The following is a 125989-nucleotide window of genomic DNA, read 5'->3' as shown; positions in this document are numbered from 1 at the left end:
TCCTGCTTTTTCTTACCACATCCCTGCAATGTGGAAGGTGAGAGAATCCCACAGCCCTTCATCCCTCTGCTTCCCACGGTCCTGTTGCCTTCTGCTGCTCCCTCACTGGTCGCTGGGCCATCCATAATGGAATGGGTCTGGTTGGAAAAGGCCCTGCAGACCATCCAGTCCAGCCCCTCACCAGCTGCTGCCTGTTCTCTCCCTGGCCAGGTTCCCTAGGGTCAGGTTCCATCGCAGCTGTGGATTTGACCATGGATTTACCTTTCCCTGCAGAACTGGGCAGAGGTTCCTGGCTCAGCTGCCCTTTCCCAGAGGAAGCACAGTCAGTGTCTGCCCTGCAGCCCCGAGGGGGCCTTGGTGGCAAAGGTCTGTGTGGGGACAGGCTGCTGCCACCCCCTCCTGTCCCATGGCACTGACAGAATGTTTGGGATCCAGGGATTCCAGGGCTGCCTGACCTGTTCAGGGCAGTAGTTACTCCTGCTGTGCTGCAGGAGAGATGTAGGGAGCTGCTTCTGCATGAAACAGTGATTGCTCCTTCTATCTGGTTACACGGTGGGAAATCCTTGGAGTTCAGCACAAGCATCTGCTGGGATTTCAGGGATTTGTAACCATTTCAACAATAAAGCCACACAAAGCTTTCCTGAAGGCAGGACACGCCTGAATGGACTCCAGCTAGGCTGGGCTTCAGAAATGGGGGGAACTTCTCTTTGTGATCCAGCATGCTGACGTGTCCCAGCTGTGCCAACAGCAGCACATCCTGTCCCCACGTTCAGTGCCAAAGTGGTATGAGAAAAAGAAGAGGGAGGGGGAGAAAATCCCCTTTTTCTGTACATTACTGCACATCTGCAGAACTCCCCATTTTAGCCTGCGTGTGGAAAATTACTTTCTTCAGTTACTCGCCTTCAATGAAATTTTACTTGCATTTCAAAAGCCTTTCTGCCCTCCCTGCTCACCTGGAGTTCAGCTGGAGAGGGGATGTGTGTCCTCAAGCAGCACCTCCAAGACATGCTTTTGTAAAGTGTAATTAGGTGTGGGAGGAAATGTGGGACACTGCTGTGTCCACTGCTCAGGTGTTCAGCAGAAAGTGAGGGGAACTGGCTACCTGATGTTTGCAGGAGAAACTGAAAACTTGGTACTATTTCCACAATAAATAACCAATTATTTCATGCTGGTACTCTGGGAACCAGATGGAAAAAGGTCTGTTTCCAAGTGTGAGACTCCAGCAAAGAAGAAAAACCCTAAGCCCTCCTGTGTGTTTGCTGTAAGGGATGTACAGAAGATACTGGATGTGAAGATGGGTCTGGGTTTGGATGCCCTGCAGGTTCTGTCAGTGGATCAGTGTGCTGGTGGGAAAGCCATTCCATGGTGGAGGCTGTCACTGCTGAGCTCCTGGGAAGGGATCAGCAGCAGCCACTGCTTTTCCTTTTCCCTACTAAATTTTGCCACAGGCCAGAGACAGCTGTTTGATGGATCAGTTTTCTTTTGAATGACATGTCCCAGAGGAAGCTGCTGCTGAACTAGGGGTGAAAATCCATGTGCAGGAGGGAGGGCTCTGCCTGTGCTGCAGAATTCCTGGAGCCTGTTGGGTGCTTAAAGCCCATGGACCATGAGCAAAGCCTCCTGCAAATCCAGCAGGCTCTGGGAGGGTCATTCCTGCTCAAATTACACCAGCTCTGTTCCAATTTCAATGTAAGTGTATCCTTCAAAACACCATAAGAAAGACCCAAAATACCCTGGGAAAAGGAAGGGGCTCTTCTGGGGGAGGGAAATGGCAATGGCTCAATTTATTTCTCTAGAAATTTAATCCCAAGAGGGTTATCTTATTCCATATCCTGATCCAACACAAAAATGCTCCAAGCTGTGCTTTCAGAGCCTCAACCCATTTCAGATAACCTTTGTTTTAAATAAACAGCTTCTGGATTCTAAAAAGATAAGTGAGATGTGGAGGCTGAGGCACAGGTGCCTGTTTGCTGTTCTGCACCTCCCTGTGCTGCTCTGTAGCCCCCAGGCCTCATGCTGCTGAGAACGTGGGGCCAGAGATGGCTCTGTTACCTTAAACTGCCATTGGGGCACTTCAGAGTGTCATTTGTCCTGCAGCAGCGCTGGCTCCAGCTGCCTCGGGCAGCCCTGAAGCTGCAGCCTGTCCCCAGGCCCCTCCAGCAGAGCCTCGCTGCTTCCAGAGGGATGGGTTTGGTTTCCTAGAGTTCTGCAGGAAAGTGGGAGTCAGCCGGTGTGTCAGTGGCAATTGCTGACTCCTGCCCGGGCACAGAACCTGGCAGAGCTGGTCAGCTGCTTTTTAAAAAGCTTTATTTTGTAGGGGGACAAAACTCCTGCCTGGAGGGGTCACCTGAAGTGGTTTTTGAAGGAGTTTGTTGGACCTAGCGACTCAGATAAAGGGGAAGGGAAGGTCTGCAGCTTGTTGGGCTGCTTGGCAGGTGCTGCTGTGTTTCACCTCACTGAAAGGGCCCGGAGGCAGGCTCCTTGTCGCCGGTCCTCGCTTGCTCTCATCAAGGAATAAAACCGTCCCTTCCTATTCCTATGTTGCATCTAGGATCAGGAGCAGCTGCAGAGGGCACCAGCAGGTCACGGAGCATCCCTGCCCGCTCCCGGCCGCAGACCTGCCCTCCCGGGGGTGGGAGCAGGCCGGGCGGTTGCTGGAGAAGGTGCTTCCAACCCCAGATCCCCGGGCTGGCAGCCCTTGCAAGCGGGGTGTCAGCCCCGGGGTAACGGGGCCCCGGCATCCTCCTCCCCGCCGCCCCCCGGGGGTCCCTGCCCACGCCCGGGGCGCCGTGAAAGGGTCGCGGGGCTCGTTTGCAAACGCTGCGGCCTCTGCAGAGGGCGGCAGAGCTGCCGCATACAGGGACGGGGCTGTGTTGAGCATAGAGATCGTTCTCGATAGTTACAGCCCGTCGTGCTGAGCTTCCCGCGAAGGCCGAGGGCAGGGGGGGCAGCGGCTGCTTGCTGTGCCTGGCGCTGGGCGGCTCCTCCCTCCAGGCACACACCTGGAGCCGCTTTGCTGCATTTCTTAGCAGAAAATGGTCGCCCCGAGCGAGCAGAGCGCTCGGGCACCAGCTCCGCCGCTCAGCCTGCTCTCTGTCCCTTGCTCTCCTTCTCCTGCTTTCTGCTGCTGTGCTTCCCGCTGGGAATGTGGCTTCTGTCTGTCCCCTTGCTTGCTTTCTCCTGCGCTTCCCACTGGGAATGTCGCTCTGCCCGCCCGCTGCCTGCAATGGGCAGCCCCGGGATGGCCGGGACCTGCTGGGGCACTTTCTGGGGTTCAGCACCCCAACGTGGTGGGACGTGGCTGTTCCCCTGCCCGAGCAGCCGGCACCCACCGGCTGCCAGGGAAACCCCCCCCGAAAAGGAGAGAACAGCTACATTCATAGAATCATATCAAGGTTTAGGATGGAAGGGACCTTAAAGACCAATTCCCTGCCACGAGCAGGGACACTTCCCACTAACCAGGTTGCTCCATCCAGTTCTTCACACCCCTTTTCTTGCTGTCCTGCCTTTGCTTTTCTGACCCTCTAGGCTGTTCTCATGCAACCTTTCCCTGTAGCAGAAGGACTAGAGGTTTTAGGAACCAGAGAAAATAAAACCATCTCTTATTCTTTGCTAGAAAATGGTTGTTGTGAGCAATTCCTGGTTTGTCTGGATTTTGCTGCCTCCTTAGTCACACCCCTCACCAGCTGCTGGAGCTGATGAAGGACTTGGTGACCCCTCTGGCTTTCTGGGGATTAAAATGCTCCAGCTGAGATCTTCTGGTCCAGACAGAATCACTTGGGAAGGATTGAGAGCTGCAAAACACAGGTGCTCTGACAGGGTGAGCTGGCTGCTGCTGGAGCTGCAGAAGCTTTTTAAGTGTTATTTTTAATGAGAGACACAAACAACCTCCTCCATCAAATGCCTGCTGCTTCTCCATGAAAGGGATCCCAGTTCCTTCCTGTCTCCAGCTCTGGAAATTTCTGGAGGTGGCCAGGGGAAGTACAAGGTCTCATTTCTAATTTGAAGCCAAAAACCTCTGACTCTTCTTGGAGAGGCTTTCAGGGCATCCCCGTGGATAAATAGAAGCAATTGAAAAAACAGAAGCACCTGTGCTGGCAGACAAGACCTCGAGCTCAGCTTCTTTCAGAAGACCTCGTTAGTTTAGTTCTGTCTGATAGTTCCTTACCTCTCCAAATCTCTCCTGTCCCACCATCACCACACAGAGACAAGCCTTGCCCAAACAGCCCAAAACACAGGGGCAAGTTAATGATGCCAACCTTACAGCTGCAGGGGAGGGGGTCAGGTCTAAGCACCCCCCTTTGTCTTCCCCTGCCTTAACACCACTGGCCACAGTCTCCTTTTCTAGTCACAAGCCTTCTTCACAAATGGTCCACTGGATCATCGCCCAGTTCTTCCCCACATTCTTCATTGCCCACCAAACAGGAGCTCTTACATTTTGCAAAAACTTTCCTTAAATCACACCTGCAGCCTCTCTCCAGAAACTGGGCTGGATCCAGCTGCCCCCACAGACACGGTGTGGACACAGCTGATTTAATGCTCCCTCTGATAACTGGGGGGAAGGGGCTGTTAAAAAGCCACTGAAGAGAGGTGGGAGAAGAGGTGGGGGACCCTTGGCACAGCCAGCCTTGGTGGCATTGGTTTGCATGGCTGACTTGCAGCAAAATCAGATGTTTATACCTGAAAGCCTAGAGAGAAACAGAAAATATTTTAGGGAGGTATTATATTTACAGTTGGACCTGGTGGATGGTTTGAGCAGGAGTTGCAGCTGCAAGGCTGGAAACCAGCAAAGTTTGGGAGGAAAGGTCTGACATGGAAGTCAGTGTTTCTGTAATGAGAATTGTCAACTGTCCAGGTTTAAACATCACTCTGAGGGAGCAAGTGGCCTGGCTAAGGGGGTTACTTCACCCTTTATTTCACTACAATTCAGTTGCCTTCTGGTTTGGTCTGAGCTTCCCCTGGGCACCTCGAGCTGCTCAAACAGCCTCCAGCTACCAGACCACATCTGAGCAGAGCATTTGAAACCTGCACTTCAGGGTTGATTTGCTCCAGAATCCAATTATTTTTTTAAATTAACTTCATCAACAGCTTCCTGAGCACGAAGCCTGCACAACATGAGGGTTTTCCCTTGCTCCAAATCCACCTTCTGTAGCTGGATCATCTGTTAGTCTGAAGCACAGCAAGGGAACCCTCTGGGCAATTCTTTCCCGGTTCTGTAATTACCAGATGGAGATTACAACAGCTTTCAGGAAACTTAGCTGAAATATTCTTTTAGAAACATATTGGGTGTGCTGTTTCCTTTGTGGGAAATATAGGAAAAAACTACTCAGGAGTGTCTGTTGAGCTCAATGCTGGGTGTCTGGGGGGGTGGGAGGTCAGCCCGACTGCCAGGGCAGCCTGGGCACTGCAGAGCTCTGGGAACAGGGTGGGTGAACACACCTGAAACCTGGAAGCTGGGTGCAGCCTGTTAGGAAACTCTGGAAAGGCAGTTTCCAGTCATGGTGAACCTTTTATTATTATTATTTTTAATCTTTCTGTATCAGGGTGTGTTAGGGTTTATCTTTTTAGACTTCTTCCAGCACTCTGAATTTCTTTGTCTTCCCCTTCCCCATAGCTCTTCTCTCCTTCATGAGCTGCTGAAACCTTTGGCTTTTGGTTTTTAGAGCTGCAGACTCACCTTGTGAAGCATCACACGTGCTTTCCCAATTCTCTGTCCTAGCAGTGGTGACAGCGGGGAGGGTCTTGCTGAAGATGCACCTACAGATGTACCTGTGTATGTGCAGAGATGGGGCCAGCAGGTCTCTGTCAGCCTGAGCTGAGGAAGGCAGAGTATACACCACGCAGCCAAAAAGAGGAAGTTTTCAAAGGCACAGCATTTGAAGAGCAAAGATTTGAAAGAGGAGCCATAGCTCCGGTTTGGGTTGCTGTTGCAATGGATCTTGCCTGGATGTGTTTAAATGTACATTCCTGCCTTAAAACCCAGCCCTCACCTCCAGTTAAACCAGTGCAGACATCCAGCTGGTGCTGGAGGCAACCAGGCTGCAAGAACAAAATTCCCTGTAGCCTCTGGCAGCTTAGCAGAGAAACCAAATGTTTTTCCACGGGGTCAAGTAAAAGCGAGCGGCCAAAGGTTGCAGAGACTCAGGCCCCCCAGTGCTGGGCTCACAATGAGTGGGAATCCCCTCCTTTACTCTGTGCCCAATGAGGCATGGAGGGCTGCAGTGCTGGCCCTCAATGGGGCTTTCTGAAGTAATGAACCAAAAGTACCTTAGAATGACAAAGGGAATGCATCCTGCTCCCTGCGCATCCTGGCGCATCCCGGATCTCTGATGAAAAGCACCATTTAGGGCTTTTCTTCTGTCAAAACTGGTCACAGCCCTTCTGGGAGGCTTGGAGGGGCAGGCTTGGACAGGGTCTCCAGTCTGCTGGTGTGTCCTCAGTATGGCCAGTGCACCCCAGGCAGGGAAGTGATGGGTTCCTGGTGCTCTGCAGGGGCCTGGCTGAGGGACACTAGGCATGGAGCTTGGGGACATCTGCAGTAGGCTGGCTGCCACAGGCCTGCTTTTCTCTTTCATACTCAGCTCTGATTAACCCAGAGAAAAGGATAAACTTGCTTTCCTAGCAATCTGGCCTCAGATACCCAAGGGAAAAGCATCTATTTCAAACATCTTTGGATTCATAATTACTTCCCTTCTTTCCTTTGCATGCTCCTGCAGCAGTAACTCTGAGTAATATCCTTGTATCGACACATTGATGAAAACATCTTTAAAAGAGGAAAAAAAGGCATTTCTAGTTAGTTCCTTGGTGACAAGGAGCAAGTGAAAACACAGATGATAACAAAGCGGAGCAAGAAAATATCCAGATCTGCTCCTGGGAAGGGTCTGGCTTTGCTGTGAGAGGAAGCCAGGGCCTCTGCACGCCCGGGCTCTGGCATCCCCGTGGCTTGAAGCTGATCCTGCCCTCAGGTCAGAGCTGGTGAAGGCAGGGATGGGGAGTCAGAACCCCCTTGATGCCTCAAAGTTCTTAATTTGCTGTTTGAGCCCATTTCCAAGCTGTGAGCGTCTCATTGAAAGAAGATATTGCAGTTACTTAAGCAAGATGTGTGGGATTACTCCTTAGAATGCAGTCTGTGTGCTTGCAGGAGGCCTGGCTTATTATGTGGCTAAAAGTTAAATGAAATGTCCTTCTAGTAATGCTTCCCACACTGTGGTGCAAGCTTCTCCAGCCAGGAATCTCTGCAGTTTGGGAGCAGTTGGGTGTGGGGGCTGGCCATGCTTTTGGTTTACATTAATCCCTGCTGCTCCCAGCCTGGGTGCTTGGGAACTGGCTCAGCTCAGCCCTTCCCAGGAGGACAACCCGGCCCTGCTGCCGTGTTGTGACAGCTGGAAGCCGTGGTGGAGCCGGGGCAGACCCCGAGGGTTGGCCCTTCGTGCATCAGAAAGGTTTTCCCTGGCTGCCGTGGGTCCCTGTGCCAGGAACGCCGAGCTGGGCGGGTCGGGACAGGCAGGTGCTGCTGGGCGCCCTGCTCCGGCCGGGGGTGCTCGGGGCCGGGTACCCGGGCAGGCTCCCCCAAACCTGCGTTCTGTGGGGCTCCCGCAGCAGCTCAGTGCCTTTGATTTAGGGCTTGTTCCACCAGCCTGTCCCCAAAGGCTCGTGTTTGGGCAGGCTGAGGCAGCCCTGCAACAGCAGCTGCCCTTACGGGCTTCCCCCGCTGCCCGGACGGTGCATCGGGCTTGGCTGGGGCTCCTCCCGCGGGAGGGACCATCCCGTGCCCCCTTCCCGGCCGCTGATGTGACCCTGAGCACGGACAGGTACCGCGGGAGGCTCGTAGGGACAGGTTAGTGCTGAAATGAACTGATCTGTACAACCGGAGCAGGCACCAACACCAGGCAGGGGCTGAAGCCCTTCGATGCGTGAGTCCCCATCGACCCGGCTCCCCTTTTAATCACACAAATCCCAGCTGCAAACGGCAGCTTAAATGATTCTCAAACACAAACTGACTGTCCCTGCCTGCTGCAGCTAAGGGAGCAATCACACCCCTGCTGTTCCCAAGTAGCTAAACTGTCTCCACTTCACTGCATTTTCAGTGAAAAATCTCTCAAAATTCCCCGAGGGGAAGAGAAAATATGAAACCCTTCCACTTCCTCCAGTAACTGTTTAATTTGACACACTCCTGAGCTGTTAAACCCCAGCCCATTTAGCTGCTATCCCTCTGCAAGACCTGGGAGCCTGACGGAAGCAGGGGATGGATGGTGCTGGTGAGAAGGAAAACAAGACTGCACACAGGCTTTGAAACATAAAAATTTACACCACGTTGGAAAAGTATAAAACACAAATGGTGAAATCATGGCTTGTGTTTTACATACAAATCACACCCAGGAATCTCCTGTTGTGGGACCCAACGTTGCTCCCGACAGCTCAGGTGAAGGAGAAACGCGCCCTGAGCGACCGCGGCTGGTCCTGGCTCTGCTCAGTGCAGCCAGGATGGGCTTCACGATCTCCCAAGGTTTTTTGGTATCCTCCACAGCCTGAAGAATCATACAGAAAGGAATTCCTACCAAAATGCTCCTGACCCTCCTGTGGGGACCAGCCTAACAGCAAATCCCCCCTAAGACAGGGAGGGATTAACACAGGACGCCCCCAGAGCGGGCGGAAAGGGCTGTGCCAGCTGAGTGCTGCTCCTCGTACAATACTGCATATTCTAGTTTAAAAAATCAGCTAACCTTAACTGAGGTGAATCTATATAAGCAGGGAAAAAAAAAAAAAGGGGGGGGGGGGGTTTAGTTTGTAAGAACACAGAATAAACACCTTAACCAACCACTAAACTGCTACGCCCTAACCGCACACAGAAACGCAGGGCTGTGAGCTCTGGGGTGCCGAGGGGAAGGTGCAGCGAAGGGGACACAGCTCCGTGTGGGGCTGGAGCAGCCACCCTCCCTTTCACACACACACACCAGGGAATGTGCGGGTGGACCCCAAAACCAACCAAGTGTCATTTCACTCATGCCTTGGTGTCCCTGAGCATCCCCTTTGCCCCCGAGTGACACGGGCAATGGCTTTGGCAGCGGGAAGAAGGAGGTACGGAGCCTGCACACACACCATGAGCCCTGCACTCCTGGGGTAACTGAAGCCCCCCCTTCACTCCTCTGCCCTGTCTCCACTTCTTCAGTTACAGCTGTTCAGCTTCAGTGCGTAAACATTGTAATGCAAATGACAGAAATGGGTTGCCAGCTTCAAGTCCCTAGTAGAAAATAAACCCAACACACCCAGCCCAAGCGGGTCAGCGGTGCCGGGGAATGCTGGATGCTCACTTCCTAGGTATAAAAATAATAATAGAAGTCAAAGAGTTTTGTGCTGGCCTGCCAACACCATCAAGAGGCTGAAGATATCAAATAATAGCACCATAAGCATTTCTGAGAGGTCCTCCCCCTGAATTATCACCCCTTTCAGCTTCCCTTCCCCAAAATGTTTCCCCAGCGGCAACGAGACCCCGGGAGAGGGCCCGGGACCCCCGCGGGGCCAGCCCACCCAGCCCACCCCAGACCTTATTTCCAGAGGGGATGGTTTGAGCACCGTTAGAGTGTAGCACAGACAAGAGGGGACGGAGCCTTCCCCGGGCTCGGGGCGCGGCTCCTGGGCGGCACCATCGGCACAAAACTGAGCAGCAAGTCCTGGTCTGCCCCGCGGGCTCCCGGCGCTTCTGCCCCTGGGGGACGGTGCTGTCACCTCCTGGAGGCCCGCTCGTCCCCGCGGTCCCGGCCGGCTGGCAGGAGGTGTCCGTGCTGGCGGCAGCTTCGGCAGCACTGCAGATGGACGGTGGGGAGGTGGCACCTCCCCAGGACACGCAGGGTCTGGCAGAAGCCGAACGTCAAGCGGTCGCGCTCGCAGACGAAGCCTGGAGGGAGGCGAGAGGGCGCGGGCGGCGTCACTGCCGGTGTCACCGGGGCGGCGACCGGGTGTTTGGGGAGAAAACCGGCACGTGGTTGGCAGAGGACAGGAGAGACCCACCGAACACTGAGCCCACCCTCACCCGGGTCCCGGGCATCCTCGGTATGTCTAATTACCCAGAGAAATAACAGCTCTGCTGCTGCCAGCAGTTCTGCAGCATCCTCCCAGGGTTGAAAAACCCGATGGGGGAGTGGGGCTGAGGCTGGGCTGGAAGGTCCATGCTGGAAGCCTGGGAGAGGTGACAAGCCTCCCTGTGATGACATCTCCTCCCAGTCCCCAGATGTCCCCGCCGCGCCAGCAGAAGGCGGCAGAAAGGTGATCAGCTGTTCTCTTTGCTTTGTGTTTAGATGATTTCAAGAACCCACATCATCTGCTTCACTTCCTGCAGGTGTCTCACAAACCTCAAAACAAAACAACATCGGTGTCGCTTCAAGGATGGACTTTTGTTTTGGGAACCACTGCTCTGGTGCCAGCCCCGGGGCCAGCGGGGGGGGCAGCCCCCAGGCCAGCTGCAGTGGCCGTGGTGGCTGTGGTGGCCGTGGGCCACAGCCTGGCTGCCCTGTCTGAGTCACTCCTGGCTGAGCAAACTGTTTGCAGAAATGGTTTCCTCTCTGCAAACAGTCTGGGAACCACAAATCCCTCTCTGGGGCCGGAAGTGCCACGTCGGGGTGGGGGCTACGGCAGAGTTGAGACCTTTCCCCCCCTTTGGGATTTCAGTCACAGCCCTCACACCCCCAGCCCCACCAGTAAGGAGGTCATTATACTGGTCTGATATTCTTTGCTCCTGTGATGCTCCACGGGGGTCCCAGGAATGGTATCTCCTGGGAGCACCCCTGCAGCTCAGCACAGCACTCCCTGAACCCCCAGAGCCCTTGAGCATCCAGGCATTTGAGCAAACAAGTACGTGTATTCCCATTGGCACATGCTGCAGGACAGGATGTCTCAAGGAGGGATCCCAAAACACCTCTGGGGTATCTGATGAGAGAGAAGAAATGAAGTGTGGCATTTCAGCCTGGAGAAGCCCCTGCCTGCTCCTGGAGATACTGGGGAGCACCAACCTCCAACTCCAGCCCAGCACATAGATCACAGCCACCCCTCTCCTTGGGAAGATTCAATAATCATTTACTCTTCACCAGGGTATGACCACTGGGTCCTGCCTGGCCTGTGCTTCCCTCCAGATTTACACACTGGTGGTGTTTCCAGTTGCTGGTTTGGGAGGCGACACTGACCAGGAGAGCTGGAGGACACGGCGCCGGCTCCGGCATCGCACGCAGGAAGAGCCACCACAGTAAAAACTCCACAGCCTTTTGAAGAACTCCATGAAAAATCCTGCATGGATGCATGGGAATGGCACTGGAGCCCCACAGGGTTGGTGCTTGGGGGATGCTGTGCAGGGCAGGCCCTGCTAAGCCCCTTGGTATTTTTAGCCTGCTCAGCTCGTCCCGAGCCCTCTGCTTATCGCAGCCGTCTCCCTCGAAAGCTATTTATGGATCCCAACCAAGTTGCCTCCTGCCTTCCCTTGAAAGAGCTGTAAAGGCTCCAGAGCCTCCCGCTGGAATGTCGCTTTCCAGGACCAGGGGTGATGGTTTTGCTCTTTTCTGATCCTTTTCCAACAGCTCAACACTCTGGGTGCTGGTATGGAAATGCCCATACCTGCAGTACCCAGGGCTGTCCACAGGCACAAACAAGCCCACGTGTCTCCTGCTGGGAGGGATTTCTCTTTCTACACCACGTTGTGTGCAAAGGCACAAGCCCACTGGAGAATGACCCCTGGGATGGGCTTGGAGAGGGTGGAGAGGAGCCACCACCCTAAGCTGGAGCATCCCTGGGATTGTCCTTCTGTGAGAGCCTGGCAGGACTCAGCCTTCCAAAGCATTTTAAGGAGGTGAAGTCGATGGGAGTTGCTGAGCACTCCTCAGTTCTCCAGCCCGGGTTGTTTCCCAGGCTGATGCAGTGTCCCAGCGTGGATTTGTGTGGGGTCAAGCTCAGGTCTGAAAACCTTGGCTGAGCTCATGATTCCTCCCCGGAATTTGGGCATGGGAAGCTGTAATAAGCACTTAATTTGTCAGCTCTTCAGAGAGGGTCCCTACAGAATTGACCCAATTTTCATTTAATCCTTTTACTGTTATTTTTTTCCATTAACAATTATTTTTTATATAATCCCAACACTTCATTTGAACATACGCTCCAGCGTTCAAGTCTAAGCCAAATTTTAGCCTAAAGAAAGAGCTGGAAGCAGGGCTTTTAAACTCCAGGCTAGGTCAGCACATTAGAAACTGAAAACTCCCACTTTCTTTTGGTTGTTTTTTCTTAAGTTGGCTGTGGAAGTGGCTTTACGTTTCATTTAAGCTCCCGCCACACAGACCTACGCATTTACTTTTATGCTCGGGAAAAATAAACTTCCTGGAAAAGGTTTTGTAAAAACAAGGGAAGGTTGAGCTTAGAGCTGAGCTAGCAAAAGCAGAGAATTAAGCTGCTGACCCCGGGGCCTTTGGGATGCTCTTGGAGCCTGTGCTGAATTTAACAAGTATTATCCCAGGCTCCTGCTCCCGGGCGGGCGATGCGCTCCCCTGGGAATGGGCACCAGCAAGGGTGGCTTGTGTCACTGCTGGTGGCTCTGGAGCTACGGGGCCCTGTCCCCCCTGCCGTGGATGCTGGGCTGCCAGGTGTGCTTGCCTGGGCAGGCACTGCCATGGCCACAGCTTGGAAAACTGGGAGAAAAGCACAAAACCGCCTGGTTTTCAGGTGTCAGCCCTTGCTGCTCCCGGCACGTCTCGCTCAGCCCCAGCACGGGGCTCCCATCAACACCCCCTGAGCACCCAGCCTGGGGACTACAGACCAGGGGGAGAAATGTCCTGGTGCTCTCCAAGAGGTTCAGAGGGATTATCCATTTTTTGGAGTCTCTGGAGCCCATACAGAGAAATTCTCATTTCCAAAGAGCGGCAGCAGAGCCAGGATTGTGCTTCGCCTTGTCTTGGACTTCCTTCTGAGCACAGGGAGGGGGAGAAGAAGCCTCTGCTGAAATGAGTTGCTGGACATGACCCCTGGCTTCCTCTCCAAAATCCAAAAACTGCTTCAAACACACCATGTCCAGGGCTTCCCACAGCCAATCCCAGGAGGAGCAGCCAGGCTCCAGCAGACAGCCCTGTCACATCTACCAAGTCTTTGCTCCTTCTGCCTGTTTTACTGTGAGGACAGGGCTGGGCAGCAGCTTTGGGTCCTCCTCTGCTCCAAGACTAAGGGGAACCAAGTCCCAGCAGGACCTGCAGAGGGCTGGCAGGGTGGTTCCTCCAACCACAGGTAAAGCACCATGTCTTCCTTGTTGTCCTTGCTTTCCCCAGTTTTAGCACTCCAAGGCCAATATCCTCTCTGCTGAAGGTCTTTCTTCTGCACAGAAAACCATGCCTTTGATGTATTCTGGAGTGTCTTCCAAAACATCAAGGAAGGGTTAGTCTTTTGTTGTTGGGATTAGGCTTTCCCTGTCCCTGCCAGGCTGTTACTGGAGCCTTGGCTGGAGGCTCTGGGCAGAGGAGCCCAGGCTGCAGCCCCGGGTGCCTTGGGTGCCTGCCCAGGGTGCCCTGTGCCTGCACACCCATACCCAAGGCTGATGAGAAGCAGATTCATGGACCCTCCTAATTGCTCACATTGGCCACTGGGGTCCATTGCAATTTATGCTTTCCAAAAAAAGTCTACTCAGTCAATGTCAAGAAGGAGGAGGGAGAAGCATCTCCCACTGCTGGAAAAGAGGCATCTCTGTAAGGCTAAAATGTGTAACATTCACTTCTCCTACACTTAAAAAAATGGGGAATCCTTTTCCAAGCACCCATTCTTCATTGACTGATGTTAATTAGCAGTAAATAACGGGCACTTAATGACTCGCTCAGCAGCACCTCCCTGTCTTGCCACTTGGATGCAGACTGACATGCTCAAATGACAGAGAAAATTGGAATTTGCTGCAATTATTTCTAGTATGTTTCCCTTGCGGACAAATTCAGCTACATGCAGCAGCATGAATAATTTCATTTCCCTACTCAAAGCAAGAGGGAAGATAAAATTTAATTGCCAATTAATCTTGAGGCAACTAGAAATACAAGCAGAGCCTGGCTAATGAGCCCGGGGCACTGCACACAGCAGGGATTGGTGTGAATTTGGGGAACCTGCAAACTATCAGATCCAGAGAAATGGGCAGGAGGAAAAATATGAATGTGGTGACATTTACCACGATGAGCACCCCAGGGGCTGCTCTGTTTGGGCCTGGCTGGGCTGTTCCACCCCTTGCTGACGGGGTCTGGCCAAAAGCACAGCCCGGGGGTGGCTGTGGCTCAGTTCTCCTGCTCACATCCTTGTCCAATCTGAAGCCAAAGCTGCTTCTGGGTTTTAGCATCTTTGAGCTGCTCTGAGCTCTCAGACAGGACCTGTTGCTCAGCTCCTTCTCAAGGTGGACATAAATTGAAGTGAAATACTTGAACACAGAAATAAACATGCTGTAAGGGTTGTTTTTTTCCAGCTGTCTAAGGTACAAGAAGTGATGGGGTAGCAGGAGTGGCTGGTGTGGGGGTGAGAGCTCTGCTGGGGCTTGGAGCTGGGCATGGGTGGCAAGCAGGCAGCAGCAGGCAGCAGCCAGCTTTCCCGAGCCACGGGATGCTCTTGTCTGGCAGCCCTGCCCCAGGGCCAGCAAGTCTGTCTCTGCTGTCACCCAGACTGTGTGGTCAGGGGGACAGCGATGTCCTCCTGGCCCTCCCAGACACCAGCAAGGAGCTGCAGGGCATTCCTGGCCTCGGCTGGCATGGGTGAGGGCCATGTCTGGCAGCCCCTGTGCTGGAGCCCTGTTTGTTTGAGTTCCTTGTCCCAACATGGAGCAAGACAAACATCCCCAGCCTGGCTGGGACATTGCACAGAGACGTCGGGGTGCCCGACGGGCTCCGCTGCTCCCCGGGAGCCATCCAAGGACACAGCCAACCTTATCATCTCTGCTCACAGCTGTCTGCAGCTGTAAAACGACAGGCACATGTAAAAATAACTTGTGCAATCTTCAATTAATTTATAACCTGGCAACAGAATGGGATTCTGGTTCTAATTAATTCCGACCTCCTGTAAATTGGAGAGAGCCAATTGACGGTGCGACGTTTGTTTACACACTTAATCCTTTCTTTCTCTGTTAAAAATTCATCTGATGATGGCCTGAACATTTAAACTCTGCTGCGTTATCTGCATTTTTGTGTCCAGTGAGCACAAGGCTGCTGGCAAAGACAAAGATCTGGTTCTGCTGGTACCGGTGCACTTCACGTTACAGGAGGTGGAGGCTCCTTGTGCCCCTCACATCAGCACATGTTCCCTCAGCCTGCATTAACCTGGTGCCGTGCAGATCCCCCAGAGCACAGGAGCAGGGCTGGAGCTCACGTCCATGTGTTTTTGGGGAGCCTCTGCCTGTGCATTTACACATCTGTGATTTCCTGCCATGCGCAAGTTTTGTTCCTTTACATGGTTTGGCAGGAAATGTTTGTATTTCCAAGAGGCGCTTCCTGCCCTGGGCTACAGTCAGAGCATTTATGTCATTTTCAAGCCAGGACCTCAACATTTCTTTGTTGTTTCTACACATCTCAGTGGCTATTCTTATGCAGCCCTGGCTGCACCAGGCAGCTCCTCCGCTCTCATCACCAAGCCCAGCCCGGGAATTTTCCCGTGACAAAAATAGCAGGAACCACACATCACTTCTTGAGCCAGCCTGACTAATTATTTCCTAACTGCTGAGCTGCTCAGCAGCCTTGCAATGCCGAGGGTCACACAGCCACCCAAAAGGAGAGGCCTGATGGTGAGAGCATCCCAGCAGCCAGCCCCACAGCCTCCCAGTCCCAGCTGATCAGAGCTGATGCTTCTGCCATCTCCAGAACAGGTTTTAGGAGGAACTGGGCAGGAGACAGGACAAATACAAAGGGCTGGAAGGATGCAAAGGGGTGGCCCAGGCTGCAGAGGGGATCTCTGCAGAGCTGCCCATGGGCTGGCTCCTGCACCCTGGCTATGGGCTGCCTGCTCCCCTCCTGCCCAGCTCCAGCCCTCAGCCCTCTCTTTGTTCAAGAAACCTCCTGAGGGTCTAATGTTTCTTTCTGGGCAGACAAAAAGCTTTTTTTAATGCCCAGACACATTAAAAAGATAAGGAGAATTAATGATTAACATGCTAATATCAATGACATCTAATCCCCTCTTCCTTTCACGGGCTGTTAACCCTTGCAGCCTGCACAGTTCTGGTTACCAGGGAATGCCTGGTGCTGTGGGGCAGGTCTCTCCAAGTGAAGGTGAGAGGAGCAGCCAAGCGAGTGCTTGTGGCTGCAGCTGGAGCAGGTAAAGGAAGCTGATGGACATGGCCCATGGTCAAATAGGACCAACGTGCTGGAGCATCTGCCCAGACATTCCCAAAGATGCTGGATGGAGAACTGGTCTTTGCTCTGACTTGCTCTTGGTGAGAGGTGGGAGAAGAAAAATAAAGAATGAGTCTAAACTTGCCTCAGCCCTCACTGCTGCTGTGCCAGGGAGGAAGGTCTCTCTCCCAGCAGAGGATGGTGGTGGAGGACGATGCATCACTCCTCTGTAAAGCTGCTGATGGAGGAGCCACCCGCTCTGCAGGTCATACCCCTTAACCAAGAGCCTGGTGCCTTTCACACCAATCTCCAAGACCAGCACCATGTCCTCGAAAACGCAGCATCTACCCCAACCAGCACACACAACCAGAGCACAACCAGACCAGAGACGAAGCACCCAGCCTGCAGGAGGGCAGAAGAGCACGGGAAGAAGCGCTTACCTGACTCGGAGCTCTGGCAGTCCTGGGGGTTGCACTTCTGGGTGCTCTCGGGCCGGGGCTCGTGGTCACAGAGGCTGCTGTCCTCCTCTGCCAGCCCCGTCCTGGTGTTGATGCACTTCACCTGGCGCCGCTGGACGCCCGCGCCGCAGGGAGCCGAGCACTGCGGGAGGGAACAGCCCTGTCAGCCTGGGGGGAACCACCCCCAACAGGGTGCTGTGCCAGCAGCACCAGAACCCTGGGGGGCAGAACCCCAGACTGCTTTGGGTGGGAAAGGATCTTAAAGATCATCTAGTTCCAAACCCCCCTGCATGGGCAGGGACACCTCGCAGCAGCCCAGGCTGCTCCAAGCCCCATCCAACCTGCCCTTCAACACTGCCAGGGATGGGGCAGCCACAGCTTCCCTGGGCAACCTGGGCCAGGGTCTCCCCACCCTCACAGTGAAGAACTTCTTCCTCAGATCTCATTTCAATCTCCCCTCTTTCAGCTTTAAATTGTTCCCCCTTGTTCCATCCCTCCCTGCCCCTTGTCCCAAGCCCCTCCCCAGCTTTCCTGGAGCCCCTTCAGGCACTGGAAGGTGCTCTAAGGTCTCCCTGGAGCCTTCTCTTCTCCAGGCTGAACACCCCAGCTCTCCCAGCCTCTCTAGAGCAGAGCTGCTCCAGCCCTGGGATCATCTTCATGGCCAACTCTGGACTCACTCCAATATCTCCATGTCCTTCTTATGATGGGGACTCCAGCAAACCTCCTCCCCTGTTCCTTGCATTTCTTTCAGAGGCCCCTGGCGAGGAGCAACGTGCTCCTGCTCGTGCCTGCTCACCTCTCCCCAGGAGCCCACCACCCAGGTGGTGCAGGGGTGGGTGTTGCAGGGTCGGGTGGTGTTGGGCCGTAGTGTCTCCTCACAACGTCCCAGCTCCGGGCACGTCACCAGCCGCTCCTGCTCCCCGCCACCGCAGGACTCCGAGCACTGCCAGGACATGGGACATGGGAAGAGGAAGCCAGCAGGGCCAGCGAAAGGCAGACCCAGCCCAGGAGTTGGTGTCTTAGGTTGGTACACTGCAAAACCCCCCTGCAGACACACAAACTCACCCCCAGGTGGACTCCCCCCTGCAGCTACCCCTGCTGTCAGTGCCTGCTTTCCTTCCTGGGACTCCAAACTGGCTGGGAGGCTCCCAAAGGCAGGAGGATCTGCCCCAGGTATCTGCCTGGGTTTGGCAGGTGTGGGAAGAGGCAGGCAGAGCCTGATGCCCGCCCCCCCGGTTATCAGGTGGCTCCAGTAAAGCACATCACTGCAGGCAGCTCAGCCCCCCCCAGCTCCAATCACTGAACATTTGCTCCAGGTGAGCAAACACCAAATGGGCTCCCAGGGAGAGGAGAAACAACTGAGGGTGGGAAACAGGCACGTGCCCAACTGGGGATAAAGCCCCACTGCAATGCTCGGGGGTCAAGTGCTGTCCCCCCTCCCCAGCAACCCCTACCTCCCTCCAGGAGGACGTGTACCAGTCCAGGCACGGTGTACCCTGGCAGGGCAGCTGTGCTGGAGGTTTGTAGAGGACAGCCTGGCAGTGGAAGGGTCGCAGGAGCCTCTGGTCTCTGGCGTCGACGCAGTGCACGTCCCGAACCTTCATCCCAGCGCCGCAGCTCCGGGAGCACTGGGAAACAACATGAGCATCAAACCGGAAAAGGGCGGCAGCGGCTGGTGAACCAGGAATCTCTTTGGCAGCAGGTGAGTCCAGAGACACATTCTGCCTGGGGCTGGATTGAGTTGGTACCCCACCTCTTTACTCCTCCTCTAACCCATGGCTAGAGCCACAAGGCCAGAGCACAGCCCAGAAACGCTCCGGCCACAGGGCAGGCACTGGTTTTTGGTGGATTTTTGGGACCCCCCAGGCTGCACCCCCACTTACCTTGCTCCAGTTCCCCACACGCCAGGTGGAACAGGGTCTCAGGGAACACCTCCGGGCAGGGACGGGCTTGTTGGCGGCGGCGCAGCCGTCGTCGCTGCCGCTGCTGCAGCGCACGGGCCTCCAGACTGCGCCCACGCCGCAGGTGGCCGAGCACTGCAACACAGGGGCAGACACCTGCTCCTCTCCTCTCCTGCCAGCAGGGCGGGGCTGGACCATGATGGTCCTGATGCCCCATGGCTGGCTCTGGCCAAGGATGGAGCCCAGTGGCCCAGGAGAAAGGTCCCTGGGGACTCAGCTCATCGCTTCCCCCGTGATGGGGGGGACATGTGTGAGCCATGCAAGATTTCTGCATGCCAGGGGCAATGCCCCAGAGACCACCAGCAGAGGGACCGGTCCCACCCTCCATACTGGCCACCTCATGCTTTAATGGGACACACATACCTCGCTCCAGTTCCCAACCTCCCAGCTGGGTGTCACAGTGGCTGCCATGGTGGTTGATGGTAGAAGCAAAGTCTCCTCGTCCTCCTTCTCCCTCTCCTCCTTCTCCCAGCGTGGCAGGGGGGCAGGAGTGGGCTGGGGAAACTCGTGCTCCCCATCACTGAAATCAGATGTCCCTGGGGTTGTTCCCAGCGAGCGCTGCCCTGGCACGGTGCTGTGGAGCAGGGTCTGCTGGGCACGGGGTGATGCTGGCTCCAGGTGCTGGGACATCCCCATGCTCCACCACGCTGGGGGGGACCTGGAGGGAGATGCTCTGCCCAGGTATGCAGGAGGGCTGTGAGCTGGAGACGTGGGCATGGCCAGTGACAGGGCATCTTGCTGGGTGAGGCCACTGGAGGTGAGCTGGGTAGCTGGCCTGGGGAAGCCAGAGGACAAGGACACTGCTGGTGGAAAGGCTGGAGTAGCCACCAAGGGGGCCAAGGTCAGGGATGTGGGAGTGTGGAGCCCTGCCAGCCTCATAGGGCCCCCATCAGCAACTGTGGGATGGGGACTGGCAGAGCTCCTTCCCATCTCCCACCCCAGTCCCTGTGGGGTGGGGAAGAACAGATCTGCCCATTGCTTGCCCTGTGGCCCTGCATGAGTGCCTGCAGTCCCCTCTGGCATTTGTGCCCACTCGTCCTGCCCCTCGGTCCAGGGCACAGCACCATCGGTATCCCCAGTGATGACAAGACTCATTTCCCTTGGATCTTCATGGCCTGTTCCTGCAGAACCAGCCACCTCCTGCTCCTCACTGCTGGTGGTCCCCAGCCCCTCCATGCTCGCCCGTCCCTCGCCGCTGCTCCCCAGCTCTCCCAGACCTCTAGACGTGTCTGTGCCAGTGCTGCCCCCCCAGGCAGGCAGCAGGGAGGGGGTACCAGCCTGGGAAGGAGCCCAGGGAGCAAGGCCATGGGCTGGAGCATCCTGCCCAGGACTGCTCCCCATTGGCATGGCTCCCAAGGACTCACCCAGGGGTGGGTGGTCATGGCTGTTTGCAGAATCATGGCTTATGGTGCTCTGGGTGGGCGGGTGGTCCTCAGAATGGGGCACAAGCATTGCATCCTCCTCCTCACCCATGAAGCCAGGGATGGTGTATTTGGGAGTGGCTGTCCCTGCATCCTTGGGGACGATGCTCAGGAGGTCGTTCATGGCTAAATCCCCAGGCTCCATCTCTCCTCCACCATGCACAGCGACAGAAGCATTTGCTTTGCTGGTTACCAGAGAGTCCTCTCGTGCTTCTCCTCCAGGCTTGATGGTGTGCAGTTCACCAGCAGGCATCTCATGGGGTCCCTCCACGTCGTTGGTGCTCAGCCCTGGCTTAGGCTCCTCGCCTCTGGTCTCCTTCTCCATGAAGGGATAGTAAGACAGATCCTCGTGGAAGTTGATAAAATTATAATCATAGTAAAAATCATCAACAAAGACATTTCCCTTTCTGTCTGAGAAGTCCTCCTCAGTGATGACATTGACATCATTGGACTGGGGAATACTTGGAATTAAGGGGTTAAATTTAGCAATGTGGTTGCTGGGGATGTAATGGATTTCATTGAATATCTCTCTGCTGGAGGACCCACTGCCAGACCAGTCGCTGCTGGCGTCCAGCTTCTTCTGGCACCGTGGCAAGGAGCAGACATTTTCCGAGCTGGGTCGTTCTGCAGGGTCACAGGCAGCCCCGGTGCTGTTGCTGCAATAAACTGGGCGCCTCTGGGTCCCGTTTCCACAGGTCACAGAGCACTGGGAAAGGAAGAGACACAAACAGCAGGGACGGGTGATGCGGGGGCAGCAGGAGGAGTGGGGAGGGTGCTGCAGAGGTGCCCATATCTCTCACGGCTCCTCCCCAACCAGATTAGGTTACTGGTTGGTCTCAATGATCTTAAAGGCCTTTTCCAACCAGAATGATTTGATGATTTTGTGATAACAAAGCATGTGCTCCACTGTCCACCATGATGCTTTGGGTACAGGGTGAAGGGGCTCCATGTCACTTTCCCACCACCCACCCCAAGATGTCTCCTGTGGCTCCGTGCTGGGGCATGGGCTCCCCTGGGCCAGGAACAGGGAGCAAGGGGCACCACTCACACTGGTGAGCAGTGTTATCACCAGCCAAAGCCACCTCTGGGGCTGTCTCCCTGTGCAGGGCTGGGATCCCAGGGCACTTTGCTCAGCGTGATCCTTGACCTTCACTCCAGCCAGAAATAATTTTCCCGGGAGATGGACATTGTGAAGGGCATTGAGCAAGATGATCTAATAGCTCTTTTCTGTGACCTATCACCATGAATTGCATCTCTTCTTCTAGAAGAGAATCTTTTGAAGCAGGGGATAATGACATGTTGTTGTCCTTGTAGGGAAAAAGCAAAGGTCAATTAGCAGTTTTGTTGAGGACACCCCCTCCTCCACCATAATGGTCTCTTTGAGGTTGCTCAGAATAAAAGAAACCCACAAGCTGGCAAGAAGGATAGCAACATTTTCTGCTGGATAAGCAGATTGTAGAGCTACTCCCATCAGATGTGGGCTGCACATGCCTCTGGCTGCTGCAGCTGGCGGTGACAGACACACAGAGTGCTCCTCATGGCCATCAGAGAGCCTTGCAGACCCCAGCCAAGGAGAACCAACAGTCAAGGATGCAAGCCCAGCAGAGGGGATTTCTGCTGAAATCCCTGCTATTTGGGCAAAAAGGGATGGGCTGGGTGAGGGTTTGATGCACAGCCACCATAAACCATTACTGCACATTAACATCTGCAGGAGGGGTGCAAGCAAACTGCTTCTCCCTGCTGGGGTGGCCAAATCAGGGAAAGCAGAGATCAACACCCACAGTGTGCACCTTCAGCTAAAATTTCTCAGCAAATGCCTCCAGCTGCATCCAGGAGATAAAGTCCAGGTATTTCAGCTCTTGCAGGGGGAAGGAGGAGGTTTATTTGCCAAGGCTCGGTTATCAGGGAAGCCTCTGGGACACAGATAAGAAACTGTGGCTGTTGGGAGCCTTGTGGAAGAACACCCAGAGCTCGCAGGAGGCCTCCGCATCAAGCACACAGCTGCTGGAGGCATCACAGCAGGCTGCAGGGTGGGACGTGCTCTGACCAAGAGACTGTGCATTAACGGACAACAAATAACACTTCTGACTACACCAGCTTCCTTGGAAACTCCATAAAGCCGGACATATGTTGCTCCAAGGTCCTTCTGCAGGCAGTAAGTCACAGTGCTGAAGCACTTTGTTGGGCTGCCCAAACTGCAAAGAGCCCCTGGGGCTGCGCAGGCTGCCCGGGCGCTGCTGGTGCCACGGGGCTGGCAAGTACAAAAAAAGGCAACAAGCCCCTATAATTTTTCTGGCCAGAAGGGCCACATTCCTGGGAAGCTCCCAAGCCCTTCAAATTTCTCTGCTTACTGGTGGTGGGGGAAATGGAGAAGAGGGAGAGCTCCTTGTTTAAATTAAAGAAGGACAGAAAAATTACAGACATCTCAAAATCCTGAGCGTGTTTCTCCTGGGCTCACAGATCCGTCCGTGTCAACACCACAGACACGGTGGTGACTGGGCTGGCTCCAGGCACAGCACACACCCGTGGGCAATTCAGGATTTCCCCTTTAATTTCTTGGAGCCGTCTCTCTCAGCCCTGCAATTGTGGCTTTTGTGGGGCCCTAGAAAAAATATTTCTAAATAGCTCTCATTTAGCCTTCAAATTTTCTGTTCGCATTTTTATTCCGTTTGTTTCTTAGCAACAAGCTCGGTTCCCAGGCTCTCTCATTTCTCTCCCACCACTTGTCTTCACACCAAACACTTTTTGAAACCACAGCTTAAATTAGGAGTTATAACTTCCTGGTTAAAACCCTCAACCTGCGGTAAAGCTGATTGACAGACCTACAAAAATGAACAAATCAGCTACACGGGGTGTCTGCAGACTGTGGCATTTTATACAGGGGTTGATTTTTTTCTCTCTCCTTCTCTTTTTAAATGAAGTATTGAAAAACTTGTGATGGCTCCTCCATACCCTAGGATCATCTCTGTCTCTGCCCACCCCCTGCACAGAGATGGGGCAGCTTTGAAGGGGAAGGCTTGTGGTGCTGGAAAACACATCAAAGGGTTGGAAACCTCTTGTTTCTGCCCCCCTGGCATCCAGCACAGAGCGTGGCCATCACCCTGACGGAGGATGCTGCAGCGTTCAGAGATGGGGCAGAGTCAAACAGTCCTCTGTGCTCCTTCCTCACTCTGAGACCTCACCGTGCCATGAAATTCCCATCCACGCGAGCTGGTGTTTCATGAGCCCACAGAGACATGTTTTTTCCCCAGAAGCAGGAGCATGCTCACCTCTCTCAGGCAGGCTGTGGACTTTCTGGGAGCACTTTTTCCCCAGCTCCTACCAGCTTTGCAAAACACTGGGACCTCCCCGACACTCCTTCTCACCTCTGACCAGTTCCCTACGGCCCACTGGGAGGGACAGGGGACCTCCTGGTGACAGGGCGCAGTGGCAGCAGGCTTGGAGAGGTGCTGGCAGTCTGCTTGCTGCAAGGCCCTCTGCTCATCCAACCCCACGCTCTGGATGCAGAGCACCGTCCTCTTCATCAGCCCCGACTGGCCGCACGTGGCCGAGCACGTCTGCCACTCGCCGACCCACCACCTGGGGACACGTGGAAGAGGAGATGCCTCAGCTACCAGCCAGGCTCTGTGCTGTGCCCCACACCACCAACCAAGAGGAGTTTGTGGCCAGGAGATGTTCAGAAGATGCTCATGGGCTACAGCAGCCTGTAATAGTCAGCGGGGATTTGGGGTCATGGGAAATGAGGGTCCCAACCGTGGTTCTGTTTCAGCCCCAGGTCAGGGTGCTGGGCAGGGGGTCAGGGCTGCGCTGGTTCCCATGGTGTGCCAGGGATGGGAGCAGGGGTGAGGGGACAGCCCACAGACCTGGCCGGGCAGGGCTCCTCGCTGCAGGTCCTCTGCTGGTCGTCGGGGCGGGTGAGGGCATCGCAGAACCGCTCCTCCACGATGCCAGCCAGCTTCTCCACGCAGTGCACCACCTGCCGCTGCACCCCTGCAGACACAGCAGGGCTGGGTCCCAGGCAGGGACCCAAGCACCCAGCACCCTGCACCCACAAGTGACAGGAGGCCCCACGGTGAGCCTGAGCCACCCAAACCAGGGGAAGGGAAAGGAAACCACCGGTGAAACTGGAAGTGGAGAGCGCACTTCTGCTGAGGGACCCATGGCCTCACAGAGCCCAATGGCACCAGTACTCCCAGTGCACCCAGGTGGGAAAAGCAGAGGAGGACACCTGGCCTTGATCTGACACTTGTGTGATGAGACCTACAGAGCTCAAGTGGGCTGGAGAATGACCGGAATGGATGGAGCAATGTTGCCCTTTTTTGGCAACTTCCTGCTACAGCTCATGGACAAACCACCCGCCTCCTGCTCTGCTGAACTCACAGGGTGACACTCTGCAGGGTGACCTCACTCTGGACACTAGCCTCACTGCCTGCCTTTGTCCTCCTTTGTGCAACACATACTTGACCCACGACTTGGGAGAGCTGTAAATATCAACTGCTACCATCAGCTGGGGTTGAGATGGCCCAGCTGAACTGCTGAGTTCTGCTCTGGCCAGCGAGGGGCTCAGCCCTCCTCCTGCCACCCGTCTGCACCCAGACGGGGTGAGCATCCTCACCCCGCTCTCTCCTGGATTCCCCTTCTGCCCTGGAAGCTGAACAACCAAACCTTGTGCAGACAAGCCCATGCCCTCAGCCCCCGTCCTCCTCCTCTCCCCACACTGCAGCGTTACAGGTGCCCGTGCAAAACCACCGCAAAGAGCTCTTGGTGCAAATGTGTTTAAAAGGCCCCGCCAGCTCCTGCCACATCCCAGCCCTCCTGCTCGGAGCAGGATCCACACCCACCTCCCAGGAACAAGCAGGAAACACCTCCTGGCACCCTGTGCTGCCCCAGAAGGGATGAGTGTCCTTGAATTCCCTTTTTTTTAGCAGCAGATCCTCTCGAGGAAGCGCTCGCTGGTCACAGCCTCCCCCCTTGCAGCATGCCCAGACCATCCCCCTCCAGTCCTATGATGTGGGGGGAGAAGAAGGGCTGTTCTTCACAATCAGCCACCCCAAAAGCTGCCCTGGGGGCTCCTGGACACCTGGCCAGCAGCGCAGTGAGACAGGAGGGGGAAAGCAAGTGTCCACAGGGCAGTGCAGGACCCTGGAGCTCTGCCCACGCTGGGAGCCCTCCAATGGGCTCTCCAAAAAACCCTGGAACCCACCCCCCCCGGAGAAGCCAAGCCAGGCTCTTCCAAACTCCCTAGATTTCTCTAAAGCTCTTTTGTCTCCATCACCCTGATGCTGAGAACACCTGGTGCAGGAACAGGCCCCCAAGCGAGGAGCAAAGCGCTGATAAAGCCGGGGGGTCCGGCGGGTGAGGGCGAGGGGGGCTCTGGAGGCCTCAGCTGAGGTCGCGCTTTTTTTTCCCCAGCCCAAGACTTCCTGAACCCAAAGAACTCCCATGAATTTCTCTGGAATCGCCACAGGGCGGGGATGCTCCTCCGCTCCTCGCGGGGGTGCGGGCTCACCGGTGCCACAGGTGGCGGTGCAGGAGGTCCAGGAGCCGAAGCGCCAGAGGAACTCAGCCTGCTCGACCTGGTTCTCGCTGTCGGCCGGGCGCTGGATGGTGTACTGGTACCGCACGCCGGGGTTGGTCTCCTGGAACAGCAGCTGTTGGAGGGACAGCGGGCGGTCAGGGGGGGAGCAGCCCCCTGCCACCCAGGGGATGCTCAGGAGGTAACACCCAGCCTGGCGCGGCCACAAGGACGTGGTTGTGGCACGTGGACCTGGTGCTCAGGGACATGGTCTAGTGGGGAGCTTGCCCTGTTAGGTCTAGGGCTGGACTGGATGATCTTGGAGGTCTCTTCCAGCCAGGGACATGGTGTGATTCTGTGATTGTCCCCTTGCACTGCCTGTTGGCAGGGGACAGCGATGGTTCCAGCTGTTGCTGAGGTGCAGCAGGGTCCAGGATGGCCAGATGTCCCCTTCCCTGCAGTCGGAGCCAGGGCAGGAGGTTTTGCATGTGCCGTTCCTGGCTCCAGTCCACCCCAGGGTCTGCAGACATGGGGCAGGAATGTCCCTCTCCACAGGACAGACCCACTGCTTGCTCCCACTGTCTGGAAGTGTGTTGAGCCCTATCTACCTCCCTTCATCTCCCTCCCTGACCTCTCAGCAAGGGATGCTACAGCTGGAGGGAGCTCTGGTGGCTCCCAGCCTTGTCTGCTGGACTGAAGGTGGGTGGCCTGGATGGATGAACACTGAGGTGAACATCAGCCACAGTAACCTGTCCTTTGGGATGGGTCAGAAGGAAGGGAAGGGATGGCAGCACGAGTCTGGCCCTGTAGAGAAGGAATCAAAGCCCTTGGCTTTGCATGTTCAAGAGAGTTTCCTTAATTGCTCCCCCCTTGAAGGGGCTTCCAGCTGCTCTCAGCATGCACGAAGCAGCTCCTGGGGTTGACACAAGTCCTGCCCAAAGCACCTCCTGCACCAGTGCCTGGCGAAGGCCAGGAGCTGAACCTTGTTTTTCTTAGCCTAAGCGCTCCCATTATTGCCAAAGCTTTGTTGCTCTTGGAGCTCCAGCGGGAGCGAGGGCGTCTTTCCAGAACCTCTTCACAAATATCCAAACATTTCTGTCAAAAGCTTTTAATTAGGTTAGGAATCCCAGGAAATGACCGGCGGGTGCCGAGCACGCCAGCGCTCCTGTTAACAGCAGCACTTGGCGGCAGAGGAGCCCAGGGTCCTGCTCACATTTCATCCTCAGCCTCTGCTGAAAGGAAGGCAAAAGGGAAGATCTTGGCTGGGCGGCGTGGCTGGGCTCCAGGGCAAGCCTCTGCCAAGGGAGGAGTGCACTGGGCCAAGCTGGGATGGCCTGGGGACGTACCTCTGTGGTGGCCACCACCTCTGCACCACACTTGGCTCCACAAGGAATTTCAGCCAGCTGCTGGCTGTGCCATCACCCAGGGGACAATTCCCAGCTTCTCCAGGGGAAAGCTTGGCCTCCCTGGCATGAGGATGTTGGCTCCCAACAGCTCTGCATTAACAGGCAGATCCCTCACTCCTGACCATCCTGGGGAAGGAATGGCAGAGACGGGCACAGCCTTTCACTGCCCCTGCCACTGGCAGCTATGGCTCCTGCAAAGCTCACTGAAATATAAAGCCACCCTGAAACTAATCCCAGGCAACTCTTTTCCCTGGAAACAAGGTGAAAATTAATAGAGTGGGATCGGTTTGCAAATGAAGGCAATTTCCAGAGCAGTGCAAAAAAGAGTAAAACTTGACATTTCTAGTTGTTTCAGAGGATTTCAAATGTTCCCTCAGGATTTTTACCCTCTGCCTCAAGGGCTTTGGTGAGGAAGCAGAGCCTGACCTACAGCACCCTGGGCAGCATCACCTGGATTTGGACCACAGAGCAGGACCCAGGGACTGAGCCCCTCACCCCGGCACTGCTGAGGGGGACATGGCACCGGTGGGAGGGTGGCAATACCATGGGGACTGGGGGGCCCATGGCATTGCCAAGTAGGGCCACTGGGCCACCCTTTGCTGCTGTGCATGGCACCACCACAGCTCCCAGCTCCCATCGGCTGCTCCAGCCCTGCCAAAAGCCCCACAGGCTCTTCCCCTGCTCTTGGTAAGATCTGGGGAAGGCCTCAGGAAAAGGGCTCATTCTCTTCATACTCTCCCTGCTTTGTAAATATTGAGGAATGCTGCAGAGGAGACAAGGCTCAGCTGGAAGTGGTGTGGGCTGGAAGCACACTTCTTGGACCAGCAGCATGTGGTCGGCCACTCCCGATGTTGAGAAACGTGTCCCCACCCCTTGGATGGCAGTGAAGTGCTGTGATGGCCCATGGCAGTGCAGCCCCACACGGGAAGGCAGGAGAGCTGGTGGCTCTGCCCCCCATCCTCCCCACCAGCACAGCCCAGAGCCTACCTGGATCCAGACCGGCTCCACGGTGGGCCCCGGGGAGGTGAGGTTCTCCCAGTTCCCTGTCCTTTTGTAGGTGAAGGTGGTCCCTGCCACCCTGTAGTCCCCATTCCACTGAATGGTCCAGCCTCCATTCAGGAAGTACTTCTCTGGGTCCTCGCTCCTCAGCGCGAGAAAATTCCCAGCTTCTGCGACTTCTTCGATCCGGATCTCCCGGGCTCCCACGGGGATAATCCCAATATCGACGTAACCTGGGAATGGAACCAAGCATCGCTCTCAGGGGAGAGGTGGCAGAGAGGATCTGTGCCCGCGGGTGGGTGCTGGTGTTCCTTGGGTGGGTGACAGTGACCCTCGGGTGCCAGCATCATGCCAATCCTTACAGCTTTGTGTGAGGCCCCAGCAGGCACCAAACCCCACCTTGCACTGAGCCCATTGCAGAGCAAGAGCTCAGGAGCTGACAAGGTGTTTAACCACACGTTCAACATGTCCTTGTCAACCCACAAAATTCCCCGTGAACCTCTCCACACCAGCTCCAGCATGCACAGGTTTGCTTTCAGGCCTCTAGACACCAAAAGCACAAGGGGATATTTTCCCTCCTGAGGAGCAAGAAGTGGAATGGCAACACCCCATCTCCCCACGCTGCCACTCAGGTCTTGTCCCATCGAAACTGAACAAGTTGGGATTAAAAGCCACACCATGAAGGAGGAGCAGCAGCCAGCCTGGCCCAGCGCGGGACGGGCAGCTGGTGACCTGGGGACGCAGCCGAGCGCCCTTACCCAGCCCCTCGCTGTCCTCGAAGGTCTTCCTGACGGTGTGGCAGGTGGAGCCGTCCCCGTGGCAGACACCACACCGGTCCTCCACCGCGTTGGAGTCGATCTCGTAGTCGCAGCCCACGTTCTGCAAGGCAGCCCCATCAGCCCCCGCGCCCCAGCCCCGCCAACGCGGGCCCAGCCAGGGAGAGAAGGACCAGCCTTGGTCCTAAACGCTGGGAAATAAGAACCGTGGGGCAAGCTGGAGTCTTTTTGAAACTTGGGCAGCAGTATGGGTTCCTCAATCTAACATGTCCGAGTGGTCCTGTTCATAGGCAGCAAGGAGCATGACCCATGTCTCGTCTTTACCTTTTCCAACCCAAGTCCATGGGCGGCAGAGCCTGTGGGCACATGTTACCCTCTGACCTGAGCTGAGCTGGGAAAACTCCTTGGTCCCTGGCACTGCTTGTCTGTTTCATAGAATCATTGAATTGTTTTGGTTGGAAAAGACCTTTAAGATCATCAAACCCAACCGTTACCCCAGCCCTGCCAGGGCCACCACTGCCCCATGTCCCTCAGCACCACATCTACAGGGCTTGGAAACCCCTCCAGGGATGGGGACTCCCCCCCTGCCCTGGGCAGCCTGGGCCAGGGCCTGACAGCCCTTTGGGAGAAGAAATTGTTCCTGACATCCAGGAACTATTTCCTTGAAATATCCTTGTATTCTGTTTCCTTGAAATATGTCCTTACCACGTATCTCAAGGAGCTCAGGAAAGCCTTCTGAGTGCTGAACCACAAAATGAGTAAGCTCAGCCCGCTGGTGCACGCAGGAGGGGACAATGGTCACCTCCTCAGGGATCTGCTGGCATTTCCCTGGGCACAGGGGTCCTTGGGCTCCCTCCCCACGGGCCCACCTTGCAGATGCCATTGATGCACATGTCACGACTGGCGTTCATCTCGTAGCAGGGCGTCCCGTCGATGACCGCGTCCCGCAGCTTCTCCGCAAAGTACTCGCGCTCCGGCCGGCAGTGCAGCTCGCAGGGGTTAACTGGGGAACCCAACAGGCAGAAACTAAACCTGAGCAGCTGGAGGCCACGTAGCCATCTCCGAAAATATTAACTAACCCTGCAAGCCCAGTCATAATTTAAAATACGGCGATAAACACGCTGCGAGGCAAATCCCACAGAGGCGGAGAGCACAGCCAGGCCTGTGCTCGGGATCGGCACCGGGGCTGCTGGCAGAACCCGCAGCGGGCTTTGCCCTCGACTCACTGTTGTTGGGCACTGGTGTCCACCTGTAGAGCTTCCCTTTGTAGAGCATGGGGTTGAACTGGCTGCACTGGACCTGGCGGAAGGAGGGCTTGTCGGGGGGACACGGCCTGACGTTGCAAATCCGGAACCGCTTCCGCTCCCCCAGGCAGTACCTGCCGCCGTACTTGGGCCTGTCCGTGGGAGGGAAAAGGGACTGAGAATCACAGAAGGGCCTGGGTTGGAAGGGACCTTAAAAATCATGCAGTCCAGTCTCCCTGCAAGGGACACCTCCCACCAGCCCAGGCTGCTCCAAGCCCCATCCAACCTGCCCTTCAGCACTTCCAGGGATGGGGCAGCCACAGCTTCTCTGGGCAACCTGGGCCAGGGTTTCTGCACATTCATAATGAAAAAATTCTTATACCTAATCTGAATCTCTCCTCTTTCAGTTTGAAACTATCCCCTGTCCTATCAAAGACTTACTTCACACAAGAGGAAACTCCTTTTTTACTCATGGCTAATTTTGTGCCTGCTGCTAAGGTTTGATCCTGTGAGGTTGGGTCAAGGCTGAGTCTACCTGGAGTCACTGGGGAGCTCTCCCAGTTAAAACCCACACACATGGCTCTGCTGCACTGTTGTGTAAAGAAGCTGGCTATGAACCCACCATACCCCCCAGAAGGTTCCCCACTTCACAGAGCAAGCTTCTGAAATGTGTGGAAACCGTGGCCCATGTCCCTCTCCCCCAGGTTCCTCCTGGACCAGCTCCCTGCTGCCGTGGTGAAACATCTCCCTCCCCTCCCAGGTGCCGTGGCTGACAAGTGCCAGTGCTTCCACCAGCCCGACGAGCCAGGTGCTTGTTCTGTGGCTGCTCCAGAGAAGCTGCTCTCCATCCCACCTGAGATCTGCTTCCAACTGCTCCTCTACTGCCCAAATGAACGGCCAAGCTGCTGCTGGACTTTTTAAAGTAAGAAAGACTTTAAAAGCAAGAATAATTATTTCTCAGATGCCAACAAACAGGCTCTCAGAACACGGCCACCACCTCAGGATGCTTGCCTTGTCCCTTGGACATGGCACTCTCCACAGCCCACTTTTCCCCTGGATCAATTACATCTGGGCACACTTAGCTGAAGAGAATAAAGTTAATTCTTATTTTTGGGTTGTATTTACATACCCTGCCCTGAGGAAATGCCTGCGGGAGGAGGACTGCCCAGCACTCACACTTGTTCACTCCATCCAAAAGGCAAAGCTGAAGATTTACCTTTGGTGGCCAAAGCAAACAACTGCCTGGGGAAGTTCTGCTGCTTTTCCCGTGTTTGCTCTCCTGCCCGCCCGCAGCTGTGTTTAACACACTCCATAAACTACAACTGCACTTCTGCCACAGAACTCATGTCAAACACAAACCCAGCTCTTGACCTGGGACCCAGATTACACAGCTGGAGCAGCTCTGCTCTGGAGACAGGCTGGGAGAGTTGGGGTTGTTCAGCCTGGAGAAGAGAAGGCTCCAGGGAGACCTTAGAGCTCCTTCCAGTGCCTGAAGGGGCTCCAGGAAAGCTGGGGAGGGACTTGGGACAAGGGCAGGGAGGGATGGGATGAAGTGAAACAGTTTCAAGCTGGAAGAGGGGAGATTGAAATGAGATCTGAGGGAGAAATTCTGTGCTCTGAGGGTGGGGAGAGCCTGGCCCAGGTTGCCCAGGGAAGCTGTGGCTGCCCCATCCCTGGCAGTGTTGAAGGGCAGGTTGGATGGGGCTTGGAGCAGCCTGGGCTGCTGGGAGGTGTCCCTGCCCATGGTAGGGGTTCAGACTGGATGGTCATTAAGGTCTCTTCTCACCCAGACCAGTCTGGGATTCTATAAACTTGGCCCCTTCAGAGGCTCCCACTGCCCACCCAGCTGGATCCCCCCATGAAATGGATCCTGAGGGTTCCAAAGCCCATTACTGGGATGGAGAACTGCCTGACGGCCCGGTCCTGCTGCGTGGCACGGACAGGGGCAGGGCCCCACTGCCCAGGTGATGGCCCCCAGCTTTTTTGAGGCAATAAAGCCTTGGGTTCCTCTCCCCAGGGGGTCCAGGCAGGCCGTGGGGGGCAAGGACTGGCTTACGTGGGGCTGCTGCAGTGCCGCTCAGCGCTCTGCACGCCCGCCCCGCAGGTCCGCGAGCAGCCAGCCCAGGAGCTCCAGGAGGCCCAGCCGCCGTCGATGGCCTGCGGCCGGTAGCCCACGGGCACGCACTCGCCGTTGAAGCACCACTGCAGAGGGACAGGCCAGGAGGGGAGAAAACAAGGTTTCAAGATGCAGTAACTGGTGTCGAGTCAGAGCGCCCGACCGCGGGGAGCACGGAGGCACTCGCGTCGCTCCCCCTGCTCCCCGAAAATCCACGCCGTGCTGGCAGGGAGGTGCCTGGGTCTGCACCTCCAAGCGTGGGACAGGCTGAGATGGTGGGCTGCTTGAGGATTTGCAGGAGGCAACAGACCCAAACCTTCACTGGGACCCCCTCAGTAAGGGGACCCGTAGCCCAACCTCAGCCCAGGGGGAAGAGCCAGCAGGACAAAGGCACAGCAGGGGTTTTTGCAGGGAGCAGCAAAGCCCGGGGTCATCCCTGGTGCTCTGGGGCCAGGGGAGGGGACACTAAGCCTAGAGAAGGCAGACTTCTACAGACATTTGTAGAATGGTAGATTTATGCTACCCTGAGCAGGAAAACCCTGTTCTGGTACATCACCCATGCAAGGGTGACTGGGGCTGGCCCCAGAGGGCCGGTCCTTCTGCCCCACACACCCTGCGTGGTGCTCCCTGGGCCCCCCAAGCCCCCGTCCCTGCAGCCCAGGGGGGCACTGCTCCCCATCACCTTGTTCTCCCCGCACGCCGTGCCGTCCACCGCAGCGTCCAGCTTGGAGTGGCACGTGTTCCCCACCGTGCACCACAGCGTGCTGCAGACGCTCTGCGGAAAGGAGAGTTGGGGTGTTCAGCCTGGAGAAGAGAAGGCTCCCAGGAGAACTTAGAGCACCTCCCAGTACTTAAAGGGGGCCTACAGGAAAGCTGGGGAGGGGCTTTTCATCAGAGAAGATAGGGATAGAACAAGGGGTGATGGTTTTAAACTGCGAGAGGGGGGATTTAGGTTAGATATTAGGAAGAAATTCTCCACTCTAAGGGTGGTGAGGAACTGGAATGGGTTGCCCAGGGAGGTTGTTGATGCCCCATTCCTGGAGGTTTTTAAGGACAGGTTGGATGAGGTTTTGTGCAACCTGGTCTAGCAGTTCCCTGCTCATGGCAGGTGGTTGGAACTGATCTTTAAGGTCCCTTCCAACCTTAATGATTCTATGATTCTAAAACACGGTTCCACAGGGCACAGTTACTGCACCGACCAACCCATGGGCACAAGTCCAACTTGGAGGGAGAGGATCACCCCAGGCAAAGCCCCCTGACCCCTGAGAGCCCCTCGGGGCTGCATGAGCCCACATGAGGTCAGGGAGGACCCCGACTTACATCCATGTCATCGCAGAAGGTGGAGTAGGGGCCGTACTGCAGCCGACACTGGTGGCTCACGTCGTAAAGGACGCCCGGGGGCACCAAGGGATAGTCCAGCACCTCCCGGGCTGGGGGGTCATCCAGGCACAGCCCCCAGCCCCGGCTGAAAGAGAGAGGGCAGAGTGGTGTCAGCCCAGCCCGGCACAGCCACACAACCCTCCCGCAGCTGCTGGCTGAGGAACTGAACGGCTCATTAGTGTTCCACCATGATGAGGAGCAATTAGCATTTCTAGCTGGTACAGCCCTGGGTCTCCAACCAACCCTGCAGCCACTCCAGCATGTGGATGAGCATATGTGGGTACCCTGCTTTTCAGGGGGTATCTGCTACCAGAGCAATTACCCTCACAGCCCCCACCATGGCAGGTTATGGGGCAGGCCAAGGGGAAAAGGCTTCTCCATGGGGCTGCCGGGCCAGTGCCCTGCACACTCCCCCTTTCCTCCCTGAGACGTCCCTGTTCCCCTGATGGAAATCCAGAAACACCATTTTCCCTAGGAATAATGCCCAGGATTTCCATGGTGTGAGCAGGTCCTCAGCTCAGCCCTCAGCCTGGACTACAACACTTCACAAGCTCAGAAGAAATTGTCACTGGTTCAGCTTTCAGTGTTGATTTAAACAAACTCGTTCCCAGCAAGGCAAAAATCTCTGGCGGGGGTTTCTCAGCAGATTAGATTACTTCGGGTTGTTGTGATTTGGAACAGGGCTAAATTCACTTGAAACAAGATTCCTTCTTAGCCCAAAGCAGCAACATGGAAACAAGGGCCAGGAGCAGGGAACTGCTCCTGCTCTGGGGTGCTGGCAGTGCCACGGCACGATGCCCTGCAGCACCAGCACTCCTTCCTCCCTGTCCCATCCCACCCCATGGGTGGGTCTGTGCCAGACACATGCAAACAGCTCGTTGGGCTGGAGACAGCCCTTTAAAATACCTTATCTATGTATTTTTATAAGCAGTTTTCCTATTGGAAAGTCAGCAAACACGTTGCATTCCGTAACCCAGGGGCTTGAAAGTCTCTGTCCCCAAGTCCTGGGGCAGTTGGATGCAGAACCATGGCACAGCCTGTTTCAGGCACACAGAGATCACTGCACTGCACCTCCAGAGGGATTTGCTTTACCTCCTGCTGGAAAACATTTTCAAAGAGTCATTTAATTTAAAAATTTGAAAGAATTACATCTTTTCTGGTGGAATTCCAGGTTTAAGCATTGGGCTCCTGCACGAGCTACATGCACAATCCTGGTGCCCCTCTGGGATGAATTCACCAATTCAGGAACCAGCACACAGGGCTCCACATGTCACCCCAAAACTGTCCCCAGCCCCCCTTGCCCTGGGATCTGCTCAGTGCATTTTCTGTCTTGCCCCAGCTTATGGGACAGGTCTCTGTCCCACTACAGGGGATGATTGTAGGTTTGCTGTCAGCTTTCCAGGGCTATGTTCAAAATCTATTTCTTCATTAAGAATTTTACGATCATCCTACTTGTCTCTTGAATCGGTCAAAACATGTTACTGAGCCAGCAAAAATTGGCATGAGTTTCCCTCTGGCTTTGCAGGGATATGCAATAAACCACAATCTGCAGTAAAAATGCACAAGGGTCTGTGCTGCGCCTGCCTGTTTCAGGCCCTTTGCTAATGAGCTGGATGATGGAGTAGATGGTACGATGATTAAATCCCCATCTGTGAGCAGGCTGGGAGGATCTGCAGATTCACTTGAGAGCAGGATTAAAATTCCAAAAGCTCTTGGAGGACTGGAGGAAGGGTCCAAAAAGCCAGGATGGAATTCAATAAAAACAAAGGCAAGGATTGGAGCTTGGGAAGGATCAGCTGCACAAAAAGGGGCTCTGGCAGAACGGGCAGAGGAGAGATGAAGCAGGCAGGGCTGGGGGTCCCCAGGTTTTGGGAAGGTGGGATCAGCTGGAAGGAGCCCATGGAAGGAGGATGATGGAAGACCTCCAGCACTGTGCAAAGAGGCTGAAAAACTGGTGGTCTGATCTACAGAAAAGACTGAAGAGAGACAAGACAACCAGTGGAGATGGAGGGAGGCTGCTCCACACCATCACAGGCTCATGGTGCAGGCAGGGCATCCACAGGACACCAGATCCCAGTTCACAAGGACATTCTCCCAGCAGGGCTGGGAGAGAGCTCACATCACAGGGAGGGGTGGGGAGCAAAGAGCATCTTCTGACTCGTCTGAGGGACAGAGTGGAAAATCAGGGAATGCCAAAGAGGGCTGGTCCACGTTCCTCTGCCACAGGAGCATCACCACGCGCCCTGTGCTGGCCCTTCTCCTAAGCACAAATGAGGGATGCTCATTCCTTGGAGACACCACCAGCAGGGAGGGGACCTCTTCCATCACCCCTGGGTGTTCGAGCAGACCCTGACTCCCAGCCTTGCCGAGATGTTGTCCCAGGCCAGGCTGCACCCAGGACCTGACCCACAGCACTGGGCCCTGCTGCTGTCAATGACAGGAATCATTTTCAGATGCCTCAACACTGGGCAGTGTTTGCAAATTAGAAACCTTTGCAAAACAATCATCTACCTCGGTGCTTTTTTTTGTTGTTGTTGTTTTTTTTTCCCCCACCGCAAGGTCTGTTCCAGGCATATCCAGCAACCCCAGGTCAGCAGGGTCTCATTTTCTGGCTCACTCCTTCCTGTTCTCCTGCCAGCACCGTATTACAGCTCACTCATGTCTGTGCTGGCAACCGGTCTCTCCCTCGCTGGGGGGACGTCACGGCCAGGGAGGACGCCTGCTGGGCTCTGCTCTGCTCTTAAGGAAGAGCTGCCCCTTCTTGGGGGGAGCAAAGAGACCAAAACCACTCTGGAGAAGCCTCCAGCTGCTCTGTTTCTTTCCCATCACAGCTCATAGAAGCCCAAGGTCATCGCAAGCAGGAAATTCTCAATCAAAAAGCGAAGGTTAAAGCAGAGGGCCAAGAACGCTGCGCAGACCACAAAGTGCCTTTCCTCAGAAAGCAGAAATCAACACCAATTCCCCTGCACAGGGGCTGGGCCCCGTGTCCCAGGCTGGGATGCAGAGCTGGGATCCCAGCCCCAGCAGCCTCCCCACCACAGGATGGCCAGACCTGGCCCAGCTCTCCCTGTCACCCCGTCTCGCTGATGCTCTCACTGGTACCAAACCTCCCCATAGCAAGGAAGGAAAACGTTTCTCCAGCACAAGCCTCTGGCTGACAAATGTGAATCTCTGGGCCGTGTTCCTAGGAACTTAATAATAACAGGCTGGATAATGAGCCATGGGGCGCTAAAAATAAACAAACGCAGGGAAGAATTTGGCTCGGTCTCATTTCCTCACGTGATGCCTCCTGCCCACAGGCAAACATCAGCTGCCCCGAGCAGAGCAACGAAGAAAACTGCACAGAGCCTCAAAGAAAACTGCACAGAGCCTCAAGGAAAGCTACTCTGGCTTTATTTGCTGAAGCCACAAGCTCAGTGCCACCACCCAAACTCTTGTGCTGCTTTTGTGTTCAATCCCCTGATGATCTGCTCCATAACCTTCCCCAGCACCGAGGTCATGCTGGCAGGCCTGTAAGTCCCTGGATCCTTCTGGCCCTTCCTGCAGGTTGGTGTGACGTTTGCTAACCTCCAGTCAACCGAGACCTCCCCAGTTAGCCAGGACTGCTGGTAAATGATGGAAAGTGGCTTGGTGAGGACTTCCACCAGCTCCCTCAGCACCCTTGGGCGGATCCCATCCAGCCCAAATCATCTGGGTCTATTCCTTGCTGTGGACCCAAGCCCTGAGCCACCCCAGCACCCGCCAGTGAGGAAGAAGAGGAAGGAAGGACTTACTCGAGGAATCGTGTGATGTACTCCCGGCTGCAGCGGGACCAGGTGAGTGGGGACGTGTCATACAGGAGCTGTGGAGACATGATGAAAGGTCTTTTCCCAACTGGCTCACAGTCATTGCTGCTTCCATCATGCTGAATCCCAAAACTGTGTAAGAGCACAGTCCCACAAAGGAGAGGTGAGCCGCACGCCGCCACAACCGCGCAGCCGCTCTGCAGCTCAACGCCGCGCCGGGCACCACCATCCCAGCTCCACCACCATCCCAGCTTCACCATCCCAGCTCCACCATCCCAGCTCCACCACCACCATCCCGGCTCCACATGCATTCATGGGGGGGGTCTGGCCATGGGGACACTCAGTGGCATTAGGGGCACTGCCCCTAACTTTGTCCTGTGCTTTTATTTTGGGTTTCTGGCTGAAAACTCAGCCGAGAAAAACACAGTGAGAGTTCTGAACAAGATCAAGTTAATCAAACTTACTGGGTATGTGTTTTTACTGTACAAGGACACCTGCTATCAACTAGGATGCTCAAGGGATCTTGTCAAAATTTAACTGGACTTAGGGCAAGCAAAATTCTGCTGCTGATTCTATACATGGAAGTTATGTTAAAACTTCTTAACGGACAACCCTCTTCTCCAAAACCTTCAGCATCAGCAACACAGGATAACACACACACCATTTGTCCAGGTTGCCTTGGATGGGATTTCCATTAAACCTGGGGCAACCTCTGAAATAAAATTCCCAGGGTAAGTTCTCGTGGGTGCAGAGGAAGGTCTGCACCAGCGAGGAGCTGCTTGGCAATCTCCTCCCCACTCCCACCCCGTGCATTCTCAAGCCCTGACTGAGCAGCGCAGAGGAGAGAGGTCAGAGGAGAGGAGGAAGGTAGTTGTACCTGTGTCCCAGCTCGTGGGCCACGGTGAAGGCCAAGGGCAGTCCTGTGTCTTCATTGATGTTGCAGCTCCTGTGGGGCTGGCACATCCCCGCCACGTGGGACAGCCCCAGGGTCTCGCAGGGCCTGTTCATGGCTGCGCAGATGTCCTTCCTTGGGAGGCAGAGACAAGGGACACACAGACACAGAGCAAAGAGGGGGTGTGAAAGCAGCAGGGCCCAACGGGGGGCACAGGAAGGAGCACGGGATGCATCCCAGAGGAAGACACAGAGACACTGGCCAAACAGAAGCGAGAATGGAGACATCCAACTTCGTTCCGCAACGGAAAGATTTATGACCTTTCCTTCCCCCTTTACTCTCCCGGTATCCCCGGATTATTATTAAGCCTGATTAATGGGAGCTGCCAGCCAGCCTGGCTACGTTTATTCCATTGTATAAATAAAGCTGATGCTGGGAATAATTAAGCAATTACTACGTTGCTTGGGGAAGTACATCCCAGGGGTGCTGTGGTCCAGGGCAGAGGAGCTCCAGCCGCCCAGGAAGAACAACTTCATTGAAGTACATGGCCTTAAGTGCCTTATTCCTGCTACAAAGCAAACTTCCTTAAGAAGATAAAACTGTTGTGGGCTGTGAATCATCACACAAACCACCACGATGCTGCCAACAGCCAAGCTGCTGCAGCCTGAAACCATCAAACTGTGTTTTTACTGCAAGGTATATAAACTTGGCCAGAGGCATGAATTCCTGTGAGCTTCATGGGAGGTCAGGGGCCTTCTAGAGGCTCCTCTGCCAATCCCAGCATTAGTCTCCAAGGGAAAAAGGAGAGTTAATCCCTGTGTGCATCTCCTGGGAGGATCCCGCCATTCTGGGGCTTGGCAAGAGGGCCATGGTGAAAACCTGGTTGGGAAACCTCAACTGCTTGTCAGCTGGGAGCTGTCTCCAAGTTCAAACCTGAGGTTTGAGACCAGTTGCAGCCCTCAAGACCAGGTTATCTTCAGATTTCATGTTACATATCTTACGTGTACATGCTCAGGCAGGGCTCAGGCACTGAGAGTGAGATTCAACAGCTCCCACTGAGATGTGCCTCTGGATGCCCCCAGAGGAGTTTCTAGCTGCCAGCCCAGCATCTCCAGCATAAACCAGCAGATGGGCACCATACCTTGTGAGCAGGACTGCGACGTCGTGGTGCAGGGGATGGGAATCTCCTTTGACATTGATGCTCTTCTGCCACTTACAAAAGCTTTTCAGGGTGTTGTCTGCATGGTGGGAGATTTTCAGATCCTCCTGCCAACATAATAACAAGCCTGCTGACATACTGCTGTGGGACTGGCTTGGCTTTTAGGATGCAGTGGGGAGGGATCAGAGTGAAATGGGGAGTAACTTCCACCCAGATGGAATGGCTCCATATACATAGTTGTGGGCTGGGTGGGAATACAGCCCTTTGCTGCTTTCTTTTCATCTGTGATTCAACCAAAACATTAAATCATCTGGTACTGGGAGTTAGGAAACACTGGGGGAAAGTGTCCCGTCCTGGCTGCTGGTGCAGCTGTGGCTGGGGACCCGACTGGGAGGTGCCAGGCTCCCCAGAGCCAGCACTGTGTCCAGAACACAGAGTGAGGTCACCCTGCTCCCTTTTACCTCTTCGTCCTCCAGCAGGATGAGGCGCACGATGGCGATGTTGATGGGGTTCCCGATGCTGGCGTGGTGGAACAGCCCGGCCACCTGCAACAGGGCAAAGACTGAGAGCCTGAAGGACCCTGCCCTGGGACACTGCTGCTGGGGAGCACCTCTGCAGGGCCAGCTCCAGGGGAAGCTACCGAAGGTTGTTGACAACATCTCAGGGGATTCCCCAGAAGGAAAGACAAGCCCAGATGCAGCCCTGGGGTGTGATGATACCCATTTACAATAGATCCAACCTGCTAGGGCAGCAAAGCTCAACCAGAAACACCCAGGGGAACACCTCTGCTTGCACTCCCAACAGACGTGTTTAACATCTCAAAGGAAGCCTGTGCTCTCTGGGTGCCTTCACCAAGCCCCAGAAACCCAGGGGTGTTATCCTTAGGTCCTCTGCCCAATTCCACCCTCTTTTGTGGCCATCAACCAAAGCCCTCTTTGGAAATGCAAATATGTGCTACAAGAGTGAACAGCCTAAGCCAACTCACACTGATTTATCTGCTTGTTTTGTGGCACCAGCAACCCCATCCCAATTCCCAGGGGAGACCACCACCATCTGGTGCTCCTTCCCATCATTGTCCTAAAGGGCACCTTCCCTGGAAAGCCAGTCCTGCCTCTCCTGCAAGCCAGGCTAGTGCTGGCACTGGCTCCCATGGCAGCTCCTCCCTTGGCGGGCACAGCCAGCCCCGGGCTCCAGGGAGCCTGAGCCAAAGCTCCCAGGTCTCTGCAGGTCTCTCCTCCTGCGTGGAGGTTTCCTTATCACGCAGAGGGTGGTGGGTGGCCCAAGTGCAGGCTTCGGGGTGGTTTCAGTTTCAACTGTGCCCCAAGTTGCCTGCCTGGGGAACGCAGCACCCACCACCTCCCTTCCTTGGAACAGGGGTGCAGGAGGAGCAGCCCTGCTCTTGGGGCATCTCCCTGGGAGGCCACGTTATCCACCCCCATGGTGAAAAGGAGAAGGGAACAGTCCATGGGGAAGGTGGAACCACTACAGGCTGAGCTGCTGCTGCCTGTACAGAGATTTTCGCCACGGGCTTGTTGACACAAACCCTTGTAGACACATCCTGTGGTGGATGGAGCACGGAGCAATGCAGAAAAGCCAACGAGCTGGTGGGAACAGCCTGTCTCATGAAAGGTTTGCTGAGGTCCCACCAGGAGTGAGTCCTGGCAGCCAGTGGCTGTGCAGTTGAGGGGACCAGGACTCACCATGTTCATCACAGTCAGCACGTACTTCTCGATGTTCTGGCTCCCATGGTACTCTATCATCTTGGTGTCTGCCACCACCAGTGTCTCCACCCACTTCTCCTTGCTGATGGAGCGCTGCTTTCTTCTTCTCTTCCAGTGCTGCTTCTGCTCCCACCTTTCCCTCTGCTTCTCAGACCTCTCCAGGCTTTCCTGAGATTCTGAGGGAGTAATGGGGGGAAAAGAGACTTTTGTGGTTTTTTTCTTTTGTAAAATGTCTGCAACTTTGGTAAAATGTCATCAAGGCCTTTTTTTTTTTTTTAAACTTCAAATAAAGAACCTTTTAGTGTTGAGAAGGAGGCTCCACACAGACCCATAACCTACATGCATTTTGCTGTGCTGTGTGTTCCAAAAAATCACTGGGGGTGAAGACTCTGACCTCAGCCTCTTGCTCAGCAGCATGATAGAAAAAAAAAAATCATAAAATAAAGCGTTTGAAGGAACTTCTTTGACTGGAACAGGTTTGGAAGATTCCACAAGAAACACAGAGCCTCCCAGGGCTGAGCACTCAGGGGTTGCATTGACACACAAATTTATAGGCAACCCTGCAGAGATGCCTGAGCATGCACCACCCAGAAACAGCCCCAGCAGCTCAACACTTGGGGTTATCATCACAGATCTGTGCTTGGCAGGGAGAGAGAGCTCCCCAGCACCAGGAACTCTGTGCCTACAAAGCTGGACCCACGTCTTGAGCCAAATCCCAAAGATCATCAATGTCCTGGGCAAGACCCAGACATTGCAGGACCACACATTTCCTTGGCCATGTGGAGAGTGGACTCTGCTCCTTCCCGGGGGAGAAACAACAGGAACATTCATGGGGCTGAGGAGGGCCAGGAGGTGGAGGAGAGCTCAGATGCTCCTCAGGCACACCAGCAACTGGGAATTCTCATGTGGAGACTTTTCCTGTGACGCTGCTCCAAGATCAAGGTCAGGGTCAGCCCCACAGTGGGTAAAGGCTTTACAAACCCCATCCCACGCAGTGGGAATTGCTTTTGGGACCAGTTTCTGAGGGCTCAGCCCTACTCCATTAACAATGGAACTTTACATGTTATGGACTACACTGTTTGCTAGCTGTGAAAGAGGGTTTTATCCCCCAGCCCGAAAAATCCCAAGTATCTGGATAACGTGATGAATTGCTAATACCACTGTGACAGTTTAATCACAACAGCTTCCTTGGAGCTCTCTCCCATTGTGTCCTTTGCTGCTCAGCTTCCAGCCGGGATGCTGCAGAGGGGATGGGTGCAGAGGGCTCCTGGGATCCCAGGAAGGGCTCGTGTGGCATTTTCCCTTTGGATCCCTCTCAAAGACTTGCCCAGCTGTACACACAGGCTGCTGTGTGTATTGACAGAAGCTAACTAACACCTAACAGCCTAACACCATCTGCCTGGGTGGTGTTTGGCAACGAAAACGGGCAATAAATCAGTACAAAATGAAAGGCTGCAGTAATTAAAAGCCCAAAGACTTTTGGTTGCCTCTCAGGGCACACACATCACACCCTTTGTCAGCCCAGGCTGCAGCAGGGATCCAGAGGCATCACACACAGGCCCTATTACACCCAGCTAAATTAATTTACAATGAACAGACTTCAGAGTCTAGAAGGAGCCCTTACGATTATGACCATAGATTAAATAATTAATTTAGATTAACAGAAGAATGCCTGAAGATAACCTGATTGTAGAAAAAGTAACCTGGCTCCTAAAGCAGGGAGCTCTAGGAAACATGCAAACCAAAATGCACTGCCTGGAAGACACAGCAGACAAGGAGAAAAGTGCCCATGAGCTGCTGGGGATGCGTTGAATTCCTCATTACTTGGAATCTTGGGTTTGGGAGTTTATCCAACCCATCTACTCCAGGCAGAGCAGAAGGAACCAGCATGCACACTGTGCCCTGCAGCAGAGAGACTCCCAAAGTCCAGTGCCCTGGCAGGTCAGAAACTGATGTTTGCAAGGAAGTGAAAATAGACAGTCTCCAAATCAAGGGATGCTTGCAACAGGGCCAGGAGGAAAAGATGAGGGGGAGAGGCCTGAGGTTCAGCACACACCGAGTCATGTGAGAAACATAAGCAAATACAGAAAAATTGGCAGGAGAAAAAAACAACTACCCTGTGCTCTGCGGTGTCTCCTGTGACTTGGGGGCTGCACTATTAGTGCCACAAACCCACAGCCAGGTGCTCAGCGAGCCAGCTCTCCTGACGTGCAAGTTGAACAAGCCTTCCCATATCATAAACCCCTAAGGGAATGGTTGCATGGGCACCCTTCTGCCCTGTGTTTCAAACTTACTGCAAAAGGACTCACTTCACTTACTTAAAGATACCAACCCCAGGATGAGCTGCTGGCTCATCCCAAAACACAGGAGAAAGGGGACCATACCTTGCACACCACAGGTCTCCAGTGGAGCAGGTGGCCTCGTGCCCTGCTCTGCCCCGTGCTCGGGTGCCTGTCGCTTGTATATCCTGTGGGGCTGGGCTGCTCCCTCCTCCCAGGAGCTGGGGGACACTGGCTCGATGAAATAGTCCTCGTCCATCAGCTGGAACACGCCTTTCTGGCAGGGAGAGACAAAGCTGTCACTGTGCAGCCACCTGCATCTAGCACAGACTCACACTGAAGGGCCCGGGAACAGGAGAGGGTTTGCAATACTCTCTGGGACTAAAGAAGTGTTCTCTAAAAGAACTGGTTTTATAGGTATTTTGAGCTCTAAACTCCCAGACAGAGGAGAACATGCCAGCATGATCACTAAGGAAAAAGAGACGCCATCACAAAGTGCAGATGGGGTTGAAGCCAATGGGTGTCTGACAGCAAAGAGCTTCTGTCCTGCTGAAGCACCATCGTTGTGAAGCACCAGCTTCCAGACTTCCCGTGGTCAGACCAGGAAACCTCCACGGAAGGGCAACCTGCAGCAACACTTGATCACAGCAGGAACTCCAACCAAGGGAAGTCAGCCCCAGGCCCAGGGGCACGGCCCCTCCACGAAACAACAGGAGGATATGTTGTTGCTATCGCCCCTTCAGCAGGAAACGACACCCTGAAACCTTCTTTGGCTAATTAGACCATTCACAGAAAAATGAATCAAAAGCTCGTGGGTTCCTCTCAGGTCCATCAGCCTATTTTTTATCCAAACAATGGGCCTGGCTATTTTCTGCAGCCTTTGAGAACAGGGGTCTGAGCATCACGGGAGCTACCCAATTGTACAGTAACACAGCTCTGCAGACCCCCAAGAGGTTTTCAACCCCTGTGGGGACCTCGGACCTGGGTGAGCCGGACACCAACTGATGAGACATGGACATTGATGCTGAAGTCATGAATTGGCTTTTCCAAGCACAAACACAAGAGTCTTATTTGTGAAAGCGACTTTGGTTTTCAGCAAAATTTACACTCTCACAGGTTGCTGCCGCCTTTGAAAATACCTGCAGTGGGATAAGGCTGGGGAGGGGTTCCCAAAATGTAACATTTCACTGTACATGAGTTGTGGTACAGTCACTGCATGTGCTGCAGAGTTAGTTATTGTCATCAACACCTCTGGGTTTTGAGCACCTTGTTCTCAGATGTTTCTCATAACCCTGTGTTTATGTATTAGAAGGCAGAGGCGACATGAAAATTGCTCTCTTTGGGAATTTGGACATAAACAAGTAAACACAGTCCCGGAGAGTTCCCAAACCACTGGAATCCATGGGAAATTTACGGTCAGCTCATCCATGGCTGCATCAAACCTACGGGATGAGACCCTGACTCTGCTGCCGCCGGGAGGAGTTTTCCTCTTGCTTTCAGCAGAAAACCAGGATCTCACACAGCTCCTGCCACCTCCTGAAGGTCTGAAGGCTGAAGGTCTCCATACTCACCAGGCCATCACAGGTGCTGAGCGCAGCCAGGCCCCCCGGCAGCGCCCGGCTCCGGACCTCCCCCAGCATGTGGCAGGAATTGTGGGTGAGGGGCTGGATCTTGGCACTGGAGATGCCCCCGAACCGCCTCTCGCTGACGAACCCGGGCGCCAGGAGGTTGGTGTTGAGGCTCAGGTTGAATTTCAGGGGTTCTCCTTTGTAGCGCAGCTCATAGAAGGCGAGAGACTTGCTCCTGGGGGAAGGCGACCTGCGGTGAAGGGCCCGGTGGGACAAGTCGTAGGACAGGAAGGATCCCCTCTCGTCCACCTTGATGGGATGAACGATGTCGCTGCTGGAGTGCAGGGGAGCAGGCTCTGGGAAGAGAGGGTTCAGTGCAACGTTGGCTTTAGGGTTCATCACCTTCCCTCTCCCACACCTTCAGCTGGATGCTGAGCAGCCCGGCGGGGTCAGGTACCCAAATACCAGTTGGATTTGGTAACCGGTGCCCACTGCCCTGGAAGGGAGCAGGGAAAGGCAGGAACCCACGGCTGGCCCCACACTGCCCCTCCTGCCCACGGGGGTCGGGATTTTCCCTGGGAGAGGATCAGGGGCAGGGTTAGGCTGGGGAGGGACAGAGGTGGGTAAGGGGGGGCCGTGCAGCTCCAGGGCCCGGCTCCAGCTTGGACCGGTCCCGGTTTCCACACACACGTTCCCGCTGCTTAATTACAGATGCCAGGAAAAGCAAAGCAAAACAAAACAAAACAAAAATCCCCATCCCAAATCCCAGTTTCAAAACGGTGTTTGGGAGCCGTCTCAGGGGGGCAAAGCACCCCCCGGGCTCCGAGCGCTCCGGACCTTTCCCAGCCGGGGGGAGGTCGGAGGAGCCGGAGTGAGCCAGGAAGGAATCGGGGGGGACCGGGGAGCGCCGCGGGGTAACCGGGGAACAACTGAGAGCCCGGCCCTGCCCGGCCCGCTGCAGCTGCGGAGCCAGCCCGGCGCGGGGCTGCAGCGGCGGGGAAATCCCCGCCTGCGTCCCCGCACCCCGCGGACATCCCCGCACCCCGAGAACATCTCCGCATCCCGAGGACATCGCTGCGGACATCCGCGCACGCCGCGGACATCCCCGCACCCCGAGGACATCATCCCTCGCACTCCAAGGACATCGCTGCGGACATCCCCGCACTCCGCGGACATCCCCACCTCCATCCCCCCCACGCCGCGGACATCCCCGCATCCCGAGGACATCATCCCCCGCACCCCGCGGACATCCCCGCACCCCGAGGACATCATCCCCCGCACTCCAAGGACATCGCTGCGGACATCCCCGCACGCCGCGGACATCCCCACCTCCATCCCCCGCACTCCGCGGACATCCCCGCATCCATCCCCGCACTCCAAGGACATCCCCGCATCCATCCCCGCACCCCGCGGACATCCCCGCACCCCGCGGACATCCCCGCATCCACTCCCGCACTCCGCGGACATCCCCGCCCGCACCCCCGCACCCCGCGCGCCCTCCCCGCGCCTCCCGCACCCCTCCGCGCTCCCCTCCGCGGACCTGTCGGCGCGGTCCCTCCGCCCGCCTGCGATCCCGCGGCCAGCGCCAGCGCGGCGGCGAGGCGCAGCAGGCCGGCCGGGGCCGGGGCCGGGGCCGGGGCCGGCATGGTGCGGGCAGCGGGCGGCTGAGCGCGGGCCGTGCCGGCGGGGCGGGCGGGGCTCCGCGGCCGCGGAGGGCGAGGCAGGGCCGGGCCGGGCAGCGCGCGTTGCCCGCCCCGCCGCGGCCCGAGGCCGCCCCCTGGCGGACGCTGTCAGCAACTGCTGCGCTGCCCTCCGGCCCCGCCGCGGGGCTGCGCGGATTTCGGGGGAAAAAAACGGGAAATGGAGCTTCGCTGAGGCGGGCACGGGAAGCGGGGCTGAGGGTTCCCCGTGCTGCGTCTTTTTAAATGTCCTTCTCAGGGTGGAATGAGCGGGAAGTACGAATCTCGCCTCCCAGGCGGGCGGAGGCAGCGGGATAGATGGGGACAGACCAGCAGGCTGGTAGGAAAGGAGAAGCCCGCAGCACGGCGGGCAAGGGGCCGCTCACGGGCCTGGCAATTCTCCCGCTTTCCTAGACGGCCGCGCCTGCTGCAGCTCCGCGTCCGCCGGCCCCGGGGGAGGGTTAATGCTGATGAAGTGATGCGGTGAAACACGCAAAGGCGGCGCGGGCGCCCCCGGGCGGCCTGGGCGAGCAGCGCGCGGGACGCGGGGCCGTGCCGAGTACAGCGGAGCCAAACTGCTTTGCAAGGAGCCCGGCTAGCTCAGTCGGTAGAGCATGGGACTCTTAATCCCAGGGTCGTGGGTTCGAGCCCCACGTTGGGCGATCCAACTTTTGCGCCTCCGCGTATTTTCTGTCTTGCTTCGTCTCACCTTTTTTTTTAAAAATTTATTTTTTTTTAAATTTATTTTTTTATTTCCCCTCCCAGCCGCACTCCTCACGGCGCTTGCAACCGGCAATCGACAACCAAACCGAGCCGCTGGGGGAGCGGGGAGGTTGCTCAGCCTGCAGAAAAGGAGGCGAGAGGAGATCCTTGTTGGAGCCAGGGGGGATCGGTCTCTTGTCCCAGGGAACAAGTGACAGGACCAGAGGAAACGGCCCCAGGTTGCCCGGGGGAGGTTGAGATTGGATATCAGGAACAACTTCTTCCCGGGAAGGGTCGCCAGGCTCCAGGGGGGGGAGTCCCCATCACGGAGGGGTTCCCAAGCCCTGGAGATGGTGCTGAGGGACGCGGGGCAGGGCTGGGAGGGAGGGAGGGAGGCTCCCCGAGGTCCAGCCGCGGCGCAGGCTGCGGGGCAGCGCGGGCTGCAGCTGCCGAGGAGCGGCGGGGCCGGCGGCGCCTGCGCGGGGCGGGCGGGCCGCGGCGTGCGGAGCGGGTGAGGCCCCGGGGAGGGGCGGGAGGAGGCCGAGGCACTTATAAATGGCGCCCAAGCAGGACCCCAAGCCCAAATTCCAGGAGGGTGAGTCCGGGGGGGGGGTGGGGAAGCGGGGTGTGGTGTAAGCGGCGTGAGGGGAGGGGGGACGCAGCGAGGCCTGCTCGGGGCTCCCCGGGTTGGGGGGCCGGCCCTGGGTTCCCGCCGCCATCGCCCCGCGGGGCTGCAAGGCCTGGCTTCCTTGCCCTGCCTCTGGCAGAACGGGCGGGCCGGCAAGAAACCAAGGAAACGGGTTTTTTTAAAAAAAGGAGGGCGGGGACGGCGAGAAGGGGGAGAAGAATAAGAAAGCGCCGCTGCGGTTTCTGGCGGGTGGCGGTGCGGGGGGTGCGGGGCGGCCCGGGCTGCTGCGGGGCCCGGGGGGGCTGGGGTCGGGAGCCCTTCCCGGCTGCAGCCTCCGCCTCCGGCCGCCTCCTCCTTTGTCCTGAAGCGGAGGGTGGTGCAGCTCCCTCGGGGAGGCCGCCGGCCAGGCCGGGTCTCGGCTCCGGTGTCTGTGATCCCTCAGCACAGAGGGTGGTTTGGGGTTTAGCTTTGGCTGCTCTGCTCTACCTGGGAGAGAGTGTGTGGGGAAAATGAATTCCTGTGGTCTTTGTCTCCCTTCCTCTTCCTCATCTTTCTTAACAATAAGAGGGGGGGGCTTTCCCATCCCTGCTATTCTAAACATGCTTTGTTTTCTTGCAGATGTGGACACTGATTGGCATTAAAACTGTTGAAATCTTCTAAATCTGTCAGCATTTTTATTTTCTTGAGCATGTGACATGGTTATTATTTACTCTTCCATGAAAGGGAGCTCAGTCAGGATCCTCATGCAGGCTGTATTTGGATTACAGCTGGCAGCTGTGGTGGAATCCATGTTTACAACAAAGCACCAGATGTGTTTGTTTAGGTGAATAAGGGTTAAGATTATGCTTTTTCTGAGACTTCTTTTGCATAAATTTTGACTGTTAGGTAATGGTTGTGGTTGATGCTAACACAGGTCAATGACAAGGCTGGATGATGGTAAATGAAAACTCACCCCACCCCTTCTTCTCTGTCTGCCCCTCACTGTGGCTTCTCAGCAGGACTTTTCACACAATTGAGGTTTCTCTGTAAAAAGCTCCGTTTGCAGAGGGGTGACTGGGGGCTGCCCCCTTGGGGTAGCTTAATAACACTTGAATGGTGTGTGCTTCATGCCTCAGCTTTCTGTGCCATGTGTGATACCACTGGTGTCTTCAACCTGCAGGAATAATCAAGATGTTAATGTATGATTCACATTAACGTGAAATCAAGTGAACCACAGAAAAAAAAAAGCTTGAGTAGAATTCCAGGCTGAAATTATGTTCACAGCTGTAGGAATATGAGGAATTATATTTAGTATAGAAGTTCAAGTTTGTAGGCTTTTTTTCCACAAATGTGTTTGTGATGTCAGCTGTAATATTAAAAGGGTGAAAAGTGCAGGGACTGGATATCTTGCCTGGAAGGGCCTTGCAGAGTAACTGCACTTTTTCCAGCAGCACTAGTGAGCACGAGGGCCTGTCAGGATGATACAGTAACTTCTGATGGTTAGCCTTGATTATAAAGACCATTTTTTAAATAATAATGAAAGTACTGAATGTATCAAAATGGGCACTTCTGTAAGAACCTCTCTAAAGCCTTTTTCTTTCTTGCTACATAGAAGCATTTTACCAGTTGAATGACATCTTTGACAGTTTTATGTTCCTAGACTTTACTGTGCATAATTGTTTCAGTTCTGTGCAGAGCATGGAATCCTACAGATGGGATAGTAATGAAATCTTGGAACGTGAGCTGTGCTTTCTAGTAGGAATGAAGTAATTCTATAGTTGTATGTTGTTCATTGGGGTCTGGGTGTGTTAAGTGAAATGTGGTAGCAGCTGTGCTGGTTGAAGAGGCTGTTGCTGTGTCTCCCAGGTCTGGTGGTGAAATGGGGTGTCTGAGTCCTACTCGTCTGCTTCAGGCCACATGAGGGGCTTTGGTAGCATCCAGAGTTCTGCTCCTGGTGGGACAGCCCACACCTCCTGCCCAGCCCAGTCTGGAGGTGGAATGAGTACCTGCCTGTATGTTCTGCACAGCAGGCACCTGGTGGCTGTGACAGCTTTCCTGTCCCGTGTGTCCTGGAACAGTGGCAAGGACTGGATGTGTGCTACACCCTGGAGTGTATTGTGCAGCTTGACTCTTTGAAAATGTGAGGTACTGCATCTTTCAAGGAGGAAACATCTGTGCCCAGATATCCTGTGTTAAGTACCTTCACATTCCCACTGCACAGGACGACCTTGCCATTGAGGGGAAAAAACAGACTGAAAAACAATCTCTTCCTACTTAAAAACCACAAAGCGAACAATTTTTCTTTCTGCTGCACAAACCTGGTGTTCTTCTGTCCCACAAGTCAGATGGGAAAACAGTGTCAGGGTCTGTCTTTTCCTGACTTCATTGAGCTAGAAATACCAGGTGGTGAGTGTGCTTCCTGCAGGAAAGGGAGTGCTGCAAACATTTGTTTTCATGTGTGTCAGAAGCTGAAGATGCAGAGATGGCATCTCTTGAGACGGTTAAGTTCCTGCTCTGAATCAAAATGCAGTGTCAGGGAGACTGCAGAATCCCTTGCAGTAAGACAGCTCTACCTGCTTGCTGCTCTCTGCAGTTGTTCACTGGTGCTGAAGGCATCCATTTGTGTGGGGCCAGTGGGGTTCAGTCTGAAGCTGAGGGCTGAGTGGGAGGGCTCTGTGCCAGCCCTGCAGCAGGGGTGGCTTGAACATGAGTGGGCAGGGGCTGGACTCTGAGCAAGACTGGAAGTTTTGTTGCCAGTTGTGTGCTGAGGTCGCCAGCCCTTCTGCAAAACCCTGGGCAGGCTTGGACATGGTTTGCAGACAGCTGCCCTTGCACGAGTGCTCTTCAGGGAGTTCAGGAGCCTTCCCTTCTTGGCCTTGAATAACCAGAGTTCTGCTCCTCTTCTGTACAGAGTGCATTTGCTTCTCAAACACCAGCCTGCTTCTCAAATCAGGATCTGCCTTGGAATTGTTGAGATTGATGCAGGATTCAGTCTGTGTTGTGCTTGATGGAACATATTTTACACAAGTGGCACATTGGTGGTGTTCTAAGATGCTTATCTGCAACTTTCTTCCAGGTGAACGAGTGCTTTGTTTTCATGGACCTCTCCTTTATGAAGCAAAGGTATGTGTGGCTGTTCTGACTGTTCCCTAAGAAAATAAGGAATTGCATTAGTGTACCTGCTGTGCCTTAAAAGACAGGATTAAGGACTGAAACTGAAATTAAGTGAAACCTGATAATGTTTAAAATTAATTAGTTTTAAATCCCAGAGCTCTGTATTATAGAAAAATGTTACCAAGCCCAGTGGTACTGTGCAGCTATGCTGGCCACCTGCTGCAGGCTGGGTGGTCTTACGTGTTGGGCATCTGATCCACCTGTATTCCCAGAACACCAGGAAGCATTTGTGCCCGTGGGACTTGGTGCTGGGGCTAATGCATGAGCTAGTGAGTCAGCTGCAGTTTGAGCTTCCTCAGAGGTGGAGGTGGCTGAGTATAATCAGTGGTCTTCAAACAGGACAATGCTGCAGAAAATAAAGCTGGATTGAAGTGACAAAGGAAGTGGCATTCTTAGTTCTGGCCTTTTATCCTTGGAAACCAGGCACTGCAAATCTGGTCTGGGGGAGCATCCTTCCTGCTGCAGTTGCAGGGCTCTGCTGCAGCACTTCCATGGGATGCTCTTCCTCTGGGCCTTGAGCAGGTGTCACTGCCATCTGCTTTACTGAAGGAACGGCTCCTGATGTGACTGCCTGTTCCCACTCCCTCTGCAATTGAAGCAAAGTGCTTTTATAGCTGTGTGGATTAGAGGACTTGCAGAAGTCACTGAGGCACTTTCAAGAGAGGTGTAAATCTATGAGGTGTTAGTGTAGGTAAATGCTGACTGACAGGACAACTTCAGAGAGGTGGGAGTAGGGCTAGAAGTACCTGATGCCCCTTGTCATGCTATCAGGAAATAGTCATTCTAATGAGAAAATAACCTCCAGAGTATTCACAGGGGACATGCTTGTCTAAAACATTTTCCTCTCAGTGATTCTGCTCTGTTCTCTTCCACGCTCTAGAACTAGAGAACATGTTCCTTGTGAGCGTGTGCTCAGTTTTGTCCTCTGCCAGTGCCTGCCCAGGGCCTGCTACAGAGAGGAGCAGAATCAGGGGTTCTGGTTTTTGTGAAAACAAACTCCTGTCAGCAGCAGTCTTTACTCTTTGGTCAATTAAGCAGCATGGAGCTGCAGTAGTGGTGTGGTTCTCCATGCTGTGCTGTGCCCCTCTACACACCAGGGTGGAGCAAGCCAGCTTGGTGCTAGAAGGGATTTTCCAGTTGGCAAGATAGCTTTTGGCTGGCTATATTGAGAGTCTGGATCCTTCTGGGCTCCTGGAATGGCAGAAGGAACTGGGTTTAATTTTGCAAAGATACTTTGTAGGTAGTCCTGAATAATAACCTTTGCTTTCCTCCTGTTCCTCTGGTCTGTTTTTCCTCTGTGGTTCTCAATACACAAGTTATTTTGTTCCTGACAAACCTGGCAGAGCAGCACGTTTGTGTTCAAGTGGTATGAAAAATGATGGCAAATAGTAACTGTTCTACATCTCTGCACAGTGCAGGGTTAAATGGGATTCACTTAAGACTTTTGTCCTCCAGCAGGAAAGAAAACATTTTGATTTAGAAATATATTTGAATCTTCTTTTACTGCATTCTCGCCTACCTTCTTCAAAACAAGTAGGTGCTTCTTAAGCACAGTCTGTATTTGGCAGTCTAGGTGAGACTGAGTTTAAGCTCCATTTGTGGCATTTTGGAGGTTAATGCTGAAATATGATATTCCTCTCTTTTGATAAGCACATTTTTTTAATTGGAGATGGTGCAGGAAGGAGTCTTCACGAAGGTATTGAGAAAATGCTTTGCAGCCTGAGGTTCTGCCCTCTTAAATACTTAGGGGTAGCTCAGTTAGCATGGAAAATAGCAATTATGACTTTTATGAGTAATTCTTTTATTTCAGTGGAAAAAAAAAATCCCTAAAAAGGGACCAAAAGCTAGAGCTGAAAAGGGTGTCTCTTCATGTCTTACACCACCCTCATTATTGCACTGCTGAAGGGAATACAGTGGCATCTGTGTCTTGCTGCATCCAGAGCAAGACTTCATACCTGCCTGGATCAAATGCCTTATCCAAGCTGAAGTTAAGCTGGTGGATATAATTTGATGTAGCTCAGAAGTCCAGGGACACACGGTGGGTTGTGTAGTTCCTGTTTGGGCTCTGCTGCTGCAGAAAGAGGCCTGTCTCTGGCTGAGTTTATCTGTTGTGGAGATGTTGGTAGCTCGAGCTCTCAGGTGCCAGAGCACAGGGGCAGGAGGGAGCTGTGCTGGTTTGGGGCAGCAGGGTGCACAGTTGCTGCAGCCCCCCTGAGCACCTTCCCTGGCTGAGCTGAGGAGGAGGCTGGCAGGAGGGCTGTGCTCAGCCTTGGGGCAGGAAACTTTGTGAGGGGTGCTTCTGAACCCGAGTGGTTTTGTGGAGTGGCTGGAGTGACCTTGTTGGGTGTTTATTCCCATTTTAATAGTCTCATCTTAACTCTGTATATAAGGAAGTTACTGTATTCATAGGCCAGTCTTTTGATGGAAATAACTGTTTTTATTGACCTTATGTATAATTTCTTAACCTAGAAAAGGCCCTTACTGCAACTCTTTCTACTGAATATAATGCTCTCTCTGTGGCTGTAGAGATCCATATTATTTATTTTACTTTTGAAGACTCCTCTACTTCAGCCAGCTTCCCTGTCTGTGAGGTAGGGGCCTGCATGTGAACCAGCTTCTAGTGAATGGCTTTGGCTAACCTGGGCGTAGTGAAGTCACTGCTTGGTTACTCTTCTAGTCATCCTCAGGGGTTTTCATCCTTCTTGTGAAGGAAGGTGTCCCTTTGGATAGCTCAGCAGAGTCACTTCTTTGCCTGGTCCTCCCAAATCTGTAAACAGGCAGTAACTGGGGTTAGAGAACTTATTTCTGCTGTGAAGTAGCTGCTGGGATGTCAGTTGCTTGCATGGAAGTCTCTGCATGTTTAAACTCTGAGAGCTAAAAAAGCAAAGTTCATTCAGATCTTTGTTCTCATGGTACTGACTGAACTTTCTTCTCTGTTCCAGTGTGTAAAGGTTGCCATAAAGGACAAGCAAGTGAAATACTTTATCCATTACAGTGGTTGGAATAAAAAGTAAGTATTGAATAAAATGAAAGCAGTGTTTCCTTTTCCTTGGCAGGAGAATGCAGGCTCTGTCAGTTTGCATGGGAGCTTGAGGGACTGGTACTGCTGTGTCCCTGTTGTTAGGAGATTGTTTCTGAAATTGACCTAAATGATATTTATACATAAGCCCTTGATTTGTAGTAACACAAAGAAAACATGGCCCCGCTGACCATTCCCTTTGGAGCTTTGGCTGTGTAGACAGGCTGGCTCAGGGTGTCAGCAGACTAATGGGAGTGCTTTGGAGGATTCTGTTTGTTCAGGTTTGAAAATAGGTGCTGTGATTCCTCCCAGGCAGAAACAGCTAGTACAAAAACTTTCTTGTTACATGCTGGGAGGAGAGGTAGCCCCTACTGAGGTGGAGGAAACCTCTGCTCAGACACACGGTGGGCTTTTATTCTGCTTTGGCAGCAAAGATCTGGAGGGGCTGCCTTGATGAAGCCTGTGCCCAGAGTAGGGAGGGCTGGCTGCTCTAGTCCCTCCCAGGAGCAGGTTTAGCCTGTCTTCCAGTTCTTGCCTCTCATGCCAAGGTAAAGGTAGATGCTCTTCCAGTCCGCAGAAATGGTAGGATGCTGGGTGAGAAGTTTCTGAAGAACAAAGATGTCTCCATGAAATGAGTGTGAATGCTGTCATGAGATTATTGCATTTAGATACTTGTCTTTTTTCTTTCATTTGAACTCTGTTCTCCCAGTAAGGTGAATTTAGGAAAAGTGGCCACTCTTTTTTTCTTAGCAATTAAAAGCCTCAGCCCTTCAGACTCCAGAAGTCTTTCAGAGGGCACTTTGTTCTGTTTTGTGATTGTTTTATTTCTGTGCTGCAGACTCAAGTGAAGACCTGTAGTCACTCCTATCTTGATCTCACTGATGTGACTCCAACGTCTTAATATGTAACTTTTTCAGTGCATCTGCACACCCTCCCTGCCAAATGGGCAGATAAATATTTTCTTGTCAACACCAACAGTTACAGGGAGCATAACTGGTCCCTGTAGTGGCTTCTGTGTATTAATGAGGCAGCACTAATTTGGTACTTCCTCTCCTTGTTTATCTCTGCTGAGGGTGCCCTGAGTGATGCCATCACTCCTGCTTTTCTTGCTTGTGCTCTTTGAGGCTTTTTGCCTTCAAGCTTCCAATTAACTACATTAGAAGTGGTGTTGGTGCAAGATCTAGACTGGGGCAATATTGCTGCTTAATTTTGGTTTATATAATTATGGTTCTTTTTTACTTGTTAATTGCTTGACTTTGTAATTTTTTGAAAATATCAACAGCTTGAAAAAGGTTCTTCATCAGCCAGTGTAATGTGCTGCTCGGTTATATAGGACTTCTTTTGAAGGCCTCATGGCAGCTGTACAGGCATGATAAGTGGCTTAAATATCTGACCAAAGCACTATCCTAAAAACATAGTCTTGGAATGTGCACAGCTGGGCCTGTGTTTCTCTAACTTTTGGATGCTCAGCTTGCTTTGCCTTAACACTCTTGGAAGACCTTGTGCTCCTGCAGTAGGGTTGATTTTGCCACCTTGGTACACCAAGACTGGCAGCTCTTGCCATGAAATGAAAATGACACAGAACTCTAATCTAAAAAGCTTTAACTTGCATACTTTAGAGTAACTTGGCCACTTGTGTGTTTTATTTGAAATAATTTGTCAGATTAGTCCAATTATCCTCTCTGTCAAAGTGGAATTCTTGCTCTTGCTGGCAATTTCCCCAACACCTGTTCTCTTACATCATTCACTTCAGATTCTTCAAATATTCATGCCATCTTGGTTTCCCTTCACAGACAGAAATCAGAGCTCTTCTTCTTACAGTAAGATCTTATTGCTGAATTTGTTACCCTATAAAATGTTGGAATAGATAAAGGAAACTTGCTTCATAATATAGTTATGGTTACAGGTATCCCATAATTTAGTAAGTGTAGAATTTTTTTTCCTGAGATGCTTCTTTTAAATTTAAAGACAGTCCCCTCCCTCTGAAACTGCCCATCCTTCAAGGTTGGGAGACCCTTTAGAAAGGACTGAGGGTTACACTTCCCTAGAGAAATTGCTACAGCTCCAGTCAGTGGGGAATGTGTTTGGTAATTTACACTTTCAGTTGTGCCAATCCATGTTTTGACCCAAAAGCAGAGTTCAGTCTCAGATTCTGTGAAGCTTTTAGCTGACTATTGCTTGTAGAATGCAGTGATGTGAGGTTTTTGAATGATCATGTAATTGTTTATAATATTTTTCAGCTGGGATGAATGGGTTCCAGAAAGCAGAGTGCTCAAGTACGTGGATACCAATCTGCAGAAACAAAAAGAACTTCAAAAGGCCAATCAGTAAGTGTTTGTGTTACAAGTCCTTGTCAGTAAATAATGTACATTATTTTTTTCTAGAGCTTATCTTTAGAAAGAGCAAGCTGCTTAGTTTTAAATTATTACTTAGATTTTAAGGAAAAGTAGGTTGCTGAAATGGAGGGGCAGCCTAGCAGCAAATGCATCCTGCAGTGTGGAAATCAGGTGGCTAAAAATGACCCCTGTGCAGTGTCCTTAAGATACATTGTGAAGTGGTAGGGATCTTCTTGGGCAGCTTCAGGAGGCCTGCAAAGAGTTGGGTTTTTATCAGTGCTGATCTTCTATTTCTTTAATGCATTTTGATCAAGAAGCTGTCTTACATATTTCAAAAGTAGTGTGCTGCTTCCTCCTCCTTCAGAATAGCAAGGGTGGTGGGAGGGGGAAGTGGATGTTCATGCTGCTCAGTCTTGTGTGAAGCAGCCTAGATCTTCTTGATTTAGGTTGAGAGTTGGATTTTCTCCTGTGCATGACACATACCAATTGACAAAGCCATTTATTAGACATTCTCTGCATGTTTTGCATAACCTGTTACTCTTGAAGGGAGAACAAGCTTCTTTTTCTGCTAAGCTTCTTTTTCTGCTCAAGTCTTACTTAAAAGTTTACTCCTTTTTTTAAAGGGAACAATATGCAGAGGGGAAGATGAGAGGTGCTGCTCCAGGCAAGAAGACTTCTGGTCTGCAGCAGAAAAATGTTGAAGTGTAAGAAGTTTTTTATTTGTTTATATAAAAAAAAAGACAAGGAAACAACCTACCTCCAACACCTCCCAAACTTTTGCTTGTCAGTTTTACTATTGATCTCTAAACAGTATTTTTCTTAGAATGGTTCTGCAGACTAAACTCCATTACTTCTGACACAACCCAAACAAAAGGTGTGTTTCACTTCTGTGGTAACCAAAAGGCCTTTGAAATATTTTATTGAAACTGCTCTTGGATTGTGCAGTGTTTAATACTGACTCAAGGTCCTGAGTAGATACTAACACTCTGTGCTTTTTTTTGCACTTTATTCCTCTTAAGTTAGTGAACTGACACTCAAAAAGTGGTGAGTCCTCCTAAGACTTGTGTATCTTGGTGAAATATACAGAATTCTACAGTTCTTCCAAGCTGTCCAAGCACTTCTGAATTAAATCCTTAAAATGCCTTGCCTTCTTAGTGAACAGTTGTTAAAACTGCACGTGAGGAGTCTTTATTTTGCCATTTTTGACAAAACTAAGCCCCTACACTATTAAAAATGATTTTACATCTTAAGAGACCAGAAGCAAGCTCAGACACTTCTTAGAAAAAAACAATTTCAGGATGTAACTGTCAGATTTCTTTCATTCCATCTTTTTTGGCTTTCAGAATAGTTTGTGTGGTGTGATGTTCAGATTCTGTCAGTCAGTGCAGCTCTACTGCTTTGCTCATGTGCCATGAAACTCTTCTGTTGGGGTTAACATGTCACTTAGTGATAAAGGTGGCTGTGCCTAATAGATGCTTTGAACTCCTGCCTTTGTTAAAGTTTCTAGTTTTCATGAGGAAGCTACTGGAATGAGATTGCCTCCTGTGAAGAGCATTTGGCAGCAGCCTCAGGTTTTGTGTCTCATTTATGGGCAACTTTGTTCTGAAATATGGGTCATTGATTTGGGCAGTGCAGCAGCAGTGGGTACAGTTGTTTTTGTTGGGTTTTTTTGCTCTAGATCCTGAATGCAGATTTCACTTGGGGGATAGTCAGAGCCTGGCCAAGGCTGTAAATTGGCTCCTGGTCTCTGGAATGGGGAGTCCAGTGGATCTGGCCAGAGAGCTGTGTGCATTGATCCTTTCTGGTCTGATGCTGCACATCCTGAGGTGCTGTAACACTGCCAGCGTGGGGTGCTCTGTCAGCTCAGGACAGACTCTTGACAGGGACCTAGTCACCTGTTTGTCTTCGTTTGCCCCAGTAGGCAGTTCCTTATGAATGTCATTAAAATCTAATTGAAACAGATCCAAATTACAGTCATTGCTAATTTGGCTGCTTAAGGGGTTGTTGCACCTGAGTCGTCTTGCATTTTAGTCAGTAGGAGCGGAATTAATTTCATGTGTAACTCTGACACAGGCAGTGATGACTCAATAGTAAATGTCTATGATTTGCATTATAGAGAAACCCCAGCAGTACCTTCAGGATTGGGTTCCCTGTGCTGGCAGCATTAGTCATCTTGTAGTTCAGGCTGATTGAAGTGGGGCGAGTTGTTCTCTCTGGCTGAGTAAATGCTAAAGGCCAACCTGCACTTGACATCAAAGTTGGCTTCATCTTCTCAACCACATCTAAAAAGGCTGCATCCAAGGGAGATCCACGCAGCAAAACGCCTTCCTCTTGAGCCTCTGTGTAACCCTCAAGCTGGAAAGCACCTGCCCATCTCTGTCTGCTCTGGTAGAAACCAGCTGGGGAAAGGGAGTGACTGCTTTTTGCTGTCATCGCTGGGGTAAGCAGGGGTGGTTGTTGCCAGCAGAGCCAAACAAGACAATAAGCTAATTCTCTAAAACTTCTGGCTTGTGTTGATTGGAAAAATTAATTGGTGGATTTTAAGAGTTGTCAAAGGGAGGAAGCAGAGCTATTGTCACTAGCTATTGTCACTAGAGCAGCAGTCTGGCATTGTGGAAGTTATTTTTACCAGGGCCCCATATGCGTGTTGCACTGATCTTGCTCCTAGTCTCTAGCCATTACCAGCATCCAATGCATCCTTCTAAATTAGACCTGTGCTTCTTTCAACAAAGTCTCCCTGTTTGGAATCTGAGGGAGAGGGGATACTTTGATTTACCTGAGCAGTGATGCAGGATAGTGATACTGATGTATTATTGATCAAACTACTGCTTCTCACATCCTGCTTGCAGCTAAAGGCAAGATGGCTTCTGGAAAAAAATCTCAAAATACAGTTCCAAAATTAAACTTCTGGATTGTTCTTCTGTGGTAAATCTAAGGTCCTTGCAGATGTGTGAAGTTTTGATGGTGGGGAGGGGGAGAAACTGATCGCACAACTGTTGTAAAAGGGTAACACTGCCAGCCTATTTGGGCCTCAAAATTTACCTTTTGTAGCATTCTTGGAGGATGGAACAAAGGGAAAGGAAACTTGTGTTTTGAACCTGCTTCTCCAGATAGCCAAACAATAATGGAAAGGGAGTAGCAACCTAAGCACAACATATCCTCCAGGAATGTTCAGTAAGACTATAGTATGCTGCTAAAAAGGTAAATTTTTGAATCTGCAACAGATTCTCTTTAAGGCTAACCACTAGGTCTGACATTCTTTCCTTAACTCAACCCCCATTGTGCCTAGATTTTTCAGACGAGATGGAGCGCACACAGTTTGCTGTTTGGAGACCCCTACCATATCGACGCGGTGAGTTAAGGATGGATTGTCAAACCAGGACTGGCATCCTGAAATCCAGATCTCCTTTCTTTCATAGATTTCTTTTAGGGACTCTTAAAGTCCTCAGTTGTAATGCTTTGGTGGCAATTCAGTGGACAACTATAAGTACTGCAGTAAATCCTTTTGGTTTGTGTGTTTTAAAGCTTTGTGCAGCCTGGTCTAGTGGGAGGTGTCCCTGCTCGTGGCAGGGAGGGTCTTTAAAGTCTCTTCCAGCCTTAACCATTCCATGATGATTCTGTGATGAAAGCCAGTATGGACTACCAGTTTCATCTTCTCTGAAATGTGTGCCTTGTTACTTGGGTTAGGGTACAGTATGAGCACCAAAAGCACTCAGTGTCCACTGTTTAAAAAGGGGAGGACATCTCTAAGTCCTGGGAGTGAGGCAGCTGCAGGAGATGGGGTCAGACATGGGAAGCTTGAACCTGCTCCTTAACATTCTGTTTTTATCATTGGCTTGAGTTTGTACAGAATAACTGCTTCTGTAAACATGCTCAAAAAGCTTTTGAGAATATTTGTGACCGATATTTGAGCAAATAGAAATATGCATGAAATGCAGGTTGTCTACATTTGTTTTTAAATAATTATCTATCTCATGATAACTAGAAGCCACCATGGAAAAAAAAGTGTATGGGTCTAGGAGGCTGCCAGAAATGAAATACAGCATGACAGATCCTGGCTTCTCCAGACTGCTTTATATGTAGTTCTGCTGAATTGCAACTTTGGGCCTAATGTGGTAACTTCCAAAAAAATCAGTATGCAGTCAGAGTTAATGGGTGCTTGGAAGACAAGAAGGGCAGCTGAGAGTGTTCTGAAGGAAGAGGTGACACTGAATACCAAATCTGAGACTAGCATCTGGTTTTAAGTGAGATACATGCAAGCAGTCTCAACAGAGATGCTCTCAAAACAGTATCATGACTTGGAGTTCCTGGTTTTTCCTCTAGCAGCTCTTGTTGTCAATCTGAAGGTGTTACTCAAAAGCCTCTGCTCCTGCTGCATGTCTCCTGTGGCATCCCCTGCGACCTTTTGGCAGGGCTGGTTGCTCCTAAGCTACTGCAGCTCCTCTGCATGTCAAGCAGCAGGTGAATGCTGCCTCTGAGCCAGCTCTCTGGGGCTGTGACAGCAATGGAATGGCTCCACCAGCTCCAGGGGAGATCTTCCTAAGCTCTTCTGCTGTCTGGTGGTCTCCAGTCACATGTGTTTAGGGATGATCAAGTGAGTCAAGTCTGGAATGATGCTTCCCCCTTTTTGCTTCTAGCAGCCTGTAGTGAGGGGACTCAGGAGCTGGAGACTGTGTCTGTGTGATGGTTTAACAACCCTGTGTAGGGCTGTCCTGCTCTTCTGACCACTGCTGAACTTTGGGCTGCTGGCATCTCCAGCATCCTGAGGCAGTGTGTTCTCATTTCAATTCAGAATTATGTTGAAGAGGGGAGGAAAGAGGATTACTCCTCCTGTGTTTTGATGTCTGCTGCTTTGGTCTTCTGCTCTTTTTCATCCATCTTGAGGAAAAATTGATTAGTACTTCAAGCTTCACCTTTTATCTCTAGCTAGACCTCTGCCAATTTTCCCTTCCTCCTCAGCTGTCTGGCTGAGAAAGCCCTGGTCTGCTTGGTTGTTCTTCATATAGAAGCTGTTGTATGATATCAACTAGTCTTCGTTGGCTTTACCTCTTCTAGTTATATTGAGAGCCTCCTAAGGTCAGGTTGCCTGGTCAAGCACAGGAAACATATGTGGGTACAGTCCAACTTTGGGGTTTACCCTCTTGCTAATAATGTTTGATGGTTTAATTGCAATTGATAGGAAAGCTGCTTCTAACAGCTGGGTTAGTGACCAGGCTGCTTCAGCAGTAGTTTTCATTCTTTTCTCAACATACTTGTTTTTCACACTTGAACATTTTCATTTATTTTTTTATTACTAGTTATCCTGCATTAGGAGAGACTTCATGGTTTAATGTAGCTCAGTTACAACTGTTGTTTTATCAGGAAACTGGCACCTCATCTCCTTTTCTGGCATTGCCAGATGTATTGAACTCAAATGCCTGAGACCGAGTGGTAGCTGCCTTCATTCTGTGCTGCCTGTATCTTCACCAGCTGTCATAGGGAGTTTCTAGCAGACCTTTAAGTCCCTCTAAAAGGCACATGGATTTGGGGAAAGTAAAATATTTGCTATTGCCCACAACACCCTTACCTACCTGGGCACAGACTCCTAACTGTTGTGGAGTAAGTAAACCTTCCAAAGTCATGTTTTTTCTCATCATGTCATTTGGCTGTGTTGGAATCTATCTTCTAAGCTATTTTCTACTGACAGTTTTCTAGACATGTCTCAGAAGACACTGCAGTGTAGGGCTGAGCATTAACACCAACTCTTCTGTGCAAAGACTGCTGGCTTCTTGAGGTGGTGCCTGAGGTTCTGTGGCAGATAGTTGGTTATCTTCTGATGAACATCTGGAATGGTATAGTCTTTCACTATGTTGTCTTCTGTGGCATCCACTTTAGTTTCACCATTTGGTGGTGAGCACAGGCCTGCTTTGGATACTAAGGTTGGAAGTTCAGTGTTCTGCTTCTTTTCCTTCTGTCATCTTTGCCCTATGGCTTGTCATTGTCCTGACCCATTCTGTAAGCTGTAGTGTTTTCTGCTGATGGTGGCTGCTTTGACCTGAAGCTGAGGTATGTGACCTGAATCATAAAGAAACAGGAAATAGAAGGAATGAGCTGGGAGAGCCCAAGGAACTGCCTGGAATGGTTTATGCTAGACTTTGTGCTTCAGTTTACAGACATGGCTTACAGTCTTAATTCCAGTAGTTCTTTAAGTGTTTTATGTTGCCTGTCCCAGATTTTTTTTAAGACTTGGCCTCTAGACTAATGCTTAACATTTTTATCTTCTGATTTTAATTATGGAAAGAACTCCCAGTTCCTCCTTGTTTACTCTAGGTTTGGAAGAAAAGACTTGCTCTTCAATACACGAGTCCATTATCAGTGACTTGACTTGGCAATTTTTCCTCCTTCCTGGAGAGAATGATCTTTATTCTGCCCACAGCTTAAGCCTGATGCCTGTTTGTGACCTGAAGCTTGGAAACAGCCTGACTCTTCCTGTCTTCAGACCTTCCTAGAAACCCTGCCCACTTCCTGACCCAGATAAACCCCATGCAAAGCCCCAACACAAGTCACTTGAGAGAGTGGTGAATTTCCAAGGAAATAATCTTGTATTGGTAGAGTTTTGTCCACACAATCTGTAGGTTTTTTGAGGGGTTTAACTGGACTCCTGTTAACAGTGAGCAAAGTGAGAGGTGACTGGTCATGCTCTCAATGAAACAGCTGAAAATGGTTAGTAAATATACAAATAACAAATAACAAATATATAACAAATACCTATTAGGGCAGTTTAATTTTGTCACTAATACTCTTGACCTATCGAATATTTGTGTGCATTGTTTTAGGTGTCTTTAACACTTTTTGAAGTAATTTGGAATAAAAATAAGGACTAAGGATAGAGACTGTAGAGAAGTGTGTAAATTAGAAACAAATGTTGAGAGAAGCATTTGGAAGAAGGTTAAGAGTAGGGACAATGGTATTTAGTACCATCCCAAACATTTCTAGTAAGTAACAAGGGTAATTGTGATCTCCCTGAGAGCTGCTGATGGAATGGCTGGTTCCTGCCTGGAGTTCTGGTAGTGCTGCCTGAACTTCCCTCTATTGCTCTAGTGCCAAAACTGTAGGGTTTGATGCTTTACTGGAAGTTAATTCAGTTGACTTAGACTTACCTGATCATTCCCAGCACTTCTGTTTCCTTGTCCCATATTCTGCCTCTAAGTGATCCCTGAAATAAAACACCTACAAATCAGTGGTTTTCCAAGAGCACTTGACAGATGTGGAGCACCTGTAGCTGTCACCTGCATAAGTGTTTGCAAATGCTCACATGTTCTTGACAAGCCTGCTGGGGTTTTGTGGATTAAAGTTTAGTGATTGCCCCCAAAATGTTGAATTATAACCTGGTACACAAACAACATTGTAATACCATAACTGATGCTAAATAATCCCTGACATTCCTTCCATCTGCTTTTATCTGAATGCTCCATAGACCGCTGAGTATTTGCTCATTGTTCTGACCTTAGTGGACAATTTTTCTGGCTTTCAACTTTAGGTTCTTCAAGTATTGCTATCTTTATATTTTCAATACTTTGTGTTCTTCTTGCAGGAAAACAAAAAAGAACAAACAGAAAAGTAAGTATGTCTTTATTTTGTATATGAGTGGATATCCTTAGTAAAGGATTCTTAGCTGGAGTTAGTCCTGCCTTTACTTGCTGTCACCTTGTGTTGTTCCTCTTGGACTTCAGGTGTCCCTTCCTCTTGGTCAGGAGGAACACACTTTCCTGGTTTGTACACTCTGTCAAGATTTTTGACCTCTAGCAAATTAAAAGCAAAAGGATCTTGCCATGGAGCTGCTGAAGTAGTTTTCTAAGTCAAGCTCAGGTAGATGTGACATGTCTGCAAAGCTGAGCTGCTGGTTCCAGAGAATTCTTCCGAAGAGCCTTACAGATACTGACATAGAAGAGTGTAAACAAAGCAGCTTGAACTGCCACAAACATGTGGGCCTTGCAGAGTAAAAGTATTTAAAGCAAAACAAAGTGAAAAGGTGACCTGAAAGAAATAGGTCTTACTTTTGAATCCTTCTTGATCTTTTTTACTGTTTTTCCATACTGGCTCACCAGATTTCTTAAACAGCATAATGTCTTTTTTCTATGCAGCTCCAGGAATTGGGGAGGGGAGCAGTACCAGTGAGACTCCTCAGCCTCCCAGAAAGAAGAGGGCTCGAGTAGATCCAACGGTTGAAAGTGTATGTATTTCTGATGGAAAACCTGGTGTTTTGCTCAGCAGCTTTGTCCTGCAGTGTGAAATGCTACAACTTGGCAAAACTAGTGGTGTTCCAGTGGTGTATTTCAGTGGCTCTTAGCTGTGACAATTACCTGAAAGTAATTGGTCTGGCTTCAATTTTCAGGAAGAAACATTTATGAACAGAGTTGAAGTAAAGGTGAAAATCCCAGAAGAGCTGAAGCCATGGCTGGTAGATGACTGGGACTTGATCACCAGGCAAAAGCAGGTAACTTCTCAGAAGAACAGGGTAGCCATGTATAAGCAAGGGCACTAGCACTAGGATTTCATCTCCTCTTCAAGTGCAGTGTAGTGATGTCTCTTGCAGAGTTTGCCAGCAGCCTGCTGGCTTGTTTGGCAGTTCTTATTCCAGCTGGATTTTACCCAGAGGTCACCTGTGAGTGGGACTGTGCTTGTGAATTTGTAGAATAGACTTGGTCAAATCAAACACAAGCTAGAAAGGCAAATCACTTTAAAAACTTAAGCTTTTAAATGTGCTGTTAACTCTGCCTGCTTCGCCTGCTGGTGTGCTGGGAACAGCTTGCTTGGTTGGTAGAGAACTGGTCTGTAGGAACAGGCCATAATGTGCATGTCACCACATCTCCTTCCTATCTTGTCTGTGTCCCTCACTGCTGAGTTCTGCATGTATCTCCAGTGGTTCTACAGCTCTGACAAAGCTGTTGCTTGGGAGAGGGATGCTTAACTGCTCCCAAGCTGGATCCATATAAAGCCTCCTGATACAGTCAATAAAACTTCATTTCCATTTTAAAAGATAACACTCTCATGAACTCAAGTAATATATTAATGAATCATGACTTGTTTCTTGTGTGAAGCTACTTATTAAAATCAGCAGGAAGCATAGAAAATACTGTTGAAAACTGCTGTTTGGGAGATTGCAATTGCATGCTCTGACCTGCTGCCACGCTGAGGAACTGTCTCCATTGTTGTTCCCAGACACATGAAAATCTTGGTCAAGTCCCATGTGGATAAGCTGACTCTTCTTGGTGAACACAAATCTTAAACTTGCATCAGCAGTGATGGTGCTGAAGCACCACTATGTGTTACACTAACTCCAGTTCTGGAGACTTGCTTTGGTTCCCTTCCACAGCCCTCAAATGCCCCCAGGCTCTAATGTTCCTGTGGAAGGAGACAGATGAGTGAACTAGGGCCCTCTCCTCAAAGACAGAAAAACCCAAGTATGGGAGTTGGTTGCACTTCTGAGCCTGGGTATGTGCAGCTGAGCTGTGGGTGCAGCTGGTGGGGTGTGGTGCTAAAGACCCAAACTGGTTTGGATATAGTCACTGTTAGGTTTTGAGGTAAGCACAACTACACCACTTTAGTGTTCCTTTAATAACACTTAACCTGTTAATGTTATCCTGGAAATGGCTTATGTATCTTGATTAAGTTTTAGCACACAGATAGAAGTGTTTCCATGGATTGGACAACTTGTGTTTGTTTGGTTTTGCTTCTTGTGTAGCTCTTCTATCTTCCTGCCAAGAAAAATGTTGACTCCATTTTAGAGGATTATGCAAACTACAAAAAATCACGAGGAAATACTGATAACAAGTAAGTAGCCATAATTTCCAACCTTAAATATTACTACTGCTGTTGTTGTTGGACTTGGATTCCATGGAAAATTTTGTGAGATGGTTAAACATGTCCCAGCCCTGTGTCCAGCTTCATGCTCCAGGACTGTGGTGTTTGAGGAGGTTAGAAATCTTCGAGGAGGTAAATCAAAATTGCAGTTATGTTTCTGGGATTATTTCTGTTTCCCCACCTTCCCTAAGCCTTTTCCTAAAGAAAACTGACACCAGCCAAGAGAGCCATTTTCCAGCCCTTCATTCTAGCTCAGGCTTCCCAGTTGGGTGAATAAAGTCACTGGCACTTGCCATGGACCAGCTAAATGAACTGCCAGAACAGCTCCTTAGCAGGTGAGCAGTGTTACTGTGTGGGTGGACACCCCCCCCAAAAGTAGAGGGGTGGGGGATAGGGACCTAGATGACTTTTAAGAGAATCATATGGGCAGAGCTAATTACCTGAGGTGATAGCTTTGAAGATTTTATTTGTAATTACCCCAGCAGTCCAGCCCTGACAGCAAACAAGGTGTGTTTATTCTTGAATGAAGCTTTCCTGTTTTAGAGGGAGAGAAACTAGAAATGGGCAGTTATTCTCTTTCATTCAAGAGGAAGCAAATTATTGACTCGTCAGGGTGTTTTAACATTCTTTTGTGCCATTGTCCTAATGTCTGGTCTAAATTTGTTTGCAGGGTGGAGTGAGGGTTCTGCTTCTCAGATTTGCAGTGTCATTGCTAATTCCTACAGTAATTCTGCAATCAGTTGTGAAGTTGGAGGCCTGTAGGAGTTTGGCATTGAGAGGCCTAGTTAGGAAGGGCCTGAAATACTGGGTGTCTGTCCCCTTCTGCTGAGCAGGAGTTCAGTCTGGTTACTTGAAGTAGTACAGTACTTTTGAACTGAGGTGAGTTGGGATTAACTTTGGTTGGAAACAGAGGAGCTGGTGAGTGTCCTTAGAGAATTGCTCTGAAAGGACTGCTGTCAGAGTTGATTTATCTGAGTGGGTGACTTAGAGACAGGGCTTGTCTTGATTTGCTGAGATTCCTACTGAGTTCAGAGCAGTTGGTGTTTAAAGGTCTTGAAATGCATCACCCCTGTGGCTGTGTAGTTTAATGTCTCCAGGCATATTTCTGTGAGAAGTCCAAAGGCTTGCAGAAAATGTTGATGGACTCACCAAGCCAACCCTCATCCTGTGTCCATCAGTCACTAGAACAAGACTGACAGTGTTTCTGTTTCCTAGGGAGTATGCAGTCAATGAAGTTGTGGCTGGAATTAAAGAATACTTCAATGTCATGCTGGGAACTCAACTACTCTACAAGTTTGAGAGGCCTCAATATGCTGAAATCTTAGCAGATCACCCAGATGCTCCAATGTCCCAAGTTTATGGTGCCCCACACCTCCTGAGGTTATTTGGTGAGTAGGACCCTGAGACATGCAAGGAGCTGTTAGAAGTGTTCACATGCTTCCTTGTCCTGGCTTGAGTCTCTGGGTGTGAACTGCAGAAATTTGACCAGCACCTGTGGAATATGTGGTTTCATCCTTGCCTGGTTTCATCCTTTCCTTGCTCTGTCCACCTAAAATGTTCAGAGCCATTCAGGGATTTGGAATGGAAATGGATTTTCAACAGTCCAGTTATTTTAGATGAGCTTGTATATAGGAGATTCTATTCCTGGGCTGCTTTTATTATTCCACTGTAATAAGGTTCTAGGCTGTGCTGAAACACTTGTTAAAGCTGCTGCTTCTCTTGAAACAGTGCGCATCGGGGCCATGCTGGCCTACACCCCTCTGGATGAGAAGAGCCTGGCTTTGCTGTTAAACTATTTGCATGACTTCTTAAAGTAAGTACTTTTTAGGTCTTTCAGCAAGAAAGATTAAGTTTGGTAGGCACAGGGTATTGTGAGGCAGCCTGTGTTCAGTGAAAGATTGTTAAATACCATTGATACAGACACAGACATTGATGCATCATCTTCAGCTCGTGCTGTTCACCAGGGGTTGCAGTGAGGCTTCCTCAGACTCTGCTGCACAGCAACCTGAGTCAGGCTGGGTTCAGCTCCTCTCAACTCACACTGGAGTTTGTGTTAGTTCAGTGTGTGCTGATGTACCTGTTGCTATAAACAGCAGATGATAATTACAGCAGGCTGCCCAGTGACCCAACAGTTACTCAACAACAGTTGAGCAAACATTAAAACCTGATGAATCTTTCTGGTGGTTCTGGGACCAGCTGTAGCTTTAGTGCACTGCACAGAGCCATGGTGCTGTAGGTCTTAGTTAAGATTAAAACCTCCCCCTAAGTAATACAAGACTTAAATGCAAAATGTGTTTCTAAAAAAATAACAAATCAGACATTTGATTTCCTTACAGCTGTAAGGAACTGTGGGCCATGTGCTGCTTAGTTAACCTGTAAATGTTCCTGCATGTGAGATGCTTAAATGGAATTAAACCTCAGCTGAGTGTCTGAGGTGTCCTAGCTGTGTTTCCCCATCTCTGTACCAGCACAACCAGCAGCTTCCACATCTGTACAGCACTGGAGGAACCATTAATCTGCACCTCCCTGTGCTCACCTGGACCTAGAGTTGCTGCACAACTTGCTTGGAATTGTCTTTTTGGCCTGAGCTCTCAAGTCTTGAATTGCCTCACAGCTGCTGTTTCAGTAGATACATCAGATTTGTACTCTTGAAGTTGTGTGTGGTGGTCTTGGCAAACTGATTTCTCACGAGGTGCTAACCAGTGGAGACTTCAGGCAAGAAGGTAATTGAATCTTGTTCTTCTTTCTCACAGGTATTTAGCAAAGAACTCCTCTGCATTGTTCAGTGCCAGTGACTATGAAGTGGCCCCCCCTGAGTATCACCGGAAGGCGGTGTGAGGTGCTGCTTTACCTGGTGACTGGGGCTTGTGATGCTGTCTTCTTCTACACCTTGTTCTTCACCTTTCTATTGCACATGTCTCTATTGCACAAATGATGTAAACATAAAGTGAATAAAGTTGTGTGTTTAAAATAGAACTGGCATTTGTAAGTTCTGAAGATTTTCTTGTCCTGAAATGGAAGCTTGGAGTCTCTGGGAGCTCTCTGGTGTTTCTGGCTTGCTACTGTTGTTTCATCAGTGGAATGTAAGAAGAATGCATGATGGTGTTTCAGTGTATGGCCTCTGCAGTGCTCATGGGTCTGTTCTGACATGAAGATTTGCCTCACTAACCTGCTTCATTGTGTAGTAATGACAAACACAGACTCTCAGGCCCGTGAGGGCTGTGATCACCTAGTGCTGGTGCAATTGATTAGTCTGACTTGCAAACTCGTGTACATTCTTGGTGTTGGAAGTAAAATGTTTGGTCCATAAGTGTATGCTTTTGTTTAGATAGTTGAAGGACTGACTTTTTAAAAATTCTAACAATAGGAAAATGCATTATCATATAGTGTCTTGGAAATGTTGGTCTGTCACACCTGTTTTACAAACCTTCCAATAAACTTTTTTAATTTCAGACGTTGTTTCTAATATTTGTATCTGCATCAGTCTCTAACTTATGACAGTTTCCTGTCAGGTATGGTCTCAGTGTATTAAAGTGTAAAGTTCTGCAGCATTAACTTGGAGATGCTGTGTTTCTTGTTAATTCTAAGGACTGCTGGCTAGAGCCCGTGCATCCAGCTTCAGGGTGGGAAGTGGAGTCTTGCTCTAGGATCATTGTCCAGTCTGTAAGTAGTGGTAATCTAGTTTCACAACACTTGTTGCAGAACTGTAAAAGGCTTGTTCTTAAAAGCCTGAACCCTGAGAGCACACTCTGGCTTCTGTCAATCACTTTCCTATTCTAATTCAGTTGTCTCTGCACTGTAGCACCTGAAGTGCTGAGCTGGAGGGCAGGTGAGGTGTGCTGAGCCTGGCACCAGGCAGGTTGCTGGCTTTAATGTCTCTCTGGAAGCTGTTCTGACTCCCCATGCTCCTGGTTCTTAGCACCATTGCAAAAGAGCTGTGGTAAAAACTGAAAGAGATGGCAAATAAATGGTTGTGAGAGAAATGGGAACCAGTGCTGACAGGGAGGGTCTGACCCTGCAAGGTGCCTGGTGTGTTATTTTCATGAGCAGATGTGCTGTGCTTGGCTTTGACCTCTTGGTATCAGGCCTGCTGGAGCTTATCTCTCTTCTTGATGTTGCAAGTTCCCCTCCAGCTTACGCACGTTTTCTGGGAAGGTCACTAATGGAATTAGCTCTGAGCTGCACTGTGGGTGGCTTACAGGGCTGTGTAAGTCCTGTCCAGCTTTCGTTTCTCTTCCCTGCTCTTCTATACATTTCCCAAGGCAGACTGTCTACTTGGGATCATGGAGTTAGGAACTCACTATTCCAGCCCTCATTTAAATTCTGCCTGGGAGCCATGTCCCCTTCAGGTCTGTCTTTGGTCTGTGTCTCATGCCCTCAGGCCTATTGAGAACCTCTTTTGTAGTGGCTCTTTCAGATCAATTTTACAGGAACCCCTTTCAGTTTGCAAACTGCCTGCACACTCCCTGATGTGGAGACTAATTCCCAGCCCAGCAAGGAGGGAAGGCAGCTGGACTGAATTCACTACAGTAGCTTTGCTTTGTGTGGCAAGTGCTTTCTTACCCTGAGTCTGTCCATGGGGCAGGACCTGGGGTTTCCCTGTAGCAGCTCCTCTGAGGACAGCAGAGCTCTGGGCTGCAGGCTCAGCCTGTGCCAGGGGGCTCAGGGCTGCTTGGGCAGGGGGGATGAAGAATGAGGGTTTTGGTCATGTCTGTTAAAAGCATTGCAGAACTTGGCTGTGGTCTGAGTAGCTGCTGCTTCTAGGCAAAATACCAGCTTTTAATCACAGATGTTATTGCAGGAAGCCACAGGATCTGGGGATCTGGCCCTGCCCCAGGGCTGGTCTGGGGCAGGTGGGTGGGAACATGCCCTTCCTGCCCTGGTGCCTGGCCTGCAGGGAGGCTCCAGAGAGACATTCCCAGCATGGACTGAGCCCTGCCCAGAGCAGCTGTCTGCATGTCAAGGTGGGATTGGGCTTGCCTGTGCCCAGGGAAGGTGTGAGCAGGCTCCAGTTCTTGGTGGTTGTTTCCTAAGGTAGGTGCCTGGACAAGAATCCAGCTGAGTAACATCCCACTCTTTTCCATCTACCCTTCTGTACCAGATCACAAACGTTTGATTCTGGTTTGTACAGGGTGGTGCTGGTTGAGGGATGTTCTGCTGGAGCACAAATGATCATGAGCTGTTTAAAGGAGCAGCAGGGATCTCTTGTTACATGGAAAAGAACAATATTGAGCAATGATGTGAGTCGAAGTTGCCATGGAAACTGATGCAGAGGAGCATTCCCAGGTCAGAATCCAGAGGAGCAGGAACACAAGAAGGGAGGAGCAGAGGGGCTGTGTGTTCCCTCACCCAGCTCTGGGCAGGAGGGAGGAGAAGCCCTGGAGCTGAGTGGGACGTGCCAGTGGGTGTGAGGAGATGTGTGCTCCACTTGCTTCCTGGCATTGTTATGCTCTGTTTAATGAATAGCTTCATGAGGCTAATTAGCTGCTGCTCTTTACTTGTCGTGGTGAAACAGCCAAGAGTTCTAACTCTGAGCAATGGGTTGGTCCTTTGCCCAAACTGCCCCAAGGGTGAGCACAACCCTTTGCTGTTGGTGTGCTCAGGTTTGTAGAACAGTGCTGATGCCTGAGACCTGTCTGGTCCTTCTGCTGATCCCTTGGTGGTGACCTGAGCAGCTCTCTGGTAACCTCCTGGAAAACCAAGAGCAGGACAGCCTGCCTGAGGGTGGTAGAGGGAGCTGGATGTGGTGCCAGCCTGCAGCCCCCCTAGCACAAGGTCTGCACCCCAGTGAGGGTCTCAAAAGCCCCTCATGTGGAGGGAGGCTGCTGCTGTGCTTCCCTTCTGTGCTGAGCCAATGAGAAATTCCCTGCTCTCTTTTCCTGCTTGTGTTGGGTTGTGGTGTCCTGAGTCACAGACCCTCCTGGGACACAGCACAGGGTGACCAAGCCTGGGGGAACTCAATGGGCCGAGTTCCCTCCTGCAGAAGGTGCTTTTACACACGACCAATGCTGTAGGAGGCTGTCAGTGGGCAGCGATGATGACCTGAGCTCGGGCTGACCCAGCTCTGGCTGGAGGGCGGTGTCCTGCCCCACACATTGTTTCACCTTTTTCCTTCCTTTGCTCCAGCCTGAGGGTGGTTTCCTGGCTGTGGGGTGCGGAGGGCTGGGTGCATCCTTGCCTTGTTTCCCAGCTGCCATTTAGAAGTCTGCCCAGCACAGCAGCATTTGCATCAAAGCAGATAGATCCTCGTGCTCCTCCATGCTCAGGGGGAGCCCTCCAGGAGCTTGGGTGTTGCTGTGACTCCAGGGATGGACGGGAGAGCAGAGGAGGCAGCCAGGAGCTTCCTGCTACCTTGCCCCAGCTCAGCCATGGCATCTGTAGAGGTGAGCAGCTCTTCTCTGGTGTCCCCTCGGGCAGTGTCTGCGTGCTCGGTGTCCGTGGTGCTTTGGGTTGTGCCCTGGGTGCTGTGCCCTGATGGGTGGGCACAGGGAGCTGTGCTGTCACCAGGGCTGGGCCAGCCCTTAGGGGCTCTTGAGCGAGGGAAGGAGGAGCTGGAGCTGCCTGTGTTTGCTCCACACATGAGATAAGGTGCTTAGACCAGGGAGTGAAGAGCTCACAGGACCCCCCTGGGGCTGGAGCCAAAGTCCAGGAAGTCGACATGTGGGTCCCTGTTAACCCCAACAGGCTTTTGTGTGCAGGTGCTCAGGGGCTTTACACACGCTCTAATGCACACGGGGATTATGCCAAAGCCTTGCCCTGCTCACTCCTGCTAGGCAGCAACACCAAGTGGGATTGACAAGTCGAGTGGTGGAGAAAGGCAGGGTGTGGAGAGCACCTATGGAGCAGCTCCCTGAGCCCATTGCCCTGAAGGACCTGCTGGTGCCCCCCAGTGAACATGACTCTGAAGCCTCCTGGCCCAAGCATGGGCTCTGCTGCCTTCCTGGGTGTCAGGAAACTGTAATTGGCTTCTCTGCAAGTAAATCGGATTTCTGCAGCTGCTCTGGGGCCAGGCAGGAGCAGGAGGTGCCTGGGTCTGCCAGAAACCATGTCTCCCCTCAAGGATGTAACACCCATCTATAAGAAAGGCATAAAGGAGGATCTGAGAAACTATAGACCTGTGAGTCTGACCTCGGTACCGGGGAAGGTCACCGAGCAGATCATCTTGAGTGTCCTTAGGAGACATATAGAGGATAACCAGGGGATCAGGCCCTGTCAGCAGGGGTTTATGAAAGGCAGGTCCTGCCTGATGAACCTAATCTCCTTTGATGACCTGATGACCCAGCTATTGGATGAGGGAAAGGCTGTGGATATTGTCTGTCTGGACCTCCAAAAAGCATTTGACACAGTTCCCCATAGAACTCATAAAAAAACTGGCTGCTCCTGGCCTGGATAAGCAAGCATCCTGGCTTGTATTAGAAACAGTGTGACCAGCAGAAGCAGAGAGGTGATTGTCCCCCTGTGCTCAGCCCTGGTGAGGCCACACCTGGAGTGTTGTGTCCAGTTTTGGGCACCTCAGTTCAAGAGAGATCTCGAGGTGCTGGAGCGAGGACAGAGGAGGGTAGGGAAGCTGGGGAAGGGCCTGGAGAATAAATCTGATGAAGAAGGCTTGAAGGAGCTGGGAATGTTTAGTTTGAGGAAGAGGAGGCTGAGGGGACACCTCATCAGTCTCTACAACCACCTGACAGGTCATTGTAGAGAGGTTGGTGCTGGTCTCTTCTCACAGGTAATTAGTGACAGAACAAGAGGGAAGGGCTTCAAGCTGCACCAGGGCAGGTTCAGACTGGACATTGGGAAAAAAATTTTCACAGAAAGAGTGGTCAGACACTGGACCAGGCTGCCCAGGGAGGTGGTGGAGCCACCATCCCTGGACGTGTTTAAATGTCGTTTGGATGTGGTGGTGGTGGATGTGGTTTAGGGGAGAACTTTGTAGAGCAGGGATGATGGTTGGACTCTGTGATCCTGAGGGGCTTTTCCAACCTGAAGAGTTGTATGATTCTTTGACCCTCCAGCAGCTCTGCTGTGTGGCACTGCTTGGTTTTGATTTCCGTGGTGTTCCCCTTCTCTTTTTCCCCCCTTGGCATCTTACATCAGCTCTGAGAGCCTGGAGACACAGCATGTCTGGGGAACAGATCCTCTGAGGAATGTCGTGTCCCTCTGGGAAGCCTGAGTGTCCTGCTCAGTAACTCTGGAGCTGCTTGCCAAGCATCACCTCAGCCTCCCCATTGCTGACAAATGTCTGTGTGAAGGATAGAGACTGGTCTGTAGCACAGGAGGGAAAGAAAGGAAAGGAGAGAAGCCACAGAGGAAACCCCAGCCCGTTCCCCAAGGTTGGCATCTTTGGGAAGATTCACAGCGAGCACGGGAGGAAGATAAACTGCAGCAGAGGAACGGCCCGGGGGGGTTTCTCTGTCACCTCCTCCAGCTGGCGCTGAACGAAAGCCCCCGGCAGGGGCTGGGGGAGGAGGAAGGGTACGAGCCTCCTCCTGCTCAGGGGCAGGAGGGGACGGGCTTTTCAGGGGCGTCTTTCGGGCTGAGAAGTCCCAGCCCAGCCTGGCGTTTCCCGGGAGCCAGGGGACGTGGCAGCCCTGCTGCGCTGCTGCGGGGCTGTGCCTGCCCCTGCTCCCTTGGGCCGAGGGTCCCGGTGTTTCTGCTCAGCTTCCCTGCCGTGGGGCCGGGGGATGCGTGGATGTGCCTGCAGCATCGAGTGCTCTTCAAACCGCAGCCCTGCCCGTGTGCGGGAGCGGGGCGGCCCGGCAGGCACGGAAGGGCAGCAGCCCGAGCCCCCTGCCCCAGCCTTTCCCAAACGGCTTCTCATCCCCCTCCAGTCCCACCAGCTGCTCGGTGGGGCTGGGAGCCCTGGGCTGGGCAGCACCCACTGGCACCACGAGTGGGGAGGGGTCCCTGTCCTGGGGAGCCGGGCTGCAGCCCACGCTGCTCCTCACCTCTCGTCTGTGCTGAAGGGTTGCTAAAGCCAGGAACCGAGGCTGCTTGCTAATGAGTTTGTTCTTCCAGGAGCAGCTCAACCATCCCGGCAGCGCTTCCCCCTCCCGGGGCTGCAGAGGGATGTCATTTCTTCCTTAGGTCAGCTCATGGAGCCGGAGCAAACCAAGCTGGGCGCACGCTCCCTGCTTCCGAGCTCCTGGGGATGGCAGAGATCACAGCCGGGGTGACAGGACTCCAGCCCTCCTTCCCCTGCTGCTTTCCTGGAGGAACAAGCAGCCAAAGCTCCCGCGGGGGGATGTCCCCGACGGGTAGGGCCCCCCGTGCTGCAGCCCTGCCTCTCTGGGGGCGCGAGGGATCGCCCCTGCCACCGCGGGTTTAGGAGATCTGCTGAACAATCACAGTAATTCCCAGGGCTCCTTGGGGCTCCGCAGGGAAGTGTGAGGGGCTGTGGGAAAGGCTGTGGGGAAGCTGTGCCTGGGAAGGGATTCCACAAATGAAACCCGGTGCTGTGCAGTCTGGGGCTCTTCACTGCTTTTCTTCTGACTTTCCTTTTGTTCTGTCCCATGCCCTCTGTTGCTTCACCTCCTCAAGAGCATGTGGGGGGGCTGCAGGGAGGGGGTGCACAGTGCTCTGCTCTCAGTGCACTGGTGTCCTCAGCAGCTGAGCCCTGTTCCCTGCCCGGGCTCTGAGGCTGCCTAAGGGACGAGTCAGCCCTTTGCTGTGGGCTCCTGGGAAGCTGCAGGGGCTGCCACCTGAGGGACACAATGGGAGAGGTGCATGGCAGGGACCCAGCTGTGCTGAGTGGCAAGGGATTCCCGCTGGTCCCTGTTTGCTCCTTGGATCACCGTGAGTACGTCAGTGACAGCGTGTGCCCCTTGGGGACCCTGGGAGTGAGGAGCGTGGGGTTGCCTGGCCCCTGCCTGCAGCCCTTGCCAGTCCTGATGTCCTGGTGCTGCCACCAGCCCAGCCCAGGGCTGGTATCTCCACCGCCCAAACCAGCACGACCGGGTGGCCCTGACCCACCAAACCTCCCACCTGCACCTGACCTGGCTGCAGGGCAGGTGATGATTCTCCTCCTCCTCCTCCTCCCCCTCCCCAGCCTCCTGTGCTGCTCGGCCCATCAATCTCTGCAATTAGCCCTTGGGAGTGGCTGGGGAGCAGTTTGTCCTGCTGGTTCTCTCTCATGGGAGTTTCACAGCAGAAGCTCTGCCCTGTCCCTGCCCCAGCTGAACCCAGCTGGCAGCTGCAGCCTCACCTGCCCACAGCCCAAGGCAAGGAGAGCACAGCTCTGCAGGTGCCCCCAGCCCTGCCTGCTGTGTCCTGCTGGCCCCCAGTGCAAACAGGCTGGAGTGATGGGGCCAGGACATGGCATCTCTTGGTGTGTTTCTACTTTTAACATGTCAAAGACCATGTCTGTAACCTGCTCTAAATTTAGGCTGCAGTATATCTGCACGGAATTCCCAGCACGGAATAATGAGTGCAGGTGTAAAATTAGATGCTGTATTTCTGGGCTGGCTGTTACCAGTGCACCCTCCAAGAACTGCAGCCCTCAGTGGTGTCCACGCTCATGCTGCCTCCCATGCTCCATCCCAATCACCTCCCGCCCTTTTCCCACCCCAGGATTAGCCTGCAATCAAAATCTTTTTATCCAGGCAGAGGTTTATAGGGTAAGGACACCATTCCTGCCTTTAGGAACTGATCCCTATTTGGATCATTTAAACATACTAGCCTTTCATTCTCGGTGGCTCTGGCTGGGCAGGTGCACGTGGTGTGGGTTGGGTCTCCACCACAGCTGGAGAAAAGATTATGTGACATAACTAACGTGGAAATGTTAATCAGCATTAGCTGTGCTCCAAATTCCATTATGAGGAATGCTAAATACAGAGGAGGAAAGTGCTTGGATTAGGGTGGCTTGGCACCAGATTCTCTTCCAGAGACCGGTCAGCCTGGGTGGCTCGTGGGACCAGAAAGTACACTGGGATTTTCTCCCGGTTGATCCAGGCAGGCAGTAATTGAGTGTGCAAACCAGGACACACATCTCAGCTTCCTTGCACACCTGTGCAGGCAGAGCACGTCTGTGCTGACCTGCCCGAGCCACTGAAAACACATTCTTGCTGGGCAGAAGTTTGCAGAAGGAAAGGGTCTGTGCCTGGGCTTGATCCACTGAGCTTTGGATTTTTCAACACTTGTTATAACTTAGTATTATTTGTTCAGTCCCTCGTTCCAGCACTTTTCACTGCTTGCCTGATCCTGACCCTTGTTTTCCAAGGCTCTGAAGTTTATATTGCTGAAATCAGCCAGGCTCCTCCTGTTTTCACTCGAGCTGGAAAGGCAGGAGGAGGTGGCCAGGGAGCTGTCTGCTGTGGAGTGGAGTAAGAAGTAGGGGGGGGGATCCTTACAGCAGAGTTCACCCAGCTCCAGCGAATCTGGAACTGACATGGATTTATCCATGAATCCCCCCCTTGCAGACGCTGTGCTTGGCTGCCTGTGCCCTGGAGAGGTGGAGCAGGGCTGTGCAGTGCTCACAGGGCTGATGGTTGCTGTGGAGCTCGTGGTTTCAGAGGGCCTTGCTGCTGGGGCTGCTCCTGACAGCTTCCCAGGCCACATGCAAGGAGGAATTTGGAAGTGGAAGCTGCCTTGGTAGCAGAGGTTATTTTATCAATGGAGTTACAAAGCAGATACCATGCTCTGCTTGAGTAACTGAGCAAACAAAATCCAAGAGAGAGGAAGAGCTGTTTATCAGGGCTGGAGTCTCACCAGCTAAAAATAAGCCCTGAATTTAGACACCAAGTCTGTGAGCAGAAGCTGCTCATGTAGCCAGGGAACTGAGCTCTTGGCCAGCCCACGAGCAGCCCATGGGGGATGCTCTGAGATGTGCCCTCTGGGGGGGATGTGGTGTCTTGGGGGCTGGAGGAGCTCTGGACTGTCGAGACAGTGTCTGGTGTCTGCTTTGAGAGCATCCCTGCCTCTTGGCACAAGCCACAGCACGTGAGGGGGGCAGAGGGAAGGACTCCTTTCAGAGTAGTTCTCAGGCTGTTTGGATGCTCTGACCCACTGATATTTTTTTCCCCTCTCCCTTGAAATGACAAGACTTTGAGAAGCCCGTCCTTGAATAGCTCTGGCAGCACAGGGAGCAGCTCATGTTACGTGGCTGCTGAGCCCAACGGGCAGGTGTTTCAGGCAGGTATTTTGGGCAGCCACTCACTGCCTGGTGTCTTTGTCCAGCGTGCTGTGGGGTGGCCTGGGAACTGGGACACAGTGTCCTGCCTTCTTCCAGGGCTGCTCCAAGGGCTGAGGCCCCTGCCCTGCAGCCAGATCAGCTCCTGGGTCTATGTGAAGATCGCTGCCCAGCATGAGCTCCTTTCCAGACCCAAAGCAGTAAAGGCAGGTGGAAGATTCCTTTTGCAGGAGCACCATGAAATCAGTGAGTGCAGGAGCTGGTGTGAGCTGGCAGCTGAGTGCCAGCCCCGTGGTCACCCTGGGCACTCCTGTTCTCCCCAGCAGGTTGTGCACCCCCCAGTTCTCCCTCCCCTGTGAACCCGGGGCTGCCCCCAGTTTGGCTGCTGCAGGTGCAGCTGCTGCCTCAGCAGGAGGTGGGATTTCAAACCCCACGGGTTTCCCTCAGACCAGATGGAGAGCAGAAAAGTACAGCAGGGATAATGAAGCTATTTCACGAGGCTTGGCGGGCTGTGTGGTGTTCCTCTGGCTGCAGGAGCCACTGCTGGTCAGGATTACTGGGGGAGACGCTGTGGTTGCTATTATTACATTGCAAATCCATGCCTGGATGGTTGCTATCCTGGGACCCTGCTTGCTTTGCTCCTCGTGAACCTAAAAATGAATCAAGGCCATCTCCTGTGCTGACAGGAGCTCCCAAGAGGAGACATGGTGGGAAGGAGCTACTGAAGGTCAAGGGGCTCCGGTTTCGCTGTTGATCCGTTTGAGCTTAAAGGAGGCTCTGAGCTGTGGATGGTCCAGCCCCAGACTTCGTACATACAAGGAGAAACAGCTCAAGAAGAGCTTTCCCTTTGCTACTGACTCCACTGCTAAAGCTTTGGAAACTGTGGCCAGTGTTGCCAAGGAGCTGTGGTTTCCAGCGCAGCCCATCCTGTGAGGATGGAGAAAGATGTGCTCGTGGCAAAGAGCCCTGTGAGCTGTTTTCCTCTGAGCTGGGCTGGCTCCCCACAAACAAGAGCAGTGTCTCTCTCTGAAGACCTGTCTGCAGCTCTGCCAGTGCTCAGATGGTTTGCACACTATCCTCCCACAGGGATGCATTTCCCTCTTTCATTGCAAATGAATCAGTCACTAAACCAGAGCATGGTTACTCCCTGGCCAGGCTGTTCTGCCAGGCACAGGAAGGCATTCAGGTCTGGTCAAGTTCCTTTTGATCTTTACATTCTTTAGGCTCCTTATCACTTCCTTTACCCTCTCTCTTTGTCCTCCCTGTATTTATGGTAAGGCTTTATCTCTGTGACCAACCCACCCAGGGGTGATGGGCTTTGTCTGGCCCTTGCTGTGTCACTCCTACAGCCCCAGCAGCTCTGGTCCAGCACGGAGGTCACTGATGTCCCCTTTGCCCCTGCTCTGAGCAGAGGGGGCCGTGGCAGCTGGGCAGTTTAGGAGCCTGCCAGACCAAACAGCCCCTGCAGATCCCTTTGCTGCACACCAGCCAAGGAGAGCTGCTTGTCAGGGAGTGCTCACAGGAGGAGTTCAGAGTCTCCAAGTTCTCAGATGCTTGTTTCATGTTTTCTGTTTCCACAGCTATTCCTGAACCTCTCTGCTAATACACCGAGGCTTGTGGGGCTACACGGGGGTCTCTGTTTGTGGTCCCACCCTCTGCAGGTCTGCCCAGGGCACCGGGACAGAAGCTCCTCAGCTACAGGAGCTGCTGTATCTGACTGAAGTTCCTGCTGCTGATAATCAGAGGCGGCACAACTTTGCTTTGCAGTGTGTGGAACCAGAGTCAAATGGCAATGGTTTCCTGATGCAAAAATCAGGAATGCAAAAAAGCTTTTGGTATGTCCCTTTCACCCACTGCTGCTTCTAATTCTGGCTGCACAGCACTCACATCCTTGGGTGTGTTACACAGAGCTCAGCCACAGCTCCAGCCCGTGTGACATGCTGCCTTCAGCTTCACTTGGAACCTCAATTGCCTTACACTTGTTGGATTGTGCTGCTTAATTAATACAATTTATCACACAGATGCTGCAGACCACAGTGCTAAACCCACAGCTTTGCTGGCTGTTGCTCAGTGCTGTTGCCTCCTCACAGCTCTTGCAGGTCTCTGAAAACAGACTTGCTTTCTCTCAGCAGCAGAGATGCTTGGCAAGGCTTGGAGACCCAAGATAAGATGCCTTAATGTGTACAGATTTTCTAGAAATACTTCAAAACATTCCCCTTATGACTGGAAGTAGAGTCCCACGCACTCAAGGAAATGGAATTAGCCACTTCCCTGTGAGCATGTGTGTGTGGGCAAAGCTGAGCACCCATCCTGTCTCCATCTTCATCCACAGCCTGAGCTTCACCTGCTCCCACTGCCAGAGCAGATCCCCTTCCTTGGGGCATTTCCTTCTTTTGGGGTGTGTTTTGATCAGTCCTGAGCACACGGGACAGCCTGTCCTGCTGGCTGCCTGGGGCCGGCAGCAGCCCCTGCTTCTACACCCACTTCTGGCCCAAAGGACAGCTCTGGATGGTCGTACCCCACCTGTCTGCACCCCCACTGCTGCCCTGTTGGTCACACAGCCTGGGTGCTATGCTGGGTGTGCAGGGTTTCCTGGGGCTCTGCTCTGGGAAAGGTGCTGGGAGCACGGAGCAGAGAGCTGGGAGCGCGGAGCAGAGAGCTGGGAACATGGAGCAGAGAGCTGGGAACATGGAGCAGAGAGCTGGGAGCATGGAGCAGAGAGCTGGGAACATGGAGCAGAGAGCTGGGAACATGGAGCAGAGAGCTGGGAGCATGGAGCAGAGAGCTGGGAACATGGAGCAGAGAGCTGGGAGCACGGAGCAGAGAGCTGGGAGCACGGAGCAGAGAGCTGGGAGCACGGAGCAGAGAGCTGGCAGCCCGGGTCAGACCCAGCCCCCAGGAGGTTGGCACGGTTTTGTTTTTTGCTGAGCTGGGCGCCAGGCCAGGGTGGCTCAGGAGCACAGGGTGTAAACACTGGCTGCACTGAGGCTTCTGTCTACACGTGTTTCCTCCCTTCTCCCGTTCCTGGAACCCAGAACAACACGGGGGTGAAAGGAGTAAATCAAAAGCTTGGACACTGGGTTGCTTTGGTTGGGTGCTGTGAAACCAGCACTTGCTTGTACGTTCCTGGGGCCGTGTCTGCTCCCCAGCCCAGGCACCAGGCAGAGACACCTGCCCAGGGCACAGCCCCCATCCTGGGCAGGGTATGGGGTGTAAGAACCCTGGGAGCTTGAGGCCTCAGAGTGTCCTTGCAGAGAGGACTGTCACCCTTCATGTGTTCAAGAGCAAAGGGAGATACAATGATCTCCTGCTCCATCCGTGTGCCTGGCATGGAGATGAATTTATCTGTCTGGTTAAGGCAGCAAGTGATGCAGGAAGGGGCTGGGTAATTTAATGACCCAGGCAGAAGCAGAAAGGGAGGAGTGTGTTTCCCTGTCAGGGGTTTGATTTTGTTATGTCCTGTTGCAAACTGACTGCTAAGCCAGATGCCTGGAGAAGTGTAATATATTCAGGCTGATCTGCTGCTCTGTCTTATAAAACAGATGAGAACCAAAGCTTGTTGAGACTCTCGTTGGAGGTGGATGTTGCCACGTGGTGGCTTGTTCAGAGGGTGCTTCCCAGCTCCCTGCCTGGCTGCAGGAGGATGTCACTGAGTGTAGGTGGAGGTCCTGCAGTCATGGTCCCTGTGGGAAACAGCTGCTGGGCTGTCTCTGCTGCTCCCAGTTGGTACCAGCTGGCTTTGTGGGGCGTGTGCCCGCCCAGCTTTGTGACTCTGGTTCAAATACTTTTCCTCGAGCTCTGACTGGGGGTGAGAGAATTGCACAAACGTTGCTGTCACAGAGCAGGAAGGCAGAGCTTGGCACTGACCCTCCAGCCTCCACCACAGTGAACTTTTCCTCCCTCCTGCCTCACTCTCCAGCTTGGCTCCAATTAGTTTGTCTCGACTGCTGGATGTGCAGGCCAGCACTCCTTCTATTTCAGGGGAACTTGCCAGAGATTAATTAGATCCCAGGCCTGGGAGAGAACCAGCCAGCACATTTTGTGTGCCATTAACTCGGCACTTATCACACAAACATTGCTGGAATAAACATGCCCTTTGTTGTGCTGCTGCAAGCGAAGGTTGTCACAGAAATGAAACATCTGAGCAGATACACGGTGAGGTGGAGAGTCAGGAGCTGCTCCAGATGCCTGCCCAGATCAGCTGCTGCAGTGGTTGCTGGAAGGCACCGAGTGCCCCCCTGGGGACCTGGGCAGCACCCACCATGTACCCAGCAGAGCTGATGCAGGAGCATCTCCTGGGCATCCCCCAGAGCCCGCAGCCCTGCAGGGAGACCTCCCGGCAGTGCCACTCCCTGTGCCAAGGAAACCTGTGCTTTGAGGACAAAGTCGCAGAGAGAGAAGGATGTGGAGCTGGGCAGGCAGTGGAACACCCCTCCAGCAAGAGCTGCAGGTTTCCCTTTGGTCCCTGTTTGTCAGCAGGGATGTGACCTTATCTCCCCCCCCTCGGGCTGTGCTCGGCTGTTTGTGCCCACGCGAGGTGAGCACAAGCTGCAGCAGACTGGTGTGTGCTGGCTGGTGTCACAAGAGAGCTGGGAGGAAGTCTGGCCAGAGGAGCAGGGAACGAGGCACTGGGAGCCAAGAGCCAGGAACGGAGTGATGGAGGGAGTGTGCTGCAGAACAAATGGGGATGCATCCAGCTGACAGGCAGGGAGATGATGGGATGTGGAGAGGGGTGATGCAGGGGGAGCCACGTGCCAAGAGTATTAGCAGCAGCAGCTTGAATTAATTTGGAGAGCAAAGTGAGAAGCTCAGAGAAAAAGACTGTGGTGGATGTGGCCAGAACCAGGGAGCAGTTCTGGCACTGTGCTCAGGGGAAGGGCCAGAGCATGGACATCTGTCCAGACTGCCCTGCCACGGCCTGGCCAGGGCTGGTGAGCCATGGAGAGCTGCCCTGGGTGCTGCTGAGGCAGGGGATGGGCTGGGATCCCTCCTGAGTCTGCATGCCCTGGATGCCAGACGAATGGACCAGCCAGTCCCGAGGACTCTAAGGTGGCACAGCTGGTTCTTGCGCTGGCACCGCGGCTGCAGGGCTGGGAGGTGGGGGTCGGGTCAGGAGCTCCCTGCTTCCCCAGCAGGGAGAAGGGGGAAGGGATGCACCCTGCACAGAGCTGGCTGGGGAGAACCCTGGGACTGGGACAAGCTTCCCCCGCCATGGCCCCCAGCAGGAGGAAGCTGGTTCACCGGCAGGTGCTGTCCCTTGCTGCGGGGGCTGCTGATCCCCAGCTGGGTGGTGCAGACCGTGGGACCAGGGGACAGGAGGGGCTCTGGAATTGGCTGGGCACCTGCAACTGCTGTGTGCAGCTTCTCAGCAGGGGATGATTGCAAGGACATGAGCTTAAAATTCTGCTTTCCCTTGGGCTGGAGTTCCCTTGGACTGACAAAGAAGGAGCTTCCTTTAGGCAGCATGAGTTTGGTGGAAGGAGGAGCAGCCTACTGCTGTCAGCAAGGTCCTGAGAGTCAGATAATATTTTGTAAAGCTGAACCTTTCGGTGATAAAACCTTGCTTTTAACGAACCAACTGTTTTCTGCAGCAGCTCTGCAGAGTGGTTCTGATTTGAATAGCTTGTCTGCCCCAGGGGAGACGGGTGCTGGGGTTTAGCTCTGCCCTGGGATTCGGGAGTGGGCACGGACACTGCTGGCTCCTCTGTGTGCAGATCCTCTGGAAACACCCTTTGGAGGTGCCGTGGCTTGGATATGCTCTAGGAATTTGCTTTTCCAGCTCTGTATGGAAGGAAACCCCTGCCTGTGTTGCCATGGCTAGGAAACAACCAGGGAGTCCTGATCATGGCAGCTTCCAGATGCTGCTGTCATTTCACTCACCCTGTCACCCTGAGGTGTCCCAGGCAGGGGCAGGTTCCTGTGCCAGTGGGACAGGATGGCAAGACAGGCTGGAGTGGTGGGAGCCCGGGTTCAGAGGGGACTTACTGGCCTGAGAGAGCACCTTGGTGCTGGCTGGCTGAGGTGTCCAGAGGCGTTCTATTCCTGCTCTGAGGAGATGCTGCTCTTGGACTTGTCAGTGCCTTGAAAGTGTGGAGGCAACCATGGTGGCTCCTGGGGGGAGAGAGACTGCCTGAAAGCCCAGCCCTGTAGGGAGGAGAACCCCAGAACGGTGAAGTGACATTCAGGGAATGAACGTCCTTGCTCTGAAGAGTTTAAACCTGGGCTTAATCCCTTTTAGATGAGGTTAGGCTGGGGTGAGACTTCCCCGGGGCAGGTTTTCATGCCGGAGCAGCTGGTGCTGTTTCCCAGTGACCCTGATGTGCAGGGAAAGGCAGCACCTATTGACCACACTGGGAGCCTTTCCCTCCAGCCAGGCCACCTGCAGAGAAACTGAGCTGTGTGAACACACAGCGGGCCTGAGCGGATTGAAAGGCAGCACCATTTACCTTCAGCTCTGCGTGTATGAGAGAGGTGTATTGATTGACTAGCTCCAATCCGTGGTAATAAGCAGGGGTTTGGAGTTTAAACACAACCCATGGGTTGTAATTAAATAGTCTCAAAACTGTGCATGACCTCAGGATGCCCAGTGCTGGGCTGGTGTGTGTGACAGGCTGGTGAGTAACATGATGAAAAGAGGTTAAATAGACTTGGGGCTGAACGAAGCTGTGACCAAAGCAAGCAAGGTGCCACCCTCAGACATTCCTCACACAGAAGCAGGGAGTTAATTGCATTGTTTTAAACGCTGCCTCTACTCAGCTGGTGAGATCTCCTGTGAATCAATGCCTCCTTTATTAATGGGGAGGGTGTTTGCAAGGACAGCAATCCCTTTGCGTTTTCCGCTCCTGGCAAGTGCCGAGCTTGTCCCTCCTGCCAGCAGGCCTGGGAGCTCCAGCATAGAGGCACAGAAGGGACCTCAAAGCCCATCCAGTCCCACCCCTGCATGGGCAGGGACACCTCCCACCAGCCCAGGCTGCTCCAAGCCCCATCCAACCTGCCCTTCAACACTGCCAGGGATGGAAGGGGCTACAGGAAAGCTGGGACTGTTTGCAAGGGCATGGAGTGACAGGATGAGGAGGGTGAATGGCTTTAAAATGGAAAAGGGGAGATTGAGGCTAGACTTTGGGAAGAAAGTCTTGGCTGTGAGGGTGGGGAGACCCTGGCCCAGGCTGCCCAGGGAAGCTGTGGCTGCCCCATCCCTGGCAGTGTTGAAGGGCAGGTTGGATGGGGCTTGGAGCAGCCTGGGCTGGTGGGAGGTGTCCCTGCCCATGCAGGGGGTGGGACTGGGTGGGCTTTGAGGTCCCTTCTCACCCCAGCTGTTCTATCATTCAGTGGGGCAGCCAGTGTCCCAGTGCCCCACCACCCTCACAGCCCAGAATTTCTCCCTCACATCTCATCTCCAGCTCCCTCTTGCAGCTGGAAACCCTTCCCCCTGCTCCCATCCCTCCCTGCCCTTGTCCCAAGCCCCTCCCCAGCTTTCCTGGAGCCCTTCGGGCACTGGCGGGTGCTCTCAGCTCTCCCCGGAGCCTCCCCCTGAGCACCCCAGCTCACTCCGTGTCCCCCGGCTGCGGGGCAGGGACAGTCCCGGGGAGCCCCCCCCTCTCCGTGGTGCCCCCCTGCCCAGAACGCCCCCCCCCCCCCCCCGTGGCGCTCCCCCTGGCGGGCGGGCGGCTCCGCGCAGGGCGAGCCCCCGCCGCGCCCCCTCGGGCGGGCTTTCGAGCGAGGAAGTCCCTCCCGCTCCCCTCCCTGCTGATTGGCCGCGGCCCCGTGCCGGCGGCAGCTGATTGGCCGCGGCCGGCGGGTGGGCGGGGCGGCGGGCTAGAGGTGCGGCGGCGGGCGGGGGCGCCGGGCCCGGCCGTGGCGGCGGGGCGCGAGGCGGGGGCGCGCGGCGGGGCCGGTCCCGCGCCCGCCCGCCCGGGCGCGCCATGAAGAGCCTCAAGTCCCGCCTGAAGAAGCACGAAGCCATCATCGGCGGCAGCGCGGTAGGGGCTGGCGGGGGCTGCGCCGGGGGCTGGCGCGGGAGGGGGGGGGGCTCAGCCTCCAGCCACGTTCCCCGGCTGCGGGGCCGGGGGGAGCTGAGCCCCCCCCGGGGGTGACCTGGGTGCGGAGCGGGGTGGCTGAGCCGTGCGGGGGGCGTGCAGCCCCGCGGGGAGGTGGGCTGGGCCGGGGGCTGTGCTGGGAGGGGGGGCCCGGGGGCTCCGGGCGGGGATGGCGCGGGGGGGCTGCGGGGCTGCGCGGTGCCCCGGAGCCGGGGCGGAGCGCGGGGGTCCCGGCTCCGCGGTGGCTGCGGATTTCTGGGGGCGGCAGAGCTGGGGTCCTGGGGGGCGGGCGCTGCGGGGCGGCCCGGGGGAGCTGGGCGGCTGCGCCCTGCGGGTCTGGGGGTGCCAGCGCTTGGGGGGCAGGCGGAGAGCCTGGGGGGGGGTCTGCGCGTGGGCAGGGGGTCAGCAGGGAGGGTCTGTGGGCGCGGGGGGCAGAGCAAGCCCGGCGCTTGTTCCGGCTGCCGCGGGTGACCTGCGGCTCGGGGAGCGAGCACGCGAAGGCACGTTCCCCTGCCTGCGGGGCAGGGAACACCGCGGTGTTCCTGCCGGGAGCCCGGGCAGCCTCCGTTTCCCCGCCCGACACCTGCCCGGCCCGCCCCTGCGCGGCGGGGAAACTGAGGCACGGCAACGCTGAGCGGGGGGTGGGCGAAAAGCTTTCGGAGGGGCTGGTGACCGGGTGCGGCTGTGGTTCCTGATCATCCCGTCTGGGAATGCTGCGCCTGGAGGGGCTGCAGCCGCGGGAAGTGAGGCACCTTTGTGCTGGTGCCGCGGTCTGCGGCTCCCAGAGTTAGGCTGCCGGTAACTGCCTTGACGCGGGTTTGCTGCTTTCTGCTCTGAGTTCGTTCGTCTCTGCAGACGGCTTGTGGTGAGGGAGGTCGTTGTGACTGAAGGAACCCGTGTTGGGGAGTGACTTGTGTGGCAGGTCACCTCTCCCTGTGCTCGCTCGGTGAGCGCTCCCTGCAGCTGCTGTGGCAGGTGCCCCCTGAGCTCCCTCCTGCACGGATCTGCTCAGCTTGCCTCTGGCTACCTGGAGCAGCGGGAAAGGGCAGGCTCATGGGAGGCACAGGCTTTTATCAGGCTTCTTTTAAGATACCTCCTGCACGTTTGTCTCAGATCTGCAGCTCTTACTTGAAAATAATGGCTCATTTGAAAGATATGTAGATATTCAGGCTTGTGAAGTGCTGACCCGACAGCTCATCTGACAAAATGACAGCTCAGTGTGGAAGCACATCACCCCGCTGAGCAATTCCCTCTGCTCAGGGGTGATTCAGAAGGCTGCTATGATAATTTGTAATGTGTAGGCTGGCACCGGTTTATGTTATTCATTAGTCCTCCTATACTCTGGAACTGTTTGTTTTTTCAGAGTGAGCATACAATAATTAAATGTCAACAAGCACTTCAGCATCCCTGCTTCTTTTGAATGGACATCTTTCACTTCTGTGGGTGAGGGCTCAGCAAGCCTTGGTTTCAAAGTAGCTTTGAGCAGTCTTCATAGAATCACAGAATGGCAGGTTGGAAGGGACCTCGGGGATCATCTGGTCCAACCTTTCTAGGTACTACTCTAGTTTATGTGAGGTGGCTCAGCACCCTGTCAAGCTGAGACTTAAACCTGTCCAACGTGGGGGAATCTACTTCCCTTGGGAGACTATTCCAATGTTTGACTGTCCTCATGGTGAGAAATTTGCATCTTGTGTCCAGTCTTAATACTGCCAAGAGCTGAAGTTATTCTAAAATATACAAAGGGAGATGACTGTTGGTGAGATCCTTTAAAAACTGGGGTTTGAAGAAATGGTGTGTGTGTTTACCCTGATTTATTTGGTTACATGATCACTCCCATCAGCAAATCAAACTCCAGCTTAGAGCCTTCTATATGGGGGGAAGAAAAAAATCTGGGTGGGTGTTAATAGTGAGGCCAAAGAGAGGATGTCTGGGGAGAGCCAGGAGTGTCCAGCTGCTGGGGAAGGAGGGAAGGTGGGTGGGAATCCTGCCCACCTGAGCTTTATAGGTCCTGCTTGAAAGGAGTGTCAAAGGCTTGTCTGTTTGAGAAACCTCATCCCTCTCTCCTGTCCCCACCCTGTGCTATTTCCTGGCAGGTGGAGAGAAACTTAATCTTTCCATGATGCTTCTGAAAGTTTTCCTCCAGATTGAGGTAGTAGTTCCATGCCCTCTGTCTTCTGATGGTGATCTCCTGGAAATAGCTTTATTCCCTGTCCCCCAGTGGAGGGAAGCTGTGGGAATGCAGCAGAAAGTAAAAATGATCCTTACTGCCAGTTCCACAGTTATCCACAGTTGTGTCTGAAAAAGGAATTAGCTGGTTTTGCCAACTCAACTGGCTGATGGTGCTTGGAAAAATCATCTGAGCAGCCTGTCAGGAGCTGCAGCACTGAGCAGTGAGACAGATGCCTGTCGTTTGCAGCGGGGCAGGCTTGGAGCTGTAACACCAGCTTCTGTGGAGCAGGGAGCCTGCAGGGCTCTGACTCACTCTGGATCAGAGATGGTGCCTCCTTCACTAACATTTACAAGATAGATTTTAATTAATGTAGTCAGCCCTGCTGGGGTGACCACAGCAGCATGCACTGTGTTGCTGAGACTCCAGAACACGGGCTGATACTCTCAGTGTGTGTTTGTGATCTGGTTTGTGTTTTGGAAGTCAGAAGTTCTGTCTGTAGCTCTGTGCACGAGGTGCTCACTGCTTGGCTTTTCTTGAGAAGGTGCTGGAGGAAAGATTGGTTTATTCTACATAATTTTTTTACTTCAGGCCTTTGCTGGTGGGCTTTCCCTGGGGAGATGCTAACTGTTGGCCCCTAGGGGTGGGGAGAAGGTTGCCCGCTTAATTCTTTCATGCTTGGGACAGAGCTTTGGGGATGATCTGTTAAATTTGAGGTGCGTTATCTCACTGATGTGGGAGTTTTACCCTTTCTGCTCTTTGCAGTAGTCTGGAATTTAGGGAAGGGGGCTTCTGGACTGCTTAGTGTGCAACATGGGGTTGCTGGCAGTGTGTGGAGCACAGCTGAGGCTGTCACTGAGCAGCACGGTCTATGTCTCTGGAGCTGTTCTGCATCCTGAGGTAGGACATCCAAGACAGGGCTGGTGTGAGATACCCCCACACCTCAGAACTCAGCAGCACTACCTGGAGCCCCTGCAAGCAGTGAGAATGAGCAGATGTAAAACCACATCCTTTCCCCTCTGGGAATAGTGATGTTGGATTTGTATTTTAATTAAGGGAAACTGAACATCATGTATAATTAGCGGAAACCATTGTGCAAGAAACAAAGGTAGACATCTGAGCACTTGCCTTGGTATGATGATCTGTCATTATTAAATTAATATCTGCACAGGGTGGGTGGCAGCTGAACTTGTTGAAGGGTGTGTTAACCCTTTTTTTTCCTGTGGAGACTGCCCAGTTCTGTTAAATGGGGACTTTTTCTCCATGTAAGCAGTAGAACTTTGTGAGTTGACCCAGTGCACAATTAAACAACTTCTACTGCCCTGTCAGCAGCAGGGAGGGGAGATACCACCTCTTCATCTGATCCCACTTTTTATTAAGGCAGTGGGAGAGCAGGGTCTGTCTGAACTTGCTCATTAATCAGCAACACTATCTCTGTCTGCACTGCAGGACTTTGTTAAACACGATTTGTAGCACCAGGGTGCTGGGGAATACACATGAGAAACTGAAGGACTTAAGTGAAAAATGGGTGTCTGGTAACCTGCTTTTAGCTGAAGATTTAAGGTCACTTCTGTGTTAAACTTCTTACCCAAGCAAACTTCTGCTGCTGGTGGCACAGGGTGGCCCAGGAGCCACCAGGATTTCCAGGGCAGTTTGTCGCGACGCTGCTCTGTGCAGAGACAAAACAGTTTGTCAGCCACTCCATCACAATGCTGTGATCCATCAGCAGAATTTTTCCAGCATTGCTGCTGTTGGCAGGAGCAAAGTTACTCTTCGCTGTCCCCTGCCTCCCCTGTGCCTGCTGGGGGCACCACAGGTGACTTCTCGATGCCATCTTCAGGCAGCAAGGCCAAGGATCAACAACACTGTCATATTCAAATATCGAGTCCTGGGCTGACTGTGGTTATTCTTTAGAGCCAGAGTAGGTTCCAGGAAGCTTAATTAAGGCTCATGCTAATGTGCGTGTGTTCCTTAAAAAAAAAACAACAAAAACAAACCCCAAAAAACCCAACAAACACAAAAAGCCAAACCCTTTGTGATTCATTTGCATTTAGTTAAATAGAATTAGGTGCTTCTTTGTGTGATGCTTGTGGTTGATGTTGGAGAAACTGGAGAGTGGTGAAGATCAGCAATTTGTGGTTCAGCAAAAGCTTTGTGGTGCAGCCTGTCTACAGGTGCATTGTAATTTTCAGGCTCCTTAAAAAGTAGCATTTATCAATGCTTTATCCCTTTGGAATGTAGCAATTTAAAGTATTTAAAAATTGGAGGCACAGTGAGGGCCTGTGTGCAAGTTAAGTAACCTCGGCGGGTTTGCAGACATAGTTGTGCAGATAAGGCTGCTTGGTTATCTGTTCTGAGTTCATCTGACCTTTTGCTGAGATACAACGTATGTAGCACTTTGTCATTATTTAAATAATGATATTTAGCAGCAGGCAAACGCTTAGAACATCTGAGAGACCGATACTTAGTGGTGCCTGAGCAGGATGGAGTGGTATTCCCTTCTCCATGCGTCCATGCTTGAGGCTGCTTCCCTGTACGGTGGGTGTAGGAGCCACACTGCCTCATCACCCCCTCCCATTCCCTGGTGCTTCATTGTTAATAAATGGAAGTGCACAAATCAATCACTCCTTGCTTGGGAGCTTGTGGTTTCAAGCTAATGGTTGGCCTCCCTGATAGCTGCTTCTCATGGCAGGCACAGGCAGCTGGACTCTGACCCCCCTGCTACTTTCTCCCCATTTAAAGGGGAAATACTTTCTTGGGGGCACTCGTGGGGGCAAAGCTGGGCTGCACCAACCCCTGGGCTTCCAGGGCTGCCTGATGTGGTGGTGGTGGGAGCTGTGATGTTCCTGTTGCCTCAGCAGAGTGTGATGTTCTTTGGTGTGTGTAAGACTGACCTCAGTTGCCATAAATTGTACCTAAAAGACTGTTTTAAAATGCAGCTGCAAAACCACTGGTTTGTTTCCAGAGTGTGTAAATAGTTCTGATCATTTTTGTTCCTGTCCAAGTTGGTCTTTGTCTCAGGGCTGAGAATTTAAGGATGGTTTCTCAATGAAGTGCACTGCAGTTGGCAACGAGACATGAGGAAGCTGTGTTTAAAAACTGAATTATTTTTTTTAATATTGGCAGGCTCTGCATCCTTCAGGAGTTGTAGAAAGTTCTTGGATGCTTCCAGTGTATCTTGTGTAGGTGATGCTGGTGGTTTTTTCCCCCTACCCCAGCTGTGTGGAAGAAACTGGCCACACTGTAGGTGTTACTGCTTGTAGGTGGAACTGACACATACTTAGAGCCCGTGATGCTTTTGAGAAGACTGACATGTCAGGTAGATAGCTACAAGTAGGTTTGGATGCTTTCTTGATAGGCAGTAATTTGATCTCGATGGGATGTGCTGACTTGCAGTAGGAAGGAAAATGCCTTGAGGGCAGGGTCGAATCAGGACTGTTTATGGTGAGGTCTGAGGTGGTTACTGTTTGCTTGGCTTTAACCTGCTTGCTAGGAGACTATTCCCTGTAGTAATGATAGGGTGCAGTGACATTTAAAGAAGCCATGCAGCAGCACAGCTGTGAATACGAGTTCTTGACACGAGCATTTTGAGAGCAATGCAGAAGCAGAGTGGCCCTAGGATGCTGTTCTTTCTGAGCACTGTTAGGACTGTGTCTTGCCCACTTTGTAGCACTCATGGACTTTTCTGTAGATGGAGAAATGGCAGCAAATGAGGTGGTAACACAATGTGCTGCATGTGGGGACCTGCTGGGCTCAGGAAATGAGCCCTGTGTTCCAGCTGTGTCTGCTTTACCTTATGTAGACTGGACAGTGCATCTCACTTGGGCAGTTTTAAACTCAACAATGTCTTTATGTGAATACAGACACCCTGATAAGCAAGACATGCTTATAAAATATAAAATGCTGTTTCCTGCCCTCCCTGTTTGAGCTCTTTCCCAAACTTGGTATCTGTGGGGTTTCTTAGGCGGCTGCAGATAAGCCAGAGTCAGCAAGACAGAGGGGTGTTAGCTGCTGGGCACCTGTCCTGGGGGGGAGCTACACCTGGTGTGTGTCTGGAAAAACAGCTCCAGTCATCTCACCGACCCTGTCATTTGGTCAGCCTTGCAGTTTGTAAAGAAATCAAAGTGCTTCAAAAGCAACTGTCATTTTGCAGCACATAAAATCACAGGGTGTGTCCGTTCAGACGTTGGGTTTGATCACCAGTGTACTCTGATCTCTGGAGGAACAAGGAGGAGGATGAAGTGTGTGGGCTGGTGGATGTGCCAGTGGCACCAGGGCACGTCTGAGGGGCCTGTCCTTGGGCAGGCAGTGCCTGCCTCCCTGGCAGGAAACCTGTGAGACACCAATCAGCTGGAAGAAATAACCTCTTGTGATCAAGATGGACCTGCAGGAATAATGCTCAGTCTCTTCTTTGAAAGGATTATTCTATCTGATGGTCTTCACGGGCTTCAGAAGCTGTGGTTTTAGTAGTCCATGGAAGTAGGATGTTGGTGTGTTTGTCCATATAATTGCTGGGGCCATTCACACCTCTGAGCCCTTGCTGTGTGTGGCAGTGGCAGCACAGAGCTCTCTGCTCCCGCTGCTCAATGTGCTTATGTCACCTGCTAATGGCATTAGGAGGATGTGTCCTATGTGGATTTCTCCATTGATAGGATTATCTGGCTAGCCCAGCAGTGCTGAGGAGCTGTGTTCACTTTCACAGGTTTATGTCAGCTTCCAGGCTGAAGGTTTAAGAACTGCTTTGAGTTACAGCTGAAGTTACAGCTTTGAGTTACTCCTGAAGTGAGTTAGGTGACTGTCCATGATTTATTTAAATATGCTGGTTATTTATGTAGTCTGTGTTCTGCAGTTATGGAGGCAAAAGTGTTTAGAGACTCTGGATGAGCAATTCAGGTGGAAGCTCCCTGAGCAGTACTTCTATTTCAGCAACAAGCTACCTTGCCACAATTAGTTTTGCTGCAGTGTTAGGACCAGTATTTTTGTGCCTCTGTATTGTGATCTTAAAAAGGTCAGTGCATTCTCAAATGGGAGTTGTATTTTCCTGGAGCAGAAATCTCTTCTGGTCTTTTTGCTGGCATGAAAAGTCTTGAGAGTTCCTTTCTAGCAGATAGAATTTCACTCTGGAGAATACTTGGGTTGAGAAAAATCTCAGCAGAAGAGCTGCTGGGATTAAAGGGTCATGGATTGCTTTCCAAAGGCCTTCAAAGTTGGGATTTTCATTTGTCTGTCCTATTTGTTTCCCCATAACTCCAGTATTTTCTTTTCTGTCTCAGGGTCAGCAATAAAGCACTTTCTTTGCTCAAGGTGGGGATGCCTGGGTGGGTGTTGGGATGTGCAGTGATCCTGTGTGTGGCTTCAGGGACCCTGCCTGCTTCTCTTGTTTTGCTTGAGAGGGAGAAGATTCCCAGTAGCTTCAGGCTCATATTCCCCAAGTATGGTGCTATGTTAATGGATAAATACATACCCTACAACAATAATACAGTTTAAACGTTACCTTTGCCAGTTGCCTCTCAGGCTGTGAGAGGAGTACAAATATATGTATATATTTCATAGCCTGTCAGTGCTGCCCTGGCTGATAGCACCCTGTGGCTCTCCCTGCAAGCGAGGGCTGCCCTTCCCTCTGCCCTCAGTGACTAGAGCATTGTTTGTTGCTTTGCTCAAAAAAGGGAGGGCAATTAGTTTGGGTACCAAATGTGCTCCAAGTGTAGATACCTCTAGTGGCCATCATTAATGCTCTGCTCATATTTAACTATTTAATTGTAGTGGTGGCTGAGGAGCAGGCTTGGTTTGGAAGGCTGTATTTTAAAGCATCTAGAAACTGGTGCTGAACTCAGCTTCTTGGGATGCAAGTGAGGCTTGTGATGTTCTTTATCTGAAGTGGTGCTGGGAGGTGGATGTAGCAATGTTATGTGATGGTCCAAAGATAGCTACAGGGAGAGAACTGCAGCTAGGTTAAGCAGCTAAATATCTGGTAGGATAAGGGGCTTTGGGTTCCGAGAACAGCAGTAGGTGACTGTTCATGCAACATGTGGGTGGGGATGCTAAAAGCTTACCTGGATTTGAGGAAAAAATGGGTAAGTTAATAGAGCAATTCATGGAGAATTAAGAATGTAAGTAGAATCCCTCTAGCTCAGGAAGTTTAAATCATTGATTGAAAGCTAGGAGAGCTTTTGGAAAAGTGTTCTGTGCTTGTTCAGTTCTTTTTCTGAGTAGGCTGGTGTGAAGGTAGATCTCTGCAGCCCTCCTGAAGGCATTCCAATTCCAGATGGATACAGGGTGTGTGCAGACACCCAGCATATCTGCTCTGTGTAAAGCCCTTAAGCTGAGAGCACACCAGATATAAACTGATAGGAACGAGTAGTGCATTTGATCCTTGCCAGGTGGTGGGGATGGGATACTCCCTCATCTCTTGAGACCTAGAGTTGGGAAGAATTCCTGGCAGGCTGAGCTTCAGAAAAATGGGTGCTCTGTAACAGAAAATGGCATTATTGGCCTTGGTGAGGCAGCTGTGGTATGCTGGGCAATGCAGACCTTCAGGTCTGTGCTGCTGGTGTGTCTGATGGTGGTCCTGGTCTGCAAAACTGACTCTGAACTGGGTTCCAAACTTTCGTTACGCGGAAAGAATGCAACACAAGCACGTTTTGTTAGTTTCTACCCTTGGAGCTCTGAGATTCAGCTGCCTGAGAGGACAATTTAATGGATGTGGTTTGTAGCTGAGAACTGTCAGTGCTTGGTCTGAGCTGGGCAGGGGTGGGGAATGTGGGTTAGCAATCCGAAACCTGGTGGTCAGGGCTGTCTTGGGATGATCTTCAGCACAGACTGCAGGATGAGTGCAGCTCAGGAGTCACAAGGATTGTCTGTGGGCAGATATAAATGAAGACAGGTGAAACCTTTGGGATGAATCACAGAATCCTAGGGGTTGGAAGGGACCTCAAAAGATCATCTAGTCCAACCCCCCTGCCAGAGCAGGATCATCCAGAGCACATCACACAGGAATGTGTCCAGGTGGGTTTGAATGTCTCCAGAGAAGGAGACTCCACAGCCTCTCTGGGCAGCCTGTCCCAGGGCTCTGTCACTCTCACAGTAAATAAGTTTTTTCTGATATTTACATGGAACCTCCTATGCTACAGCTTGCACCCACTGCCCCTTGTCCTTTCCTATGAAGAAGTAGGCCTGTTCACCTGGCAGGCAGTCTTCCCTACATGGCTTCTCACCAAACTGATTTCAGTTCAGTGGTACTTTTTAAGTGCTGTCACTTGTGATGTGTAATTTTTTTTCCCCAAAAAATGTGGTTTTTTTAGCTTGAGGAGACAGACGTGGTTCTGGTCAGAAGAGAACTTGAGATGACACAGTCATTGCACCTTCTTTGGAGTGGCTTTGTCACGTGGGCACTACTTGGAGAGAAGACTTGGAAGGTTCTTCTGAAAAACATGTGCTGCGAGGCACAGGGCTGGGGCTCACAGCAAGAGATGTGAAACAGTTGAGAAGTCAGTGGGAAAGAGTGAAGTTGTGCAAAGAGGAGTGAGTGAGTTGTAAAATATTTCCCGAGTAGACACATTTATTAGATTATTGACAGCATCTTATGTGTCCTCCAGGGTGTGTGTGGGGGGGTTTTTTGGCTGTGCACCGCGTTTCCCTTCTGCAGACAAAACAGTGCGTGGCTTGTCACATTGACCCAGTTCTCTAAATGTGGCACTTGAGCAATCTCCATTTAAATTTAAAACTTGTGAGAGGAGACTCTGCATCTTCCCCGCTGTTAATCACTGTGCTGTCTACGGAGTGTTTTCACAGCCACCCTGACTCCTCGCGTTTCAGGCGGAGGGAGACAGGCTGGCAGCAGCAGTAAGCTGAAACCAGGTTCTATTCAGAATGGGTTTCATCACTGTAAAAGGAGCATTTTTTTTAAGGCAGAGGCATGTGTGTTTTCTAATTTAAAATGGGTTACATTTCTGTCAAAATAGGCTCACGCATTCCATCTGCTCTGCAGTTGTAACTGTCTGAAGTCTGAGCCTGAGTCTGGTTTCAGCTTGGTGCTGTGGTGGGATGGGAAAAAATTACTACTGCGAGTATTTCAGTCCTGTGTTATTAGTGGTGACAAGTATGGCTTTCAATAACGTCCGTGGACAGTTAATTGACCAGCGTGTTTGTTATTTTAAAGTGAGTGCTTGCATGTCTGCAGAACATAACAACACCACGGGGAGGTTTCATGCGTGCTTGTCTCCTGAGTGAACATCAAATCTGAACTGCCTTACTCAGGGCAGGGGCACGCGGGGAATGTGTGCACAGCTACTGCTTTCTGTCGCTTGGCTATCGAGTACTGGCTTATCAGAAAATAGATCTGGGCTGATGAGACTGGCTACGTATTGTTTACAAGCTATTTCAGATCCGGGCAGTATTTACTGGTGGCTCTGGCTGGCTCGGGCAGTCTGGGGCAACAGGAACCACAGATCTGGGAGGGTTTTCTGGGACTGCTGGGCCAGGCTGAGCGGGCGGCAGGACCCACCACTGGCCTCAGCGGCCGGGCAGCCTCTGCTGGGGGGTAGCCCGGTTCTTTTGAAAGAGTTATGAAGTCTGAAGATGATCCTGAAGATGGGGAAGATATCCTTGGGGACCCCAGCTAAGTGAAGGATGGGACAAAATGAGTTCAGGGCAGTGGAGAGAATCCAGTTCTCGAAGCAGCCTGCGGGAGCCCAGGCCTGTGCTGTGTGAGCTGCTGTGGTTTGTAGCCTGATGCGAGAGAAACTGCTCCTGGCAGCAAGAGGTCTAGGATGCCTTGTTGGTTTTCTCGTGCAGCTAAAGACACAGTAGGTATCTTAGGTGTCATACCAATGGCAGCACTTTACAGGTGCAGAAATGCAAAACCTTGAATTTTGTTTGGTTTTTTTTGGTGACTTCCTTTTTAATTGTATCTCTAACAATTCTCCCTGCGAGGAATTTTCTTTAAATGTGAAATGCTCGGGTGAGGATGTTTGATTGGGTACATCATCAGGAGATTGCATCATTGCACACATTTCATGTGTGTTCTGAGCAAATAAAAAATATTTATAGTAAGGTTAGAGTAATTTTTTTAAAAAATGCTCTTGTTAATCGGAAGATGTAGGAACTAGCAGGAAGGAATGGCTGGGGAGGGGTTTTCTGTAGGTTTGAGTGAGTTTCTTCTAGCGAGGATGAGCTGCAAGCGGGGAACTCAGCAGTCTAAACCCAGGGGCAGACATGCAAGGGGGGATCACTTTGCTCTAAGGATGTGAAATGTGTCATTTGCAAAAGAATTTAGAGGGAGCAGAGCAAGTACAGTTTCTAAGATATTTAAAAATTTAAAACCTGCATAGCAAAGGAAAGCTTGCCAAGCCATGGAGGAGTCCTGCCTTCCCCCAGGCAATGTGTGCAGCAGTCATGTCACCAGGGCAGGAACTTCATTATGCCAGGCAGGCTGGCTTGGCCTTTAAGCTAATGGATGTTTTGATTGATTGACAAATTGGTGCTGCATTTTAGCTTGGGCAGCACTAGTGGCTGTGATTTCATTAGTTGTCTCTTTGTATTATTACTTCGTATCACTTTGAGCAAGTGTTGTGCTGAATAAGCTGTTGCTACAACTTCATGATGGCTGTAATCTTGTTTATGGTGAGAATGGGGAATAAAGGTAATTACAGCTCCATTGTACAAATAATTGGGTTTTTGGTTTGGTTCTGTTTTTTTATTTCCCCTTCTCCTGGCAACCCCTGGCTCTGGTGCAAGGTAGACCTTGCTGCTCTGGGCTCTGGCTGCTCAGCACTAGCTAATTGGCTTTGGCTCTTTGCACTGTGTATCTTCAGGCTTTATTACATTAAATCTTGAAAAAAGTGATCTTTGCTAATAAGACAGTCTTAAGGCAAAAGTAGTTCTGTCTTGATAGAATGTAACTGTTTTTTTAGTGAAAATTGTACATAGCTTTTGTTTTATCTATTGTTCTTGCTGTCACATGAAAACTGCTGAGACTTTAAGGAGGCAGGGGAGTGTGTTGTGAGGAGCCCCTGTCACAGAACAGAATTGCCTGAAAAGTATGAAGCAAGTTGGAAAGGATGTTTTGGCAACAAAGAGAACAAAGCTCTGCCCTCTTGGCTTGGATGCTTGGCCTGTGACCTGAAATTCTGAACTGGAAACAAAGAAGGAAAAAGTGGGGTGTGACAAATCTCTGAGACTGAATGTTTGGGGGTCTATTTATAACTGACTTGTACTCTCTTGGCACTCTACATGCTTTGGTAATTGCAGGCAATTTAAAGTTATAATTTTAAATTTCTTTTACAGCTCAAGTGATGTTAATCTCTTGTGGATCATACTTAGCTAAAAGCTGACCCTTTGAACAGTCTGACTCAGGAGAAGCTCTGTCCTGTTGCTTATTTTTAGTGCATTTGATATTAAAATCTGAAAGCTGCCCCAGGGCATGATGGAGCTGCTTCAGATCTGTTTTTACCTGGAGCTGGTTCAGATCTGTTTTTATGAATAGCCACATCCAGTGAGTTGAACTGGTGCATTTCTGAGCTGTTGCCCATGTGTGTGCCCATGCTGACTGGCAGCATCTAGTTTGGAACCAGGCAGGGCACAGTGTCACACTGGATCCACTGCCATCCCCTGCTGGGTGCTTGTGCCTTTCCCTCCTGACCCTTCTGCAGGCAGATCAGGTCACCGAGCTGGTTTGATGGCTGTCCTCTTGGCATGTTTGCTTAGGGATCAGCTTGCTGGGCACTTGCAGGGGAGGGTGGTTCCCTGGCCCAAGGCATATGAAGCAGAGGGATGCTTCTCTTGGCAGTGGCCTGTGGCTACATGGGGTGGGAGGTGGCCTCAAACTCTGCACCCTGCAAGTGGATGAGAGAATGTTTTGAGGAACAGCAGCTTGTATGGGTTGGTACGGTGAAAATAGTCTCTGCTTGTTGCTTTTTCTGATGTTCTTTCATCAATTTTAGTTAGATGTTGGATGTGGAAAGGAGTGGAACTTTGAGTGAACCAGGAAAACTCAGCTGTTCTGGATAAATGAACTAGGTTTAGAAAGGGCTGAATTTAGTACTTGTGTTGCTGAACTAATGAAGCTGACTGTGTATTTCATCATGGTCCTGGTTGTCTCACAAAGGCCACCTGGTGAGCTCTCTGTGGTACCCTTCCTATATAAGGGTTGATGGAGGGAAAGTTGTAACTGCTGTTTTGTCTGCCCCACTGCCTATGGAATATGTTTTAATGAACACTGAAAGTCTTATACTGAAGATGATCACTTGGATTGGAAGTTGTTAATGATACTGTTTTGGGCTCTAGTAACTCCTCCCTTCTCTGCTTCTTTGTGTTGCATCTTGTTTGGTAATTCGTAGTTTTTGAAGCACGGATATTGAATATATAGAAATGAAAGACCTGATTTTGTTTTATTTAGACTGTTAAAAGTCAAGCGATGACAATAAAGACAAACAAGCAACCGTCCAGTCCTGGCAGCCTCCTGTGAGAGCTATAAATAGCTGGCAGCTGGTATCGGATAAGAGGGAACAGGGGGAGATGTGTAAGGATGACCTCATGTGAGAAGCTGTCGGAAGCTTTCATTTCAGAATGAGGATAAGGAGCCACTGTGTGTGGCTTTGGTTTTAGTCCTGTGAGAACAAAGCAAAATGAGAACCAGAGAGGTCTGGTCCTCAAGGTCTCCTTTAGAAGTGACTTCACTAGCCTGTCTTGTAGCACTGTGCCTTCAGTCACAGCCTGATTGAAACACTACAGTGATGTTACACATAAGTAACTCTAAACCTCCTAACAGGTACAGCTCTGCAAACCAAGGTATTTTCTGTGGAATCCCCCAGTTGCAGCTGATTCAGCTTTTCATGGATGTTCCTGTAGTAGGGGGGTGGTGCACCACAAGCTCAATTGTTCTGATTCTCTTCCACAGCTGAACACAGACTGGAACAAATATGATGACAGGTTGATGAAAGCAGCTGAGCGGGGCGATGTGGAGAAGGTTTCAGCAATCCTTGCCAAAAAAGGGGTCAGTCCTACCAAACTAGATGTGGAAGGGAGATCTGCGTAAGTAACTTCCGAAATTCCTGCATCTTCCTGCTGCTCCAAACTCTCTTTAATCTATACATCTATGTCATACATCATGTCATGTTTTAGCCTCGTATGAGCTAGAGTGCCAGACAGCCAGAAAGCAAAACTCTTACAAACAAAGTGGAGATCAGGATTTAATCCTTGCTCTAGCCAGATTTGAATGTCAAGAGAAATAGAAAGCGCGTTGGTTTTTCAAGATAAATCACTGTTACTCCTCAAGAAGGTGATCTTGTTCCCTCAAGTGATGTCTGCAAAACTGTTCAATGGATTTGGATGCTGCCCAAGGCTGGATTTGTATTGTATAATGCTTTCAGTGTACAGGTTTGGATTTCCTAGTTAATGTTACTGAGTTTGTGTGTAGAGCAGTTGTACTTAAGCAAGGTATTTTCTGTTTTTAGTTTCCATGTTGTAGCATCAAAGGGAAGCCTGGACTGCTTGAACACCATCCTCATTCATGGAGCTGATATCACAGCCACTGATGCTGCAGGTAGGCTTCCTCAGCTGGCAACTTGCAAAGGTTCTCAGCTTGTTTTTTATTCTGGAGCAGAACTCAGCTGAACTACAGGATGGATGTTGCTCCTTTCTGTAGTTGGCAAAAACATCCATTATCTGTGTGCCTTGTTCCTGAACTGTGGGGAACCTACAGTTCCTGCCACGGAAGTTCATGAATGCAGCAGACCTGAAGAGCTTCAGGGGCATGTATAGTCTGCACCAGACTCACTGGGGGGATCAGCATTCTTGATTGAGAATAACAGTCCAAGAATGGCTTTACAAGATCTGGGGTTCATTTAAATACTAAGGGCATTTCACTGAGACTTGCACTATGCACAGTGAGGATGGAAATGAAATGCTGTGGTAGGTGTTTGTGCAGCCACACTGAGCCCTCAGAACTTTAGAGCCTGTCTGTGCTACCTTCTGGATTTCCTTGTGTGATACTGGGGTTTGTGTGAAGGTCTGAAGGAAGAGGTAGCTGGAAGCAGGTGCTAATTTTGCCTCAGCTTTTTTACCTCCTGATTTAACGTGGTTAATGAATATTCTCATTTTCAGCTTCCTTACAGAAGTAACTTACCCTCCTCTTTTCATATGAGAGATTGTTTTTAAATGCTTATGCAGAGTCACTTGACTTGCATTATTTTGAAATTAATTTCACTAATGAACTTGAATCCTGGTTTCAGTGTCTTTCAAGTAAGAAAAGCCTGTGTAACAAATAGTGAAGGATGTGCAGGAGAGGGGACTTAGTTACAGCACTGCCGGAATTGGTGGGGGTGGACAGGGACTGTTACACCTAAACTGATCTGAATATTGATCTGAGTCACAGCAGTCTAGTGACACATTATCTTGGTGTTTCATACATCTGGACATGATGAGCACTAGTGAAGCATCTGGAATTATGGAGGAGGAAAATGACAGGTTTTTCCCTAGATGAAAAACCATGCTAATGCTTTGGGGAAGTACAAATTAATGTATGAATTAGTGTTATGATTAGTAATAGACTTTGAGAAACAACATGGACGTGTTGCATTTGTCTGTGGTATTTCTAAATGTGTGTTCAAAACAGATCCTGAAGGGATTTTGTTCTCGCTTTGTAGGCAGAAACGCGCTGCACCTGGCTGCAAAGTACGGGCATGCTTTGTGTTTGCAGAAGCTGTTGCAGGTATTGAAAAATACAACTTGTCTCTTGTCACAGTTTTTATTCCTGAGGCAGAAGAAGGTGCTGTTAAATATACCGATTCAAAATCGGGATGTGCCACTAAAACAATTTACATTATTTTTTTGAAAATAAGAGAGTCCTGGGAAAAGACATTTTTGTATTAAATACCAGAGGGTGGCTGAAAATGCTAAAATAAAGAAAACAGACATTTTTCTCTTCACCTAGACAATCAAATCAAGTTGTAGTTTCTACCACTTAATGAAATTGGAGCTGTGTGTCTTTTAAAGATCAATGTTGCTTTTCTGAGTGTGTTTGCCTGTGGGGACAGTAACACTGAAAGGTTTGCTCAAGAGCAGCACTTTCCTCCAGAGATGGGCATTAATCCATAATCTTTCATTAATGAAACAATATTGGGGGGTTATCTTAGGTTTTTGTGATTTATTTTTTATTTTCTTCCTGGTGAGTTTATGCTCATTTGAATTTTTTGAACTTCTGTTGTGTTCTTTTCATCTTCTACTCACTTGGTGCATGTCACCATGCAGATGTGAATGGTGCATTTTCTGAGGGGTGCCAGAACTGGTGGTGATATGGATAGGGAAGAGGGAATGACAAGGAGTGGAGCATCTTGGTCATAGGGAACAAACATTTGAAAGTGTGAAAAGTCTGAGTTGTGTTTTCTTTGCATGGTCTTCATTTACTTCTACAAGTTTTGATCTATGTGTTTAGAGCACTCAAGTGCATGTACCCAGAGTTCCTTCCTTCACGTGTGTCAACTATAAAATTAGATTATTTTTTTTCCTTAAATAACTTTTTGTTGCTTTAATTCGGACCTCAAAGCATTTCATGTTTTGTAAGTGCAATCTGGGTTGCTTGTTTTAACAGTTCAATTGTCCAACAGAGAATGTGGATCTTCAAGGGAGAACTGCTCTTCATGATGCAGGTAAAAGGCTGTGCCTGTTGGGTAACTGCAGTATGAACTTGAGATTTGATGAATGGATTAATTTTCAGATGGGTCAAGTTCTTACATTAATTTTGGTGACTGTAGTAGGAAAAAATTATTTATGTTGTCATGACATTTGTCCTTTGTAACAAACTTGACAGTCTTAGCAAAGGCTGCAGTTCTGAAAGTCTCTGCGGGTACCTATGAGTTTTTTAGTAAAATCATAACTACATTTCACCAGCAGTGTTTGAGCAGAGGTGTTAGGTTGAGATACCTTTACTCTGGGATGTCTGCACCCCCCTCATGCTGTGCCCTGTGCAACAGCAGTGTGACTTCTTCATGTGCTCTTGAGGTGGTTGTGTGACAACTGAGCCAGAGTCTTGTTGTGCTGTAACTTAGTTGGATGAGCTTTTGTGAAACCAATGCACCCAAGGAGGTCTGGGGGATTTATTTTCCAGGGGCTGTTCTCAGCAGTGTAACTTGCTCTTTCTTTTTCTTTTGAAAGCCATGTCAGACTGTTCCTCTAGCATTCAGCTGCTGTGCGATCACGGGGCCTCAGTGAATTCCAAGGATGGGGTAAGTTGCTGTTTGTAGCCCTCTCCTTTACAGACCTGACTGGAGCTCTTGTGCTTCCTACTTCCTCTCCTTTCCTTAATTTTCCTTCTCTCTCTCTCCTCAGGATGGGAGGACACCCCTGGTGCTGGCCACTCAGATGTGTCGTCCTGCAGTCTGTCAGCTTCTGATAGACAGAGGAGCAGATGTGAATGCCAGGGACAAACAAAACAGGTAAGGCATGCAGAGGGCTGTCAGAATGCCTGCTGACATCTGGAGGGTAGGAAGCTGTTCCCTTGCCTGTCAGGCTACAGAATAAACAAACTAAATTCAGTGGAAAAGTACCTGGGATTTAGCTCAGAAGCAGATGTGCTGATTCAATAATACAGATAATCTTGGCCTTTTTAAATTGCTTGTTCTTGCATCTACAATACATATAGGCTAGTTTCTGTCAGCAGAGAAGCAACAGTTGTGGTTTTTTTAAGGCCTTGAACAAAGCTGCATCTTGCACCCTTTGGGATCAATATGCAAAACAGGTCATGACAGCCCTGGCACTCCGTCAAGTACTTGTGTCCTCTAAGGGACATTGGACCCTCTAAGGGCCCTAGAGGCCTTGAAATATTTGCCTCTGTATTCATGGGAGAGGTCAGGGAAAGGGGTGTTTTCTATTGTAGCTGCTACTTCTGCCAGTTCTTCCTTGGCAGGCGAGTGCTGGTGGCCAGGGACCCGAGGCTGCAGTGGGACAAAGCCCAGGCAGGGGCACTGCCTGCCCTGGGGCTGGGGAGTGTTTGGGGGGCACTGCCAGGGTTCCCAGGCCCTGCTGGAATTTGGGCTCAACTTTGCCTTGTGTTTGTTGTGTCTGGTGATGTTTGTATTTAAGTAGAGAGGAAGTCAAAAGTCCCATGAGTTTTCAAAACACTGAGTAGCTCTCCGAGGCAGAAGGTTTATGCAGAGTTTCACCAAAGTGCTGCAGGGACAGGGGTTTTTGTTTGCTTTGTAACAAATATTTAAACATTGACTGAATGGCTTTTTAAAGCTTCGTTTCCTCTCTTGATGGAGGAGAGATTCCTCCTTGACTCCTGGCCATGGGTGTGAAGGATGCTGCCTGGAAGCGGCTGCTGCGGGAGGCCCGGGCAGCCCGTGTCTCAGAGCCCTCTCTCTCCCCTCCTCAGGACTGCCCTCATGCTGGGCTGTGAGTATGGCTGCAGGGATGCCGTGGAGGTGTTGCTCAGAAATGGTGCAGATGTTAGCTTGACTGATGGCCTTGGTCATGACTGTGCCTACTATGCCAGAATCGGTGACAATATTGACATTTTGGCTTTAATAAAAGCTGCCCTTGAGGATTCCAGCAAAGGTAGGAGAGAAGGTGGCTACACCACTTGGCTGTTCTTCCATCTGAATTGTCTCCTCACTGCTCTGTCTTTAGGAGCTGTTCTTTGGAGGGCAGCTGTAGCCCTTGAAACAAAAAGGTGATAAACTGCCTGTTTGGGAGAAGAAAGAAGGATTTTGGTTTCTCCTTGTTTTCAATAAGGCTTTTAAGGTTCAAACAGGCTCTGATGCCTGAAGTTCTTAACATTGCTGAACCTGGCATTGCAGTGTTGATCATAGGAACTATTTAGCCTTATTTATAGAGGAACATTGTACTTGTGAATGTTTCCATATCTGATTAATTGGGGAGGGGGAAATGATTTCTTGAAATTACCTCCAAAATCAAAACTTGATAAATAGCTGAATGTGCTGCATGAGCCTGGATGAGATGCATTTTTAACTTCCTATTTTTGTTACTTTTTTTAGCAAGAGATACCCTGAAAAAAGGGCAGCTTGAACAAAAGGTAAGGCTTGTTATACTGAGCATCTCCTAAGGCTGGTTTCTGGAGAAAGTGAGGGAGAGACTTCACACTAGTGAAGCTTCCTTGTTTTTTAACATGATGCCCTTTGATTTTCCTGTTGGGGTGAAAAAAAGAGCTGCCATACAGGGCCCAGAATGATTAGGGATTTTTTGAGCCTGGTTTGGGGACGGTGTTAGCTTTGATTGAACTTTCTGCTGTTGGCAGCTGGAATCGACCTGTTGTGAACAAGGATCTGGCTTTTGTGTGTCCCTGCAGCACCTTCAAAAGCTCCTTGTTCTGCACAGGTCTCCTGTAGATGATGCTCCCAATATATGGTGGAGACCCCTTATGTTTTAAAAACAGGTGGGGGGAATAAAACTGAATTGGTTTTAATTGACCTGGCAAGATTTTTTCCAAGGTGTTTTTTATTAAAAAACTTCAGTGTATGTCAGAGGGAAAGCTTACAGGTGCATGATGTGCATTTTACTGGCCTTCTGCTCTGGCTGTGAAGCTGGCCTAGAAAGGCCAGGAGTAAAGCTGAGGAATGTGCAGTATTCTCTTTCCAACAGCAATGCCTCAATTTGAAGTACCTCATTTGATAGAGGACTATGTAGTAATTGTGAAATACTTCAAGATTCTGTAATTTCAAGGGTAGTAATCCTGACTAAATGCCTGGTGCTGCTCCAGCAGGGCTGGTAATTTAAGGTTTGTCCTGCTTGTGTAGGCTGTAGGTCAGACAAAACTTCTTGTGCATGCTGGCTTCTTGCCACATCTTTGTACTGCAACACAGCTCTGAGTCTGAGACATGATTGTCAGCTCTGTTAAATCTGCTCAGAGAGGCTTTGGAGAGACTTCCAGTGCAAGAGCAATGTCCTAGCTGGATGAAAGTGAAAGAGGGGAAAGCATAAGCTGCTTAGGTCAGACCACTGAGCCAGTGTGCTGCTGGCACTGTTGAGAGGCTGATGAAGGTTGTGCTCTGCACAGCTAGCTCAGTAGTTTTTAAATTCTTAGCTGCATATGTAGCTGAGAAGATTCCCTCTAATCAGATGGTGTGTCTGTTTCTATTGGGAAAATATTCCATGATGTGCATCCTGAGGATTAGAGCTGGGACAGGCGTCCAGTGCTGGCCTGAGGAGCCATCTGCCCAGCTCTGGGGCTTGGCCATCTTGCCCCCCAGTGGCCCCTGAAAAGCAGGCTGAGAGCAGCCCCCTGCCCCAGAGGTGGATGTCTTCAGAGGGCACCAGGAATAGAAACTAACCTTCACTCCTGCAACAACAGGTCCCTCATCTGTCCCAGAGGCGGCACCGGCTGCGGGCGCAGGAGGGGAGCGTGGGGCTGTGCCAGGGGGACCAGGCTGCTCAGGTGAGGGGGTTGCTGGCCTTGTAGCCCCTGTGCCTAACGAGCAGCCATGCTAATGAGCTGAGCTGAGCATGAGTGAGTGTTGGCAATGCCATTAAGAAAGGCCACATACATTGCTGTTTACTTAGCAGCTAGTTGCATGACTGTCATGGGGCAATTATGCAGATGAGCTGTGAGCTTTTTCAGGAAAAAAAAAGCTTGTGTAACACAGGGATGCAGGTCTCTTCATGCCTTAACCCTGCCCATCTCTGAGCCTCCTCTGCTCTGCTTCTGCCTGCAGTGAAATCACAGGGTCACAAACCAGGAAGCTCTATTTTTAACATTCTCAAGAGAGGTGTTTGTTTAAGTGTCTTACTAAAAACAAGCTGGATAATAACTGTTCTACTAACTAGTATTCATTTTCTCATCTTGTTGCTATGTCATTAGTTTTCAAAAAGGTAAACAATGTTTAATCTATGGGGAATAAACCACTGAAAAATGGAAGCCTGCATTCTGGAATACTTTGTAATAAAAATATAAAGATCTCTAATCCAACCCTCTGGTTTGAGCTAAGGTAGTTACTATAGTTAAGGCAGTGATTACCAGGCAAGAGGTAAACATGCTTTATTGTTTGCATGTGAGCACTGGGCTGACTGATGGCACAAGGAGCTCTCATTTCATGCACTGGGTTTGTTCTGTGTTACTGGAGTGATTCTGTGGCTGCTGGAGCAGTGGGCACGTTTAAAGGTTGCTGTTTCATGCCAGGAAGGCACTTTTACACCTTCTGCTGCAGTGGTTGGGTTTCAGGAACTGTTTTCACATTAGTTATTTTTACTTGTTAACAGACAGCAGATAAGCAGCTTCTTGAGTGGTGTCAGCACTGAATGTAACCCTACCTGCTCATACTTTCAGAACCTGTACTTGCACTTACACCAGAATGAGCTGAGAAGCTCAGAGTCTGGAGCTTTTATGTAAACTTCAGAATGAAGCAGAGACCTTGAGTAAGGACACAGAATCATTAGGGGTCTTGTTAGGCAAGGCTTTGTCTTTACTGACTGTTAAATTTGTGCCTCATTCTTTAGTTTTCCAGTGTGTGTGTGTAGTGTGGTGGTTGTGGGTTCCTTAATTTCAGTCTTTTACTTTTTTAGGACTTGGAGTTGGAAAATCAAGATTTGAGAGACAGGATGAGAGAAGTGCAAGAGGAGCAGAGGATGCTGCTGGATAGAATCAGTGGGCTCCAGCTGCAGCTGAATGAGGTAAACCTGGTGTTGGAATAACCTGGCCTGGAAGCTGTGATAATGACCTGGTGCTGACAGGGAGGGCTGGTAGAAGTAGAAATGGAAGCATGTGGAACTAGCATGTGGTCTTCACTGCTTTCCTGTAAATTATTGTTGTGTCACTGTCATTTTCTTCTGCTGCAAAAGCTTTTAGTCTTATAATGATATTCAAAATGTGAGCAGAGCTGTTACAATGTCGTTCACCTCCTACGTTTGAGCAGCAACGTTTATGGCTGCACTTTGCAAGGCAAGGGGAACTGTGAGGTGTTGGCATCTTGTAATTTAGAGAGTAAACTTCCTCTGCACAAGTAAATGCAGATGCTGTGTGTCAGTACTCTGTCATAGCCACTCCTTGTCTTCCAGCTCTTACTGTAAGTGGAAACACAGAAGAATTGTCAATTAGCAAAACCAGAAGCTTGAACAGGGAATTTTTCACCCAGATTTGAAGCCTTTTTTAAAAAAAGTTCCCTCTTCTTCGTCTAAATGAGCAGCACAACTGAGGAAGAAAATAAAAGCAAGATTTATTTGTTTTTTCTTTGAGGAGGCTCATGTTTGTTCCTTCACTGTATTTTTGCAGAGGTGCATTCCAAAACTGTAGGCAGCTTCCCCTAAACCTGGCTCATGGGTAGACAGACTGTTTCTTCTTGGAATCATTGACTTGTCTGAACTCTCTCAAGAGTTGCCTTTATAAAACAAACAGAAGTGCAGACTGACTTTTGATTACTTTCCCAAATCAGCAATCTAGCAATCTTGTACTGAAAAACTGTATTTGCTGCCTCAGTATGGTCTGGAGAACTGAGGAGAGATTCACATTCCCTAACATGCAGTTCAAGAGACATTGCCCTGCCAAGCATCCTTGGTTTCTGTCTCTTTATTTCTCTTGCCAGGGGTTGGATGGTAAATGGAAGGGGAACAGTTAGAACCATGTAGACTTGTCAGCTAATGAACTGTGTATGAGCCCCTTAAACTTTATTGAGAAAATGATTTGTGGGGGAATTTTTTTGTTATTTTTGCAGGAGCAAATGTTTGCAGATGATCTTGAAAATGAGGTATGATACATCAACTTAAAGTGTAATAGAACTGTGGAGAAGAGGAGGAGACTATTGCATTTAATCAGACTTAAAGCTATAGAGGAAAGAAAAGCTATAAATGCCAAATGAAATACCTACTGATGTCTACTCTGTTTGTACAGCTGCACAGCATTTCTATTGCTAGAAATAATATATGTAATCCCTGTGGCACCTTTTAAAGCAGGCTTCATGCTAAAAGTTTCTCTTTAGTGACTTTCAGTAATGCAAGACTAATAAATGTGAAAAACTAAACAATAGCAAGTTGTGTTGGTGCATATTCCCTTGACTCCTCCTTCAAGATTCCTCTTGTAGAGAAGCAGTGTTGGGGAAGAACTTCAGAAGCAAAAATGTAGGGATTCTTTCAGTGCTGATCTTGGCTGAATTTCTCCCTAAGCTTTTTTAGAATTTCCTTGGGATCTTATAAATCCAGCAGTTCTTGTGGCTTTGGCTATTTGGCACTCTTTCTCTTTCAGAAAGATGAGCTGAAGAAAATCCTAACCACCAAGGAAAAACAGCAGGAAGAAAGCTTAAGGACTATTGAAGCTCTCAAAGCTAAACTCAAATACTATGAAGTATGTTGATTGATTAGAAATGCAGTATCAAAATTGGTGTTTACAGTAGTAAATACTTGAGCAATTTTAAATTGTTAAAAGTCTTGAGTGGTTGTCTCCCTGAAAGTTTTCCATGCCCTTTAGTCCCTAGCTTAACATAGAGCTGAAAATGCACTTCAGATTTTTGCTACATGTTTGTGTTTCTTGCTGTTTGCTTTTAGGCTGACTTTGCGGGATCTGGAAGTAACTTTGGTAACAGTAAGTAAACTTAGTTCTTGGAACGTGCCACGCGTGGTGCAGTGTCTGGTTGCATGGGGTGGGGGGCTCGTGGCATCTCCTGGTCTTGCCATAGTCAGGCCACTGTGTGTGTCCACCCCTCAAACTTCAGTGCCTGACGGGGCTCCAGGAAAGCTGAGGGGAAGGGTTTTTGACAAGGGCTTGTAGTGAGAGCAGGAGGGAAAACGGATTTAAACTGGAAGAAGGGAGATTTAGGTGAGACATGAGGGAGAAATTCTTTGCTGTGAGGGTGGTGAGACCCTGGCCCAGGTTGCCCAGAGAAGCTGTGGCTGCCCCATCCTAGAAGTGTTCAAGAACAGGTTGGATGAGGCTTGGAGCAGCCTGGGCTGCTGGGAGGTCTCCCTGCCCATGCAGGGGGGTTGGAACTGGGTGATCTTTAAGGTCCCTTCCCACCCAAACCAGCCTGTGATCCAAAGCCCAGTGTGTGCCCCAGGGGCAGGGCACTACTGATCAGTCTCCCAAGTGGCTGCTCCTGTGAGATGTGCATTCTAGCTCTGCTGAGCCTTCTGGTAACGTGAAAAACAAGCTGCACAAGATCTGTGCTCCAAACTGGGTCTTCCCCTTGCCATTCTTCATATCCTAAACAATGCTCAGGTCCAGCTCATGACAAGGGAGCTGTGGTCCTGCTGGAAGCTGGAGCATAGGTGGCTTTGAGGGCAAGTCCAAGCTCAAGGCCTCAGCCTGCACCTGTATTAGATATTATTCAGTGTCCAGAAACTGAAGTCTCTTTGCATTCAACTTGTTCCAGGCCTGCCTTGCACTTGTGTAACTTAAAATGTTACTTCATCTGTCATGAGCTGTTGTGAGAGCTGTTTGGCTGCCTGTCAGGAAGGATCACTTATTTGCAGTGCAAGGGGATGCTTTTCCCTGGTGGGTTCATGTGCTGGGCCAGGGTGGCTTTCCTGACTGTTTTGCAGAACAACACCCAGCCTGGCACTCTAGGGGTGTGTTTCTGTTACTGGGGGTTTGTCCAGGCTTCCTGGGACTTAACTCAGGAGAAGTTGCTTTTAATACCCAGGACTTAAACCAGCAGCCTGCAGCCAGAGCAGGCCCAGGGGATGCAGTGAAGTTAGGAAGGAAAATCAAGAGTTCTTGTGATTAGGTTATTGTCTTTTAAACAGAGACTAAATCTGTTTGCTTTGTAAATCCAGGAAAAGAAGATGTATTACTTAAACAAGGCCAAGCGTTTGCCGTGGAATCACAGGTAATAAATGTTTTGCCACTGGAGACAATTCTAAGATAGTTACGCTTGGGAAAGCTAAAGATTCTGAAATGTACACACAGTGAGGTCGCTTCTGAGCACCAGAGACTCGGTATTTGCTGTGTTTAGTTTTACCTGCTGGTGCCCTCTAGGGTTCCCGTGTGCCATAGCTCTGCGTGCTGGGAGCTGGTGCTGCTGGAGGGGCTGCTCTGTGCTGAGCATCCTTCAAACCCAACCAACAGGCTTCTGGGCCAGCAGTCACAGTGTCAAGTGCAATTGGGATTTCATCTCCCTCATCATTTTTTTCTACTTTAAATTCAGGTAGAATTCAGAATGCTTTTCCTGCCAGCTATACAAGAACTTGCTGCTAGCTTCCTACCTCTTAAAGTAACAGTTCAGTTTTATAAGCCAGGTCCATCAGACCCTCAGTGTGTCAGATATGACAGGGCTTGTTCCTAACTGACAAGCTGTTCTTACATTTGAGTATTTCAGCTGCAGTGCTTCCATCAGGGATGGCTAGAAATCTCTACATCCTATGCCTTTTTTGCCAGCTTTCACTGATGTGTTTTGTATGTTTTACTAGTAACAGAAAAATCCAGTCTCTTCTGCCGTGTTTTGCATAAGATTATTCCAATTTTATTTCTAGTTGACATTTAAAATTAGTTTATGTGCAATTAAAAAACAAGTGTGTGTGGGGGGGGGGGGGTGGGCACAAAAAACCAAGCAAAAAAAACCCAACCAACCCAGGCTATGTCCCAAGCAGGAATCAAGTGGCTTTAAGGTCCTTGTGTCTGGAAGCCACACACTGCTTTCTGGTCCTGGGAACACTGAGGTCACTGGAGGAGGCCTGTGGCTTGTAACAGCCACCATGGCTGGTGGGGCAGCCCAGGTTGGCAGTGACCATGTGGCAGGAGGGTTTTGAGCTGCTCTTTACTGGACAGCAAATGAAATGACTGTTTTCCTTAGTCTTTTCGGAGAGAAGGTTCTGTGAACAATGATGTACTCTGTTCTGATTCCCTTTAAAATTACATTCACGTGCTTGAGAGACAGGGGAAATCTCTTAATAAATTCAGTTTCTTCTAGCAGGTGAATGATCAAGTATGAATAACAAGGGAAATGAAGTGGTTGTCCTGTACCTGCACTTTACTGTCAGTAGGGCCTGGTGGGTGGCAGGCAGCAGCGAGAGCTGTGTTCAAGGTCTTTACTATTACAAGCTGAGATACTTGTGTTCTGTCATGGGGCCAAGGATGGGTTAGTGTGTTTCTAAGGAAAAAGTCTTGGACAAATGTTATGCTCATATAACCTCAGTGTTGGTCCAAGACAGGGATCTGTGTGACAGCTCATGTCTGACTTGTCAAACCTGTAAACATGGATCTGTTTCTGTGCCAATTTATCTTCAGTCCAGGTCTATGCTGAGACCCCTGGAGCTCTCCCTGCCTAACCAATCATCCAGTTCAGAGAGGGAAACTTTAAAGAGAGAACTTGACAGCATGAGGGCCTGCTATGGTGCAGCAAAAGAAGAAATTAGCAAACTGCAGAGGGAACTGTCTCATAAGGCCTCTGAATGCAAAGCTTTGGCAGCAGAGTGTGACAGAACCAAGGCAGAATCTGATGGGCAGATAAAACAACTGGAAGATGCTTTGAAAGATGTACAGAAAAGAATGTTTGACTCTGAAGGCAAAGTCAAGCAAATGCAGACCCACTTTCTTGCTCTGAAAGATCACCTGGCTAATGAAGCTGCTTCAGGAAACAGTAAGCTGACAGAGGAGCTGAGGGATCAGCTGAAGGAGATGAAAACAAAGTATGAAGGAGCCTCTGCTGAAGTGGGAAAGCTAAGGAACCAGATTAAGCAGAATGAATTGCTGGTGGCAGAGTTTAAGCGAGATGAAGGAAGGCTGGTGGAGGAAAACAAAAGGTTGCAGAAGGAACTTGCAAAGTTGGAGATGGAACGAGATAAAAGGGGGAGAAACGTCATGGAGTTAGAAGGGCAGCTGGAAGAAACAGCAGCAAAGTTGGCCCACTCTGTGCCTTCAGAGCAGTTTGAAAACATGAAGAGTTTGTTATCAAACCAAGTGAGTGAGAAAGCAAGGAAGTTAGCAGAGATGGAAAGAGAGCATGAGAAACTGCAGGCAGAGATCCTGCTTTTAAAGAGGGAATCTGAGAGTCAGAAAGCTAAACTTGCTCAGCATGTGAAGCCAGAAGACCATGAACAGATGAGGAGTGGGTTTGAGCAAAAAAGTGAGGAACTTGGGAAGACTGTTTCTGAACTATTACAGAAGAATCAGACTCTGCAGAAGGAACTTGAAAGATTGCAGGTTGATAACAAGATGCTTAAGCAGCAAGCCCAAGTGCTAAAAACTGAAATTAAAAACCAGAATGTGCCTTTAAAAATTCACGAAGAGTTAAAGAAAACAAATGATCTGACTGTTAGTAACCTGACCAGAAAGCTTTTTGAAATAACAAAGAAGTACAATGAAAGCAAAGCAGAAGCTGAAAAGTTGCTGGTGGAGAAAGACAGCTTAAGTGAGAGTATCAGCCACTTCCAAGCTGTGTACCTGACTCCAGAACAGCACAAAAAAGAAGTGGAAGCTTTAAAATCTAATGGCATTGAACTTGAAAAGCAGCTTATTGAGCTTCAGAAAAAGTATGATGATGAACAAGCAGAAGTGTGCAAACTAGTTTCTGAAAATGCAGCCATAAGAGAGACTCTCAGGGATCAGTATGTGTTGGCTACAACCCATGAGGAGGTTAAAACAGTCTTGAATAACACACTGGAAAAGACGACCAGGGAACTGTCAGAGCTGAAGGAAAAAACTGAAGCCATAAAGCAAGAATTCATGAGGGTAAACGAAGAAAATGGAACTTTGAAAAATAAGGTTAAAGTCTTACAGGATCAGTTACAAACTGAGTGTATAAGCTTAAAAGATCATGAAACTACAGTGACTGCTTTAAAGAAAAGCATGCAAGGACTCCAGGAGAGCAATGTTGGGGTTATGGAGGAATACAAGAGGGGTCAAGAAGAAATTGTACAGTTGCATGCAGAAATAGAAGCCCAAAAGAAGGAACTCGACACGATTCAGGAATGCATCAAGTCAAAATATGCCCCAGTTGCCTCCTTTGCAGACAGAGAACAAAGCTTTGAAGCCACAGTGAAAGGACTGAAGGCACAGTTGCAGGAACAGATGCAGAAGTGCAGAGCGAGTGAGGAGGAAAACAAGAAGTGCAAACAGGAGAATGAAAAGCTCAGGAGTGGAGTCTTGTCCATCCAGAATGACTTGCAGCAGAACTATGTCCTTGCTGAGAAGTCCCGTGAGGTGGAAAAAATGTTCACAAGCAAAATGGAGGAGCTGAATAAGCAGTTGAGAGAATTGCTGCAGAAATACATGGGTGCAAAAGGAGAGAAGGAAGAGCTGCAGGAGAGCACGGAGCAGCCCCAGGCTGTGCAGGCTCAGCATCTCTCAGGAGAGCAGATGGAAGCCCTGAAGAAGGCTCTTGGTCACACCGTGGAGGACCTGAAGGAAGCCCTCAGGAGTAAGAAGGAATGCTATGATAAAGAAACACTAAAAGTAGGAGAACTACAGCAGGAACTGTCAGACCTAAAAAAGTCTTCGGTACCTTTGGTGGAATACAGACAAATGAAGGAAATGCTGGAAGGAGAAATTGCAGCAACCAAAACCAGCTTGAAAGAAAAGGAAGAAGAAAACCGGGTTAAAAGTGAGGAGATCTCGAAGCTGCAGTCTGAGGTCCAGCTTGCCCAACAAGCTGTGACTGACCTGGAGAGCAAAGAAGTGGTTGACGTGTCAGAATACATATCCATGAAGACTACTCTGGAGGCTCAGATTAGCTGCATAGCTGAGAACTTGTCGGAGATGCACAGGAAGTACGAGGCAGCCTGCGAGGAGGCCGTGCAGGCCAAGAGGAGTGAGCTTTCCTTAAAGGATGAAAAGGAGCTGCTTCAGTTACGGAGCTGCAGTATTGAGCAAGAAATTAAAGACCAGAAAGAAAGGTGTGATAAATCCTTGACAACAATTATTGATTTGCAGAAGAGAATACAGGAATCTGCAGAGCAGGTGGAAGCCAAGGATAACAAGGTAGGATGTGTCAGTTACTGCTCTTGATGTCTTCCTTTTATTGGGGAGCAACTGGACTTCAAACACATCTACTCAGGTATCAAGCAGGACTTTGTGTACTGAGCATTAGGTGCCCAGTTCTGCTAAGCTGAAGTCCTGCTTTGGGGGGCATTATACCAAGTTCTTCTAATTTCTCATATGTTTCAGCCATTACATGTAGTAGTTGAACTCTGAAACTTCCAAGCTGAGTTTCAGACTTCTGGGGTATAAGCTCATTCTTCCACTGGAGCTGTATTTGTTTAGTATCCCCATCTTGCCTCTGGTCTTTGTTCTTTCTAGAAATCAGAGCAAGAATATCTCCAGAGTAGAGGTAATTTCTGTCCCTGGCTCCAGGGTTCAATCCTCCACACCTCACACTTCAGTGCTGGGCAGCAGAATGTGAACAGTGTCAGCATGTCATAGGATCATAGAATGGTTTAGGTGGGAGGGACCTTAAAGACCATCCAGTCCCACCCCCTGCATGGGCAGGGACACCTCCCACCAGCCCAGGCTGCTCCAAGCCCCATCCAACCTGCCCTTCAACACTGCCAGGGATGGGGCAGCCACAGCTTCCCTGGGCAACCTGGGCCAGGGTCTCAGTCTCTTGGCCAGTATGATGACAAGCTGGGACACAGACCCTTCAGTGCTTGCTGTTCTACATCAGACTTGAAAAAAAAATTGTTAAAGAACATTATTTTTCAGTCAGGAAGCCACCCTTCAGTGATGCTGTGTGTGCTTTCTTTGAAGATAACGGAGCTGCTGAATGATGTGGAGCGGTTAAAACAAGCTCTTAATGGCTTGTCTCAGCTCACCTACACCTCTGGGGTCCCCTCCAAGAGGCAGAGCCAGCAGGTTGAAATGCTCCAGAACCAAGTGAAAACCCTGCAGCAGCAGCTGGCTGTAAGTAACTGTGCAGGTGGGGGCTGGAGGGTGGCAGCATTGCTCAGCCTCCTGTACAGACAAGGAAACGTGCCCGTGGTCACTGGAGCACGGGGGCTGAGTTGGCAAAAGTAGAATACTAGTGAATTATTTCCCCTCCCCGCCCCTGACTACTTGCTGCTTTAAATTGGTCTGCCTTCTGCACGTTAGAGTTGCAGTGTTTGGGAACTTTTCCAGATGAAAAGGACACGGCAATTTAGAGAGAATGTTCTTAGGAGATCTGCTGGTACAGTTCATGCCAAGAGTGTTTCTGTACACAACTTCCAGCTTCATTTTTTTCTTGCAAAACCTGCCAGCTGTGTGTTTTCTCAGTTGGAAAGAGGGGGGGTGGTCCTTGCTTAATGGTTTGACTTTGTGTTCCCTTGTCTGCAAACACAGTGAAGTGTGTTGCTTATCATTAAGTACTGACAGCAAAGGGGAACACTTGGTGGTGAGTTCTGTGACTTTGTGCACAAACAGGTTTGTGGCCCCTGTGACTTCAGTAAGGCTCATCATCCAGCTGCCTGTGTGAGCAGCTAGTTACTTCTAAGTCTGTGCAGAAGTAGGATACATCTGCAGTGGTATTTGCAGGGATGACCCTTAGAAGGCAAAGTGGTCCTAAGTAGGGTGGTTTTACACCAAGGTAATGCTATTGATGGATCAGGTCTTTCATCCCAGCCTGACATCCAGGCTGACACACACTGGATCAGCCAGTCTCTGAGAACCTTTCAGCAAAGTTTCATTGCTTACTGTTGGCAAAGCAAAAATGAAGCAGTGACATTTTCCTTGATTAATGGAGGGGATATGGCTGCATGGAACCTTGAAATCCTGCTTTGGCTACTCTGAGGGCACAACACCAAGCCCCCAGCGCTGGGCAAAGAGGGCAGGGGTAAATATGAAAAATGTGATGACTTGACCTCCTCTTCTCTTTCTACAGGATGCTAAGAGGCAGCATCAAGAGGTGGTTTCAGTTTATCGGACACATCTTCTCAGTGCTGTACAGGTAGGAATGTCTCAAGTTCAGGTTGGTTTACTCTCACTTCAGTGTAGGGATTCTTGAGATGTGTTTCTGACTGAGGAGATCCTCAAATTTGAAACTAGTACCAGGTGCCTGTTTTCATGTTGAGGCTTTTAATTTAGAATGGACAAAAAAGCTGTTGTGCCATCTGATCACCATGTGTCTGCATGTAACCGTGTGTGACAACACCCTGCTTTCAGGGGTGATGGGAACACATCAGTAATTCTGCATCCCAGGTAGTGCTGGAGAGAAATCCAGTAGAAGTTGGAAGCTTAATGCACTTAATTATCCTCTGGCTCTCCCTGAACAAGGAGCTGATCAGCTAATTCAGGTCTTGTGACTTCAGATACCTAATGGTGCAGAGGAGGAACTGTTACTGCAGCCTTGGGCTGTGGAGGCCAGAGGACAGGAGCAGGAATTTTTTTCCCCATCATACTCTCATAAAGGAAACTGCTGTGTCAGAGAGGCAGACCCTCATAGATCATGGGGTGGTTTGGGTTGGAGGGACCTTAAAGACCATCCAGTCCCACCCCCTGCGTGGGCAGGGACACCTCCCACCAGCCCAGGCTGCTCCAAGCCCCATCCAACCTGCCCTTCAACACTGCCAGGGATGGGGCAGCCACAGCTTCCCTGGGCAACCTGGGCGAGGGTCTCATCACCCTCACACTAAGGAATTTCCTCTCAATTTCTAACCTAAATCTCCTCTCCTCCAGCTTTAATCCTTCACCCTTTGTACTCCCACTACAACCCCTTGTCCAAAGTCCTTCCTCAACCCTCCTTTCTCTCAGGAGAAGGAAAAACAGTATTTCAGATTTTCCCAGAGAGGTGAAAATACAACAAGTTGAGACCTTTGAGTAATTTGGAAGAATCTCTTAATGTTAGTGATGGATGGCTGACACTCTATGGGATTTTTAATTATTCTTTTAACCAAGTGTTTGCTTGCCCTAGGGTCACATGGATGAAGATGTCCAAGCTGCTTTGCTGCAGATCATTCGGATGAGACAGGGGCTTGTTTGCTGACCTGCTTAGTGCCATTGCTCTTGAAGGCTGCTGCACCCTGTAGGAGAGCTGTGGTTACACTAGTGAGACCTGCATGAGATGTATACAGTGCTGGTGATACAGCTGCTGTTAGAACCTCCAAATAGGAAATGACTTAGAAAGCTGAAATATTTTTTTCTTGTAAAACAGTAAGATAGGGTTGCTAAGTTTCAGATCTGGTACTTTTTTCATTAGCTGAATAAAAGATGTAGAACGTCTTTTGAAATGGTAACAAGCTGACTGTCAAAATGATGACATAGTAGTGAGATTATTTTAATGTCTGATTGACCACTTATTAAAGCAAGGAAACTCCAGTTTGTCCTAGAACTTGAACTCTCATGGTATGGCTAAAAATAAACTGTGTTCAAATGAGCTTGGCTAAGTATTGTAGCTGTATTATCTCCTTTAGTGATTAAGAGAAAGTGGCTGTTTAGTCACATAAGCTGATCAGGACACCACAGTGTGCTCAGGAAGTTGGCTGCAGAGGCAGATGAACTGTTTGGGTGTGTGTTGTAACTTGGCTGGCCAGGTTACAGACTTTATTTAAATAAAGCTTAAAATGTAGTGCCTTTGCTTTTGGCAAGACTTGTACAATTCAGGTTTTCCAGCAAAACACTAACCCTTGTGCTTGCCCCCCCCTTCTCTCTTCCCCCAGGTTTTTCAGGAGTAGTTTGCAATATTGATCACTGGAGGCTAAAACAGGGGCTGGAGTGTCATGGTTTGCAGAGCAGCATTTTGATCTCAGTGCACTAGTCCTGCTTCTGTCTAATTTCATTCTTCATTAGGCCCAATATGAGTGCAGGCTGAGGAGCTCATTAAGCTGCATACGAGATAATTCAGGGATTGGATTTTCAAACACTATCTCCTGGAAACTTCGGGTATTTTCTTAACTGTAAATTATGGGCTGTGATCTTATTTATGGGGAAGATGCAAATAGTGAGGGTCAATGAACTGAGAATTTTTATTTACTTGGAATCTACCTATTAAAAAAGACAGGGCTTAATTTTTAACTGAAGGATGATGTTCCCATAAGCAAGTTTTATGAAGTGAACCATGAAACTCGGCACTGTTCAAAGGAAGCAGCTGAACAGGGAGCCAGGTGCACGTGGCTGTTCCAGCAGAGCAAGCAGGGGAAGTGCTGCCAGCACCTTGTTCACTTCAGCCCACTTGGTTGGGAGCACTTGCTTGTGACAAGCAGGAATCTGGCATCCTGGTGCAGAACCACCTCCCTCTTCCATCTTCCTGAAAAAGAAGGGCTTGAGGCAGAGTGCAGAGTTCTGTGCTTCCTGTTAGCTGAGCTTGCAGCCTGGGGGCTCTTTTTGTTAGGACTATTATGTTTGTTTCCTTCTTTTCCCTTTTTGGGCAGAGTCTTGTTGTAGAATTGAGCTGCCACGTAGAGGAGGATATGAACAGTGATGATTATGCAGAGCAGTTTTTATTATATAAATACACCTAATATATTTACTAAATATGTCTGTAGTTCAACAGATCTACTGCTGCTTTCCTTTAATTTCTTAGAGGACTATTACAGAAAACATCTCAGTATATATTACTTTTTAGCCAAATTCTTTTATGATTGCATTACTTGAAACTCTTAGAGAGAAACTGTTTTGATATACTAACTCTGGCATATTTTGATATTGTATGTTTCCTAACTGGGGGAGCTCTATGTATGTTTTTCTAAATTTCTCCCATATTATATTAGCAATAAAAATGTTTTCTTCTTTTTATTGTAGTGGTCAATTCTGTAAAAAGGTAAAGGAATGTCAATGGTTTGGTGAAACAGCCTGGGTAGTGAAGGACACTGAACTGACTTGAATGCTCTGAAACACCAGGTAACACCTGGTTTTCAGATGTCCACTGGGATTACTGGGCTTTTCTATCTGCTTCCAGAGTTTATGGTTGGTAAAATTTGGGTTTTATTGCTGGGGACTCAAAGCTTGTGCCAGTTCTTCAGGGCAAGCTGGCTGCCACCTCTGTCACTAGGTTTGGGAGTGAGCCAGCCAAGCCTCACTGCTACTGTTAATGGAATTAATTCACTTAATAACTGACCCTGCTACCTAATTTCATGCTAAGCAGACTTTGCAGAGTCATTTCTTAGCATGGCCAAAGTCTGTTCATTTGGTGTGAGCTGAGGATGAAGGACTCTCTGCTTTCACCAGGAGCTTAATTTATTTGTGGTCGTTTGGATTGTCTCATCCAGCCAGTGGGACGTGAAAAGGACTGAGGTGGTGAAGTTGCCAGGGGATGAACATGAGGTGAAACTTCACTGTATTCAAACAGTGACTGGAGCAGTGCTTTATTCCTTGGATCTTTGAAGGAGTTTCTTGTGTTCTGAGTAAGCAGGAGCTCTCTCAAGGGTTCTTGTAAATCTCTAACTTGACCTTGGGAGGGAAAAAGTTATGAGCATCCGTGGGTTGGAGGTGTTTCTGAAGAGGAACTGGCACTTGGGTGGAACTGTTTCCAGATCTGTGTCTAAAGCCTTCCCCTGCCAGCAGGCAGGGTCTGTCAGAGCCAGCCTCTCCCCAGGGTATCCAGGAGTGCTGCTCACTCCCTGGTACCTTCTGTGTTCTCAGCTGTGCTCTGTGGGTATTTTGAGCTCCAGCCTTTTTTGTTCTGCAGAGTGAGGCTGGTTGTTGAAAAGCTTTTTTGATTAATTTGTTTTTAATATACATCCTCTTATTTTTTAGTAGACAAAGGCATTTCTTTCTGCTAGAATATTTTGGTTTTGCCATCTTTGTTTTAAGGGAGAGGAAGAACATGGTACTGAAACAGCAACTTAGAACATCTCCAAAAGCAAGCTGCTAGGGGAGAATTCTCACTTACTCCACTCCCTGATCCATGCTAGAACCTGGCAATGCTGAGTCTGTACACTTCAGGTGCCTTATTTTGAGACTTGATTGTTGGAACTGCTGCCCAGAGCTGAATTAAAGTGGCACAGAGCTGAGGTTTCTCCGTGTCTTAATGACTTTGCAACTTCAACCCAGTGTCATGTTACTTAAAGCATGAATACCATTGCTGGCCTCATCTGTGGCAAGAAGTGGTTTGGTTTTTTAAGTAATAACTAAAATTACCATTTTCCTGTGAAATACGGATTGGTACCTGGGAGTGGGAAGTTGTGTGAATATTTTGGTTATGCTCTTTTGCTTTTTAAAAATGTTTCCTTGGTACTCCTCTGTATCTCCTGTTAATATCCTAGAAAGGAGATGATTAAGTTGAGGAACTGCTCCTTCTGCGTGTGTGTGGGTGGAAGGAAAGCCCCCAAGCCCCACTGCAGATCTCCTGGGGTAACGTTTCCCTTGCAGATCAGAAAGGAGCTGCTTCTGAGGAGCTGTGCCACAGAGCTCCTGCCAGCCTGGTGTCAGGAGGCACCTGGGGATTTTTACCTGCAGCCACTTTGCCCTTTGCATAGCACTGCTCTTAACAGCAGGGTTGTGCTGGGGAAGGAAGTCCTGCCTGGACTTTAAACTGCTTACCTGGGAAGAAAGTCCTACTTCAGAAATCAATGCAAGATAAAGAATGGCAGAGAAATGAGAGACTAAATCTGTAATGAGTGTCTCATGGAACACGTGCTGGCTCAGGCCCTTGTCACCTTGGTGTGGGTGAGACTAAAAAATCAGAGCATACAAGACAAGCTTCATGTTTTCAGTGTTAATAGGTGTGGATTGTTTAAATGCTGCACAAATGGGGATGTCTCCAGTCTCAAACTGAGTGAACAAGTCCCTTGGCAGTGCTGCATGCAAGGGCTTGTTTTGGCTCACTTGACTCGTGAAGGTGAAGCGAAAACCTGGGCTGTGTCCACATGGCAGTGAAGTTCCCATGGCAGTGATAATCCACGTGCTTGGAACAATCAAGCAGGAGGTTTCACCTGCCCAATAAGGAAGCCTCCAATATTGATGCGTTCATGGACAAACACGGCTGAGAAACGAAAGGAAGGGCTGGGAGGTCACAAATGTCAAATGTAAGTGAGATGCACCTCAGAGGCGTGAGGGGGGCTTTGCAAGAGGTGTCTTGTGATCAGGTCCATGAAACAGTAAAGCAACATTAATAAGGCAATGTGGCTTCTAATTGATTGTTGGCACCATGTTCCTATTATGAAACAGCACTTTTTAAAGTGGATTTGTGACTTCTCTTTTTTGTTTTGAGTAGCTGACTTGGAAATATCTCTGAACCCTGGAAAACTTATGGAGATTACTGCTTTTTTTAATCTAATGCTTGTGTTGCTCTGCCAACTCAGAAAATTAACTTTTAATAGAAAAAACATACATATAATTCAGTCACAGCCATTAGATCAGATGGGTTTTACATTAAGTGAAAAAGATGTTGAGCATTTAAGAGCCATTAAGTTGTGAAGCTTTTTATTGTTGGACTGGTAGCCTTGGAGCCAGCACTCTGCTGTGAGGAGTAGTTATTTTTACATTTGCAAAGTATGCTAGATGATGGGAAGGGAATACATTTTAAAGGAAAATAGGACGTGAAAATGTGATGTTTTTCCACTTTGTGAACAGCTAGCTTTATTTCATAATAATTAGTTTTACACTTCATTAAGTGTTGGGGATTTTGCTTGTGTGCTCCTGAGAATGCAATGGAGAAGGCTGTACAAATTCTCAGCAGGGCATCGGGGTAGAGATTTATAATCTAATGGGGATGTTTGAAAGTAAGGTGGGATTTTTTTTAAAGACTCCTCATATTTTGAGGGTCAGGTGTAGTATAAAAATGACTTTGGGTGCAGTTGGCATCTTGTCTTGCCAAGGGTTTAAGTCCTGTTAAAGGTCGAGATGCGTCCCGATGGGCAAACTAGGAATGTTGAGTATAGATCAAGTGAAGGTGGAATGTGACCTGGTCAGGACAGACTTGGACGAGTGACTCTCTGTCTTCAAGCACAAAGGGGCTTGGTGGAGGGGAACACTTGTGCCTTTGGTTTAAAATAAACCCCAAAACATTGTCCCTAAACATCACAGGGATGAAGAAAGGTGGCGATCGGACAGTGCAGATGTGTTCGCACTTGCAGATTCCTTTGAAAGAAGTAGAGAAGGGTTTTTTGAGGGAAGCAGGGATGGGAGAGTGAAAGTAGATCTCTTTGTCAGTGAGAAATTCACTAGGAAAAAGTAGGAATAGTAATTTGGAAAAAAAATAAGCTGGTGGTGGGATATGGGAACAGAACTCTTACAGAGCAGGAAAATGGCTCGAGCTGGGGGGGAAATGGCCAAGGCTGCTTTGTTTGTGTGTGGGAGGCCAAGGACTTAGGAGTACTTGCTGCAGGCAAGAATAATGGTCAGGTTTTTAAAAGAAATGGATTGAGAAATATCCATTAAGTATTTATGGGCCTGACTTGAAATTATACAACTGGAATAAATTCCAGCTGATGAGCTGTTACAGGAATGTACTGGAACTGGCGGAATGGGCGGTGAGGAATGATACTAAAGCTACCAGTGCATGGCCTAGAATCAGAGAGAACATTGTCCTCTAGGCTTGAAAGCTACAGCAAGGAGAGAGCTGGCTGAGAGTGAGTTGCTCCTGTGAGTTGCATCCCAATTTTGGAAACCTTTAATTTTAGCTCAAGAATGAATAAAGAGGCAGTGGGGCCTTTCCTGCCCCGAGTGCTTCTGTGTAATCTGTGCTGTGAGCTGAACCTGTGAACATGCTGATCTGTGCTGGTAGTGGGTGGGTCAGGAGCTATCAGGAGACCTGTCAAGTTGTATTTAGGAAGCTGGCAGCCTGCATCTCCTGGAGCAGGACAGCGTTGGCTTGTTTAGAGGGAGTATGCAGCATGGCTGCCAGGGTGGTGAGGCTGGGAAACAGGGAAGCCTCAGCTGAGCTTTACCTGGTAACACAGAGAAATACTGAAGTCTTCAGTTTCAGTGAGGCAGGGAAGTCTGTGCACTTCTGCCCTTTTATATTTCATATCTGAATTGAAAATTGCTCAGGACTGTCTGCTGCTGCTGAGGATGCTGAGATGCTGCTGAGATGCTGCACGTGAGGGCTGCCCAGTTCTGCTGACATGGGTGAGGGCAGCTCCAAAGCATCTCGGTCTTGCCGGGCTGGGGGAGGGTTGGGGCACAAAGCTGGCAAGCTCCTCCATGTGGGGATGTGTCCTGGGCTGGTGGTGCTGCCAGATGAGGCACAGAGCTCCTCTCCACCAGCAGCAGCCCTGCAGGGCACAAACTGCCCCATGTCTGCAGCAGGGTCTGCATTCATCATTCATGATGCCTTCTGATGGGTGAGAAATCTGAGGAGCAGATGTATGGAGAGAAATGGAGCAGGGGAGGGTGTGCTGGGCAAGAGGGAGCTGATCCTCTGTCCCACAGACACCAGGGAGCTAGAACAACAGTCACTTGCTGCTGGATGGGCAGGAGACTTGAAGCTCTGGCAGTGGGTTGCAAGGGGAAGTGTTTGGCTGCAGAAATGCAATGTAAAGTGCAGGTGATGGTGCAAGGCCTTTAAAAGCTGATCCTACAGGAACTACGAGTTCCAGCATCAGCTGAATTCTCCAACAGTGATATTAATGTTGTCTTCTGCTTAGAGGAAATGCCCTTGTCTCCTTTAGGGATCCTGCACTGTTGGCAGCTTGCTCTGAGCTGAAGCTTCACAGAGTTGTCAAAGTCCTATTAATGCAAATAACACAACTGTGTGTCTGTGGCTCAGCTATTAAGTCTGGCACCCTTGAGCTGTTGGAGGCTTTTCTGAGGTGCTGTGTTGGTATCTCCCAGGCATACAAGGAGTGGGTGTGATGCACTTGCAAAACATGGGACCTCTGGTGTTGATGCATATTTTTGTAGGAGGAATGGGGAGGCAGGAACAGGGTAACCTTTCTCCAGCAGCCTCCTCCTAGCCAGGGGCAGTTATGTCTCTCACATCCTACTGATGCTGAAAGGTGTGAAGAAAATCAGTGGGCATTTCAGGAGTGACACACTGTGATAAGAGGGAGCTCTTCAGTTAAAAGCAAAAGCTTGCAGGAGGTCAGAGCAGAGGGAAAGCTGGCTGTGAAAAGAGGGTAACAAGGTCCTCCCAGGCTTTCAGATTTACCACAGGGAGACTGAAGGAAGTATAAAAAAATACATTAATTTGGGCAGCTCTGAAGAATCCTGCCTGTCTTCTGCTATTTTCCTCTTCTGAATGAGAGTACAACTCCCCCGTGCACAGGAGAGGGCTCCTGGAATTCCCTGGCCCTTCCCTGTGTACCTGCAGGGCTGCAGCTGGGAAGGACAGACAATTGCTCACCCCTAGACCAGGGTCCTTAGGGAAGGAGGAGCTGCCCTCTGTGCTGGATGAAGCTTTGTCCCAGCTGGAAGGTGCAGACCTGCTGCTCAAACCTGCTTCAACAACTCACCATCTGCAGCTTGCACACCTCTGCCTTGTTCCACTGTAGAGATGCTTCCTTCATGTCAAACTGTCAAGGTTCCCTGCAGGCACTGGCTGCTGTCCTTCCCAGAAACCTGACCTGGGGAAGCCAAAAAGAGGTTATTTAGACCCCCCCA

The 125989-nt window shown here is 50.7% G+C and overlaps 3 protein-coding genes and 1 non-coding gene across 8 annotated transcripts; 3 read left to right on the top strand and 1 right to left on the bottom strand.

Annotated features, from left to right (window-relative positions):
• Positions 1-9544: 9544 nt before the first annotated feature.
• Positions 9545-45384, bottom strand: ADAMTS7 (ADAM metallopeptidase with thrombospondin type 1 motif 7). The gene is made up of 23 exons (XM_051628575.1): positions 44988-45384; positions 43522-43693; positions 41117-41313; positions 39878-39961; positions 39399-39523; positions 38243-38392; positions 37354-37497; positions 33521-33665; positions 32883-32975; positions 32141-32286; positions 30067-30236; positions 29710-29843; positions 28823-28943; positions 28053-28297; positions 25654-25795; positions 24008-24134; positions 23510-23723; positions 19087-20850; positions 18646-18798; positions 18217-18390; positions 17559-17705; positions 16745-16904; positions 9545-9895 (listed from the first exon to the last, which is right to left on the bottom strand). Exons 1-23 carry the CDS (start codon positions 45381-45383, stop codon positions 9723-9725), a joined length of 5376 nt encoding a protein of 1791 aa, XP_051484535.1. The 5' UTR covers position 45384; the 3' UTR covers positions 9545-9722.
• Positions 45385-47252: 1868 nt separating this feature from the next.
• Positions 47253-47325, top strand: TRNAK-CUU (transfer RNA lysine (anticodon CUU)). Its single transcript has one exon. It is a non-coding gene; the product is annotated as a tRNA-Lys (tRNA).
• A 526-nt stretch (positions 47326-47851) lies between these two features.
• On the top strand, positions 47852-69796 carry MORF4L1 (mortality factor 4 like 1). 5 transcript variants are annotated; one of them, XM_051628029.1, is made up of 14 exons: positions 47865-47960; positions 51049-51095; positions 54089-54156; positions 55959-55985; positions 56406-56492; positions 57125-57205; positions 59791-59853; positions 64075-64100; positions 64625-64713; positions 64876-64977; positions 66226-66314; positions 67560-67732; positions 68073-68157; positions 69098-69796. In XM_051628029.1, the coding sequence occupies exons 1-14, from the start codon at positions 47921-47923 to the stop codon at positions 69180-69182; spliced, it is 1062 nt and encodes a 353-aa protein (XP_051483989.1). In that variant the 5' UTR covers positions 47865-47920; the 3' UTR covers positions 69183-69796. The 5 variants fall into 5 exon arrangements, with proteins under 5 accessions (XP_051483990.1, XP_051483992.1, XP_051483989.1 ...); XM_051628030.1 differs by lacking the exon at positions 55959-55985 and having other exon boundaries at positions 47852-47960; XM_051628031.1 differs by lacking the exon at positions 59791-59853.
• A 16505-nt stretch (positions 69797-86301) lies between these two features.
• On the top strand, positions 86302-120241 carry UACA (uveal autoantigen with coiled-coil domains and ankyrin repeats). The gene is made up of 19 exons (XM_051628028.1): positions 86302-86444; positions 100565-100698; positions 101121-101209; positions 102312-102376; positions 103256-103313; positions 103819-103889; positions 103993-104099; positions 105038-105219; positions 105660-105697; positions 106973-107056; positions 108181-108288; positions 109326-109358; positions 109853-109951; positions 110152-110188; positions 111379-111431; positions 112829-115519; positions 116285-116437; positions 117393-117458; positions 118422-120241. The coding sequence occupies exons 1-19, from the start codon at positions 86388-86390 to the stop codon at positions 118491-118493; spliced, it is 4197 nt and encodes a 1398-aa protein (XP_051483988.1). The 5' UTR covers positions 86302-86387; the 3' UTR covers positions 118494-120241.
• The last annotated feature ends 5748 nt before the right edge of the window (positions 120242-125989 follow it).

The sequence above is a fragment of the Apus apus genome, chromosome 10, assembly GCF_020740795.1.
Source record: "Apus apus isolate bApuApu2 chromosome 10, bApuApu2.pri.cur, whole genome shotgun sequence".
Lineage (NCBI taxonomy): Eukaryota > Metazoa > Chordata > Aves > Apodiformes > Apodidae > Apus > Apus apus.
Note: the sequence above shows the minus strand (reverse complement) of the source record. Positions and strands in the feature narration are given on the sequence as shown.

What these genes read in the sequence shown, in the direction of transcription:
- UACA (XM_051628028.1), top strand. Translation starts at nt 86,388, where the DNA reads ATGAAGAGCCTCAAGTCCCGCCTGAAGAAGCACGAAGCCATCATCGGC. An exon ending in CGTTTGCCGTGGAATCACAG is followed by an intron (nt 111,432 to 112,828) that starts GTAATAAATGTT and finishes ATTTATCTTCAG; the next exon opens with TCCAGGTCTATGCTGAGACC. An exon ending in CCCTGCAGCAGCAGCTGGCT is followed by an intron (nt 116,438 to 117,392) that starts GTAAGTAACTGT and finishes CTCTTTCTACAG; the next exon opens with GATGCTAAGAGGCAGCATCA.
- MORF4L1 (XM_051628029.1), top strand. Translation starts at nt 47,921, where the DNA reads ATGGCGCCCAAGCAGGACCCCAAGCCCAAATTCCAGGAGG. An exon ending in CTCTCCTTTATGAAGCAAAG is followed by an intron (nt 51,096 to 54,088) that starts GTATGTGTGGCT and finishes TCTCTGTTCCAG; the next exon opens with TGTGTAAAGGTTGCCATAAA. An exon ending in TCAGAGCTCTTCTTCTTACA is followed by an intron (nt 55,986 to 56,405) that starts GTAAGATCTTAT and finishes AATATTTTTCAG; the next exon opens with CTGGGATGAATGGGTTCCAG.
- ADAMTS7 (XM_051628575.1), bottom strand. Translation starts at nt 45,383, where the DNA reads ATGAACCCTAAAGCCAACGTTGCACTGAACCCTCTCTTCCCAGAGCCT. An exon ending in GGAGACCTGTGGTGTGCAAG is followed by an intron (nt 41,314 to 43,521) that starts GTATGGTCCCCT and finishes TTACTCCCTCAG; the next exon opens with AATCTCAGGAAAGCCTGGAG. An exon ending in GTCGCAGTCCTGCTCACAAG is followed by an intron (nt 38,393 to 39,398) that starts GTATGGTGCCCA and finishes CTGCCTCCCAAG; the next exon opens with GAAGGACATCTGCGCAGCCA.